The sequence below is a fragment of the Sarcophilus harrisii genome, chromosome 3 (assembly GCF_902635505.1).
Source record: "Sarcophilus harrisii chromosome 3, mSarHar1.11, whole genome shotgun sequence".
Lineage (NCBI taxonomy): Eukaryota > Metazoa > Chordata > Mammalia > Dasyuromorphia > Dasyuridae > Sarcophilus > Sarcophilus harrisii.
This window is the reverse complement of record NC_045428.1, coordinates 235,732,112-235,876,290: the sequence shown is the minus strand read 5'-3', so window position 1 is coordinate 235,876,290 and position 144,179 is coordinate 235,732,112. Positions and strand designations below refer to the sequence as shown.

The 144,179-nt window shown below is 33.8% G+C and overlaps 1 protein-coding gene across 1 annotated transcript; it reads left to right on the top strand.

The window, feature by feature from the left end:
• Positions 1 to 39,015: 39,015 nt before the first annotated feature.
• On the top strand, positions 39,016 to 133,044 carry ABCG1 (ATP binding cassette subfamily G member 1). The gene is made up of 15 exons (XM_003763379.4): positions 39,016 to 39,449; positions 44,253 to 44,496; positions 79,865 to 79,982; positions 84,299 to 84,431; positions 90,071 to 90,121; positions 93,050 to 93,195; positions 96,567 to 96,690; positions 97,557 to 97,671; positions 103,969 to 104,117; positions 104,296 to 104,397; positions 108,178 to 108,346; positions 112,079 to 112,179; positions 112,594 to 112,752; positions 125,510 to 125,628; positions 128,406 to 133,044. The coding sequence occupies exons 1-15, from the start codon at positions 39,408 to 39,410 to the stop codon at positions 128,632 to 128,634; spliced, it is 2,001 nt and encodes a 666-aa protein (XP_003763427.1). The 5' UTR covers positions 39,016 to 39,407; the 3' UTR covers positions 128,635 to 133,044.
• The last annotated feature ends 11,135 nt before the right edge of the window (positions 133,045 to 144,179 follow it).

The window sequence follows — 144,179 nt, the reverse complement described above, 5'->3', positions numbered from 1 at the left end:
ACCTCATGTACCGCCGTATCCTTGCGCCGAATCTAAGGGGGTTGCAGGGGAACTCTGTTTGACTCCCTGTACCCCAAACCTGCCACTAGACCTTAACTAAACCCTAATTGCATTTAGGTACCCCAAATGTAGACCTCAACATGTGGTCTACACCTCAACATTCGGTTCCTGACCTCAACAAACTCACCATCATGATGCTTAGTAAGTGGGTAAACTCTTAAAAAAAACAAAACAAAATTTTCCATTACCTAGGAGAAAAATTGGAGTAATGACCTGATGCCATAAGATGGACTAAGTTCCTAATGAACTAGCAATATCACAAGGCAAGCTAAATTCCAACAGAACTAGAGCAGGTTAGGTTCCTAATAAACTAGCCATAACAGGGAGAAGGACATCATAAGGCAGGCAAAGTTTCAGAAAACTTGTGCTACATCAGCACAATTGCTGATTCCTGAGATTGTAATATTTAGAAAGCAGGCTAAGTTCTTAATGAACCTCGTCATTGTGCTGCTTAGTAAGTGGACTAAGTTCCTGAGAGGAGTTAGTAAAGAAGTGGGGTATCAGTGGGTTCTTTTTTGGGGAAAAAATAACCTTAGAAGTTGACATCTATAACTTGATCTTCTGATTGAATACAATAACTGTTGGGTTATGATAATTTTATCAAGTAAGAAATTAAACAAGGGCCTATGGCAATAAAGACCCACTTGAATTCTATTTAAATTCAATAAAACTTTTCTCATGTCAGTGCCCCTCCCTAAAACCCACTTAGCAACCAATGACCTGGGGTCTTTTGCTGGGGTCTTATTCACTCCATCATTCTTGACCTTTTTTTCTTAATTTGCCTGAAAATTCTCATATCCATACTTTTTTATTTGTCCAGTTATTGTTTCCAGAAGTTTCAGTTACCTACTTCCCTAGATAAGTAAACTTTTTTTGATACCAAATCCCCTCAGAAATCATCCAGTTTGAAGTCCTCATTGTCCTTCACACATAGGAATATTCATGAATAGATACAACACCAAAGTAAGCTCTCTTTTCTTTCCTTCCCTTTTTAGTCTTTCTTCCCTCTTCCTCTTCTACTCCCTTGTAGGACTTTCTCTTTCTGAGAGCACAGAGGTCACTTTTCCATTCTTGCTAGCTCTTGAGCTAAGTCTGGTGTATCTCTCATTTTTCTTTATTCACTAGTTCTCCCCACCGTTCATAAATCCTCCCATATTATAATGTAATGCCACAAAAGATACATTCATCTGTAGACAGGCATCATCCTATTTGGTTCACAAAGCTTACTGCCTTTTTCCTCTAACAGATTCCTGCATTTACCTTTCTTTCCTTGTGTACTTTTAGAAAGCAGTCTTTTTGCCACTCCTTTATGACTGTATTTATTTACTCTTTCTGCACTTCTGTTTTCTGTGGTGTTTAGGAAGTAAATAATCTTTTCAGTTCTGGTATTCTTTCTAAAAATGTTTCAAATTCTCCTTTATTATTGAATATACATCTTTTGTTCTGAATAGTTAAGCTCAGATTTGCAGAATAGGTTACCCTGAGCTGTATTCAGAGTTTTAGTGTTTTTCACAATGTATTATTCTATTTCCTCCTTTTTCTGGTAGATGCAGAATAGGCTTGTCTTCTTTAAATGTCCTTTTCTTGCTATTTGAAGATCTTTTTCCTGAGGGCTTGTAGAACTTGTTTCTAAATTGAATTGTTGGATTTAGTCACTCCCTTGGAGTTGGCAGTCTTGTCTTTGTTTTTTTTTTTTTTTGGTTTCCTTTATTTATTTTTCATGGAAATAATATGAATTCTTTCATATTCAGAAAACCTGAATAGTTTTCTTCTGATTCTTTCATTATGCTGTTAAGATTTGTTGTTCTGTCATGTTCTGGGAGACCCATGATCTTTAGATTGTCTGTATACATCCTGAATTAGCAATCCATATATTTTGCTATTTTGCTTACATAATGAACATATTTTATTTTACTATTTTGAGGTTTTTCTCCTAGTTTGTCTTTCCCATCTATTATTCTCTTTTTTGTTTCTTTGATAAGACTTGCCATTACAAATTCAAGTTTTTCTATTATGCTTATCATTTTTGCAGTGCAGTAAATTCTACTCTCATAATACTCATTTCTCTCAAACCACTCAGTAATAAAACTGAATGAAATGACCTGTGAAAGCTGTCTCACAAGATGGAAACAGTATTCTAAAAATTGAGTGAAGGTTGGCTATGTCCCAGGTCCAAGTTTTTTTCCTCCAGAAATCACATGGTTTACAAAGAATGGAATCATATAGCCCTTTTCTTTGTAAGACTAAGTTGGGGCCACCTTGGCATTAAAACTTCCATATAAGGTAATTTAGTAATCCTAAAGATGTGGTTGGATTTGAAGTTTTTCCTCATTTATGACTTAGAATGTAAAGTCATTTGTCCTGACTAATCAATCAAGGCATAGATCCAGCCTATAGGGAGTGTTGCCCCAGATGTGTATATAACCCTTGTCTATTTATTGTACTTTGCCTCTCCTTGCCCAATTGCTTGTTGAGAGGGAGATGTCTCACAAAATCATAATAAAATTCTTTTTTGCTTATACTTTGAGAAATCTCCTTGATTTGTTTGAGTGGGTGATTTTTGTCACACCCAGCAAGTTGTGGTTCCATATTCTTTTCAGCTTTCACTGAGTCTTCTGTCTCATCAAGTGTTGGATTATTTTCCTTTATTTGCATAGATGCTTGAACTCATGTATTAGATCTTGAGATCATTTTTTCCTGTTGATTTATCTGTTCAAGATCTTTGAAATTTATTTTTCTTACAATCATTGGTACTTTTCTTTTTTTTTTTCTTTTGCATCTATTTTCCTTATAATTTACTTTAAATTCCCTTACTTCTGTGGTTTCCTTTGGGGCTGAATCTCAAAGACTCTCAATCTCTTCCCACACGTGACTGTATAAGTCTATGATTCATTAGATTAAGCTGGGTGCTATGCTTTTCCTTCACACTTGATGAAGAGCTGCACAACCTTGCCTGCCTCCAGCCCCTATATGCATAAAGTCCTGTCCTGGTGAGATCCTGCTGGCACCAGTGATTCAGAGACTGCTTTTCCTGGCACTACCATTGGTTTTTCCAGGTTTCAGCCCCCAACAAACTTTTGCTCCTGAAGGGTTTCATTTAAACTAACTTTGGGGACTGAGGAAATTTCTAAAACCTGAAATGGGGTTCTATGGTACCAAAAAGAAGGAGGAGGAACTGAGGTATAATGATGGGTTTTGATGCTAAGGCAGCTTTGATGCCAGTAGCATGGGAAGTGTGGAAGAGTATTTAGTGTACAAGATCAGTAAGCACAAGTTCCTGAGATTTTTGGTTCTTTTTTAAAAATTCCTTCTTTTGGACTCCATATATTTCAGATCATGGAAGTAACTGAAGTTGTTTTAAATTTCATGCATAATTTCTGTTTTGGATAGACTTAAGAAGTCATGGGACACAGAGAAAACATGCTCTACCATTTTGTTACTCACATGATCTAAAAGTCCATTTGAGACCACTTTCCCTCTTTCTTATCCCATTTTAATTTCCTTCTTTGTCCCCTCATCCATTCTTCTTTGGTCTTATCAGAGTACTACAGGAATTATTTGCCTTTTATTGTTTACCATTGACTTCATTATGGCATATCACACATATTTCCTTCTCCTATCTCCCACATTCCTTTAATGTAATGTCTCATTCTGTAATTTAGTTGTACAAAATACTCTTGATTTATCTGTAATGGGAGGGACTATGAGGTTTGATCCATTTTGTTTGAGAACTGTACTTTCACTTAAAGTTCCACTTTCATCTTTCAAATATATATACATGTCTATATATATATATATAGATATAGATATATCCCTTTTTATACTTTTATAAAAACATATCTTAATTATCTCCTCTGTTATTTTTAAAACAAAAGATATTTTTTCTCTTTTTAAAATATTTTCCCTTTTATAGATTCTATTATTGGGACTTTCTTTTCCCTTACTTACTCTTTCTTGTATCTTTATTTTTATTTCTTATATTTCTGTTACTTGAGAAGTTTGCATACTGAAAAATCTGCTTCGTTTGATTTTATTTTGTAGGAACTGTCTTTATTGAATAGCCATCTTTTTCACTGATGAATAGTCTCAGATTTGCAGGGTATGTCATTTTTGTGTTGCATTTTGGATTCCTTTGACTTTTAGACTATATAACTATATTCTTTTCTGAAAAATTTTAGGGTACAGAATGATATTGGATTATTGCAATTTCCTTCTTTTCATGCTTAAAAGTCTTTCTTATAGTAGATCACAGAACTTGTTTATCATTGAAATTATTCAGTTTAAATTGTTTGATTTATCTTGTAGTTTGCAGCATAGGGTTGCAGTTTTTTGAGTAGTTTTTTTTGTGGGTGATGTATGGATTTTTTTTTGAATGGCATATTTCACTGGACATTTTCACTGTACTATTTCTTTACAGTGTTCAGGTTTTAGGTTTTTAAATTTATCATGTTCTTCTGGGAAACCTATGATCATTAAGGTGTTTCTACACAATCTATCTTCTAGCTCAATGTGTTCACAAAGACTGTATATATTGCAATGTCCAGTCTAGCTTTCTGGAGGTCCTATGGAAGGGTCTTGGTCTCAGCAGGATAGAGACCACAAGAATGGACAAGAATAGAGTCCAAAGTCTTTATTGTCTCTTACACAATCTGCATCTGTCATAGTCTGACCCAGTTTCCCTCAGCAGTCTGCCAGTCTGCCAGTCTAACTTCTGTCTGACTTTCTGTCCCCAGTTCTTATATACCCTATTACAATTACATCATTACTGAATATGTGTGAACTAGAGAACTATTACATCACCATGCTAAGTACTAAGTATATGTAAACTAGATAACCATTGTCTCATCAATTCCTCTGAGTGAGGAATTGTTTCTCACCTTGTTTCCAAGTATATTTCTTTCAAGTATACTTCTCCAGAGTTCTGGCTTTCTACATATATAATTAAGAAATCTAATGAGAAATTATAGTGATTTCTTGCCATCCCAGAACTATAAACAAAAAAGGTGAATCAGAACCTCATGGGTTATAAAATGTGTGTGTATATGTATGTGTGTGTGTATATATATATATATATATATATATATATATATATATGTGTGTGTGTGTGTGTGTGTGTGTGTGTACCTATATATAAAAACATATATGCACACATATATACAGATAAAGGGTAGGTCCTCTAAAATACCACCTTGCCAACTCCTTTCCTCAAAAAAGTCAAGTGCTACAATAAACTTTAGTCCAGAAGCAATAAGAGTGAAAGGGTGCATAAAGAAAGGCTCAGTGTTGTCATAAAACTACAGAGAAGAGATTTTAGAAACTCTGGGGTGTAGCAATAAATAATGATCATATTATCAGCATCCTATTGGCAGATTCATAGACCTGGAAAGCCAAGACCAAAGGGCCCAAGAATTCCTATGTTTAGCTTTGAGATATCAGAAAGGGCTCCAAAAATCTAGTGTTCTAAATTTAAAAGATAGAGGGGGATCTAACTTTGGGAGACAGAAGTCAGCACAGAAGCCAGGGAATACAGGTCTGGACTATTCAAGTTTAAACATTACAACTGACCCTGTCAGTAAATCCCAAACAGCTTTGTTCTAGACCTACAACTAGAACAAATCACATAGGCTAATCAGTTTCTAGAAACATCTTTGTTTCTTTTAAGTCTCTTCATGTTTGGATAGGAGGAAAGAAGTTTCATTAAGGAAATTATTGATTACAAGGATCTTCTATAAAATCTTCCATCATATAAATGCTTATAGAACTTTTACTATTGTAAAGTTTTTCTGTTATGCCAAGCATAAAAAAACGAAAAGAAAAAGAGCAAAACAAATGAAACAAAATGAAAATTTGGAAATGAACAGAAGCCAAAATTCCAAAGTTTTTCCTCACCACTTTGGAAGTACCAAATCTTAAGAGTCTGCTTCATGAAATAGATGATGTAAAATCTTTATATTTTATGATGGTTTGCCTAGGCAAGGTGATAAACTATAGCAGAAACAATGATATCAGAGTCAAAGCACAAATTATGAGACCTTTAAAATAATATCAGATTTCTTCTCCTGATATGAGATGGTTAAGAGTAGTAGCAGATCCAGGGAAATCAGGGCCATAGCAAGTATACTTCTGGCACAGTAGACAGTTCTTCATCATGCATGAAGCATCTGTAATAAAGCAGCTAGGAAATCATAAGCCTCTAACATATAGCATGTCCTGGCTTTTCAATTGATAGCAAGAGTCTTATTGTACTGTTAGCTGTAGCCTACCAGCCAAAACTTCTGTTACCTGAGAACCAAATCAGGGAAATGATAGAAAATCTTTGTCCCTTTGAAGTCTGTGAAAGGGTTTTTCCTTTCGATCATGGCTAAATAAGGATTCTTCCTAACCCATATTCAGCAAATCAGGATTACCAAAAAGACATCTAACATCTTTGTTCTTCCAGGTCAGTAGAAAATCATCATGGCAATGATTATTTTTAAGTAATATTTTATTTTACCAATTTACATTGAATTTCAGATTTTCTTTGTTCCTCCCTCTACTCACCCTTCCTTGAAACTGTAAGCAATTTGATATAGATTATATATGTGTAATCATTTCAAGTACATTTTTATGTTAAACATGTTGTGAAAGAAAACCCTTCTCTCCTCCCCCCCCCAACAAGCCTCCCCCCCCCCCCCACAATGAAATAAACAAAAAAAGGGGAAAATAGTGTGCATTGATTTGAATTTTGACTTGATCATTTCTTTTTCTGGAGATAGAGAACATGTTTCATCATGACTCCTTTGGAATTTTCTTGGATCATTGTATTATAAAGAAGAGCTGAGTCCTTCACAGTTGATCGTCATATAATATTGTTACTATACACAATGTTCTGATTTCCCTAACTTCACTTTTCATCAGTTCATGCAAGTTTTTCTAGGTTTTTCTGAAAGCACCTCGGTTGTCATTTCTTCTAATATAATAGTGATCCATCATAATCATATGACATAATTTGTTCAACTATTCCCCAAATAATGGATATCCCTTCAATTTCCAATTCTTTGTCACCACAAAAAGAACTGTTATAAATATTTGATTGTAATTATTTAATGTAATCCAAATTATTTATTTTTATATTTGTAATTCTCTTATTTGGTTATAAATTCTTTCCTTCTCTATAGATCTGACAGCTAAACTGTTCCATGCTCCCTAATTTGTCTATAGTATCACTTTTTTCCATAAATCATCCCAATTTAACTTTATTTTGGCATACAGAATGAGATTTTGGTTTATACTTAGTTTCTGCCAGTCTATTTTCCTGTTTTCCCAGTAGTTTTTGTCAAATAATAAGTTCTTGTCTGAAAAGATATAATCTTTATCAAACACTAAAACGTGATAGCAATTTACTATTTTTGGGGGTACTTAATTTAATCCACTGTTGTCCTGTTCTACTTCTTTTTTTTTAATTTTAATAACTTTTTATTGACAGAACCCATGCCAGGGTAATTTTTTACAACATTATTCCTTGCACTCACTTCTGTTCCGACTTTTCCCCTCCCTCCCTCCACCCCCTCCCCCAGATGGCAAGCAGTCCTATCCATGTTAAATATGTCACAATATATCCTAGATACAATATATGTGTGCAGAACCAAATAGTTCTCTTGTTGCACAGGAAGAATTGGATTCAGAAGGTAGAAATAACCCAGGAAGAAAAACAAAAATACAAACAGTTTCCATTCATTTCCCAGTGTTCTTTCTTTGGGTGTAGCTGCTTCTGTCCATCATTGATCAATTGAAACTGAGTTAGATCTCTTTGTCAAAGAAATCCACTTCCATCAGAATATATCTTCATACAATATCATTGTTGAAGTATATAATGATCTCCTGGTTCTGCTCATTTTACTTAGCATCAGTTCATGTAAGTCTCGCCAAGCCTCTCTGTATTCATCCTGCTGGTCATTTCTTACAGAACAATAATATTCCATACCTGTTCTACTTCTTAAGCAGTACCAAGTAGTTTTGCCAATTACTGCTTTCTAATATAGTTTGAGATTTGGTATGGCTAGGCCACCTTCCTTTGCTTTTTTTTTTTTTTCCCATGAAGTTCCTTGATATTCTATAATGTTCCAGCTAGTTTTCTGGAGGGTCTTGAGACCAGACTTGGTCCCAGTAGAATAATAACCATGAGAATAATCAGGAATAAAGTCCAAAGTCTTTATTATCTCCTTCAATCTCCCAGTCTGAACCAGTTTCCCCCATAGTGCAGGAGGCAGGAGAGCCACCATGAGGCTGATCAAAGATAGAAAAGTTTCTCTTCCAGTCCTTGTTGGTGCTTATATACCTTATTGTAATTACATCATTACAGCATACTGATTATGTGTGAACTTAGAGAACCATTACATCACCATGCTAAGTTCTAAGTATATATGTGATCTAGAGAACAATCATCTTGTCAATTCCACTGAGTTAACTCTTTGTTTCAAGTATACTTGTTTCAACTATACTTTTCCAAAGTACAGCCCTCTACAATATTCTTGACCTATTATTCTTCCAGATAAATTTATTATTAGTTTTGTAGCTTTGTAAAATAAATTTAGTTAGTTTAAATGGCATAGCTTGCTGTTTGGGCATTCTACAGCTAGAAAGGGTCAGAGGCCAGATTGAACTCAGAAAAATGAATCTTTCTGATTCTCCACTTTGCCACCATGCTGGCCAAATTGGTATAACCCTGCATCAGTAAATTAATTTAGGGAGGATTGTCATTTTAATTGTATTGATTTGGCCTGGCCATGAACGATTAATTGCTCCGATGTTTAGAGTTGACTGCAAAAACTGTTTTGTAATTTTGTTCTATCCTGGGTTTGTCTTGGCAGGCAGAATCCTAAATATTTTATATTGTCTCAACTATTTTGAAAACAATTTCTCTTTTTAGCTCTTGCTGCCAGATTTTGTTGGTAATATATACCATACAGTTTTGCCAGAGTTGTAAATTATTTCAAGCAGTTTTTTAGTCGATTCTCCAGGATTAAGGTCCTGGAGAATCAACTGAAAAACTACTTAATATCATATCATCTGTAAAGAGTGATAGCTTCATTTCTTTATTGTCTATTCTAATTCCTTCAGTTTCTGTTTCTCCTATTATTTCTATAGCTATCATTGCTAGTAAGATATTGAATAATAATGGTGATAATGGACATTCTTATTTCACCTCTAATCATATTGGGAAAGCTTCTAACTCATCTCCATTAAAGATAATGCTTTCTGATTGTTTTAGCTAGATACTCTTATCATTTTAAGGAGAGTTCTACTTATTCCTATGCTCTCTAGTGTTTTTAAGAAGATTGTAACTGTTTTGTCAAAAGCTTTTTCTGCATCTATTGAGATAATCATGATTTATGTTCTTTTTTTATTATATGGTCAAGAATATATATATAATTTCAATCCACAGTTTCAGTACACAATAACTATATATTGTTATTTCTTTTTTGCCAATTCCAATGAGAGTGAGGTTCAAGGATTATAGTCCACTCACCCATTTTCCTCTTTAACATAATAGCTTTTTCATATCTATTTTATGTGAGATAATTTCTCTGTTCTAGCTCTCCCTTTTTCCCATCTCCCAGTTCATTTCTCTTTCTCACCCCTAATTTTGTTGTGTGATATTATCCTATCATACCAATGGATATCCATGCTGTCTATGTACATTCTCAAATGCCTTAATAATGATAAAATTATTAAGAGTTACAAGTATCAAATATACAAGTAGTAATATAAACAGTTTAGCCCTATTGAAGCCCTTTTGTTTTCTTTTTCCTTATCTTTTTGTGCCTCTCGAGTCTTGTATCTGAAAATCACATTTTCTGTTCAGCTCTGATCTTTTTACTAAAAAATATTTTGACAGTCCTGTAGATCATTACATATCAGTTTTCCCCTGAAGTATTACACTCAGTTTCACTGCAGAGGTAGCAGGTGATTCTGGGTTGTAATTTTGACTCCTTTGCCTTCTAGAATATCATATTCCAACTCTCTGATCTTTTAACATAAAAACTGCTAAATTCTATGTAATCCTGACTATGTCTCCCCAGTGTTTGAATTGTTTCTTTTTGGATTCTTGTAGTAATTTATTCTTAAGCTGGGAACTCCAGAATTTGGCTATACTATTCCTGGGAGTTTTCATTTTGGGGTTTCTTTGAGGAGGTAATTGGTAAATTTTTTCAATTTCTATTTTGTCCACTAATTCTATGATATCAGGGCTGCTTTACTTGATACTTTCTTGAATTAAAATATCTACACTTTTTAAAATCATGGTTTTCAAGTTGTCTAATAATTCATAAATGATCTTTCTAGATCTGTTTTCAAGGTCAGTTGTTTTTCCAATGAAATATTTCATATTTTCTTCTATTTTTTCATTTCTTTGATTTTGATAGCTTCTTAGTGGAGTCATTATTTTTCACCTGTCTAATTCTAATTTTAAAAAATTCTTCAGTAAGTTTTTGTATCTTCTTTTCCATTTGGCCAATTCTACTTTTTAAGGAATTGTTTTCTCTAGTGAATTTTTGTACATCTCTTTTCTTTTTTTGTGTGTGTTTTCTTTACTAAACTGTTGACTCTTTTTTATGATTCTCTTGCATCACTCTCAATTCTTCTCCCTCTTTTCTCCTATCTCTCACTGACTTTTAAATATACTTTTTAAAGTCTTCCAGGAGTACTTTTGTATTTTGATACCAATTCACACTTTTCTTTGAGGCTTTTCATAGAGTCATTTAAACATTGCTAACTATTCTGTATTTGTGTTTTGATTTTCCCTGTTACCAGCTGGGAAAAGAAGCAAATAACCCTAAAATAGCAGCAAAAAGAACAAAAAAAATGAAGTTAATCATAGGAAGCTACCATAGTGACAGGTTAATAAGTTTTCCATTCTTTCAAAATGATATAATCTAAGGAAAGTTGTGGTCACCGATCTCCTAGCCTGTGTTTTGATCTTTGAGCAACTACTAGCACTTTTTTCTATGTACCTATGTACTATGACCAGGATGCTTTTTTTTTTTCCTATGACTATCTGCTCTATTCTGTGAGTACTTCTCACCCTGGGAATGGGACTTGGGTCTCTACTCTTATAGTCACTCCAAGCTTTTATTTATCATATATTTCTTATGAGTGTTGGCATGCCCCTGCACAATTGTATGTAGTGGTAATCATCAGCAAATTTTCTTCATTGATCTAACTCCAAAAGGGAAAACCTTGGATCATCTGGTCCTAGACTCTAGACTATTTGGATCCCAAAGTTAGGGCCACCACCCTAATTTAGATGAAAATATTCTTTGATCCTCAAGGTTCTCTCATAAGCTATTCAGCAGCCTGGTTTCAGCTCAATAGAAAACTTAATAAAATTCCTATATCCTAAGATATCCTGTGTTCATATAAGTAGCAGTTGAAGTCCAATAACTTCCCTTAAGAAGACAGAACCAAGGCAAAATGGCATTTCTCAGAAACCAGAATCTTTATAGGTAAGGAACATTGGACCAAAGGAGAAAGTAGGGTTCCAGAGCCTAGACTAGAAACTCTGGCATAGTTACTCCCATTTTTTTTAAGGTCTTAAACACCAAAGAAATTCAAGTAAGTTTGATTTCTAATGTACTATTTCCATTTAGTAATGGAAACCGCTAATGTTCTACTTAAGAGTAATGAATTACCTATAATAGGTAATTCTACACATCTGGGTCATCTGTTCAGTACAAACTTAGTCCCAGTAACAGGCAAGTGACTATTTTAATAGATTTTTCTTAATTACATTTATAATTTTAACATTAATTTTAAAACAATATTGAGTTTCATGGCCAAAGGGCTAGAAAACAATACATATCCTGTGACCTGGCAATACCACTATTAGGTCTGTATTACGAAAGAATTTTTTTTAAAAGCAAAGGGGAAAAGGACCTATGTAATATCCAGACTAGCTCTCTGGAGGACCTTGGGATTAGTCCAAGTCCTTCGTCTTAGTGGAGGAGTGAAGGAGGCAGGAGGGCCACCATGAGGCTGGTCAAAGATGGAGTCCAGAGTCTGGAATCTGTAGTCTGGCATCTTCTCTTGTATCTGTGGCTGAGAGCTGTGGCTGAGTATGTCTGAGACTCCCTTAAATACCTCAGGGCCATTACATTACTATAGCACACTGAGCATGCTCAACCATTACATCACCAAAAGCACCATGCTGATATATATTCAAGTCCACCTGTCCAGAGTTCTAGCCCTCTTAAGACCTATATATACCAAAAATATATATTTCTAGTGACTCTTTTCTGGTGGTAAAGAATTGAGAATTGATGGAATGGCTATCAATCAGAAAAGAGCTAAACAAATTGTGCTATGCAATTATGATAAAATACTATTGTGCTCTAAGAAATGACAATCAGGAAACTCCCAGAAAAGCCTGGAAGGATTTAAATGAGTTGATTCAATGTGAAATATGCTGTGTGCAAAGTAGCTGCAATTTTGTAAGATGATCAGCTATGAATGATTTAGCTGTTCTCAGTGGTATAATGATTAAGAACAACTCTGAAGGATCTATTATGAGATTATCCCTAGAGAAAAAACTGATAGTGTCCAAATACAGATTGAAGCATGCAGATGCACACACACAACTTTATTTTTCTTCAGGGTTGGATTTTTTGGTTATGTTTTCTTTCACAACATGACTAAAGTGAAAAGGTTTTACATGATTTATACATACATGTAAAATCTTCATCAGATTATTTGCTTTCCCAATGAGAGGGGATCTAGAGAGAGAAAGAGAGAAAATTTGGAATTCAAAAATTTAAAAATAAATGCTAAAAATATTTTTACATAAAACTGGGGTAAAATAAACTACTAAATAATTTTAATTCCTTCCCAAAAAATAACTTCCAAATTTTTTCTCTCCCTCTTTCATATTTCCTCTTCTAAGATGGTAAGCAATTTGATATAGGTTATGTGTATGTGTAAAATCTATTTTCATATTAGTCATGTTATAAAGGAAGAAAGAGCTAAAAGAAAAGAACCACAAAGAATATAAAGGAAATGAAATAGTATCCTTTGATTTGCATTCAGACTCCATTCAAGTTCTTTATCTGGATGTAGAAAACACTTCCATCATTGTATTGCTGAGAAGAGCCAAATCTTTCATGGTTGAATTTAGAAATAAGTGCCATTTTTATTCTATTGCTTGGAATAACAATAATAATTAATCGATATTGTTCCAATTGCTTAGATCTGATTTTATTTGTGTAAAAAATATTTTTGTAATTTTGTTCATATAATTTTTGGATTTGTTTTGCCAGGTAAATTATCAAATGTTTTATATTTTCTACAAGTATTTTAAATACAATGCCTCTCTTTACTCTCTTGCTGCTGGAATTTGTTAATAAAAATAGAAATACTGATCATTTATGTGGAATTATTTTATGTCATACATCTTTGTTAAAGTTGTTAATTATTTCAACTAGCTTTTAGTTTTAGGATTCTCCAGTATAACATCATATTATCTGCAAAGAGTGATAGTTCTGTTTACTTATTGCCTATGCTAATTCTTTCCATTTACTTTTTTAAAAAAATTTCTACAGCTATTATTTCTTTTTTAAAAATTTATCTTTATGGGGCAGCTAGGTGGTACAGTGGATAGAGCACCAGCCCTGAAGTCAGGAGAACTTGAGTCCAAATCTAGCCTCAGACACTTAACATTTCTGAATTATATGATCCTGGGCACGTCACTTAACTCCAGTTGCCCCAGAAAAAAAATCTTTTATTTTCCCCAGTTACACATAAAAATGACTTTTTTATTAGACATATGCATTCTTTTTTTTTTTAACATATTTCCTTATGAATTATATTGGGAAAGAAAAATCAGAACAAAAAGGAAAACCATGACAGAAAAATAAAACAGAAGGAAAGTTTTAAAGAAAGTGAATCTAGCATGTGTTGATTTACATTCAATCTCCATAGTTCTTTCTCTGGATGTGAATGACATTTTCCATTCAAAGTTCATTGGGATGCCTTGGATCACTGAACACACAGCTATCATTTCTAGCACAATGCTGAATAATAGTGGTGATAATTTTTGTCTTGCTGTATCTCTGATCTTATTGAGAAAACATCTACCTGACTCTGGTATAGGTAATGGCTGCTGATGACTTTAGATAGATACTGCTTATAATAATAATAATAGGAATGGGCAGAATGTTTTGTGCCATTATCATTGTAATATTCACATAGTTGCTCTCCTACTAATTTCCACTCCTCTGGATCTAATTCTTTTTCCTTTGAGAACCAAGGAGATATGTACTATACTGTTTCTAAAAGTCCAATGATCTGCATCCAAGTTACAATCAAACCTTGGTTTTTCATAAATCTAACAATGCTCTTTGTCCATTTTCCTTGAATTGGAAAAGGCTCCTTTCTAAGCATTTGTCCCATTTCAGCTACAAGTTAGCCCTTAACAAAGTTTCCTTCTTGTCTATTTTTGTACTCACCCTAATTTCTGGGTCACAGATGTAGGTCCTTGGTCCTACGTTCAGGCGCCAAAATTTAATGTTCTTGGTGGTTTTCCGGAGGTCTTGGAAACAGCCTTGGTTTCAGTCAGAGTAATCACAACAAGAGTAGCCAGGGGTTAAAGTCCCAATCCTTTATTATCTCTTTCAAAGGCTTGTCTCCTTTCCTGGGGCCCAGTTAGCTTTCTTAAAGGCCTTCTGAACTCTTGGTTTCAGTGGAGAAAATGCAGGAGAACAGGCCTGCCACCACAGGGTGTGAAATGGGATAAATGAATCTGTGTCTAAGGGTTTGTGCTTCAGCCTCCAATCTGCTTGTCTTCCCTATCTCTGAATGAATCTGGCTGAGGCTCTCCCAGCTTATATGCTTTATACTGAGTATAAACCAATCATTATATCACTAGGAAACCATTATTTGTTATAAGATTAAATCAATCATGCTGAACTTAGAGAAGTATTAATCACCATGCTAAACGAGATAACTATTGTCTCATCAATTCCACTGACTTAACATCTTGTAAGAATTCTTGTTTCAGAGTTCTGGCCCATAACAATTGCTACCTCTGATTCTAAAATTTTTTTAACTGCAGTTGAAGATTAAGAAATTCTGATATAGCCCCTTCCCTTTACTCAGCATGTCTCTTTTTAAAATATGTTTCTGGAAAATTATATAATCAAATCTGGTTTTTAATCCACTTTTCTATTCACTTCCATTTTATGGGTGAGTTCATCTCCTTTATATTCACTATTTTTTCCATCTTATTCTCTCTCTCTTTCTCTTTCTCTCTCTCTCTCTCTCTCTCTCTCTCTCTCTCTCTCTCTCTCTCTGTCTCCTTTGAGTCTTTGCTTCCTCATCAATGTTATGCTTTTGATCATCACCTCCCCCAGTATGCTCTCCCTTCAATCAGTACCTCTTCCTTTTTAACCCTCTTTCTTCTCACTTTTCCTGTACATGAATATAAATTACTATACACAGCTGATTGTGTGTGTTATTTCCTCTTTGAAGTAATTCTGATGAGAGTAAGGTTCAATCAATGCTCATCACTTACCCTTCCATTTTTATAGGTCTTTTATACCTCTTCATGTTAAATAATTTACCCCATTCTTTTTAACTCTTCCTTTTCCTTTAAATTTAATCTTCTTTTTCATCCCTTAATTTTTTATATCATCTCCTGAAAATCATCTTATACCTATTAAGTATAACAGGTTCTTTCTATGTTGACTCCTTCTAACTGCACTAATAGTGATATAGTTCTTAAGAATTACAAATATCAACTTTGTTTTCTCTCCTTTTCTTATTTTGTTATGCTTTTCTTGAACCTTGATATTGATTTTTTGTTGTTGTTCAGCTCTGATCTTTTTCTTCAAGAAAGTTTGAAAGTTTCATCCAATAACCATTTTTCCACTTGTTTTTCTACCTGAAGGATTATGCTCAGTTTCACTGGATTTCTGGTAGTAATCTTGGCTCCTTTCTCTTCCATGCCCTCTGCTACTTTAATGTAAAACCTCCTAAATGTGAATAGTCTTGACTATGGTTCTCCAATATTTGAACTGTTTCTTTCTTAAAGCTTGTAATATTTTCTCCTTGATCTGGGAGTTACAGAATTTTGCTATAATGTCGCTGGGGGGTTTTCTTTTGGGATCTATTTTCAGAGGTGATTGGTGGATTCTTTAAATGTCTAATTTGTCCTTTGGGTCCAATATGTCAGGGTAGTATTCTTTGATAATCTTGAAGTATGATGTTCAAGTCTCTTTTTCAATCATGGATTTCAGGAAATGTAATAATTCTTAAATTATCTCTCTTGGATCACTTTCTAGACCAGTTGTTTTTCCAATAATATCTTTCACTTTTTTTCCATTTTCTTATTCTTCTGATTTTGTTTAATTAATTATTTTTTAAATAATTTATTTAAAATTTATTAAAGTTCATTTATTTTTAAAATTTTAAAGTTTATTCATTTAAAATAAATGCAAAATAAGAAAAAAATAGAAAAAGACAGAAAAAGGAAAAAAATTGTTGTGATGTGCCCAGCAGAACATCAGAAAGGATTTGAAATATGTAAACATAAATTTCCATTTCAAGAAAGCATATATAATAATAGAAAATATTATAATTATGAATGTCCATCTTTTCTTTGCTTCCTTGTAAGTTATCATTTTGTATTCTGCTGTGCATTTTTATTCTTTTATTCCCCTTCCATTCCCTTTCCCATCTTCTCCAAACAAATTCTAGTTAAGCATGGATATAGATAGATAAAAGATAGATAAAGATATATAAATAAATATCTAGATATATTTTGTTTATTTCTTGTAAAATTTTCTCTTTGACCTGGAGATTTCAAAATTTGACAATAATATTCTTATGTATTTTCCTGATAGGATTTCTGTGAGATGATGATTGATGATTTTTTTTCTATTTTCCCCTCTTATTCCATTACTTCAGGACAATTTCCTTTTATTTTTTCTTATATTATTATGTCAGGGTTCTTTTTTGGATTACAGCTTTTAGGTTGTACAATTATTCTCATGTCTTCTCTTCCTGATCTACTCTCCAGATCTGTTGGGTTTTTTTAATAAACTGTTTCACCTTCTCTTCTATTTTTTTCATTATTTGTATTTTGTTTTGCTATTTCTTGGGTATCTTATACCTTTCCTGGCTTTCCCTTGCCAATTCTAATTTTCAAAGCATAACTTTCTTCTTCAAGACTCTTAACTCAAGATCCTTTTCTGATTTATTGACTCTCTTTTAACATATGGGAACAAACTTACTCTAGTTGGTCCAAAATATAGGGCTCTCCATGGTTTGTTTTTTTGAAGAAAAAGCATATAATGAAAAAGATCATTTTTGAGGCTATAACAATATTCCAAATGATGTAACAGGTCAAAACAATGCACCAAGTAGAGACAAAACATAGTAGCCATAAAAGACTGATTCTTCATCTCTTTATTCCCTAGTAATATTTAAAAGGACATATAGATTTATAAGTAGCAATAAATAAAGGTGATCCAATTTTAGCATAATTGTAACTTTATTCTGCTTGCCAGAGGGTTGAAAGACAATCTGATCCCTTTAGCCATAGTAATCATGGAATATTCAAAATCCATTAAGTTGATGTGTTAAATATTTTTCTTATCTGGAGAGCATACTTGCTATTACTTGTTGAGTCCAATAATTTCTATCAAGTCCTGTGAGTATATCTTCATCTCAAAATTTTGTGCACATTGCTTCTGGATAATAATAAAAGTAAGAAAATTTGCTAATTCCCTATTTCATACCAAATGTCAAACTATTCATATTATTTTAGGAGCACTTACTATGAACCAATTAGAGTAGGTGGTGCAGTGGATAGAGCACTGAGCTTGTAGTTAGGAAGACAAGTTCAAATCCAGCCTTTGACACATATTAGCTGTGTGGCAGCTCTGTCTCAATTTCTTCATCTGCAAAATAAGCATAATGAAGTCACCTACCTCACAGGGTTGTTGAAAACATCAAATGAGATAATATTTGTAAAGTGTTTAGCACATTGCCTGACACATAGTAGTATGGGAAAACTTTATTGCATTGTTTAAACATAGTCCTATCTGGCTAGGAAACTGGACTCATTGCTTAGAGACCAAATTTGTTTAATGCTTAACTCAGAATCCAGGTTATATAGACCAGAAACTCAGACATATCAAATTACTGATGTGAGAAATGTAAGGTGTTTTTATACTGTTATTTATCTAAAACAAATCACATATATTGTCTGAAAATCACCTCCATGCTGGTCAATCAGTTATTGTTGCTTTGTTTCTTTGGTTGAATCCTATATAATGTGTGACTTAATACTCAGAGGGAATAGACCATCATCTCTCTGATTCTCTGTCTCTGTCTGTTATGACGTCTCTCTGTGTGTATCAAGATTTCTCTCTCTCACCGAAATGATTTATAAATTTCATTCTTAATTATATCCTTGTGAATTTCATTCTTAGTTTTAAAAAATTCATATTGTGAGCAAAACTATAAAACACTTTTCACACAAATTAAGTCAGATCTAAACAATTGAAAATTTATTAAATATTCATGGACAGGTCAAGCAAATATAATAAAGATGAAAATACTACCTAAACTAATCTACTTATTTAGTGCTTTATCAATCAAACTCCCAAGAAATTATTTTACTGACCTAGAAATAATAACAACAAAATTCATTTGGAAGAACAAAAGCTCAAGAATTTCAAGGGAATTATTGAAGAAAAAAACCAAATTAAGGTGGCCTAGCTGTACCAGATCTAAAATTATATTATAAAGCAGTGGTCCTCAAAACCATTTGGTACTGGCTAAGAAATAGAGCAGTTGATCAGTTAGGTTCACAGAACAAAATAGTCAATGACTATAGCAATCTGGTGTTTGACAAACCCAAAGACCCCAGCTTTTAGGATAAGAATTCACAATTTGACAAAAACTGCTGGGAAAACTGGAAACTAGTATGGCAGAAACTATTGACCCACACCTAACACTACATACCAAGATAAAGTCGAAATGGGTTCATGATCTAAGCATAAAGAATGAGATTATAAACAAATTAGAAGAACATGGGATAGTTTACCTCTCAAATCTATGGAAGAGGAAGGAATTTGTGACTAAAGAAGAGCTAGAGATCATTATTGATCACAAAATAAATAATTTTGATTATCTTAAATTAAAAAGTTTTTATACAAACAAAACTAATGCAGGCAAGATTAGAAGGGAAGCAATAAACTGGGAAAACCTTTTTACATTCAAAGGTTCTGATAAAGGCCTCATTTCTAAAATATTTAGAGAATTGACTCAACTTTATAAGATTTCAAGCCATTCTCTAATTGATAAATGAATGGTCAAAGGATATGAACAGACAATTTTCAGATGAAGAAATTAAAACTATTTGTAGTCATGTGAAAAGGGGCTTCAAATCACTATTGATAAGAGGAATGCAAATTAAGACAACTCTGAGATATGACTATATACCTCTCTGATTGGCTAAGATGACAGGAAAAAATAATGACAAATATTGGAGGGGATATGGGAAAACCGGGACACTGATACATTGCTGATGGAACTGTGAATGGATTCAACTATTCTGGAGAGCAATTTGGAACTATGCTCAAAAAGTTATCAAACTGTGCATACCCTTTGATCTAGCAGTGTTTCTACTGGGCCTATATCCCAAAGCAATCTTAAAGGAGGGAAAGGGACCCACATATTCAAAAATGTTTGTGGCAGCTTTTTTTTGTAGTGGCAAGAAACTGGAAACTGAATGGATGTCCATAGAATAAGTGAATAAATTGTGGTATATGAATGTTATGGAATATTATTGTTTTCTAAGAAAAAACCAGCAGGATGATTTCAGAGAGGCCTGGAGAGACTTACATGAACTGATGCTAAGGGAAATGAGCAGAACCAGAAGATCATTATATACAGCAGCAACAAAACTATATGATGATCAATTCTGATGGACATGGCTCTCTTCAACAATGAGATGATTCAAACCAGTTTCAAATTGTTCAGTAATGAAGAGAATCAGCTAAACCCAGAGAGAGATTTATGGGAAATGAGTGTGGACCACAACATAGCATTTCCACTCTTTCTGCTATTGTTTGCTTGCATTTTGTTTTCTTTCCCAGGTTTTTTTTCCTTCTTGGTCCAATTTTCTTGTGCAGCAAGATAACTGTATTAATATGGGTATGTATATGTACATGTAAATATGGATTTTTTTATTATAGGTTTTTATTTACAAGATATATGCATGGGTAATTTTTCAGCATTGACTCTTGTAAAACCTTCTGTTCCAACTTTTCCCCTCCTTCCCCCTTCCCTTCCCCCAGATGGCAGGTAGACCAATACATGTTAAATATGTTAAAGTATATGTTAAGTATAATATATGTATACATATCCATACAGTTATTTTGCTGCACAAGAAGAATCAGATTTTGAAATAATGTAAAATTGACCTGAGAAGAAAATCAAAAATGCAAGCGGACAAAAATAGAGGGATTAGAAATGCTATGTAGTGGTTTACACTCATTTCCCAGAGTTCTTTCACTGAGTGTAGTTGGTTCTATTCGTTATTGAACAAATGGAACTGATTCGGTTCATCTCATTGTTGAAGAGGGCCACATCCATCAGAATTGATCATCATATAGTATTGTTGTTGAAGTATATAATGATCTCCTGATCCTGCTCATTTAACTCAGCATCAGTTGATGTAAGTCTCTCCAGGCCCTTCTGAAATCCTTCTGCTGATCATTTCTTACAGAACAATAATATTCCATAACATTCATATAACACAATTTATTCAGCCATTCTCCAATTGATGGGCATCCACTCAATTTCCAGTTTCTAGCCACTACAAAGAGGGCTACCACAAACATTTTTGCACATACAGGTCCCTTTCCCTTCTTTAAGATCTCTTTGAGATATAAGCCCAGTAGTAACACTGCCAGATCAAAGGGTATGCACAGTTTGATAACTTTTTGAGCATAGTTCCAAATTACTCTCCAGAATGGCTGGATATATCCACAATTCCACCAACAATGTATCAGTGCCCCAGTTTTACTACATCCCTCCAACATTCAGCATTATCTTTTCCTCTCATCCTTGCCAATCTGAGAGGTATGTAGTGGTATCTCAGGGTTGTCTTCATTTGCATTTCTCTGATTAATAATGACTTTTTTTCATATGGCTAGAAATAGTTTCAATTTCTTCATCTGAAAATTGTCTCTTCATATCCTTTGACCATTTAGCAATTGGAGAATGGCTTGATTTCTTATAAATTAGAGTCAATTCTCTATATATTTTGGAAATGAGGCCTTTATCAGAACCTTTGACTGTTAAAATGTTTTTTCAGTTTATTATTTCCCTTCTAATCTTGTCTGCATTCATTTTGTTTGTACAAAAGCTTTTTAATTTGATATATTCAAATATATATGGATTTAATATATATTTTAACATATTTAACATGTATGGGACTACCTACCATATGGGGGGGGGGGGAGGAGGGGATAATTTGGAAAGGAAGCTTTGCAAGGGTCAATGTTGAAAAATTAGCCATGCATATGTTTTGTAAATAAAAACCTTTAACAAAAAATAAAATAAAAATCTACTATTATATATTAAGAAAAAAATTTATATTGGAAGTAGGGTCTTTGATTGTTAACATAAAAGGTGGGATTTGACCCAGCAAATCCTTCTGCATAGGGAGTATATTCACAGGATAAGTACCCCTGTGGTTCAGATGAAACACAATTAAGTCCCCCAAACTCCATCTTAATATTGAGCACTCTGAATGTCTGGAAAGTTAGGGAGTTATGTAGCATGTTCACCTGGGAGATTGCTCAAAGCAAATTAGAACTGACCTAGCTTCACCATGGGCAATGACTGATTAAGAGTTTGATTGGGCAGATCCACTCTGTTTATTTGGCTATTCCTCCAGCAGTTCTTCTTCCTCACTCTCTCTCCTCTTTCTCTTCCTAATCTTCTCTTACTTTTCTGTAAGTATAAAGAATTAAACTGGATAGCCATTCTATGACTATATACTATATCCTGCTGATGACCCAAAAAAAATGCAAGAACTATCAGCTGAACCATATGATTTGCAAGAGGGGAATCTTTTATTGGTTTAGCTAATTGAATGACTTTGAATAATGGTCCTACACACATTTACTTAGGAAACCTCCCGAGTAATGAGAGAAACTTATACCAGATCATGAGCTTCTTATTGCAAAATTCATATTTAAATTGGAAAATCATAAAACTATGTAGGTATGACCTCAATAATACTTCTTGTGAATTTGAAAGGAATGTGGTGAATAGATTTAAGAGATTAGTTCTGATAGATAGATGAGCCTATAGAGGTATGGAGATTTTCAATATTATATATGAGGCAAAAATAAAAACATCTCAAAGTTCCCCAACTGATAAATGGTCAAAGGATATGAACAAGCAGTTTTCAGATGAAGATGTCAAAGTTCTCTATAGGAATATGAAGACTGTGCTCTAAATCACTTGTGATTAAAGAAATGCAAACCAAAACAAAATGAGATACCATCTCATACCTATAAGATTGAATAAAGTGACAAAAAATGAAATGATAAATGTTGAGAATAATGTGGAAAAGTTGGGACACAACTTCATTGCTGATAAAGCTGTAAACCAATCCAAACGGAGATCAGTTTGGAACTATGCCTAAAGGGCAGCAAAACTGGGAATACCTTTGATCCAACAATACCATTACTAGGTCTGTATCTCAGAGAGATCACAAAAAGAGAAAAAGGACCTCATATGCAACAATGTTTATAGTAACCTTTTTCATGGTAACAAAATATTGGAAATTGAGGGGATGCCCATTAATTGGGGAATGCTGAACAAGCTATAAAATGCAATAAAAAATGATGAACAGATTTCAGAAAAATCTGAAAAACTTGTAACCAGGAAAATATTGTACATAGTATCACCAACATTGCTTGATGATCAAGTATGTATGTTTCAATTCTTCTCAGCAATACAATATTCCAAGATAAGTACAATTGATTCATGAAAGAAAATGCTATCAATAATCAGAAAAAACAATTGATGGGTTTTGAATGCAGATCAAAATATATTTTTATTATTAATTTCATTCTTTCTATTTTTCTTTTAATCTGTTTCTTCTTTCACAGGTGTGACTAATATGGAAATATATTTTACATGATACCACATGGGAAGGAGAGAGTAAGAAAAATTTGAAACTTCAAGTTTTGTAAAAATGAATGCTATATATTGGATTATTTACCATCTTGGGGAGGAGATGGGAGCAAAGGAAGGAAAAATTTGGAACACAAGGTTTTGCAAGGATGACTGTTGAAAAATTATCCATGAATATGTTTTGAAAATAAAAAGCTATATTTAAAAAAAATAAAATAAAACCATTTTTAAAAATTAAATGCTAAAATTTTTCTTGACACATAATCTGGGAAAGGATAAACTACTATTTAAAAAAAATCCCAAAGAAAAAGAAGAGCAAAGAAGTAAAATGAGACTTTACAAACATCTGAGAAAAGAGGGAAAGTAAATAGTAAGGGAGAAAAGGAAGGTATATCACCCTGAATGCAGAATTTCAGAGAATAGTAAGAAATAATTAAATTTTCTTAAATGAGTAATGGAAAGAAATAGAAGAAAATGATAAAAATATAAAAGCCAATAGATGTCTTCAAGAAAATTTTCTTCATGCAAAAAAAAGCACATAAAACACAAAACAAGAAGAGGTGGCAAGAATACATAAAAGAATGATACCAAAAAAAAAAAAAAAAACAACAACAACAACAAAAAAAACCAATTATAACATCATTGATAACCAGAGTGTAGGGTTACTGATCTAGAGCCAGACATCCTGGAGAATATAGTCAAGTGGACCTTAGGAAGCATTGTTAATAATGAGGTGATTGGAGGTGATGGAATTCCAGTTGATTTAAAACCTTAAAAGATGATTAATTTTAAAAGTGCTGCACTCAAGATATCTTTTCTTGAACTGGTAATTGTGATATGTTTTCAATATTCCCTGATATACTGCTGAGCACTTGACAATGTTTTGTTTTGTTTTCTTTTTTCTATTGTTTTTTTAAGAAAATAAATTTAAATTGTTAAACAAAAAAAGGAAAATATAAGTTTATATCCCAGTTCCAAAGAAGGAAAATGCCACATAATGTTCATTTCAATTGATCTCATTTCACATGCCAGAAAGGTTGTGCTTAAGATTCTGCAAGTTAGACTTTAATCATATGTGAACTAAACATTACAAGAAGACCAGGCTGGTTTTTGAAGAGGCAGAATAACTAGAGACAAAATTGCCAGCATCTGCTATATTGTGGAGAAAGCAAAGGAGTTCCAGAAAACCATCTTTTTCTTATTCATTATATACTATTTCCTTATGGAACACAACAAAATATGACAAGGTCTCAAAAAGATGTGGATACTACATCATTTACTTGTCTCCCCAGAAATCTATATGTGGGCCAAGAAGCAACACTTAGAACTGAATATAGAAAAATTATTGGTTTAAGACTGGTAAAGGAGTACAACAAGCCTGTATCATCACCTTATTTATTTCACATGTGCAGAGTACATAATGCAAAATGGTTGGCTGAATGAATCAAAAGTTGGAATTAAGATTTCTGGGAAAAACAATCTTAGATATATAGATGATACAACTCTCATGGCAGAAAGTGAAGAAAAATTAGGAAGCTTCTTAATAAGGTGAGGATTTAAACTTGGGAAAACACATAAATGGGTAAATGCTATGAAAGGAATTGTAAATTTATCAGTTTTTGTTTCCCAATAATCTTACTGCTCTAAGACTTCAGCTATCTGATTGCCACAACTTGATTAGCACCTGAATATCCTTCCTACTAGGAGAAATGAGCTTTATTGGCTACTGTAAGGAAAAAGAAAAACACTGAAATTTCAGTCTAGAATGTACAAAAAGGCCTTGAAAGAAACTACTAGTTAATACAACTAGAAAAGCCACTGTCCTTATAACAATAGTTTCTGCTAAGATGAAATCCAAATGCACTTATAACTTAGATATAAAAGGTGAAATAAAAACAAATAAGAGGAGCAAGGAAATTATTTATTTATAATCAAGGGTAGCTTTCATGACCAAAAAATGAATAAAGTGAATTTTTTTAATTAAATAATTTTTTTAATTGTACAAACAAAATCATCAGAGCCAATGCTTTGTAAATAGCAGGTAACTCGGGGAAATCTTTGCATCCTATTCATCTGATAAGGTCACAATTCTAAAATATTTGAGAAACAGATTCAAAATTAAAAGAATAAGAGCTATTTTCCAGTTGATATATAAGCAAAGGACATGAGGGCAGGGAGGTGATGCAGTGGGTAGAAAACAAGACCTGGAATAAGGAATATGTGAGTTAAAATTTGACCTTAGAAACTTACTAGCTGTGTGACTCTAGACAAGTTACTTAACTCTGTTTTGCCTCAGTTTCTCATGTATAAAATGAGCTAGAAAATGAAATGGTATATTACTTCAGTATTTTTGTCAATAAATCCCAAAAGGGGTCACAAAGAATCAGATAAGACTGAAGTCAATCATTTCACAAAGGACATGAACAGCAATTTTCAAGGGAAGTAATATAAACTACTAAGTACTATATGAAGACATATTACAAATCATTAATAATTTTTAAGAAATGCAAATTAAGACAACTTTGAAGTTCCATATTATACCCATCAGTTTGACAAAAATGACAAAAATAGAAAATGACAAGATAATATGGTTCTACTGGTTGGATTGATGTCCTTCATGTTTGAAGAAGATCATAATGAAATTATATTAGCGTCAAGCTGTGGTGTGTCCAACTGTGGCTGATCAGACCAATGAAGACTTTACTACAGGTAGGAGACAAAAAATTCATATGAACATTCAGAAGTGGATATGGCTCTAAATTTGCATATGCCATGCTTCTTTTGAGCTACTGTAATTCTGTTTTGTTAAGAGAACCTAGTACCTTCCTTGTTGCATTCACACCGCATTGGACTTTCCTATATCAGTGTTTCCCATGCCTCATAATTGATTCCAAAGTTCTTTAGAGAAATCTTGAGAATTTTCTTGTATTACTTCTTCTGACCTTCAAGTGAGCACTTATCTTGTGTGAATTCTCTGGAAAATGGTCTTTTAGACAAACAAATATTTAGTATTCAAATGATGCTCCAGGAGAAAGGAATATTTCTCTAATATATGCGCAAGATAAGACTACTGCATGAAGTCATTGGTTCTGTGAATATGAAGGATAAATAATAGCATACTCTCCAAATCTCCCCATCTTTGTGTTCCAAATCAGTTCTGAGGATCTTTATCCTAATTCCTTCTTTTACAGAAGAGTCTCTGAGGAAGGTTATATGTCTTCCTCCTCATGATTCTGAAATATCTCTGAGGAATCAAGGTAATGTTCTAAGTTCATTCACTTGAGCACTACCAGTGTGCTTTCTCCCAAGATTATCAGCTGAGGATAATTTAGTCAGTCAACCCTAAGAAGCTTTTAAAAAGTGCCTTTTACTAAGGTGGCTCAGTAAGAACAGTCAGTACAAGTGATCTCCCCAAATATCTATGACATACTTCCCCACAAGTACATACAGATCCCAGAGGAAAATGGGCTCAAGCTTAGAGAGCATAAGTGAGAAAGAAATAATTTACAATTTTATTTTCAACTTTTCAGGTATATAGCTTGTTTGTAACATAATTGATTTGCATGTGGTCTACCCTATTAGACTGTGAGCTCTTTGAGAGCAGAGATCATTTTTGTTTTGCATTGTTTGCTATTTGTTTCCCCAGTGTACAGCACAGCACTAACACAGGTATTAATAAATTTTTATTGATTGGTTGGTTGCTGGACATTCCTTTTTCTCCTTAGTGGGCTACTCAAGGGGTTCCCAGTAGGCATGGTATAGTTACTTTGCTGATCTTTGTCTTTGACTCTCACTACAGACACTCATGTCAGCTATTCTGGGGATCTTCCCAGGATACCAATGCCGAGATAAGAAATCCAACACCTTTCAGACTTTTTTGATCTCAAGGCTCTCCTTGAACCAAAGTGAGAGGAAGGTAATCATAGAAAACCTAGGCAAGACTGAAGCTCATGGCCTCTTCTTACTACCTCTCCCTCCTCCCAATCCTATGACAGTTCCTTCTCAAGTTTACTGGAAAGACATGCTTGCTCCAACCTCCCAAATAATTGGATAACTCCACCACTTGTGGAACTCCCTGGTACTTTTACACAGAATATTAAGGGTATGACAAACATCAGCAGCCAATTAGAACAGAATTTTTATTTGGCATCAAAGACATTTCACACTACTCTTTTTTAAACTGATCAATGTTCTCAATTAAATACCAAAACTAAGTTGTATGGTGTGGTTTTGAATTAATCTTTATTTTGGTCAGATAGGGACATCTTCTCTTATAACACATTAACAACTATTAAAGTTTCTTCAATCTCTGTTTGCATGAGCCTGTGGATATTAAGGAATATGGCCCTAGGAAATGGCTTATGTTTGTACTAACTTCTTTTAGATTTTTTCTAAAAAATGTTCACAAACACTTGTTTATACTTTTGCTCTCATAGTAATCAATGTGAGTTGATAGTATTTTCCTTTGAACATAAGAGGTACAACTTTCACATTTCTAATTGACATCCTCTACTATTCTGACCAAGAAAAATCTGTTCAAGAGTTTTCTCTTGACCCAAATATCTAAAACCATCATGTAATGCCTTCATGCATAAAGAACAAAATTCCTTGGAAACTAATAGATGCTTGCTAATATCAAATACATTGTATAAACTTAATGCCATAGTCTCAACAAAAGGTACCCGTCCATGAACTGAAGTTTTAATTCTTGAGGGATAAATCAAAAAGCATTGATAAAGGAATTAATGTTTCATATCACTCTTAAAAATATAGAGATTTTGACAGTTATCTAAGGATAAACAATGTGGTTTAGCTCCCTCAGTATTACCCTGATCTCTTGGAAATCACCACAGTTTGGGTGTTATATAGTTTCTACATCTATGTTACTCTCCTTTTGCTAGTATCATACAATGAATTTGTAATTAATTAATATAGCTACTCAGTTCTGCCAGGCGATATACAATTTTGTGCTTGCCAAAATATACTGGTGGGTGATTTTCTAGCCCTATCCTCAAGAAGTTCACACTATTCATGAATCAATATAATAGTAATTACAAAGTAATTAAGATAGGTAAAAACTGCTATGAGAGTACAAAAGGAAAAAAAATTCTATTTAAAACCTAGAGATAACTTTATTTGTAGTGGAAAATCTCTAAAATGTTTTCCAATAAGATCAGGGACAAAACAAGTGGCCCTTGCTACTATTTTTTGAGATATCTAGAAATGGTTAAGATAGCAATAAGGCAAAGAAATTGAGGGAATAAACACAGATAAAAAAGAAAACAAAACTATCTCTGTTTTTGCAGATAACAGCATGGTTCACTAAAAATTCTAAACCAAGTAAAATTAATTGGAACATTTAATATGTTCCACAAAGTATCAGGGTAAAAATTACATTGTATTTAATATGATATAATATAATAAATAGAATGTAATTTATAGATTTATAGAATCTATATGTTTATATTATATATAATAAATATAATTTGTTATATAAAATATACCTACCCAAAATCATGACTCCTTCAATAGAAGAACAATAAAATTCAGTAACAAGAAACTGAAAAAGTTTCAAAACTGAAAAAGTGCTCAAAATAACTACAGAATATAAAATATCTGGGAGAATACCTATCAAAAACACTTGGGAATTATATGATCATATCTATAAGAGATTCTTAAAAGAAATAAAGGTAAATTTAAAATAATTATGGAAATATTTATTATTCACATTTGGGCCTTGCAATATAATATAAATTATATTTTGACCAGTGAAAAATGATTTCACTGGGATGAACCTAGTTTCCCCATTCCAAATCTTACTGGGATAGTAATGTTAGGAGTAAGGTTTTTATTTCCCTGCCCTTCATTCTTCCCTTGTTACTAGGTAATTAAAAAAAAAATCTTCATTTTATTAGTCTTATAGATAACAGAGAGGTCACTTGTTGGTGCCCTACTGGTTCTTTTACTCAAATGATAGATAAGGTCAACTTCTGAAGGTTTCTGGACCTTTTACTAGATATTCCTTTTATATGCTGCATGCTTCCAACATGAAAGATGCATGATAGCTGCTAGCAGCTATTTTCTTTCCTCTTTTATATTACCAATAAAGCTTGTTAGAGTTGTTTCTGTGGGAAGAAATTTTTCATCTGACTTCCACTGTAAGACATGAGAAACTACTGAAATATATATGTATGCCATATTATTCAAACTACCAAGTTTTTATGGTATGAAACCACTTAAAATAATAAAATTCATCTGAGGGAATGATATTTCAAAAATGTAGAAGAATCTAATGGGTAAGAGAAAAGCAGAATGAAAAGTGTCTTGCATACCAGATCTCAAAATATATTACAAAGCACTGATCATCTAAAATTGATCTTTGGAACAAATCTATAAGATATAGAAACAATTCTACATAATTGTAATGGGCTGAAGCTTGAGTTGATGCACTGAGGTCCCAATCACGTGAGGCTAAATAGTAATAGGACCATACTCTATTAATATATATGCTTGGAGAAAGAACGGCCCCCGCCCACTCTTTGTGCAAGTCCTGATGTGTTGTATAGGAAATGATGATTTTGGTGGGTGGAGCAGAGGGGCGGAGAGAAAAGCGGAAAGAGACTGCTGGCTGGCTTCTTGACGCAGCTGCTCACATTGCTATTGCGATCCTCCTTCACTCTGCTGGCTGGGTCCTGTCCCAGCTACCCATATTGCTATCCCAATCCGCCTTTACCTCCAAAATAATAAAGTTTGAAGATTTTCCCTTAACCTGAATTCCTGACTCCGGTTGATTTTAAAATATGCAGTTATCACATTTGGTGCCCAAGTGTGGGAACCCAAGGACCCTAGTTTCACTAAAGAAGTCTCCAGTCACCAGGAACTTAGGTGAAGAGTATAATAGACAAACAGAGATCTTATTTTCTTAAAAACTAAACTAGTAACCTTTTTTGGCTAAAATGGGACAGATGTTAGCTAAAGATTCTCCATCCCCCCACCCCCACCTAGGAGTGGCACTATAGAAAGCATGCTTAAGCTAATAGAAGAACAAGGGCTACTTATAACTTGGGAACAGATAGCTAAACTTCTGGGTACATTAAAACACACCTCCCCTTGGTTCTTAGAGGAAGAGCAAATCGCTTGAGATAATTGGACATTAATTGGGCAACAGCTCTCCACATATTACAACAAAATCGGTCCTCATTCAATTTCCATCAAGGCATTCTATTTATACAATATAATACAGTTGGCCTTAAAGAACCCAATGATTTATAGAAGAAAGAAAAAAAAAGGCTCTAGGAATAGGCAAATGGGGAAGCCTGAGATAAAGGAAGAAGACAATGAATAGATTAATGACCATATCCCCACAGGGCATGGAGATTTAAGTGAGACTCAATGGTGTGGTGAATCTGAGGCAGCTTCAGCCCCACCTAAAGAGCAGGTAATTGACTCTCCTCCATCAACTCCATCCTCCAGGATGGAGAGAGGAGGGTAGTGGGGGGAGAGGGGCCAGTGACAGCACCAGCACCTCACCCCCAGCATCCAGCCTCTCCTATGACTAGATTGCAAAAGGGACTAATTAAAGCCAAAGTGGAATGGAAAGATGTAATGGAACTTCATCACATTTTTCCTGTAATTCAATAGTTTAATTTTTGAGGTCAAGAAAGTAGAAAATACACTCCTTTTGATATAGAAATCCTCAAAGACCTGAAAAAGGCTTGCACTCTTTATGGGGCTACATCAGCTTATGTTAAGATGTTATTACAGAATTTGGCTTTTGAAATCTTGAACCCCAATGACTAGAAATCTATAGCAAGGGTATGCCTAGATCCTAGACAAAACTACTTGTGGCTTTCTAAATATAGTGAGCTCTGTAGGATACAAGCCCAACAAAACAGTCAAAGTGCAGTTCATTCTGCAATCACCTGTGACCTACTAAGAGGTGTAGGTTCCTATGCAGATGTGGCAGTACAGATTAATTATTCCATAGCAGCATATGAGCAAATTGCTCCTAATGCTATCAAAGCATGGGCTTCTCTCCACAATAAAGACAACAAGGGTGAGGCCTTCACAAAAATAACACAAGGGCCAAATGAACTCTTTGCTGACTTTGTGGGACGTTTGCAGACAGCTATCACAAGAACTAATGGGGAAAATGCAGTTACAGACATTTTGATAAGGCAACTCCCTAAGGAAAATGCTAATGAGGTTTGCAGAAGAATTATACTAGGACTGTGCAAGGATGATCCTTTAGAGGAGCTCATAAGACGCTGTGCCACAGTGGGCACAAATGCCTTTTAAAGCCAGGCTATGATGCAGACTTCCCAAGATCCCAACATGGGAAGACAGGGTCCCTTCTGGCAAGGGACTTCCAGAGAGACTCGTCAATGCTTTCAGTGTGGTAAAGTAGGGCATCTGAAAGCTCAGTGTTGGTATATAGGCAGAATGAGAAAACAGGGTGGGAGAACAAGACCCAATACCCCATGTCCAAAATGCAACAGAGGCTTCCATTGGGCCTCAGAATGTAGACAGATTCAGGGAAACGGAATGAGGGGCCTAGCCCCAGGGCCCCAGGCAAAAAACACTTGGTGCATGATGGCAGCTAATGGTGCACCCAGAGAGTGCTTAGAAGTCCAATACCCAGACATGACCAATCAGCCAGGAAGCCATATGATGGGAGAAAGGGATTACACAATCAATCAGCCAGGAAGTAACCTGATGGGAGAAAGGGATTACAATTAGGGAGAATAGAGTTGTATGCAGCTGGGACAACTGAGATACCCCCTGGAGAGGTGAAATCTGTTCCTCTCCAGCCTATGGATCCCTTGCCTCCAGGCACAGTAGGCTTGACCATTTCACCTCCTTTTTGTACTATAAAACAGTGTCTATCCACACACTGATGTGGGAAACTGGGGAATGTGTAGATAATATCCCAGTCACTAATACAGGTAGACAATGTGTGACTTATCACCCAGGAGAAGTAGCAGCATCAGGTTTACTCATACAGAATCCTAATAAACAATCTGGTGATAGTTACCCAGATTCTGACTCCAGACCACAAAATCCAGGAATATACTGGACAGCAGCTGTAACAGCTGACCGACCTATGCTCATAATCTATATAGATGCCCTACCATTAGAAGGATTGGTAGACACAGGTGCAGATCGTACAGTCATTAGAGGTGCCAGTTGGCTCAGTCACTGACCAAAGATTAAAGCAGACACCTACATGTCTGGTGTAAGAGGATCAATAGCAGCTGAAGTTAGTGCTGCCCCTATGAGATGGACTTTTGAAGGCAAAACAGGAGTTTTAACTCCTTTTATAGTTGAAAAAATCCCCATCAATCTGTGGGGAAGAGACATTTTACAGCAATTAGAGTTAAAAATGAGTACTTCAGTTTTTTAAGCAGGGCTGCTAATGAAGGCCTGGCAACACTTTCACCTGTTCCTATCCAATGGAAAACTGATACACCAGTGTGGATAGAACAGTGACCCTTAGGTAGCAATAAAATTCGGGCTTCATTAGATATAGTACAGGAGCAGCTTGACCAAGGACACTTACAACCTTCTCTAAGTCCTTGGAATTCCCCAGTGTTTGTTGTAAAAAAAGAAATCTGGAAAATGAAGGATGTTGACAGATTTAAGAAAGGTGAATGAACAGATGGAAACTATGGGAACTCTTCAGCCTGGACTTCCATCTTCTACTCAGTTGCCTAGAGAATGGCCTCTTTGGGTCATAGATATTAAGGACTGTTTCTATTCTATCCCTCTGGATAAGGAGGATATGAAAAGATTTGCCTTTTCAGTGCCCAGTGTTAACTTAATTGAGCCTTATAAAAGATATGAATAGACAGTTTTGCCACAGGGAATGAAAAACACCCCCACTATGTATCAAATGTATGTCGCTGCTGCTCTTGCTCCAATAAGAAAAGCATTTCCAAAAGTTATGCTATTACATTATATGGATGATATATTGGGATGTACACCTGAGGAACAAATGTTAGAAGCATGTCTACAAAAGACCATAGAAACACTAAAGAATTACAAATCGTACATAGCTGCAGAAAAAATTCAAAGACATGCTCCTTTTCAATATTTAGGATATGAAGTATACTCTAAGGTGCTTATAGTACAAAAACTGTCCTTAAGAACAGAAAAGCTAAACACATTAAATGATTTTTAGAAAGTGATAGGAGATATCCAATGGATGCGACCAGTGTTAGGCTTTACTACCTATCAGTTACAACCATTATATGACATTTTAAGGGGAGACAGTGTCTTAAATTCACCATACCAGCTTACAAAAGAAGCTCAAGAGGCTTTGAGAAAAGTTGAACTGGCTTTATCCAGTCACTGGATAAAGAGTCACTCAAAAACCCTTGGAAATATCAGTTTTTGCCACACAAGAGACACCCACAGCAGTCCTTCATCAAGGAGACAGTGTGATAGAGTACGTGAACCTCCCGGCACAAACAGAACAAAGCCTTACTCCTTACCCAGTGCTTGTGGCTAGAATTTTATCAAAGACCATTAAACAAGCAGGACAATTATCTGGGAAAAGATCTGACAAGATATATACCTTTTATACCAATACACAAATTAATGTGTGCTGTGAGACCATCCCAGAGTGGCAAATTTTATTAGCCATGGCTCCAAATTTTTTACATGGGTCTCCATTAAAGATAACCAGACTATTACATAATTGGTAATGGATTCTTGAAGAAAAAGTTTCTAAAGTTCCTCTTAAAGGACCAACTATTTTTACAGGTACATCCAACCATAATATTTGTGCTGCATACTCTCATGACTTAACTATAAAGAGAGTAGTCAGAACTCCTTTTCAGTCCCCTCAGCAAAATGAATTGTATGTGATCATTCTGGCTCTTATTATCCAGGAGACATAAATATAATATCTGATTCGGCCTATTCAGTAGGTGTGGAACAAAGAATTGCCACAGCCCAAATAAAATTTGCAGCCTCTAATATATATCAGCTCTTTAAGAAACTTCAAGAGCAAGTGAGAAAGCATCCAGGTAAGATTTATATCTTGCATGTCCACTCTCATAGTGGATTTCCAGGTCCCATTTTTGATGGTAATTCAAAGGCAGATAACCTTCTAACTATGTTGGTCAATACTCCTTTATTCCAAGAAGCCCAGGCATCTCATTCTAAATATCATCAGGATACTTGAGCTTTACATTTACAATTTTGAATAACAAGAGAGGAAGCTAGGAGCATAATAAAAGCCTATACAGCTTGCCTTCCTTTCCAAGCTCCTACACTGCCTCCAGGGAAGAACCCTCGTGGTTTGAGACCCAATGAAATCTGGCAAATGGATGTGACCCATTAAAATCTTTTGGTCATCTGTCTTTTATCCACGTTGTGGAAGACACATTTTCAGGATTCACTTTTGTAATACCAGCATCAAAAGAGACAGCCTGAGTGGTCACTGAATTCCTTGCACAAGCATTTGCCATTATGGATGTGCCACAAGCAATAAAAACAGACAATGGTCCTGCATATGCTTCCAAACATTTTGCACACTTTTGTGCACAGTATAAGATTTTACACACCACTGGCATACCTTTTAATCCTCAAGGACAAGCAATAGTAGAGAGGAGAAACAGAGACATTAAGATGCTCCTCCAAAAACAAAAGAAATGGGGAGCCACAGGTAACCCTAGAGAACTTCTAAATCTAACCCTTTATACTATTAACTTCTTGATTTTTTGACAAAGATGCACTGGCTCCGGCAGACAGGTTTTATAACCCACTGGAAGGGCAGTGTCCAGTGCAAGCAGCTCCACTATCTTTATATAATCGCCAGGTGATGTGGAGAGACCCAAAAAGTGGTGAATGGGAAGGGACCAGATAGGCCAACTGCTTGGGGGAGAGAGTTTGCTTGTATCTCCACAGGTGAATAAGGAATCAGATGGGTGCCAAGGAGCCGTATTCGCCTTGCCCATCACAGAGAGATGGAGCAGACCCTTGAAACGAAGGAGAAGACCCAAGAAATATCAGGTGGTTTTGTTGCTGATTGTGCTCACCATTGAAAGAGCTTGGTAGTTATGATATTTGACTCATGGACATTGAAAATTGTTGGACTTCAAAACCCTCAGGAATCATTGGATCCTCTGAGACATGATAAAATTGTTGTAGGACTTGAAAACCCTCAGGAATCATTGGATTCTCTGAGACATAAGATTGTTGTAGGACTTGAAAATCCTCAGGAATCACTGGATTCTCTGAGAAATGATAAGACTGTTATAGGACTTCAAAATCTACTGGAATCATTGGATTCCCTAACACATAAAAAGACTTTTGCAGGACTTCAAAAACTTGGGGGGATCATTGGATTCCCTGACATGTGAAGCAATGGACAATAGATTGGTTTTGAACTATCTCTTGGCTGCTGAAGAAGGCATATGTATGATTGTTGTTTATATACCCTCCTTCTAGGACTTCTGGCAATCTTTTACAACACCATGTTGATTTATATTGTTTGCTATACTACTACTTGCATGTACAATTCATGTTTGTTACACCACATTGAGCCTGCACTGACTAAGGGGAGGGTCATCACCAATAGCCTCTGTGTTATTGCTATGTGCTTGTGTAATACCTCCCATGCTGAGGGGTTTGTCCATAAGACCCTTCAGTCCAGAAACCCGCTAGCAACCCCCACTTCCCTTTGGTGCTTTTCATCTCCCTTCCTGAGATGTCAGGGAGGGGGTGATCATCTCCTTTTTAATGCTTTCAGCTCCCTTCCTGAGAAGTCAGGGGGGTCATGATCAACTCCTTTTCGGTGCTTTCACCTCCTTTCCTGAGAAGTCAGGGAGGATGTGATCACCTCCCCTTAGGAGCTCTGACTTCCCTGAGGAGTCAGGGATGGCATGTTCCACAAAGTATCAGGGTAAAAATTACATTGTATTTAATATGATATAATATAATAAATACAATGTAATTTATAGATTTGTAGGATCTTTATGTTTATATTATATATAATAAATATAATTTGTTATATAAAATACACCTACCCAAAATCATGACTCATTCAATAGAAAAACAATAAAATTCAGTAACAAGAAACTGAAAAAGAAATTTTGCTCAAAATAATTACAGAATATAAAATATCTGGGAGAATACCTATCAAAAACTCTTGGAAATTATATGATCATATCTATAAGAGATTCTTAAAAGAAATAAAGGTAAATTTAAAATAATTATGGAAATATTTATTGTTCATATTTGGGCCTTGCAATATAATATAAATTATATTTTGACCAGTGAAAAATGATTTCACTGGTATGAACCTAATTTCCTCATTCCACCTTTTACTGGGATAGTAATGTTAGGGGTAAGGTTTTTATTTCCCTGCCCCTCATTCTTCCCTTGTTACTAGGTAATTTTTTTAAAAAATCTTCATTTTATTAGTCTTAGATAACAGAGAGGTCACTTGGTGTCCTAGTGGTTCTTTTACTCAAATGATAGATAAGGTCAACTTCTGAAGGTTTCTGGACCTTTTACTAGATATTCCTTTTATATGCTGCATGCTTCCAACATGAAAGATGCATGATAGCTGCTAGTAGCTATTTTCTTTCCTCTTTTATATTAACAATAAAGTTTGTTAGAGTTGTTTTTGTGGGAAGAAATTTGTCATCTGATTTCCATTGTAAAACATGAGAAACTACTGAAATATATATGTATGCCATATTATTCGAACTACCAAGTTTTTATGGTATCAAACCACTTAAAATAATAAAATTCATCTGAAGGAATGATATGTCAAAAATGTAGAAGAATCTAATGGGGAAGGGAAAGGCAGAATGAAAAGTGTCTTGCATACCAGATCTCAAAATATATTACAAAGCACTGATCACCTAAAATTGATCTTTGGAACAAATCTATAAGATATAGAAACAATTGTACATAATATTATAATGCTTAACAACAGACAATTTTCAAAAGAAGAAATTAAAACTATTAGCAACCCTATTGGAAAAAATGCTTCAAATCACCAGGGATAATTGAAATACAAATTCAGACAACTCTGAGATTTTACCTCACACCCATCAAATTGACAAAAACAACTAAAAAAATAATTATTATTATTACTGTTAGGGATATGGAGAATAGACAACCTAATGTACTGGTGATTGAGTTGTGTAAAATTATTAAGAATTATACTCTCAAAGTTTCTAAGCTTTGTATCACCTTTTAACTAGCTACATCATTAGGAGGAATATACACCAGAAGTAAAAGACAGAGGGAAAGCACTCACATACAAAAATTGTAGAGCAGCTTTTTTTTTTTTTTTTTTTTTTTTGGTATAGCAAAAAATAAATAAATAAAGAGGTGCCCATCAACTTAGGATGTGTGATAATTCATGGCATATTAATGTAATGGAATATCATTACGCTAAAAAATCTGAAAAGGATATATTCAGAGAAGCCTGGGGGAAGATTGTATCACCAAATATTGAGAAGGGAGCAAACTCCAATGAGTGCTATAGGATGGAGAATATTTAGGACAGAAAGTTAATGGATAATAGTGAATTTTTTAAAAGAGGGGAAAAAATGACTGACAAAGTGAAATAACTAAAATAGTCACAGAAGAGAACAGAAGGAAGTTTAGAAAGGTACACAGTCAGGCAAGGTAGTTTTGTTTCCATTGTGTTGAATTTAATATGCAAAAGTAAATAAATAAAGTGTATATAATAGTTTACAGTTTTATATGTAGTCCTCTTTTTGTCTTATTTGTATATTGAAATGTTTGCTGATGATTCCGTTTATAATTTTAAAAACATAAAAAGCACAGGCAAAGTTTTGCTTCTTGAGTTTACAGACTAAAAGAAGAAATGAAATAATCTGGATATGCACCCAATCTAAGTATATATTTTATAGGGTAAAGAGAGTTGAAACTTGAAGTCAATAAAGTAATTCAAGTTCAGATTCTGAATTAGCCTAGTGAGTACACAGAAGTCAACCTCAGGTTCCTCATCTGAAATAGGGGTAATAGCAAGCATTTGCATTCCTTATTTCACAAAATTATTGAAATGAATAAAATATCAATCTGTCCTATTATTCAGTCTAAGAGCACCCACATTTATAGTTCAGAGACTATCAAATTTGCATAACTTGAAAACTAGAAGACACCACAAAGGCCATCTATTTAAACCCATATATGAAAGAATTCCCTTTTCCCATAACACTTCAAGTTTCTGTACTTGAAATCTCCAAGAAGTTCCTATCACCTCTCAGTCCATTTTTTTTCTTTTGGATAGTTATAATTTTTAGGAAGTTTTTACTGATAGTAAGTTCAAATTGACCTCCTTTCAACTATCCCTCCTGGTTTAGCAATCAGGGACCAAAAAGAACAAATCTAATCTCTCTTTCCCATGACAGTTCTTCAAATATTTGAAAACAGCTATCCTATTTTCCGGTCTTCTCTTCTCCAAACTAAATATACTCAGATTCTTTAACTCATCTTCACAAAACATGTACTACAAAAGCTCATTCTAATTGGTCTTCCTCTGAACACTCTACTTTTTTCAATGTCTTTCTTAAATCAGAACCGATCACAATAATTTAATTGCTATCTTCAGTTAAATTTCAAACAGGTTTTTGGAAAGATTTGTCAAGACGTACTCTAACAAGCACCAGAGTCCTCAGCACTAGCATCTCTTGTTCTGAACATGCATTCTCCCTTCCCCCCGCCCCCAACCCCGTTCTCCTTTCCCCGCTTCCCCATCTACACACCCAGAAAGGGGGGGGGCGGGGGAGGGTAAATGCAGAAAGATAAGGAAAAATCTCTTTGAGAAATAATAGAAAAGGAGACTAGTGAATCACTCAGATGGAAAGGAGGAAAACAAGAGCACGTTTACCTGCAAGTAATCCCGCCCCCTCTCTTGGTTAGTCCAATCACTGAAGCCTATTTGGAGACGGTGAAGTACTGAACGGTGCATTGGGGGCAGGGAAGAGGGAGCGCTGGTAAACAAAAGCCGGAGCCTGAAAAGGTGTCTCTTCCCTCCTCCCTTCCTCCCTCCTCCTCCTCTTTCCTCTCTCCTTCTTTCCTCTGCTGGGGCTGCTTTCACCTTCTGCACCACCGCCTGCAGCAGGAACCAGGCGCTGTTGTCCCCTGGCCACCGCCCCCGGGGCATGGCATATCTGATGGCAGCTTTCTCAGTGGGCACGGCTCTGGTAAGTGAAGAAATCCTCTGCAAATAGAGTCTTTGCCTTTTTTCTTTTATTTTTTTTTCTTGGGAAAAAAAAAAGGCTCTGATACATTCCCTCCATCTTCTCTTCCCCTAAGTATGGAAGATACTGCTTTTGGGGAACAGAGGAAGTGTTAGGGGGGAGGAGGAATGAGGTAAGGAGGTAGATGATGAAGTCAGTTATTGTGCATCACTGATGTCCCGTTTCGGTGTCTAAGTCATTGTCTAAAGATCGTGGGAGAAGCCACGGTTGTTTCAATGTTCCGAGGTTTCAGTCTTTTAAAGAGGGGCAAAATCTTTTTGAATTCCCACTACCTCAGTAGACGTGCTTGTGGGACCTAGGGTAGGAGACAGGAGCTGGAGGAAGGTTGTAGATCCCATTTCTCTGTTTATCAATGGGAAACTTTTTTCAGCAGGGCTTTAGCAATAGTGACTACTGGTAGTGATTTTCCTCCAGATTGTCTCTTTGCTCTGGGAAATGTCGGTCCAAAGCTGAATAGTATCCTTTCCTCCCCCTGGCTATCGTGAGAGATCATCTTCCCCCCAGACCAATAGGGTTAAAAGCTGTGATATCTAGTGGGAAGCTATGGTGGGGAAGCCAGGGGAAACCTTAATTCCTGCCAGGAACGGTTTTTTGGCATTTAAACTTAGGAAATTCTACATTTAAAAAAGAAAGAAAGAAAGAAAACTGTTATATTTCTCACAAAGTATATCAGATAAAGAATTCGATAGGGATGGGAAGGCTCTTATTTTAATGAGAAGCTAGCTTACAGAAGGGCAAGAAACTGAGTTGTACTCAACGTTTTCCAATGGCAATGATCAAAACTCTCCCTCTCAGCCATCTTCTCTTGCCTGCATTTCTTTTTATATACACATACTAGGTGAGGGTGAGGGGTGGAGTATGTGTGCATTGCATTGGACAAACTTCCACAATAGTCTTTCTATAATTAACACGTCAATATTTTATTTTCTCATGCTCTGAATTTCAGCTCATGTAAACTATGTATAGACATTACCCCATTTCAATAAATTACTTTTCTCTTCTCCCTCCTATCACATGTTGACAAAGGCTTTATAAATATAGATTTATTAGCCAATGGTAACAACACCCACCCATTTTTTCATTCTCCTCTTCTACGTTTTATTTTTTTTTTCATCTGTAACATCCTAAATTTGAAGTAAGCTGTAGTCTGCAGGATTTGACCTACAGTTACCTCTTGCTCTGAGCTCATGGGGATTTAAAAAAAAAAAAAGGCTTATTTTCTGAGCATGCTCTGTGTTGCACAATTACCTCCTGTGATTCCAAACAGGTTTACTGTGAAATAACGCCTAAGGTTGCTAGCTCAATATAGAATAGATTTGGTTTAAGGCTGATGAAATGGAATTCAGAGAAATTTGATTAGAAGCTGGTAAGGAAGTTGAAAACATTTAAGAGATGTGTGCAGGTGCATCTTTTTATTTTCTACCAATTGCTTTCTTTTGTAATTCTTTATCATACCCACAGAAAACTATCATTTTGCAAAACCACTTTAGCTGTGGTTCTCACACCTTCTCAGTATCTTTCTATTCCTGTGACCCTTCTGAGTAGAGAATGGAGTGGAAAACTCAAAATCTCTATTTAAGGAGGGCATCAGGACTATGACTTCATTTTCCACCAAGCTGCACAGCTTTTGACATTTCATCATGCCCCCACTTTGGGTACTTTTCTCTTTCTTCTATCTCCTGCTTCCCCCTGCCCCCTTTTCAACTTTCTTTTGTGTATTGTCTTCCTTCATTCTTGAAAACTGAGACTGCCTTTAGGTTTTTTGATAGCCTTAGCATTTAGCATAGTGTCTGGAATATAGTAGATGCTTAATAAATGATTGACAGGGTACTTATTGTTGTAGTTTGTTGTTATGAAAAATTTAAAGCACTCAAAGTTAAACTTTCAAATCAAGCCACATGAAATTTAGTTTTGTCTAGTTGAATACTTGGATTAACCCTCCTTTAAGATTCCTTGACTCTCTCTATATTTTTTATATTGTAAATTCTTAAATCAGATATCTTTTTGTTCATAATTAACTTTCAAAACATTTAAATCAAGAAGTTCTTAAGGTCTTTTTACGGCCTCCAAAATTGATATCTAGTCATGAAAAGACATTTGAATTAGAAGTTGTTATTAGTGAGTATAGATATGGTTATCCAACCCATATACAAACACATATATAAAGGGGAGGGAGAATAGTTTAACAAAACTAGTTAACACATTGAAAAAGTCTGATGTTATATGCAGGATTCCACAGTAATAAACTCCCATTTTAGCAAAGGAGTTAGGAAAGCTTTCTCATATCTTTTCTTTGCAGACAAATTTATTAGAATTTCACAACATTCAGTTTTAATAGTGTTATGTTGTTGTTTACATTTGCCTTGTTATTGGGTGTCTTTCTTGAATCTACTTATTTCACTTTTTATCGATTCTGATAAATTGTTCCATACTTTTATAATATTTATTACATTCACTGTTTCTTACAACATGCAATTTCCAAAACTGTAATGGATTTTACATTATGTTTTTGGATTACATCCATTGCATCTATATACCACATTTTAACCATTGTTCAATCAATGGGCATCAACTTTGTTTCTAGTTTTTTTTTTTTCCTACCACACAATAAGGGTGCTGCTAAAAATAATTTTTATCTATGTGAAGCCTTTCTTTTTAATCATTGACCTACAGCAAAATCTCTGGGCAAATAAGTATGACATTTTATTAGTCATTTTATTTGAATAATCTAGATTTCTTTCCAGAATGGCTGTATCAATTGATATCTCAACAAGAAATATGTTAATTGTCTTTTAACATTAACTATTCCTATCTTTTACTAACTTTTCCAATTTCCTGAATGCAAGATAAAGCCTCAGGGTTATTTTGATTGTCATTTCTCTTATTGTTAATGTTTTGGAGCACCTTATCATATATTTTTTAACAGTTTGCAATTCTTTTGAGAACTCTTTATTAATACATATCTCTAATAGAGAATGGCTTTTGGATGGATGGATAGATAGCTAGATAGATATGTATCTTGGATTACAGGCCCTTTTCAGAGCTACTTGATATTAATATTTTTCCACCAATAAACTTTTTATTTTAATCCTAAATGCATTAATATTCTCAATGTAAAAGTTTTTCAATATGATATAATCAAAATTATATACACATATACAACACACATTTAGTTATTTATCATCTCTTTCATTAAATTATAAGCTTCTTGGAGGCAGAGATTATTAGTGATTTCTTTTTGTATCTCCACTTTTTAGCACAGTGCTTTGCATGTAGTAGGTGAATCAGATTTTAGATGCTTCTAAACATGCCAAAGATGTCTGCAACAAAATAGAATTAGTGTTGACATTTTTTTATTCTCACTTTCATATTTCTGTTATAGTCCTGCTACATAACATTTTATACTTGTTTCCCTTTTTTGTGTGTGTGCTTTAAAAATCAGAAGATTTTATTTGATAGTCAAAGCCTAGACCCCATTTCAGAGCAAATTGGCCAAAAGTTTGTGATTTCCAACTTTAGCAAAATATATTAATGGGTTATTAAACTCCATAATGGAATAGTTATTAGCTAGAATAATTGCTAGAGGCTGATTATTAAGATTAAGCTATTTGAGTTTGGATAACCTCAAGCCATTCTGATTTTGGTGATCTATTTCATCAATTAAATTGTTAAGTAGGATTTGTGGTCACTTTGAGAAAAATCTTTTTTTTTTTTTTTTTGACTGTTAATAATAATATAAAACTGCTCCTTTAAATAAAGGTTTCAAAAAATCTATGGTGAAAACAAATGGGATTTCAATCCTATTTTAATCAAACAGTAATATAGTTTTGCCTATCCCTATGTTGTGGCAGTATGATAGTAAACTGAATTTCGATTGGTGAGTTATATACTATCATGGTATAGGAAAAATAACTCCAGTAGTATGGGAAAAGAATACATGCTCATTTGAAGCTATGATATTTACTAAATGTAAAGTTTTAAGAAAGGTATCTTGTTTGATAAATTAGGTGTAAACCTTGAGTTTCTTTTGTATTTTATAGTTACTAGAATATTATTTATTGTCTGAGGGTAATTGTCTAATGTTAATCCATTTTTGCTCTTTGTCACAAAAATACTTTGGGTTCTTGATACCTAAATTATGATTAAACTATCAAGGAAGTTTTGAAAACCAAAGGTTGATTTTTTTAAAATGGAAAATGGAAGCACCAGACAGTTGTTAAAAAAAAAATTCAATTTATGGATCCACCAGCAAGTTGATTGTGTAATCTCAGGCCTCTCTGTGCCTCAGAATTTTTGTGAAGATAAAATGGGATAATAGAAGAATACAAAAAATATGATTACCATTAAGATATTGAATGAGAGATTGTGTAAAAGGTAAGAAAAGAACTATTTTTAGGTTTATGATTACATTTACTTTATTTGCCTTCCCTATCCTTTCACTTAGTCAATAAATATTTTTCAAGATGATGGTCATTGTTTTATATTTCAAAGAAAATGTTTTATCACAATTATGACTATTTTTGTGATTAACCTTTTCACATTTCAATTTAAAAAATTAATCTAAAAAATTTAGAAAAAAAAACCAGCTTTAAGACTCTTTTAAAAATAAAAGCAGATGCACTCTTGTTTTTAATAGGATATTAGTTCCAATAGCATTTTCTTTATTTTGGTAGTTGCTAATGACAAAGAATTTGCTTTCATCTCTGTAATTTACAAGATCTTATTGCCTCCTTTCCCCTCCACTAGAATGGCAGCAGTTATTCTTCAGGTGTAACAGAGCCAAAGTCAGTGTGTGTCTCAGTGGATGAGGTGGTTTCAAATAGTATGGACAGTACAGAGACCGACCTGCTGAATGGACACATGAAAAAAGTGGACAACAATCTGACAGAAGCACAGCGTTTCTCCTCCTTACCTAGGAGGGCAGCAGTGAACATTGAATTTAAGGATCTTTCCTATTCTGTTCCAGAAGGACCATGGTGGCGGAAGAAAGGTGAGGAAAGTTTATCTGTTGAAATTTAGTAAGAAGTAGTAAGGGAAACAGAGCTTAGTGAAAGAAGCATGAAATTGGTTGTTCAGTATATCTGTTGAATAAAGTATTGGATGTCTCAGTGTGTTGTTTTCTAAGTGGTAAAACAAGAAGGTGGAACTAGATTATTCAAAGTTCTAATAGATCTGATTCTATGATACATTGTTGTGAAGTGTTTCAACCTTGAGAAATTAAGCTTTAGACTAACTTCAAACTTGGATCATATTCAAATAATATGAAAACAAAAACCTTAATGTTTTTAAGATATTCATTCATCTTTTATTATACATCTTCTTAGGGGTCTTAGCACAGTTTGACTTTCTGAGAAACTAGAAGTATCTCTTTAATATCTGAATATATATTCTTTTATTTTCTCCTTCAGGCCAGCAATTTCTTCACATATTATCTGCTTAGTTTTAAAAGAATAAATTCAGCCTATAAATTGTGATAAATATACCAATGGAAAACTATTTTTCATTAAGAAAGCAACAATTCTAATCTCAGCATTTTTTTTTCATTTTGAGAAGAGACAATTATTAATATTTTATTTTCTATGACCATTATTTAATTTGTGTGGTCTTAAAAATGGACTTTTGTAGAACTTTTGCATTTGAGGCATTTGAACTTATTTAAGAAAATACTTTCTTCAAAGTACTGTGCAAAAGATGCAACGATGAAAAATGATGTGAGCTCTACACTCAATGAATTTATTTAGATTTAATAAGGAGAATAATGCATAAAGGAGAATGTGATAACAGATCCCAATAATGTATAATGAAGATTTTGCAAAAGAACATCACCTCCAACTTACTAAGGGACAGAATGCAAATTAGAAAATGCTTCATGAAGAAGGTGGGAATAAAATAGAAATAGAGATGTGCAGATTGTGAAAGGACCGTGTTTCATACATGAATGATGGCTTGCATGTCTGCATTGAAAGTAAGAGGCGAGGCTAATATTGAGTGGGCAGCTATTACTCTGATTAGGCTGGCATCAAGAATGCTTGAAGAGAAATCATTTGAAATAAGATTAGAAAAGTAGGTTGAAAACAAATTGTGAAGAGCATTGAATGGCGGGCTAAGGATTTTAAAATGTTATCCTATGGATAATTATTTTTTGAACAGAGACTTAAATGACCGGAAGTGTGCATTATGCAAGTTATTTTGGCAGTAATGTGAAAAATAATTGGAGAGGGAAGAAAAAATCCAGGAGAACAGTTAAGAATTTAACACCATAGTTTAGGTAAGAGAAAATGAAGACCTGTAGAGTAGGGTTGTGGTTGTGTGGATGGAGAAGAGATTTTGAAAATAGAAACATTATATATGGAATATTATTGTTCTGTAACAAACGACTAGCAGGATGATTTCAGAGAGACTTGGAGAGACTTACATGAACTGATGCTAAGTGAAATGAGCAGAACCAGGGGGACATTATACACATATACAACAACAAGATTATACGATGATCAGTTCTGGTGGACATGGCTCTCTTCAACAATGAGATGATTCAGACCAGTTCCAATTGTTCAGTGATGAAGAGAGTCATCTACACCCAGAGAGAAGATCATAGGAACCGAATGTAGTTCACAACATAGCATTTTCACTCTTTTTGTTGTTGTTGGTTGCTTGCATCTTATTTTGTTTCTCTTTTTTTTACTGGTTTGATTTGATTTTCTTGTGTGGCACAATAATTGTATAAATATGTATGCATATATTGGATTTAATATATATTTCCACCATGTTTAACATATATAAGACTACTTGCCATCTAGGGCAGAGTGTTCGGGAAGGGAGGGGAAAATTTGGAACACAGTGTTTTGTAAGGGATAATGTTGAAGAATTGTCCACGCATATGTTTTGAAAAATAAAAAACTTTAATATTAAAAGAAAATAGAAAGATTAGGATTTTGCAAGTGACTGTCTGTTGTGGGTGAAGGATAAAGAAAAGCCAAAGATGACTGAGGTTATAATCTTGCATAACAGGAAAGATGGCAATTAAAATTATACACATAATATATAATATAATGTATACATTATATATATATAATATAATATATAATATAACAAAATAAACTAGACATAGTATATATGGCAAGGAATTATGCTTTTCATTTTGAGCAATTTAAATATTAGTGTTCAGTGAATATCCAAAAGAGTTATTTTTCAGAATTCCAATTGAGGAGGTTTTAGCTGGATATGCAAATTTAGAAATCTCCTGGGTTAGGTTGAACAGTGAGTCCTACCTTATTGGGCCTGGAATCAAGAAGTAAGTTCAAATCCAGCCTCAGACATGCTAGCTGTGTGATCCTGACCCAGTCTTAATCTCTATCTGCCTCAGTTTCCTTAATTACAAAATAAGAATAATAGCACCTACTTTGCTAGGTTATTGTGAGAATCAAATGTGATATTACTTGTAAAATGCTTGGCACAAAGCCTGATACAGTAGACACTATATAAATATCTCTTTCCTTCTTTCTTCTCTAAAGTGATAATAAAATGATAATTATAACAACTAATATTTAATTTTATTTATTATAGTTATTATATATTTAACTAATGGGAGTATATATATTAGAAGTTAGAGACAGAAGAGATCAGGCCAAAGGATAACATCTGGGGGGAAAAAAAGATGCAGCAGAAGTTGATGAACGGTGTTTATAGATAGGTATGGACCAGGAAATAGCTACCACAAAAGTGGAATATATAAGGAAGGAAAGAGAAGTCAGTAACTTCATATATTGCAGAAAAGTTAGGGATAATAAGTATCGAGAAAAGTCCATTGGATTTGGCATTTCAAACTTTTTGGTTGTATAATTAGTTTTGCTGGATAAACTTGCAATGGGATAAGTTTTCTTCTTGAAAATGAGTTGGACAAGATAACTATTAAAATCTCTTCAGCTTTAAGATTCTATGACCAGGAGAAGAACTTTATATTTTGAATATCTACTTGGTGGAATCATTATCTAACATTTACCTTTGTGAATGATTAAAATTTGTTTATTTTTGTTTGTTTGTTTTTTTAATTTTCCTGGCTAGGCAGTTGGGGTTAAATAACTTGCCCACGTTCACACAGCTGGTAAGCATTATGTGGCTGAGGCTGGATTTGAACTATGGTCTTCCTGATTTCAGGGCTGGTGCTCTATCCATTGCATGATCTAGCTAGGCTGAATTCTTTTACATTAGGTTGTGACTATTTGTTTGAACCTGTTGAAATTTTAGTATTAAATTACAGTTTTTCTCTTTAATTTGAAGAAGGAATTTTATATGAGCAGAAGAGAGATGATTGAAATATCCATTGGAAATGCCAAGAGGTTTTTGTTATATTTGGGTTTTTATCATCTTTAATTTAAACTATTAAACTTATGTTCTAAATCCAAGCTTCTTAAACTGTGAGCGTCACAAAATTATGATATTGTGTAACTGAATGTGGGGATCACAAAATTATGACTTATTATCAGTCAGTTTTTTGATTTTATATACCTACTTTATATACATATATATCTAAGATTACAAAAAAACAAACTTCTTGGGTGAAAAGGGGTAACAAGTAGAAAAAATTTAAGAAGCCATGGTCTAGATAGTATTTCTAACAGCCTATTATTTGCACCTGTAAAAACTTGGCCTGTTGTCCAGATGTTAAAGTCATTAGCAGCATGTACAATAAATATACTTATCAATAAACTAACCATCTTGGGGAAAGTATACTTTGTAAGGAGTTTAAAAGTATGCCAAAATATATTTTTGTATCAACAAATTAGAAAAAAATCAATAAACTGAAGAATTAATTTATACTCCCCTAATTAAAATTAAAAATGAAGGTAATTCCCAACCCAGAAATTTAAGAATTTAGAAACTATGAGCAGAATCTCATTTTGAATCTAATTTCCATTTGGGCATGTGAATTTTTTAAAGTAAAATATAATTCTAGTCATTAACAATTTTAAGAAGTACTTATATTTTTGTCTAATAAGCAACTAACTATAATTTTTGACATTTGGAGAAACCATCAGAACTGGTCATTCTACACAGTTTGCTTTTTATTTTTCCATTTCAGTGCTTAGTTCAGATGCCATATACTTTGATATATATACAGACTCTACCAGAAACTAAAAGTGAATCTTTCCTTCTTTAATTTCTTAGTATACTCTATAAGACTCCTATTCATTTAATCTTGTTCTTACTTCTATTAGAGGAATATGGGATGGCAGACAAAACATTGAATTTGGAGCAGGAGGCTTAATTTTGTTATGTCATATCATCTCTCTATAATCACAGGTTCATAACATAAAATTTGAACATTAAAATCTCTCATTTTACTGATGAAGAAATAAAGCCCAAAAAGGTTATCTGACTTGTCAGTGTCATACAAAGTCATCTATAAAAAGTGAATGAGGTTTTCAGCTCCTTCATGATCTTCAAGAAGCAGATGATCAGGAAACTTAAGTAGGTGTCTTGGGACAGTGATAGAGACAGAATTTGAATCCAGCTTCTCTGATCTCAAAAACCAGTATTATTTTTATTATACCTCCCTCTTTCTCTATAAAGATCTTTTTGATTCAATTCCTTTATTTCAGATGGCTGTGTGTGTGTGTGTGTGTGTGTGTGTGTGTGTGTGTGTGTGTATTTGGGGTTCCAGGGAAGTAGGAAAAATAGAAAATATTTTAACAATATTTCTTTGAAGTCAGAGAAAACAGAGATTATCTTAATTAGTTCAGAGCCCCATCTGACATATTTTGGCAACTATGTCCAAATACTTATCAAAGAAATAATACTCTAACCCTATTTTTATGATATTTCCATAGGATCTGGAGCTAAGGTTCCTCTTAAGGTTTTGACCCTTTTGTACTTATTTTTGTTAGAAATTTGAAATTAGTTTTTTTAGATTTTTGGAATTCTGTTGCCCCATTCAGCTCTGAAACAATAGCAAGAGAAAAGTTTGAGCTTTTTCTTCTGGGGTAAAAGCTTATGATGACATATCTCACAAAAGCAGAGCTTATATGTTTTCATTTTCTCTTTTCAGTGCATTTCCAATTTAGTATTCTCTCAATGTAGTTTCAAACAGAAGTCTTGTCTTTTTCAAACACATTAAATATAATGCTGGTATTCAGCACTATACATTAGAACCTGATTTTAAAATACTTTGACCGTAAAATCGTAGAAAAATCATCAAATTTTAGTATTGGAAGAATCTATAAGTTAGTCAATCTTCCTTATTTCACATATCAGACCCAGAAACTCAGAGAAATAAAATGATTTATCCCAAAATCATGCAGCTAGTTTGAGGTGGAACTTAGATTCCAGTCTGTGTAATTTTCATTCCCTTATTCTTTTCAGCTACAAAATTCAAATCTTCCTTGGGCATTATTGGAACAATCAAGAGGGTAACCATTGTTTCACCTAACACAAAGATTTTTTGTAGTAAACCAATGATAGTAAGAGCTATGCAAAGGAAAGTAATACCATTAGATACTGTAAGACTATGAAACAAAGCAAGAGCTTTGAAATACCTCAAAGAAAAAAACTCTTTATCCAAAGAAAATATCTATTTATTATTTTGTGGAGAGGAGAACACCAAGCTTTAACACTGTTAAACTCGAGTTCAAATATACAAAAGCTTAGAGGCATATTGCTTTTTCAATTGCGTTTATGCTTTTTTCATATGATTAATGACCTCTTTGGAGAGAAACCTAGATCATGTAATGGATTCCCAGTAGAGAACATAATTCTGAAAGGAATTATGCTCAAGAGAAAAAAATATAATCCCTAAGGACACCTTCACATACTTCTCATGTAGTAATTACTTTCCCACCAGGAATTAACTCATATAGCATAAGCTGATGGGACAAAATCATTTGAAAGAATATTGAACTTCATTGATACCACATAAACTGTCATTTCAGGACACAAACAGAAGATTTTTCTTTTAATTTGCTTTTTAAAATTTGAACTTTAACGATTTAAAAACATTTCCATTGGTTTTAAATCTCTTCCAAACTTGTTAAAAATCATGGAGGTATTGTACGAGTTCTTTTTGGCAAGATTTGACAGTCTTAGCTATGATTTCTCATAGGATAGAATACTGATAACACATGTAGATACTCTACATCAATTAATCAAAAGACATTTATTAAGCATGTTCTATGTGTCAAATACTGCCTTACTGAGTCTTTAATTATTTTAAAGTTGGCTCGTACAGTTACAAAACAGGGTTTTTTTTCCCCTTATCTATTTAGTCAGGTGGACAATGCAAGAGGGAGTTTGATTTTACTAAAGAGAACATCTGTCCTAAGTATCTATCCACCTGTGAAATGAATCTGCTATGTATGGCTTGTATCTTTTAAGCCAAAGCTTCTTCAAAACTGTGAATATGTGGCATAATATGGGATCTAGTAACTGAATGTGGTGGTTACAAGATTATGATTCATTATTGGTAAATTTTAGTATTTAGTATTAATGTTAGATTTGTACACACACACACACACACACACACACACACATATATGCCTTGGGGTTGCATAAGAATTTCTCTAGCAAAAAAGGATCATGAATGGATAAAGTTTAAGAAGTCCTCCATAGAATACATTTGCCAAGAATACATTGTTATAATATTTAGGTTGATAACCAAAGTAATCAAGTAAGACAGTCTTAAGTAATATGTATGTACATAATATAAAATTCTTCAGTCAATTTATCATTTTACAAGGTGAAAATAAATATACATCACCAAACCTCTTGAAATCCTGTATTTCAGAAATATTACTTTCCCTCAAATATAAAAATTAAAAATGTCAGGTCATATTTGTTAAATTGTCTTTAATAATTGCACTTCATTTGTAAAAATGCTTTTGTATGTCTTTCTCACATAAATGATATTAACCAACCTTGGAGTAACAGCTTAACAACTAGTTTTGTAAAGAACAGGCTGGTGAAAAATAAGTGCAGTTTATTAACAAATCTCTTTTGGGAACCTTAAGAAGAGAAGTTTCCCTTCTACCCAAATTTATTATGACCCCATCAAACCTTTTGGATGGGGTTTTTCATCAAGAAAATCCACAGTCTTGTCCATATCTTGCTGCTTTCAACTGATTTCTCATTTTGTTCATTTTGTGCACTTCCTTACAAGATCATTCTTAAGCAATGAACATTTTAGTTCTTAATTGGTCAAGAAAATAGGAGTTTCTATGACTTAGGAACATTGATTCTGATTTTTTAATAAGGATTTCTTTAGAAATGTATATTATACAACAGAACTGTATATTATACAACTGAATCATGTCATTCTTTGTGATAATTTGCTTTTATTAATTAGTATCTTAAATTTGGGGATACGGGTGGGGGGTAAGCTAATTTTTCAGAATGAAATTGCTTTAGAAGCATGAAAGGGATTGTGGTTGCCTTAATGAATGAAACACCTCTCAGAATTCTGGGGGGATATTCAGATTTGGGAGAGAATATTATTGCTCAAAAAAAAATGTAACAGTGGGGCCTCAGTAGCCCATCTTGGGGATCTCCAGACGTCCAGGCCCCGCCCTGCTGCTTGTAGCAGATAAGGACAGAACAGAGTCCACCCAGCTCACTTGCTCTCCCAGTAGTCTGGATGGCCCTGACATCTGACCCTTGCTTTCTGATGTCTCCTTCTAGCTTGCCCCTCTGCACCTTGTGAGGGATCCCCTTCCCTTCTTTCCAGCCTAAGACCTAGCGCAGACACCTCCATTCCCCAGTTTTGCAGAAAGAGAAACTGAGGCCTGGAGAGGCACGTGATCGACCCAAGATAACCCAATGGGTTTTCCACTTTTAGAGCCCCTCCTTGTGTTCTTCCTTGGGCTGTGCCCAGCTCTACCCCCAAGTCTAGTTCTCAACACATCTTACCCTTTTTTGCCTTCTCTCTAAGGAGACGGTTCTTGTGCACTTGGCATATAATAAGCACTTAATAAGTACATGCTCCTTTCCCCTTTCTCTATCCTGTCTTCTCCCCTTTCTCCTTTATGCATAATTCTAATTACTGAGTAAGTATTAACAGCTTGCTGTATGCTGGGGACTCTGCCAGAGAGGCACTGACAAATAAACAGCAGATGTCCTGTGATTTCTGGCATGGGGGGGGGGCAGTCTTGCAAAGGCATGGAGGTGGGAGATGAAATGCTGTGCTACAGAAAAAGCCCACACAAGTGGAGTGCTATGAGACAGATGAGGCCCCAGAGGTCCCAGGTGCTCCCAGAGGTTTCTTCAATGCTTTAGAAGAACCTATGGGGAAGCAGAGAGATGCAGGGGAGGGTGCCAGGGACATGGACATCAGATGGACAGACTAGCTCCTCGGAGTGGACCCCCTACTCTTTAAGGTCTTCTCAGGCTCTGCCCTTCTGCATCTGGGGCTAAATAGCCTTCCAGGTGGACAAAGTGAGATAGAACAAGTTTGAGCCACAGTAGGCAGAGTCTGTACACCAAGTCTGTTCCAGGAGTTTTTTTTTGTTGTTGTTGTTGTTGTTTTTTTTTTTTTTGGTTTTTTTTTGGGTTTTTTTTTGCCCTATAAGAATTCAACTCCAAATTTCCTAGCCCATAGAGAGAAGTTGGTGTTACCATACTTGCCTTTGCACTTCAGTCAGAGATAGAGACACAGGCATTCTTGGCCACCTATCTTTCTCCCCAGTTGTGTTGGTGAGTGAGCTGCTTGGGTCACTGTGCAAAGGAAATCTATTAAGCAATTCACAAATTAGATTACAGGTAATTGGAAGGTGATAATAAAACTGTGGATACTTTCCTCTCTGACTTTGGTCTTATAATATGATGGCAATGTGGAGGAAGAAACTGAAGGACCAAAAAAAAAAAAAAAAAAAAAAAAAAGACTAAATGACTCGATGAATGGTAGTGATGGTCAGAAATGGTAGCAAACTTGGATCAAATTCCTGTGCTTTCATTGTGGATATTTGGCATTAGCCTATCGACCATCCATAATGGTACAATTAAATAAAGAAACCTCAAGTGGCTTCAGAATGCCTGGTGTCCAGCTGCCCAGCATGCAAGTGGGGGGGGGGGGGCAGCTCTAATGAAAAAAAAATTTTTTAATGTAATAGTATATTATTGTTCTTACCATTCAATGTCTTCATCTGGAGTTGGTTCTATAGTAACAACCTATTCAGTTAGATCCCTTTTTTAAAGTGGTAAAGGCCATTCAGAACAGATAGCCAAAGACTTGCTTGTCCATCACAGATTTGGAAAGACCATAAATTCTGATAAATTGGGGATGAAGAAGGTGGTCAAGCAGGAGACAGGAAATCTGGGCCAGAAAGATAGAGTGTCATCTAGGTATTTGAGATAAGCCATCTGGAGTTTTATGACTCTTTGGAATATAAGCGTGGCCAGAGCTCCGCAGCCCTAATTCTCTCAGTCCTAATGGCCCAGAAGGGGGGTTGGGAGGAGGTAAACATATACTAACTCAGGGAAACTGAGATATTATAATTCATGAAAAATAATGCAGGGAAACTGAGGTATTTTGAAAGAAATCCCACTGTAATATACTTGACAAGTAATCATTTAAATTTTCCTGGCAAGCCTCCAAGGAGGGGGAGCTCCTCATCTCTCTTAATGTCTCATCCTACTTTTGGACAGCTCTGTTGAGAAGTTCTCCTTATATCAAGCTTACATCTTTGCAACTTCTACTTTTGACTTTTGATTTTGCCCTCTTAAACCAAACAAACAGCCCTTTGGATATTTTTTAAAATTAATATTTCAATTTATTCTTTATTTAAACATTCTTTTCTTCTTATATTTTGAGTTTCAAATTCCCTTCTTCAGCTACTAAGAAGGCAAGCAAGATGTTATAAATTATACTTGTGAAATCATGCAAAACATTTTCATATTTGCCTATTCTAAAAAAAAAGCAAGAGAAATTTAAAAGAGAAAACTATACTTCATTTTGTGCTCAGAGTTTATCAGTTCTCTTTCTGATGCTAGATGGCATTTTTTTTTTTAATCATTAGCCTTTTGGAAATGTCTTAGATCATTGTGTTGATTAGAATAGTCTTTCACAGTTGATCATTATTACAAACATTGCTGTTACTATGACCCTCTTTCAGAAAAAAAAAAAGTTGTTAATTAAATTCCTAAAAACCCCATTTTACATGTTAATTTAAATGCAAGAAATGTGTTTCTTTCCCCTACCCTCACCACCTCAGCAAAATAACTCCTTTCTTAATATAAAGAATCGCATATGTTTCATAGTCACACCGTGACTGTTAAGAAAGGAGTTTCATTGGTTTCATCCTCTAGCATAAGTTTCATATAGACAAGCTTAAGAGGCCCCAAGGTACTGTCTGAGCTCACATTGTGTGTGCACCTCAGATAAAGTTCCAACTCCTCCTCTTACACATACCTACACCCCTCTAAAAGTTGTATAATCCACACCTCTTTACTGTCAGCAAAACTAAACCAGAGCAGACCAGCCAGCTTGGTAACTAAGGCTGACTTGCTATTGGAATGGGGAAACCCGTGTGGCTCTGTACAAGGGAAGTAAAAATACAGTAGCCTTAATGGGGTGATCCTGTACCCCCTGTTAGCATGGACAGTTCCTGGCATATAGCTTTCATCAATCTTGTCCAACACCATTCCTGGCTCTAGGCATTTACAATTGTCTTTACAATAAACATCACATATTGTGCATCACTCCTGACTACACCTGAGTAACTCAAGACATCTGCACTTTACCTCAAGTAACACCTCCCAGTTCTCACTTCACTTTGAATCAGTTCATGGTTGTTTGTTTTTGTCATGTTTTTCTAATAGCACAATAGTACTACATCACAATCATATGCCACAACTTGTTCAAGCATTCCCTTATTGATGAGTATATCCTCAATTTCTAATTCTTTATCACCATAAAAAAGAGCTATAAATTGAACATAGTTACTTTTTTAAAAATATCTTTGAGATATTGACCTGATAGTGGAATTGTTGGGTCAAAGACTATGCATAGTTCTGTAAAACATTTTGGACCTAGTTCCAAATTCTCCACAATAGTTAAACCAGTTTACTATTCTAACAGTAATTTATTAGTATACCTGTTTTTTCCTCATGCCCTTGAGCATTTGCAATTTGTGATAGGTGTGAGATAATTTCTTCAGATATGTGAATATAGTCCTCCTGTTTTCTCTTCTAAATATACTCAGTTCCTTCAACTAGTGTTCATATGACATAAGCTCAAAGCTCTTTCCCATTCTGATTACTCTCCTATGAACACTTATGAAGCTTATCAATGTCCTTCCTATACCATGGTGCCCAGAACAAAATTCAAAATTCTATATAAGGTATAATGAAGACATAGCAGTATGTAACTATTACCACTCTATTCTTTGAAGCTATGATACTCTTTAATGTAGTGGAAGAATGTGTTAGAACTTTTTTTTTTGGGGGGGGGGGGGGGGGGGGACAATAGCTTAGTTTTTCTAAGGCCCTACCCCATTCAGGTTAGGCTATTGTTGTTTTTTTTTTTCTTTAAGAAATACTGAAACTCATCTTTAAAGTTAATTGGCTCAAGAGACTGGTTCAGTTTGTTGATATGGCTTCCTGTTTGCTTGAGCAAGAAAGGCCACTGGGAGCTCCAGGTTCCTCTCTGAGGCTTCTGACTCTGGAAGCACAGTATGACTAATACAAGGAAACTGTGTATTCCTACCTGAATCACTGTGGTGTTCTCACCAAATATCCTTGGTTGAGTGTCCTTTTATTAAGCAAACATCTTTTATTAACTGTTAAATAACCTATGAATGACATTTCTTCAGGTCTAAATTATGAGAAACTGGATTAAGTAGGCTAAGCCCACTGAAGACTATTCCATCACATTGGTGATATTTCATATTGACCTTGAAACTAGGACATCATTTTTCAGGAAAAAAAATGCTTTTTAGTCATGCTTCTCACATTTTCTAATGGTGAGGTTTTTTGTACCCAACTTTCACTTTGCAATTATCGCTATTGAATTTTGTCTTATTCGATTCTCAAAATTCATTTGAATCCTGTCATTCAGTGTATTAGCTATCCTGTTCTAGACATTTTAATGACGCATTCTAGAATTCCCCTTAGGAAATGAAGTCAAGCTCATAGTATTATGGGTTTTCATCCTTTCTTCTCTATTTTAAAAATGGGACATTTGCTGTTTTTCTACTCTTTCAAATACCACTAAGCACTCTCAAAGATCACATCTTCTAATTCATTCAGAACCTGGGAATGGAGTACATCTAAACTGTTGTTGTTTATTTAGTTGTATCCAACAATTAATTCATTACCCCATTTTGAAGTTTTCTTGGCAAAGATACTGGAATTCTTCAGCTCATTTTACAGATGAGAAAACTGTTAAGTGACTTGCCCAGGATTACAGAGCTAGGAAATAATCTGAGGCCATATTTGAACTCAGAAAGATGAGTCTTCTTGATTCCAGGACAGCACTCTATCTACTTTCACCTACTTGCCCCCTAGATTAGGTGATTTCAACAGATCAAGGTGGGTAGGTGTTCTCTTATTATCGCCTTACTTACCTATTACTTACTGATTACTTCATTACCTATTGCCTTACTTATCAACTTCCTATTAATCATTTTTGTTATCATTTCTGGTACAAAGATAAATCTCTTTTGCAGAGAAAAACTAAAATATGAATTTAACAGCTTTCCTTCTCTCTTTTGCCAGTTATCATAGTCTCATCCATTCCAAGCAAAAGGCCTAGCCCTTCTTCAATCTTATCTTTCTTGCAATATAGCTTAAAAATTATTTATTTCTAGCTTTTCTCATATACCTCATTATGAATTGTAGCATTTCTTATATTACTTTTACAGGATGGTGACAAATTCCCATATTAACTTTCTATTACTTGTCTTTTCTTCCCTCTTCTGTATATTTCCATTAAAATTCCAAATTGATTGTTAAGTTCCCTGTGTGTCCATGTTTGTCTCTGCTAACAAATTCCATTTTTTTTTTCTCATTTGAATTGTCTCTTTAGAATTTTTTCCTTGAGTATCCTTCAACCCTCCTGGTTAGTTATTCCTGAAACATTGTACTCTATGGAATTTTACCTACTTTTTATTTTGAACCTTTTGACATTTGCTTTCTCCATATCTAGTGTACACTATCATATTGTTCAAATTTTCTCTTTTCCTTTATGACAAACTTTAGGAAATAGTGGTCATTCCTTCACCTCCCCCATCACTTAAAATTATTTTTATTAATTAAAAAAGTTTCCTTTCTCTCATAGTACATTCTTCTATCATTTCTACTCTGTCAATCTGTTAGTGAAAATCAGATCCCAAATGGAATTTCCTCTTTCTATTTCTGTCATCTTTTGAAGGATTTATTTATCACTAAGTCAATTAATGAAGTTATTACCCAGCCTGTTTTTGATGAGAATAGGGGAGGAGAAACGGGAATTAAGAGGAGATCAATAGAGCAAATCTCATCCCATCACTACTATATCATATTTCTTTACTGAGCTTGTAATCTATTTTTTAAAATTCATTTGTTTCTTCTTTTTTGTCGCAGCTAATCTAGAAAGAAAGATATAAATAGCTTCCTTTTCCAATATTCTGATCTTCATCTAAATATTATTCTCCATTATATTTTTCTCCTCTGCTGGATTTCTTCACATCATTAATGTATAATTCTACTCCATCCTCCCTTTTACCTATGCCCTTTCTTTTAAATAAAACATATCCAACCAGATTTATTGTCCAGTCAAAATCTAGTCATAAGTCTTATCTCCTTGCATTAGGACCTTTTTGTTCTTGTCTAAACTTTGAACATTTCTGTATAGCTATTTGAGGCCATAGCTTTTATTACTGACTCTATTTTCTTACATTTTGAATCCTCTGAAATTTTGTTTATTTCAGTTGCTATTCCTTCTTTGAACTTATCCTATAGTATCTAACTTAGGAATATTTGTAGTTATATCTATATATATATCAGTTGCTCTTACTGTATCCTATCTATTTATCTATCTATCTAATCTTTTCTCTCTTCCATTTTTTTTTTTCATCTAAGGTACTTTAGACTTTAATCCTGGGACTCTATGTTGAATACTCAGCAGTTTCATGTGATATTTTTCTATTATAACAGAATTAAACTCACCAAGCTTAAACATTGAGGGTAGGTGACATTTTACTTAGTATAAAACCCCTTATTTTATTTACAAATTGGCATAAAATTGTTTACCAAATTCTTTTGGAGACTCAGTTAATTCTAGAATAAAGAGATTAGAATATTTAAGGAATAAAAATGAACATGAGTGCCAGAGAGCTTGTATATTATTGGCAAAATATGCTCTATCAATGTTGAGTTTGTAAAGGTGTCATAGTGCATAGGGTGCTGGACAGTCAAAATGACTGAACTTCAGTTCAGCCTCACATTACCTGTATGATCCTTTGCAAACTGTTTACTTCAGTTTCTTCTTCTGTAAAATGGGATAATAATCTGTAAATAGGGATAATAACTTCAAAGAGTTATTTTGAAGTTAAAATGACAGTGTTTGTAATGAGATTTACATACTTTTAAGCATTATCTAATTTTATCTATTATTAATATTGTTAATTAATACTAAATACTATAATGCTTAAATTAAAGGAACTGAATAAGAAAGTCTGATTGCTAATGAGATTATGGTTTGAAAAATTATGAAACTCCTATTTTGATACAACATGGCCTCCAGAGAAAGGTACTATAATGTTTTTGCTTCTTAATCTTTATGTGGCGATAATTGACCGCACAACTGAGTAATTGATGTGGATTCCAATTTGATATATAGCAAGATGACTCAGAAGTTTATGACAGTTTTCAAATGAGACGTGATTAGAAACAGAGGCTAAGTTGGAAAGCACTAAATAGATCAATTAGTGTAACTAACTTTCACCCAAGCAGGAATTCCTGCAATGCAAGATCCTTATAGATGGCATTCTCAGCTTTATTTGAAAATGGCTGAATGTACACCAAGTCATGCAGCAACTCCTCGCATTTTGAATGGATTTTAAGTATTAGAAAATTCTTGCTTATTGACGTGAAATCTGGCTTCCTGTCACTCCCACAAACATGGCTCCTACTTTCTTCTCTGAGATTACATTATATCCAGTTCTTTTACTGATATAAATGCTTACAACTGGGAAAAGGGGGACCAACCTTAACCCCAAATGCAAATAAAATGTAATCAGCTTCTTCATATTGAAAGGTCACTAAAGCCTGGAATTCCCACATTAGAAGTATTCTCTACTTTGTCTCCTCTCTCTGATTGAATGACTCTTCCCTGAGCTTTCATTTAAGTGAGGGTGCCACTCATTGAATTCTGAACTAAGCCCATTATTGTTCTTTGTCAGTTCCATGATACTATGCATTGCACAGGTTCTGAATAGTAGATGATATTCTTGATGCTTTCCCGGTAACCAATGGAGTGCAGCAGGGCTGTGTGCTTGCTTCCCTGCTTTCTAGCATCATATTCTCCACAGTGTTGTCAGATAACTTCTAAGAGGATGAAAATCAGGTCAGCCACCACACTAAAGTAAATTATTTAACTCAAAAAGGCCACAAGCCAAGACTAAAGGGAGAAAGAATTGGTGTACAACTTTTTGTTTACAGATGATTGTGCACAATTGCAACCTCTGAGGCTGAGATGTAACAAAGTATCTATTATCTTTATCTGTTACCTCTGCTAATTTTGGCCAGAGGATTGACACTAAAATAACAGAGGTTCTCCATCAACCAGCATCCCACCATTCATGGAACCATCAGTCATAACAGTTGTAAAATTTTTGAATGCTATGGATAAATTTACTTACTTTGGCAGCATTTTTTTCATAATTGTCCCCATAGATGATGGAGTCAATATACACATTTCCAGAGATGTCCCAATGTTTGGAATTCTCTGGGGAAAAAAGTAGAGGAGGAAGAGGAGGAGGAAGGGGAAAAAAAGTAGGAGGAGGATGAAAAAAAGGAGGAGGAGGAGAAAGAAGAAGAGGAGGAGGAGAAAGAAAAAGAGGAAGAAGAAGAGGAGAAGGAGGAAGAGGAGGAGGACAAGGAAGAGAAGAGGAGGAAGAGAAGGAGGAGGAGAAGAAATATAAGTGTATTCTCAAAGTTCCTCTGAAGAACTTTGTAACTGATTGTGAGACATGGAGAGTCATTGGCATAGAACCACCCAATATGCCGTACCTGCGTCAAAGAAAGCACCCATAGTTTGTGAGCAGGTCAGGATTGCAGTAGCTCAAAAGAAAAATGAAATGTGCAAATGTAGGGATATCTCCACTCCAAATGTTCATATGAACTATTTGTGCCCAGCTTGTGGTAGAGTCTTCTGGGTTTATATTGGTCTGATCATAGTTGGACATACTGCACCTTGATCCCAAATGTACTGATGTCATTTTATTCTTCTTTGAGCATGAACAACCAATCATGTCCCCAGTTTTCTTTCCCTTTTCACTTCGAGATATGAACTCCTTAGAAGCAAGAGCAAGAATTGTCTTTTTTCCCCCCCTGTTTTTCTCAGCACTTAGCATAATGATTGGCACATAGTAAATGCTTAATAAATGCTTCTTTATTTATTCATTATTCTAAATTTGTATGTAATGATAGACACAGTTAAAGCAGAGAGGAAGGAAGGAAAAAAAAAGGGGGGGGAAAGAAATTTACATGATAACTTTATTATGTATTTTAAAAGAATAACAAGTTGTACATGATAAATTTGCTGTTTCATGTGTAATCATCTTAAAATTATACTATATTATGGAAATTTTTTTTATTTCATGAAGTAAAAACAAATTTTTTTTTAAAAAAATTCTTCTTAAAAACAAAACAAAACAGACACATTAGTATCTAGAAAATTTACCATTTGGAGAAATCGAATAAAACCTAGTTACTTAGCTTAATTTTCTCTTTATTTAAAGAAACTTCTTATAAATTGAAGTTTTCTAAATAACTTCTAGGATACTCATATGTGTTTATTTTTCCTTTTTCTGACCACTGAGGTTTATAGTAGAAAACTTCCTTATAGCTTGATTTACTAAATTCTTTTTCCTTTTCTCAGGACCTCTTTATGATTTTCTTCAAATTACCTTTTCTTTTGTGATAGCTCTGTTTTCCTTTGTTTGAAAAGCAGGAAAGAAATGGCTGGGATTCTTCTGGATTTGTCAGAATGTCTAAATGGATTTGAGATAAATATCTTCTAATTCTCTACTAGGATATGGTTACAAATGCTTTCAAGCAACTTTCATTTAAACAAGACATTTATTTGCTTGTGTCTCTGATGTGGACTACCTGAAACATTTCCTTGTTTAAGAGACCTGATTTGTAAATGATCAGAAGTAGAATTTTCTTCTCAATTTTGTGATAATATTTGGAGAGAGAAATTAGTAAAAGGACTGTTCTTTTGTGATTAGGTGCACTGCAGCAGATTCTCTGCCGCATGCCCAGAACAGAATTCTCTCCCTGCCTTAAGTAGGGTGTTACTTTCGGTCAATGCACTACAGTAACCTCAGTTATGATGCATTATCTAGAGGAAGTACATTCCTATTGGCTGTTCTTTACTCTGTTGCTAAGTTAGGAAAAGATGCCATGTAATAAGAGCTCTCTCCTTTCCCTGGCTCTTCTCCCCGCTCCCGCCCCCTCCACCTTCCCCTTCCCCCCTACTCTGGGCTTTTCCCTTTTCTCTAAAGTAGACAAATCATTTTATACACTTTGGGTTTGAATAGATTGCTTAATCAGGAGCATAATACTTATACATTTCTATGATCCATGGCAGAATAATGATTTATCATGTTATAGGATGCAAGTTCAAAAACTACTTCTGTCACTTATTATCAGTGTGACCTTGACTAAGTCAGTTCTTCTCTCAAAGGCCTTAGTTTCCTTATTTATAAAATGAAAAAAAAAAATAGATTAGATGAATGATTTCTAAGATTACTTCTGATCTGTATTATTATCTGTAATTATGAAAAACAAGAATGTTTAGCTTCTTTGTCAATAAAGGCTATATATTTTAGTTTCTCTATTAGCATTTCGGTTGGCTTAATTTTTCTTTTAATAACTATACCAAAATAGATCTGATTAAAAGTTTTAATCTAGAATGATTATTTTCTGTCTATAGTTGCTTTCTTTTTTTAAATTTAGTAAAAAAAAAAAAGTGTTATTTTTATTTATATGTAAATATCACTTAAAAGTCAGAATTACCTTTTTCAGAAAAATCATTGTAATAATTTAGTATTTTAAAATTACCATATCTCAGCAGCTTTAATTTTGAAATATTTTTGAGATTGCTTTAGGTTTCAGTTTTGTTATGAAAAATTATATTTTTTCTACTTTAAAAAGGTGAATTGTACAATTAAAGATTGGAAAATTTGCCTTGTGGCACATAAAAATAAGAAGGAAATTACTTTAGGAATTTAAGCAGAAAGTATCTTATAATGATGTATTCTAAACGTGCAGCTGAAAATGACCATAGCAAATTCTAGACAAAAATTAATATATTTAAAGAAGCTGAAGCAATGAACATTAAACTGCAGTTTTATTGTTTCCAAATTTCCCTGATAAGTCAGTTCTAAAATGTGATTATTAGATGAAGTGAAGATTAATAATATTTTGACTTTAAGGTGTTTCCTAGTGATATTTATTATATATATATATTTTTAAAAATCAAAACTTTTTGGTGGCATTGATCCCTGAGCAAAATATATCTAGTATCTTTCTCTTCTCATTAAAAAAAATTTTTTTTACCAATTTTGTTTCATTAAAACTTTGCTTATTGAGTGAAGTGAGTAGAACCAAAAGAACATTATACATAATAACATCTTGATTATGTGATGATCAACTATGATCAAATTAATTCTTCTTTGCAATCCAGTTATTGAAGACAATTCCAAGAAACTTGGAATAGAAAATGCAATCTGCATTCAGAAAGAGAACTATAGAGGACTGAATGCAGATTGAAGCAAACTATTTTCATCTTTTTTTTTTATCTGTTTGCTTTTTCTTTCTCATGGTTTTTCCCTTTTGTTCTGATTTTTCCTTCACAACATAACTAATATGGAAATATGTAAATGATTGCACATGAGGTTCAAATATGGCCTCAAACATGTAATTCCTCCTAGCTGTGTGATGCTGGGCAAATCACTTAACTCCAATTACCTCAGCAAAAAAAAAAAAAAAAAAAAAAAGTATAACCTATATCAGATTGGTTGTTACCTTAGAGAAGGGAAAAATAAGAGAGAGAAAAAGAAAAAAAATTTAGAACTCAAAATCTTCCAAAACTATCTTTACAAATATTGGAAAAACAATATAATAGTGAAATAAAACATACACACACACACACACACACACACAACTTTTCTTATGTCCTAGGAGCCTTTTGAAAGTACCTGTATTTGAAATTTATTCATAACTGGGGAAGGTGTGAATAAAATCATAATGTAATAATGTTGTTTAGTGTAAAGCACCGCAAATAGTGGGGGAATGATGAGTGAGGTATAAGACCCTTCAGCCCAGAGGAAACCTGCTAAAAATATCTGGTTTAGCTCCCCTTTTTCCCTATAGAATTTCTTACCTCCCTCCCTGAGAAATCAGGGAGGGTGTGACCACTTATGTTCTACTTGAAGCAAGGATACTTACAGCAGAGTGCTTACTCAGTGTAATTGATGAGATAATGGTTCTCTAGTTCATATTTACTTAATGTGATATAATGATGTAATCACTCTAGTATGATATAATGATGTAATCACTCTAGTTGGCATATACTTAGTGTGATGTAATGATGTAATCAGACTGAGGTATTTAAGGGCTGAGAGGACTGGAGATGAGGGCTCAGAGCTGGAACTCAATCTCAGACTCAGACTCAGACACAGACACAGAGGAGACACAGAAGATGGAGACAGAAACAGAGATCCTCCTGGTGGCTCTCCTGCCTTCATCACTCCTTCACCTAAGACCAAGGCTTGTCCAGAAATCCTCCAGAAACCTAGTCTGGGCATCACAGTTTAGTGTTTTGAGAGTTTTACTGGATCAAATGAGAATTGTAGATAATTTTTACTACAGCTTTCAATCTGGGATCCTGTGTCTTTAAGGAGTGATATTTAATCTCAAATATAACCTAAAACATTCTGTTATAGAGTATATAATTCTTAAATATAAATTATACAGGTAGGAGGCACAGTGAATAGAGCATTGGGCCTGAAGTCAGGAAGACCTAATTTCAAATATAGCCTCAGACACTTCCTAGCTGTGTGATCCTGAGCAAGTCACTTAACCCTGTTTGCCTCAAGTTCCTCATCTGTAAAATGAGGAGAAGAAAATGGCAAACCACTGCAGCATCTTTATCAAGAAAACCCCAAATGGGGTCATGAAGAGTCGGAAAAGACTGAACAAAAACAACAATCTTAAGTATAAAATCACTAAATTTAAATTGAAATATAGGAATGTGAACTTTCCATGATGGTAAACCTAATACCATAATAATACCTTGCATTTGTGAAGCACTTTAAGATTTACCAAGTTTTTTTCTTAAAGAACCAAATGAAGGTAGAGAGATAGTTTTATGTGGATAGAGTGCTATATTTGTAGTTGGGAATACCTGGGTTCAAATGGTATTTTTGGCATGTGCTGGCTATATCCTCCTGAGTATTTAACCTCTCAGGCTCTCTCCCCTTACATCTCTCATTCAGTAACCTCTTATTTGAGGTCCATACCATCCATTTTTTTACCCAATCATAATTCTGGGAGTTATTGTTTATACACTTCCAGGTCATTTCTCTTCCTTCTTTATTGAGTTCAGTACCTAATGTTAGAAATAACACTCTTGACACTGAAAATCAGATATCAGAGAAAAATGATTAAAGAAGAATCTTAAAGAATCATCTTCATGGACCCACACTTAACACCATATACCGAGATAAGATCAAAATGGGTCCATGATTTAGGCATAAAGAACAAGATTATAAATAAATTAGAGGAACATAGAATAGTTTCTCTCTCAGACTTGTGGAGGAGGAAGAAATTTGTAATCAAAGATGAACTAGAGACCATTACTGATCACAAAATAGAAATTTTTGATTATATCAAATTAAAAAGCCTTTGTACAAACAAAACTAATGCAAACAAGATTAGAAGGGAAGCAACAAACTGGGAAAACATCTTCACAGTTAAAGGTTCTGATAAAGGCCTCATTTCCAAAATATATAGAGAATTGACTCTAATTTATAAGAAATCAAGCCATTCTCCAGTTGATAAATGGTCAAAGGATACAAACAGACAATTTTCAGATGATGAAATTGAAACTATTACCACTCATATGAAAGAGTGTTCCAAATCACTATTGATCAGAGAAATGCAAATTAAGGCAACTCTGAGATACCACTACACACCTGTCAGATTGGCTAAGATGACAGGAAAAAATAACAACGAATGTTGGAGGGGATGCGGGAAAACTGGGACATTCATACATTGTTGGTGGAGTTGTGAACAAATCCAGCCGTTCTGGAGAGCAATCTGGAATTATGCCCAAAAAGTTATCAAACTGTGCATACATACCCTTTGATCCGGCAGCTGGGCTTATACCCCAAAGAGATACTAAAGAAGGGAAAGGGACCTGTATGTGCCAAAATGTTTGTGGCAGCCCTGTTTGTAGTGGCTAGCACCTGGAAAATGAATGGATGCCCATCAATTGGAGAATGGTCGGATAAAGTGTGGTATATGAATGTTATGGAATATTATTGTTCTGTAAGAAATGACCAGCAGGATGAATACAGAGAGGCTTGAAGAGACGTACATGAACTGATGCTAAGTGAAATGAGCAGAACCAGGAGATCATATACTTCAACAACGATACTGTATGAGGATGTATTCTGATGGAAGTGGATATCTTCGACAAAGAGAAGATCTGACTCAGTTCCAATTGATCAATGATGGACAGAAGCAGCTACACCTAATGAAGGAACATTGGGAAATGAGTGTAAACTGTTTGCATTTTTGTTTTTCTTCCCAGGTTATTTTTACCTTCTGAATCCAATTCTCCCTATGCAACAAGAGAACTGTTTGGTTCTGCCCACATATATTGTATCTAGGATATACTGCAACATATTTAACATATATAGGACTGCTTGCCATCTAGGGGAGCGGGTGGAGGGAGGGAGGGGAAAAATCAGAATAGAAGTGAGTCCAAAGGATAATGTTGTAAAAAATTACCCTGGCATGGATTCTGTCAATAAAAAGTTATTATAATAAAATAAAAAAAAAACAGTAAAAAAAATCATCTTAACATTTCTGGTCAGAAGTGCTTCTTCAGGAAGAGGAGTCAGAAATGGGGGAAGCTTTATAATTGCTTGCATGACGTAGCCCCTCCCATCAGAGATAGTCAGAGATAGGATTGATCCGTTTTAATCCAGGTTACAGTCTTTCTGATATGCCCACTACATGTTTCCCCTTAATATGTATAAAACATGTTCTTTTCCCCCCATCATACATCTCATGTTCAAAAATGGTGGGAAATTCCTCCTTTGGGGTGAGTTGTTTAATATTCAATCAGCGTATTAAGCAGGTCCAGTAATGATTTGGTCGTCAGGTCATTGACCCCCCAACTAGTTTGGGCTGGATGGACTATTATCTTAAGTTTGAGGTTTTCTCAAAACCACTCTGTCATACCCCAAATATCCAAACTGTTTCCAAGGCCTGCTGATTTCAAGTTTTGCCACATCTTGCCATTATGCTCCCTTCTCTCCTCTGACACTACCACAACTCTACTATCCACTCTCATTTACTTCCCACAGTAGTCAGCTGGTGGGTCTGCCTGCCCCAAGTCACTCATTCCCTACTACAATCTCTTCTCCATTTAGCTGCTAAGATGTTTTTTCTAATGCACAAGTCTGATTATGTCACACATACACCTCTTATCTGCCCCTCCCAATTCAATGAACTTCCTATAGCTTTCAGGAACAAATATAAAATGTTATTTGGTGTTCAAAGTCCTCCTCCTCCTACCCCTCCTACCCGCCTCCTACCATTTCAGTTTTCCTAAAGCTTACAGCCCAGAATTTACTGTTTGGTCCAGTGATGCTATCCTCCTAGCAGTTCCTAGCAGTTTGTATCTCTAGTGTTTAGCTCAGTCCCTAGCACATAGTAGACACTTGATAAATGTTTATTGAATTGAATTTGGATACTAAGATATTCAGAGTATTGAAGTTTATTACTGATATTGCTTTGTTACCTGTGGTTTCTTTGGACATAATATACTTTCCTTGTTCATCTCTTTTTAAATTTGGAATTTTCTCATTTATTTGTTTTGCTTTGTCAGATAGCATGATTACAACTCCTGTTTTTTTCCCCCTAGATTCACTTAAAGCATAATATCCTCCCCCCCCCCAACCCTGATTTTATTTTGTGTATATCTTTATTTTTAAAATATGTTTCTTATAAGCTGCAAGTTATAAGGTTTTGTTTTCTTGTCAAGTCTCATATTCTTTTTCATTTTATTGGATTGTTTAATAATTCATCTTTAAAATATGAGTTAGGTTTATATTTTCTTTAATTTCCAAAATGTTTTCAAGCTATTATTTCTCCCTCTTCTGCTATAAGAACAGTATTCTACTCTTTCAGTTACTTTACTTTCATCTTTTTTTAAAGGTGATTGTTACCATAATTCTTCTTGTTTGTTACCTTTTTCTCTTTAGTATTTTGTTCAGTATTCTTTTTTCTACTTATATTTTCAGACCCTATTTTTTCTCTCAGTTCCTCATTCCTCTTCCCTTCAACTAATCCTGTTCATTAGTTTTTAATTTTTTATTTTTGTTCACTTTACCCAAAAATGATTGATTTATTTCACTCTCTTTATTATCCATCTTCTTTTTCTATCTGCTCCAGACCCTCATATTCTGATTCATGATCTCTATAATTATCTAGTTTCTCTCTTTTCTGTTTCTTTACCTTTGGTGTCAATCTAGCATTCAATCCTTAGCTATGACTCCAAGAAACTCTGGCATATGCAGTGGCTACACCTTGGTAAAACTGTCTCATTTAGGGGGGTTAAAATCAGATAAAGGGCAACTAATAGGCCTCAAACCTATTATTGAGTTAAAGGATGTCTACTCTCGAGTATGTGAAGATTTCTCCTGGCAGAAGAGATGGTTCAGAACAATTTTTTCCAGTGGTTATGTGGCAAGTGATTGTAGAATACATAGAATTTGGTCAGAAATAAAAAAAAAAAAATGCCAAGATCACCCAAAGCATCCTATGAATAAGTTAGTTGTTTTTATTTTTGTCTTGCTACTGGACTTTATAAGAGAGAAAGGGGCTGATGACTTTGGGCAACTATTGCTCACTTAATTTCAATTCGTGCATGGGATCAAAACATTGCCCCTTGTTATGATTGGAACTCTTCAAAAATGAATGGAAAACAACAACAAAAATTCCTGAGATTATACTCCAAAGAAACCATTGAGAAGGAGAAAGTCCTTATAAACAAAATATTTGTAGCATCACTTTTTATAGAAAAAAGAATGGCAGAAATGTGGCCCATCAATTATGAAATTGCTAAATAAATTCTGGTGCATGAATGTAACAGAATATTGCTATACTATAAGATAATGCATTTGATGAAGAGAAGAATAGAAAGATTTATGTGAACTGGTGCTGAGCCAAGAAAATTATTTATACAATGAATACAACAATGTAAGTGGAAAAAGCACACATACACACACAGTTTACAAGTGAATATTGCAAAATTATAAAGAACAAATGCAACTCAAAATAAAAGATAGAAGACACAACAAACCCATCTTTTTGCAGAGGTGGAAAGTCCACAAATACAGCACATTGGTTTCTTCAATATATTGATCAGTTAGGCTTATTTTCCTCTTTTCTTTTTCTTTTTCAAAAATACTGTTTGTTTTGTGGATGGAGCTCAGGATAGGATGGATGGAGTAAATTGTGTTGATATAGAAAAAATCAAAGATATATTTTTTTAAAAAAGAACATCTTTTGGACTGTTTTCCAAATGAAAGCGAACTTCTTCTGACTAGTCTCAACTATAGCCCCATACCACTGACCCTGGACTTGTACTGTCTGATTTAGTTCCTTGGTACTGATTTCCCTCCATAGATTTATTAGCACTCCTTTGAAAGTGGCTTTGGGGAAAAACATAACTGATTTTATTTCTCCTATATTTTCCATTATTATTCTTTTTTGTCTTTTTTGAGTGATGTTTCTTTTATAGTTACTGAATATCTCCTTTTATATCTTCATTTTTCTCAATCATTTTTAGATAATAAAGGAAAACTAATAGGACTTTGAATAATTCCAGAAACTCACCTTCTTTTTTATGTCATTAGTTGGTCAGCTGTCATCCATTATTCTCAAAGAGGACCAAAATGACATCACTTTGTTAGGTCAAGTTACGATAAGTTTTATTGTAGCTGATCAGACCAATATGAGCTCAGAATGTTCTACTACAGATTATGCATAAATCATCCATGTGAATATTTGGGGTGGATTATCTAAATTTGTACATCTTTTTCCTTTGAATTACTTCAATTCTGTTTTGCTAACAGAGCATAGCAACTTCTCTGATAAGGGCATACCATACTCACTAGCCCTGCGCCTGTGTCTCCCATGTCTCACATCAATTCCAAAATTCTTAAGAGAGATCTTGAGAGTGTCCTTGTATCACTTTTTCTGACTATGATGTGAATATTTGCCTTATATGAGTACTCTGTAAGATAATCTTTTTGTCAAGTGGATGGTTGGCCTTTGAGCAACCTACCAGCCCATCAGTGTTGTACCCTCTGCAGTAGAGTTTAAGGTTTCAAAGCCATACAATAATGAGGTCAACACAAAAGCTCTGTGGACGTCCAGTTTAATAGTCAGTCTATTACCTCTTCTTTCCCACACTTTTTTCCAGAGCCTCCTAAACACTAGGGTAGCTATGACAATGTGTGCATCAACCTTATTATTAATGTATACATCTTTGGAAAGTATTCAGTCAAAGCAAGTTAACTTACCTGTGCTATTCAAAACTATTCCACTTGTGTAACCAATGGTTTCATTTATGTATGGTGTAGTGCTGGCTAATGGATCACCTGGGTTTTTGTGATGTTAATTGTTAGGCTAAGATTAGCACAAGCAGCAAAGAATTGAGCCACACTTTGTTGCATCTTAGCTTCAGAGGCTGAATTGAGTATACAAAAATCTGCAAACAAAAAATCACACACCAAATCTCCCTCTTTTTAGTGCTGGTCTTTTCAAGTTGAAGAATTTACCATCAATAATGGAATATTATTGTTCTATAAAAAATGATGAACAAGTTGATTTTAGAAAGGCCTGGAAACATTTTTATGAATTGAGTTGAGTGAAACAAGCAGAACCATTGTACACAAAAACAGCAAGAATGTGTGATAAGCAATTATGAAACACTTGATTTTTCTCAATGGTCCAACGATCCCAATTGATTTTGGATAGAAAATGCCATCTGCATCCAGAAAAAAAACTATAGAGATTGAATGTAAATCAACACATGCAATATTCTTTTTTCTGTTTTTTTTCTCTCCCATGATTTTTCCCTTTTGTTCTGATTTTTCTCTCCCCAAATGATTCATAAAGCAATGTGTATAGAAAACTAATTAATTAATTAGACCTTCAGTCTGGTAGCTAACCAATGATCCTCATTGAAGCCATTTGACAGCATGACTGAAAACATTATGCTAAAAACATGGGAGCATATACACAGCCTTGGCTAAATCCATTGGTGACTGGGAAAGCATGAGAGCATAGTCTATTATCCAGAATGCTGGCAAGCATGCCATAATGCAAATGACATACAATACTGATGAATTTCTCCAGGCAACCAAAGTTTAATGTAATTTCCCACAAAACTTCAAGATTGACAGTATCAGTACCCTTGGTCAGATCTACAAATATTGTTCATAGACCTCTGTTCTGTTCCCAGAATTTTTCTTGGAGTTGTCAGGTAGCAAACTGATATTGACCTTTTTTTTTTTTTTTTTTTTTTTTTTTTTTTTTTTTTTTTGACCTTTTCTGAAGCCACACTGACTCTCAGGTAAGAAGACAATCTTCCAGATGAAGATTCAGCCTATTAAAGAGGACAATGGCAAGAATCTTGCCAACAATGACTAAGAGACCTAGCTGTGATTGTCACAGAACAACGTGTTGGACAGTGGAGATGTCTTTGAATTGCTGGAAGATAACCTTCTCTTGTCATGTAATTTGGATAATTTCAGTCAGATTTTGTGTGAGCAGTAAACCCCCACCTTGTAAATTTCAGTTAGAATAGAATAGAAAGAACCAAGCACTTGGTGCTTAACCCAGCCTACTGGCATTCAAAACCTCTTTTTCAGTTGGAGTTTCAACTAAGGAGGGATTGACTTCAGCCTGAGGTAAACTCTCAATGGCTTCAGCACTGATTGATAACTCTCTTGAAACTGCCCAGCCCATCTCTCTAGGACAATGTCCTTATCACAAATCAATGTGGCTCCATCAGCACTGAGTAATTGAGATGTACCATAGATCTTTGGACCACAAATTGTCTTCAGGGCATCATAAAAGTGCTTTGGATTGTTGTTATCATCATAAAACTGAATTTCACCTGCCTTCTTACTGATCTAAGAATCCTACAATTCTAACCTTTGCTTGAACTGTACTTTTGATGGAGATGCCATCATCTTAGGTATGCTCTGTGAAGTTCTCAGTTTTCATTTAGTAGTTTCAGTATTTTCCCATCATTTTTATTGAACCAGTCTTGGTGTTCTGACCCAGATGAACAAATGCAGTGCCATATACCAAATTTTTGAAAGCTGCCCACTCCTTTTCTGTTTACTGTTGCTGTGTGTCAACTCTAGGTTAGCAACTTAACTGTTCTGGTTCAGAGAAGTTCTCTAATCTGTTGATATTAATTTTTCTAGTAGTCATTTTTGCCCTGGAGCCACCACTTTTGTCAAATGCAAACATTTAGCTTGGAGGGGATGTCTGTGTTCATGTAGTGCTCTGCTGGACATCTTGCCTTTATTATTTTCACATCCTGCCTGTCTCTTCTCCTTACAATAGCATAGTGTATTAAATGCCAATGTTTGTTGTGAGGATGCTTCCACAAAGTTTTATTGCATTAAGGTAAACAGAAGACAGTATTGATGATGAGGTCATGAAATGCACAGATATTCATGCTGTTATTGTTTCCAATTCCATTCCTCCCAAGGATTCCCTGCCAAGCCTAGTAGTCTGAGCCTACTTTTACACTAAAGTCACCCAGAATTATAATCTCATCCTCTTTGGGCACATTAATAATAAAGGTTTCCAGGTGTTTATCAAACTTTTTTACCTTATCAGGATTCATCATGGTGGAAGCATAGGTTCTGATGATGGTAGTATATCATTTTCCTACAAGTGCCAATCACATTATCATGAATCTGTTGTTCTCTTCTTTTAGTAGGCATTCAAGCTTGTTGACTAGATTAGTTTTGCTTGTAAAATGTTCAGGGGACTGATGAATCCCAATTCTGCTTCCAGTGAAAAAATGACCCTGTGCTCCTTATATGCAGGTTTGTGACTATCACTTCCCAGTGTATAAATACTTGACCACTTGCCTGTAAGGTAAAATGGCATCAATGACATCTTTTGATTCATGCATTAATTGTATTAAAATGAGGTAGAGTTGCACAAAGTTGTTAGTTTCACTCTCTCATCTCAGTCCATTGGCAGGACAAAGTCAAGATAACTAGTAATGGCTCAAGATGCGTTGGATGATCTTAGAGTCTCTGATGTCTAACTAAGTACCTAGCACTCCACAGAACCTACTTAAGTTGCCTCATGGCCAATGGAACAAATTGTTCTCCTCTATCTTTTCACATGCTAGGGCTAGACACCCCTTCCCTCTATTTTACCGATAAGTTAAGTTTGACTTCTATTTTATTATTACAAAGGAAAACACATAGGACTTTGAATAGTTCCAGGAACTTACTTCCTTTCTTTATGTAGTAGTTTTAACAAATGTTGATTAACTCAAGGTAGAGCATTTCTTTTGATTCAGTATATATGTCTATGTTTAAAGGATACATTCTTTCCTTTATAACAATTTAAATTGTATCATTTTTTTCTTTGTTTCTTTTAAGTATCTTTTCTTGACTAGTACCCTATCTGACCTCATTTAAAACTGCTTTGTAAAAAAAAAAAAAAAATTCTCTTTGTGTATACACATTTACACCCCCACACAGATATATATATATATATAAATATATATATATACATATATATGTAGGTATACATATATAAATGTGGAGATATGTGTGTGTGTGTTTATGTATGTAACTAGCACTGGATACAGATAGGTAAACTTCAGTACAACCAATTAAGAGGATGGCACATACCATTAATAGATAGTCACAATTCTATAAATTATATATGTAAATGCACTTTGCATATTATTTCATTGGATATTTCATCCAATATCATTGGATATGATAACCCTGTGAAGTAAGTGTATTATTTCCTCAATTTTATTGATGAAAAAACCGAGGTTCACAGAGATTAAATAACTTACCTAAAGTCAAACATTATTAAACATGTTAAACAAACAAACATTAAATATCTGAGATAGGATTAAAACCCACTCTTTCCTAACTATAAGTTTTAACTTGGGGACAGTGTGGAATAGGGAAAAGAATATTATCTTTGTAGTCAGAGGATTGGAGTTCAGTTCTTACCTATGTTGCTTCTACTAGCTATGGGATGTATGTGAACTTAATTTCAGTTTCTTCATCTGTTAAATGAGATGGTTGGACAGGATAGCATTTTTATATTTTCTCTCCTTTTTGCCAATCAGATGTGTCAAAAACATAACAGAAAATGCTGGTACTGGGAATAACTGGGATAATGTATGATGCACAATGTTTGATATTTATTGTAAAGACAGGGCTAGGAATGGTATTGGGCAAGACCAATGGAAACTGTCTCCCAGAAGCTGTCCTTGCTTACATGGGTACAGGATCACCCTACTAATGCTATTGGATTATCTTTTCCTTGAGCAGAGTCAGGTGGGCTTTCCCAACCTATCAGAAAGTCAGCCTAAATGACTAAGCTGGCTGGTCTGCTCTGGTTAAGCCTGGATGATTGGTAGGGGAAAAAATTAGTTTCTACTGCAGTTTTTACAAAGGCACAGTTATAAGCAATGGAAATGGTTAGATCTTCATCTGGGATATATACCCAGTGTGAGCTCAGACAGTAGCTAGGGGTCCTTTAAACTCATCTATATGAAATTTATGTCTAGAACGTGGAACCAGTGTATGTGACTATGAAACATATTCTTTATATTAAGAAAGAGTTGTTTTACTAACATGGGTGAGGAGGGGAGAGGCAAATGCCTTATAATTACATTTACACAATATAGGGGCTTTAGGAATTTCATAGATTTCTTAGATGGTTGTGTGGAAACTACAACTTTTTTTCTCTTACATGTCTTTTATTTGTGAATTGGAGCCATGGGATTATTATCAATATGAAATTCTTCTTTTGGAAATATTAACTAATTCAACTTTGTATTGAACACTGATCACCATTTGAGTTCCTTGAACACCTTGACTTTATTTGTATGTTTCCCTTTGCTTTATTTTTTGTTCACAGTTCTTAACAAGATGCATGACACTCTGGCAGGTATTTAATGCTTGTTGGCTTGACTACATTGCTTTCTATTTAAGTATTTTGTCCCTAGTCCCCATGTTCAGTCTTTGTTCATCCTTTTCCAAATCCTAGCAATGGATTACTTCCAACATCTGCCTTGCATCCTAAGCTTAAATTATGCCTTGTCATAATATATATTTAAATGTTTTGATAGGTTGCTGTAGATGTCTTCACTAATATTTTATCTTAAAATTTCTATTTCTATTTCTTAGGAATGTGAATCTACAGGATTTTCTCTAATTTGTCTCCTAGGTTTAGGCCAAATTTGTATCTTCAGAGGAATTGACAAAATTTCTTCCTCTCCTGTTTTTGCAAATAGTCTGTGTAACATAGGAATCAGTTGTTCTTTGGATGTTTGATAGTTTTTCTTTTCTTCTTTTGGAAGCTCATTTATAGTTTGCTCAATTACTCTTAAGATTGGGTTACTTAAATTATCTATTTCTTATGTTAATCTGGGCATTATAATTTTTGTATTTATTCATCTATTTTATTGAAATTGTCAACTTTTGGAGGGGTATAATTGGGCAAAGGTTTTTTGGTTTTTTTGTTTTTTTTTTTTTACTATTCTATTTTGTTTTCATTTTGTGGGATTTTTCTTATCTCATTTTGCATGTAGATAATTTGGTGCCTTTCATACCCCTCCTTTAAAGAGACTAAATACTGGTTTGTCTATTTTATTGGCTTTATTTTTTTTTAATAGTTTGTAATATTATTTATTAGTTCAAAAAGTTTTCTTTCAATCTGAATAATATCTCATTGAAGTTTTTATATCCGTTGTAAGTCTTTATCTTTTGGCTTCTGGAGTATTATATTTCAAGTTATCCTTTCCCTTATGACTGTCAAGTCTTGTCTGATCTTGACTGGATTCTTGATACTTAAACTCTTTCTTTCTGACTGATGGTAATATTTTATTTATTTTTTTATCTTAAAATTCTAGATTTTGATTGTGATATTCCTGGGAGTTTTCATTTTGGTGTTTCTTTTAGAAGACTACTAGAAGATATTTCTATTTTCACTTTATTCTCTGATTGTATTAGGTCTGGGCAATTTTAAATTTAATTTTTAAAATTTATATATATATATTTTAACTTAAATACACTACCCCCTAAGGAACATTTTCATGTGTACTACAGAATATTTTTATATGCACTTTATATATGAGATCATAGATCTCTATTTCATACTAGTTTTTTAAATATATATAACAAACCCAGAATTTCTTTCAAATCTGTCCTCTTCTCTGTGCTTTCTTATGAACTCTCTGTTCTCTTCTGTACATACAATAAAAAAAGTGTTTCAGTGGCCTTTTTATTTGTATTACTATTAGTACTCCTACATGCCCCTCAACCTCATCCAATGAAAAAGGTGGGGAGGAAAGCAAAAATTCTTGTAACGAGCATAATCAATTAAAATGAGTGCACATAGTAATCATACCCAACAACATATGGTTTTTTTCTTTATTTTGACTCTGTCACCTTTCTGGAAGGAATTGGGTAACTTCATCAAAGATTCTCTATAGATATGTTTGGTTAAAGCATTGATGAGATTACTTAAAGAGATACAGAGATAATGTGATTTTCCTAATATCATATTATAGTAAACATTAGAGGTGGGATTTGAATCAAGTCCTTTTGAATAGAGCACCAGATCTAGAGTCAGAAGGATCTGAATTTAAATTTGGCCTCAGATACTTAGTAGCTGTGTCACCCTGGGCTTAACCCTGTTTGCCTTAGTTTCCTCACCTATAAAATGAGCTGGAGAAGGAAATGGCAAGCTATTCTGGTATATTTACCAAGAAAAATCCAAAGGGGTCATAAAGTCAGATAGGACTGAAATGACTAAATAACAACAATCATTTGATTTCTGAACAATAGGTCCTTTTTCCATTTCACCTTATTGCCTCTCTTGTAAACCTGACTGAACCAAGATTTTTTACTTGGTAATTTTTTGTTCAATTTCATTTGATTGTAATTCTAAAACTGGTAAATTGCTCATATATGCTTTGTTTTGAGACTCTATACCTTGTTTATATATTTCTGCATTTTTTGTTTTAAATTGTTAAGACATCTGTATTTCTTATTTAATGATCATTTATAAAATGCCTAGATAGTTAATTATCCTATAAAATATAAGTGATTCATATTTGTTGTTCATTCGTTTAAATCATGTCCAACTCTTCATTACCCCATTTTGGGTTTTCTTGACAAAAATATGTAGTTTGCCATTTCCTTTACAGATAAGAAAAATGAGGCAAACATGGTTAAGTGATTTATCTAGAATCAAACAACGAGTAAACATCCAAGACCAGATTTGAAAGCAGGAAGATGAGTCTTCTTGACTTCAGAGTTGCCAATCTAGTACCACATAGTTGTCCTGGTGATTCATATGCTCTAACAACTATATTACTATAATACTATTCACAATATACTTTCATATTTGAAGTATAACTGCAAGTAGGAGAATATACATGCTTGTATATAGGTTAGGAGTTCTGGATATAGGACTTATTCTTCTGACTCAGTGGGAATGGCAGAGAGACCTAGAAAATTCAGACAATTTAGTAAATAAAATAAAAACTATCGACTATAAAATTGCTTTCTGGATTAACTAGTCTGTTTATGGAACTTTCCTTCTGGAGCCAATGAATCTAATTAACTCTATAGAGCTTTGAATCCTAACCAGAATGCTTTCGGTAAGAAAGAAAGAACTTAGCTCATAATTACATTAATATGATATCATTTGAATAAGTAGGCCTTAGTTCTTTAGCAGTTCATAGTAGTTTTAGGTTCTTTGTTTCTTATATTTTCCCCTATCTCTACTCTTAATGCAAACAAGTCTTTGTTCCCCCATGTACACACTTAGTCTCAGTAATGAGTTGTTATTACAGTAGTGGTTCTTTGTCTTTTATATCCACCCCCCATAGCATCTTCTAAACAAGACCTTAGGAACTTCTATTCAAAGAAGACTATACCTGAAAAAATTGTGAAATGTAAAGAAATGGCTGTGAAATATGGCTAAGGACTGCTTTCTAGAGCAAAGCTTCTTAAACTGTGGGTCACAACCCTATATGGTGTTGCATAACTGAATGTGGGGGATCATGAAATAAAAGATATCATATGTTACATGAAGATTTAAAACACATCCATCTCATCAGTATACACATTTGCTTTTGTCTTTATTAAAAAGTAAGTTTAAAATAAATTTCTTCATAATTTATTATCAGTAAAAGTTTGATTTGTATATTTTATATACTTTTGCGCTCTGAGTTATATAAAAATTCCTCAGATGAAAAGGCATTACAAGAGGGAAAAAGCTTAAGCCCTTATATGTAAGAATAATACAATGTTAAAGATCCTGAGGAAAGACATTTGGCTTTAGAATTAAAAAGATTCAGATTCTAATACTAGAGCTAACATTTATTAATAATGTGGTCTTGGTCATGAGTGCAAGTAGCTCATAACCATGGACTAAAGTAGATCAAGCCTAAGTTTCGTTTTCTTAAAAATCATGTGGTGGGAGGGAAAGAAAGATTTATAACCTGTCAACATTCCAGTTCCTAATCAGGGAACACAAGCTATATAACCAATCAGAATGTATATGAGGAGTACTGGGGGTGGGGGTGGGATTTTCTTGGGGTACTCTGTATAAAAGTTACAAGTGGGCACTGGTGGTGGCTCTCTCCTGGCTCCAAACACATCCCTTTTCCTCGGAGTTTGGATGACCACCCGGCTCTCACGAGATCCTAATAAAGCTTTTGTTCTATACCTTGAGATGCCCCTGAGAGTTTAATTTTGGATAAAATTGTCCACACAGTCACATCATGTATCACCAGCAGTTTCCTCATTTGCAAAAGGGGGATAATATAATATTTGTAATACCTCCCTCATAAGATTGTTGTGAATAAAGTACCTTGAAAACCTTAAAGCACTATATAAATGTGCATTATTGTTATGATTATCTAATTGTTTTCTTTCATATTTTATTATTTTGGTTTTGGAACATAGACTCCAAAACTGGAGACATTATTGAAAGTCTGTCACCACATAACTGAAAAAATAATGTTTTGTGAGTTCCCCAAAAATCTACACGGTTCTTTTATAATCATTTGAATGGACTCATTGCATGGGAGTGAAATATATTATTGGGAATCTTGGATATTTAAGTATTTTTTCTGATTTTTTTCTATAAGGACTCAATCTAAAAGCTTTGTCTTTAAAATCTATGGCTTTCATTTTAAACAACAATTTTTCATATTATTTATTTAATAAAATCAATACAATCCTGGATAATATAATCCTCTTCATGCCCTCCCTCTACTATTTTGTCTAAGATAATTTGGGGCTGAAATTTCATATACACTCAAAAGAAATTGTCTATAGGATCATAATAAATTAATTCAAATTCAAGGGTTTTAAAGGCTCCTGTATACCACTGAAATTCCACTGGGAAAAAAAAATAGCTTTAAAGAAAATCACAGGGTCCATATTATTGCTGAAACCATGGTGTTAGATAATTGACTTTATGTCTGGAGTTAATTACTGGATTTACATAATTTCATATGGTGTGTGTCAATTTTGCTGTGTATGTGTTTGTACATATGGGAGTTTAAAGTAATTATGTATTATGTCTAAAATAATAAAATATTGGTGTACTTTTTTCAGGATACAAGACTCTTTTGAAAGGAATTTCAGGGAAATTCAGCAGTGGAGAACTTGTTGCAATCATGGGTCCTTCTGGAGCTGGAAAATCAACACTCATGAACATCCTGGCAGGATACAGGTGACTAAAAGGGAAAATAAGAATGCAAGGGTTTTACCCAATCTGTTACAATTGCACATTTATTGCCATTGAGTAAATGTTGAGTGAAACAGCTATTAATTGAACCCCCTGCTGTTCTAGGTGCTATAGGACTTTTCTTAAACTTTTTCTACTCACAATCCCTTTCCACCTGAGAATTTTTTATATAACTACAGGTATATAGATATATAAAAAGGGTATACAAATCAAATATTTACTGATAATGTCATAATTTTGCAGCTCCCACATTCAGTTATGAGACCCCATATCGGGTTGTGAACCACAATTTAAGAACCTAGGACTATGTAAGATACAGAGAACTAAGTCTGCATTTAGGGTGCTCATACTTGAATTAAGGAAACAGGACCTATATAAACAAAAAATCAAATAATAATAATAAGAGATAAGTATGTGGTAAATATTAAATGCCTCAAAGTGTCCTGAGTTCAGGGAAAGGTGATTTTATTATGAATTGAGAAGACTTCAAGAAGGAAGGTGGTGGAGGAAAAAGAACACTGGTTTTTACATCATGTCATTAGGACAAATCCTATGTCTGATACTTAGTATTTATTGTGGGAAGTTATCTTGCCTATAAAATGAAGGGGTTGGAGAAGGTGATTTTTAAGGTATAATCCTAGATCCAGTAAAAAAGGGTTTTCCCTGGCCTTAGGTTTTGAAGAACGATTAAAAGGTATGATAAGGATTTGAGATGCATTTTGAAGATGAAAAGTACCAATGAGAACAAAAGTAAAGAAGCATTAAAGAATAAGACATCTTAGGGGTTCTGAGTAGTGCAGTGGACCTGAAAGTTAGAAAGATTTGAGTTCAAATCTGACCTTCAACATGTAGTAGCCTTCTCACTTTGGATAAGTTATTTTACCTTTGTTTGTCTCAAGTTTCCTCAACTATTGTTATGAGGATCAAATGAGATAGTTGGAAAATACCTTTTCTTTCTTCCTTCTTTTCTATCCTTCCTTTCTTTCCTCCTTCCTTCCCTCCCTCTTTCATTCTTTTCCTTTTTCCTTCTTCTCTCTCTCCCTCCTTCTTTCCCTCCTTGCTTCCTTCCTTCCTTCTTTCCTTTGTTCTTTCTTTCCTTCCTGGTTTTCTTCCTTTCTTCTCTCTTTACTTTTTCCTTCCCTCCTTCCTTCCTTTCTTCATTCATTTTTTCCTTTCTTCCTTCCTTCCATTCCCAAACTAAAAGATGGTATGCTTTGTTGGAAACTCATAATTTGTATAGCTTTTATTTGTATTTTATTTTAAAAGAATCAAAATCAGATCATGGGAATTTTGTGTATTTTTATCCCATCATTGTTAGCCATTATTAATTATAATTGTATAGAATCAAGGAAATCAAAACCACTAATATTTTTCTGAATGGAAGCACTGAATTATATTATTATATTATCTTACATTAAATTTCCAATTAAGAATGGTAATTATTGTAAGGGTAGGTAGGTGGCATAGTGACTAGAATGTCAGACCTGGAGTCAGAACTCTTTACGAACTCTTTGGTTTTCAGACTCAATAGTGACAATGCAGAAACATAAAGTATGTACATTTTACTGCCTTTTGGGCCAAAACAGTTGGATAAGTTCACAATTCAATTTAATTGAACAATGCATTAATGTTCCAGTTTTTCCACATCCCCTCCAACATTCATTATCTTTTCCTGTCATCTTAGTCAATCTGATATTTGTGAGGTGATACCTCAAAATGAATAGGCAATTTTCAAAAGAAATAAAGCAAACTATTAAACAGATGCAAAAATTTTCAAATCACTAATGATAAAAGTTCAAATATAAACTATTCTGAACTTTTGAACTTCTCTAGACCTCTTCATCATATCTTGCTTTTTCAGGAAACATCACTGGGAAATCTTATTTTCTTACAAAAGTGCATCTAGCTAGCATTCACTTATCATCAGTATTTTCTCCCTCTCTTATTGAACTCTAATTAGAAGGTAGGGCTATAAGACCCAGCCTTCCATTTAAGAAAGGGGCTTGGCACAATCTTCTCTCAATTTTGTACCAGCTATGTTGCTTTTGTATTTCTCCATCATCAATCTGTTCTAGTTATTTTCTTTCCTCACTATCCCCTCAGATTTTCAGTTTTCTTTTGAGTATTATCTTTCCCCATTAGACTGAAAACTCTTTCAGGGTAGGGATGATCTTTTTGTAACTTAAATTTTTATTTCTGGCATTTAGCCCAGTGCCTGGCACACAATAAGCATATAATAAATGTTTATTGACTTAATTATATTTAAAAACATATGTAGTACAATATATGTAGCGGGAGAAAAGTCGAGCAATTTCATATAACCAGCTTCCCTTTTTCTGTATGTATCATATTTATTAGGTTCATAATAAATTCTCACTTATGGCATATTTTCAGTGTGCAGCATTCACAGTTCAAAATCAAAGTAAGGTTCCTAAAATTATATAATATATGGTGTCCCAAAAGACTTAGTGCAGTTTTAATCTACTTAAGCTTTTATATATTATATTGTATAATTCCATATCATATACTATACATATATATTAGATTTTTAAAATATTTAATAATGCAAGCTATTAGAACTTATATAGCCTAAAACTATACTATGACTTTTTGGTCACCATGTTTCACTTATTATCCTATATAATAACTTGCATATTGGTATTTACTAAGTAAACAAAATAAAGTTACTTTATGTATAATTAGGTATTTATTATATATCATTTTTGATACTTATTGGACAAATATTCATAGGATCTTTGGATTATAGGTTAAAAGCTGGAAAAAAATTTCAAAATCATCTATCTAACCTCTTAATTTTAGAGATAAAGATATTTTTTAAAAAGACTTCTCTGAGGCCCAGAGAGATGACTTGCCTAAAGCTATTCAGATAGTACTCAAACCAAAGTTATAGTCTCAGTCTTCTGGTTCCCAAATCTTTCTACTTCACTATGAACTAATGAGAAAGAAGTTAGCTTAAGTTCATTTCTTGATGTGAAAGATCCTTCACTCTAATCAGGGATGGGGATATTCTTTTAACTTGGCCATTTGAATATATTAAACATTATTTGTGGGGCATACAAAATTATCAACTTAAAAACTCAAGCAGTGGGAAATTGTCTTACCTAGCTTTCAGTTCATAATTGCCTATGGTTGTCTTGGCTGAAACAAAATGATTTAGTGGGCCTAATGTGGCTCACAGGTCAGATGATCTCCACTACTACTCTAAATAATGCTACTATTACAGCAAAACTATTTGTAAATGTTTTTGAATGATCTAGACTATCTCCTTTTTTCTGTTAATGACCTAAGACTTAAAATGGTTAAGTTTCTTACTCAAGGTCATACAGGGGAGAAGCAACAGTTAAAATTTGAATCTAAGTCCTCTGATTCACAATTCAAAGACAAAATAGAGATTTAATTATGTAAAAATTAAAAGCATACCAAATAATGATAGAAACAGACTAGGAAAAGTTGGTGCAATAAACATCTCAGGAAATTCTGGCATCCATAATATGCCATCTTCCTAAAGATAAATGGTTAAAGCATGTGATTCTTAAAGAGAAGAAATATGACATATCAATAATTATGTGAAAGGGATGCCTAATAACAAAAGAAATGAACACTTGACTCAGATAATGAATAGGAATGAAAATGAGAATTGGATTGGCTTCATGGAATCTCAGATCTTTCTGTTCTCTATAGAATTTAGGAAATGATACTGAATAATGCATTCCTACTTGCCTTATTTTGAAACACAAAAGCCACTACTTCGTTCTTTTTTTTTTTTTTAAGCTGTCAAAGCACTAATGAATCTCATGCTATTTTTTGCTTTCAGAGTTGGGCCTAAGTTAAGTTCAGTAATATTCATCATATCTTCACATTGGCTTGGTTATACTGCTCCTAAGAAGTCTTGAATTTCAGTCATTCTCAGAAAGTGTTATAAAAACCAGAGAGTATTTATTTCATCCTCAAGGAGTACATTTAAAGGCATGCACGTACATCTATTTAATAGATTTATTCAAGAAATCATTATGACTATCTTATAGAAAGCCATATGCTTGATTTCACTTTTCTGTGCTATTCATTTTCCTTATTTAATAATATGAATGGTTACTGAGTTGTATCAATTGTCATTTAAAACCATTTACAATTTCCTTTGTATGGTGCAGATAACAAAAAAGCTAGATGTACCCTCTCACCTTCCCTTCTTCTCTAGTGTTAGGTGACAGAAAGGAAAAATGAAAGAGTTTTATCATTTTACCTTTTGGCTTACTGGTTTCTTTCCTTATTGGCATTTTTAGAGAGACAGGAATGAAAGGGTCAGTTCTCATCAATGGACTGCCTCGGGACCTCCGCTGTTTCCGTAAAGTGTCATGTTATATTATGCAAGATGACATGCTGCTTCCTCATATTACTGTGCAAGAAGCCATGATGGTAAGATTTCACAGCTCTGCAATTCTTTTCCTGATATTTTCACTGTTTTTTGGTTTTATTTTGTCATTGTCAGAAAATATTTATCAAGAATACAACTATGTTGTATATCAAGGATTATAGTCTAATCATATGATCTAACCCTTTCCTTTTATAAATAAGGAAACAGGAGCAGAGCAAAAAGAGGTAACTTGCCCAAAGTCACATAGCTAATGACAGTTGAAACCTGAACTCAAATCTCCTGATTCCTGATCTAGAGCTCTTTCTATTTAGAACCCTATATTTGGGGATATTATATGAAATCTGTCCCACATTACATCTATATATATTAACTGATTATGACCATTTAAAAGAATGTCTATGCCATGGGAGGAAAACAAATATCAGAGTTCGCATGAGATAAATTATAGTGGTTGTTTACTGGAATGATGGGACTAGAGCACTAGAATGTTTACTATGCCTTATAATTTGGGTTTATATTATTTACTGGGTAACCACAACATTCAATAGCAAAATGAACTCTACTGACACTTGAAGATCATTTCTCGCTATTCTCAACTTTTGGTGTAGAATGCTAACACTGTAATTTGATATTACACCAAGATTTTCTTATGCTAGAAGAATTGGTCTCTAGGACATCTCTTTCAGTCTTCAGAAGACTAATATTCCCTTCTTCCTAACTAAACTTGCTTGCCCATTATCTTTATTTGTTTATGCTAATTTTCTATCAATTCTTTTTTTTTTTTCAGACAGCTTTGAAAAAAGCTGGCTCCCCAGTCATTTGTTCATCTTTTGATTTGACAATACTCATTTGCTTTTATTTGAGTCTTCTATGAAAATGTCTAAGATTTAGGAGTTTTTTCTTTAATCTTTTTCATAATCTTGTAGATCATAGAGATTTCAAGTATACTGTATATACTTCCTTAATAACCATTGCCTCTGACTGGACAAGTTCTAAAGTACAGATATGCTTAGTTTATAATCTAAGCTTATATGTGTACACAGCCAAAATGAAACTCATTGTCTGAACTTTCCCCTCCTCCTAACTTTCCTGTTACTATAGAGGACAATGCCATTTTTCCAATTCCTCAGGCTCACAACCTAGGAGTGACATTGGACCCATCACTAATTTTAGTGATTCCCTCTTCATATCCAATCCATTGCCATGGTCTGTTGATTTTACCTTTGCCATATCTTCACCATCTCTCAAATATGCTCCTGTCTCTTCTTAAACATTGCCACCACTCTAGTCCAGGAACTCATCACTTCATACCTGGACAATTGTAACAGCCTGCTCGTGAGTCTACCTGTCTCAAATCTATCTCCATCCCAATCCATCTTCCATTTTGCCATCAGAGTGGTTTTCCTAAATCACAAAACTGATCCTGTCATCCTCCTACTCAATTAGTCCTAGTGGCTCTCTATTGCTTCCAAGATAAGATATAAAATGTTGTATTTTGTATTCAAATCCCTTTATAACCTGGCCTTCTCTTACCTTTCCAGTCTCCTTACATCTTAATTTCACCACATACTCTTCAACATTTTTCAATATAGTGACACTGGCCCATTGGCCACTCCACAAACAGTTTCCATCTCTCAGCTGGAGGCATTTTCGTTCCCCCATCCTTTAACTACTCTCTCCATTGTTATTACTGACTTCCTTAGATTCCTTTAAGTTTCAACTAAAATTCCATCTTTTACAGAAAGTTTTCTCTAACCTCTCCTAATTCTAATACCTTTCCTTTGTTAATTTCTTTCTATTTTTTCATTTGTATAAACTGACTGTGTATATATTTGTTTTTAGGTTGTCCTTCCCATTGTATTGCAAGTTCCTTGGAGGCAAGAACTTTTTCTTTTTTTTTTGGGGGGGGGGATATTCTTAATGCTTAGGAAAGTGCCTGGCATTCTGTTAATATGTTATATGAAACTCTTCTCAGCCAGGACTTGCATTTAGCTTTGTTTAATAGGGTAGGCATCATCATCATATCTTACATTAAAATAGCACTTTAATGTTTGCAAAGTGCTTTGCAAATTTTACCTCCTAGGTTCTTCAAAGTAATCCCATGAGGTAGGTGCTACTATTTTCCTAATTTTATAGAAAGAGAAACTGAGGCAGAAAAAGGTTATGTAATTTTTCCAGAATCACACAGCTAGTAACTATCTAATTCATAATGTGAATTCAGATCTTCCCAACTAAGTTCACTGCTTATCACTTTATCATCTGGCTACCATAGTGAAAAGTTTGGATTCAGATGATATGTAATCACTCTGCCTCAGATGATTATAACCTATTTGACCTTGGACAAGCCTCTTATTTTCCCTCAGTCTTAGTTTTATCTGTAAAATGAGTTGATTGAACTGCATGGGTTCTGAGTTCCTTCCAACTTTAAATCAGATTTTTTTGATTTTTAGAGTTTAGACTTTGCAACATTCTTGCTAGTGTCAGGTATGTATTTATGCAAGTGTATTATATATATTGTATATATATAGTATATACACATATGCATACAGTACAGACTAAGAGATACCAAAGGATCCTAATTCATTAAAATATAGGAATTTATTTTAGGTTTTTCTGATATTTGTTCTTCCCCATAGCACATTATATGAAGACTCTTAAAACCCTATTCTTCAAGGAAATTTTCTCATTTCACTTGATTATAAATGTGAAGTTTGTGTTCCAAATCACTACAAGTCTATATTGTCAGAAGATTCATTTGTATCTAAAGAAGATCAATGGCAACTTGGGCATAGAATCTTCAGGTGAAATACTGAAAAGAAATACTAGGCATTATGAATTTACAAATCTATTCCCTTAAATATTTATGTGATGTGTATGTGAGATTTTGTTGCCAAGCACAGAAGATACAAAGAATAAATGAAAATATAATCTCTAATCTTAAGGAGTTAGGAAGATATACATTTGAACAGAGAAATATAGATAATTGTTTGAGGGAGAGAAGAGAACATTAATAGCTAGGAGGTAACAGTGAAATTATTCATTTTTCTATTATACTTATGACCCAGGGACCCAGTATGTTTATATTATTATGTGCATGCATTATATCACAGATTGACCATGTCACTTAAAAAATAGATTCTCTTTAAATAGTCTTTCAGAACTCAGAGCTACAGTTCTTGATTGAATCAAATGCATTGTGAAGTCTCTGAAAGTCAAAAAGTTTTGATTCCCAGAACTATTAATGACTTTTTCTTGTAACTTTATTTGCATTGGTTAGGATCTTTTATAATCATTTGAAACTATGATATATTCTGCCTTCTTTTAAGATAAGTATAAAATAATCTTACCTTTGATACTAACATTTTTTTCCTCCAAAACTTTAACCCACATCTTATTTGATCATAGCAAGTAAGGAAACTAACGTTCACTCAAAGGGGTTAGTTAGTCAATAGATATTAAAGACCTACTATGTGCAAGGCACTGTCCTAAAGACTGAGAACACAAAAAGAAGCAAAATACAGTCCTTCCCTTCAAGTAGATCCCAACCTAATGGGGGAGACAACAATCAAACAAATATACATAACCAAACTTATACAGGATAAATAGGAAATGATTAAAAGGCTTGTAGAATTAAGAGAAGTTGGGAAAGACATCCTGTAGTACCCAACTTATTAAACTATGGTTCACAACTCCATATGTAGTCTCATTACTGAATGTGAAGGTCACAAAATTATGATTTATTAGCAGTAAATGTTTGGTTTGTATATTTATTCTACATACCTTTATAGCCAAGGTAATATAAAAATTTCTTGGGCAAAAAAGAGGTCTCAAGTGGGAAAAGTTTTAAGAAGCTCTGTATAGAAGATGGGGTTTTAGTTGGGATTTAAAGAAATTCAGGAAAGCCAAGAGATGTAAATGAGCATGGAAATAAGAGATAGCCAGTGAAAATACCCAGAACTGAGAAATGGGGGGTGGAGTGGGGGAGGAAGTCTCTTTTATAGAAAAGCAAGGAGGTCAGTGTCACTGGATCAAACAGCATATGATGAGGAGTAAGGTATTAAAAAACTATAAAGGTGGAGGTAAGGGATTATGAAGGACTTTAAACACCAAACAGGTTTTTACATTTGATCCTGGATGCCATAGAGAACCACTGGAGTTTACTGAGAAGGGGAGAGACGTAAATCTATGTTTTTAAAAAATCACTGACTTTCATGAACTGATACTGAGTGAAATAAGCAGAACCAGGAGAACATTGTATACAGTATTGGTAAGATTATATGATGATCAACTGTGATAGATTTGTCTTTTCTCAAGAATGCAGTGATTCAAGATAATTCCAATAGACTTGGGATGGAAAATGCTATCCTTATCCAGAGAGAACTATGGAGATTGAATGTGGATTGAAGCATAATATTTTCACTTTTTTGCTTGCTTTTTCTTTCTCATGATAATTCTCCCTTTTGGTCTGATTTTTCTTATACAAAATGATGTATATGGAAGTAAGAAAAAAAAAAAGGAAATCATTTTGATGGCTAAATGTATTAGAGTGGAAAGAGATTTGAAGCAAGCACACCTATCAGCAGGTTAATATAGTGATCCAGGAATGAGATGTTGAGAGACTTCATTAGAATTGTGGTAATGTCAGAAGAGAGAAGGGGTTGTATTGAAGAATTATTAAAAAGGTAAAATTTACAAGCTTTGGCAGAAGATTGGGTATAAGGGGGTAGAAGTCAAGGATAACTTCCAGATTATTATAACACCTGAAGGCCAAAAAAGATGGTTTTACCCTATGTAAGAATAAGGAATTTTGGAAAGGGAAGGGTTTGGAAAAGATATAATGAATTTTGGACATGTTGAATTTAAGATATCTATTAAGCATCCAATTTGAGATGCTTAAAAGATAGTTGAAGTTGTGAAATTGGAGGTCAGCAGAGAGATTGGGGCAGTAAAATAGATAAGAGAATCATCAGCATACAGAAGGTAACTAAATCTAATAAGATCTCCAAGTTAAGTAATATATATAGAGAGAAATGAAGACGCCTCAGGCAGAAGCCTGAGGGACTTACAGTAAGGAGGCATGATCTAGAAATGAATCCAGCAAAGGAGACAGAGATGAAGTAATCAGACAGGTGGGAGGAAAACGAGGAAAAAGTGATATCTCAAAAATCTGGAGAGAAAAGAGTTTCAAAGAGAATGATCACCACTGTCAAAGGTTGCAGAAAGATCAGGAGAATGAGGATCAAGATTTAAATAGCTTGTCAAGGTCACACAAGGTAGTGGCAGAACTGAGAACAGAAGTCAGGTTTCCTATATGCTAATACATTCTTGGATTTAGAAATATTGTATTTGAAGTTTCTGAAAAATTAAGATAATTTAAATAAGATATCTGGAAATGTGATTTCTGTTCTATAACAAACTTTTTATTCTAATAAGGAAACTGGAACATTAGATAAATATTTAGATGAAAAAAGCAAACTCTCTGAAGTTTTCTTTTCAAAACTTTTTCTACAATTTCTACAAAATACAAAAATAGTTGAGTTGATCTGAGAAACGGCACAAAATACCCTTTAAATTGTGTGGGACCTTTTGTTTGCTTTGGTTTTGTTATTTACACTTTGGTTCTTCCAGATACAACTTCCTTCTACATAACCTTCTCTGGGTTATTTTTGTCCTGTTTTAGGTTTCTGCTCATCTAAAACTTCAAGAGAAGGATGAAGGCAGAAAGGAGATGGTATGTATAAGTCTTAGAAATGAATGTTATTAATACTTTAAATCAAATTAGGTCTTGTGTTAGTATGGCTAATGGCTTGTTATTGCCCAGTACTCATAGTTCCTTGGACCTAAAGAAGACAGAACAATGTCTGGAGAGTATTTGTGAATAATTCTCCCTCTCCCAGATATAAAAATTGAAGTTATGACATGACTTATATAGCACCAAATGATGCTATTTAGGCCTTAGATAATGGTAGACACCAAATGTAGGGATTTGGTCAAGTGAAAAATTCACAATGGCCATTCTCTTTGACAAATGGAGAAGAGGTTCCCGACAAAATAGAGAGATACAACATCAGCAAAAATTACAAATATGAAATAGAATAGGAGAGCACATAGCAAGGAAAGGGGTTTTAAAAATTAATTATGGAAAAGACAAGTTCCCTAGTAGAATTTACAATGAGCCAGGAGAAAGGAAATATCTCATGAGGTTGGAGTGTACTATTAGTTGTCTAAAGGGGATTTAACACCTAAAAGAGTTAGTTAGTTATAAGGAAGAGAAGTAGGATCTGAGAGGAGAGATGCTGTAAAGCATTTAGGGAAGTTTGGAGAGATACCACATGGCAAGAGGCAAGGGGAAAGGGAAAAACAGCATGAGACAGTGTTCGGGTGGACTGACCCAAAAGAGATTCAGCGAAGGTGGCATGGGTCATAAACTGATTTATGGGGGAAATTTAATCTCAGAAACATGACTGGATATTCTAGTAAGACATAGGTGGGCTGCCCATGACCTCCACAGAGGATGAGCCTCCGAGGTTTGACATAACTTGGATTTCTGACTGGATAACCTCCACAGAGGGTGGGGCCATGGAGCTCAGCTAATCTCTATCAGATCCTTTTCCCTGCTTGCCCCAGGGAACAATTTTATCAGTGCTCCATCAGCACTCTCCAGGACCTCATCAATTAGGTATCTCTGAGAGTTTGGAATTTTGTTTGATTGAACAAGATGAAGTGAATTACTCTTACTTGGTCTTTTTGAATGTGGTTCTAGCTGGTCCTGTTCAGGAATTCCTCTTCTCTCACTAGGCAAGATTTTCCCTTTAGCATTCAATTCTCTCAACTCCTAATTAGTTTGTATACATTTTACATTTCCTTTTTTGTGTGTAATTTCTCCCTGCAACCCCCAATATAATGGAAAAGGATTATTTATTTTTATCTTTGAATCCTCAGTACCTCACAGAATAGGTCACTTAGTAGATGCTTAGTAAATGTTGCTTCAATGAATACAAAATGAATTAAAAATCTCTTTAATTATTTGAGAAGGTAGTATGGATAGGAAGCTGATATGAAACCCAAAAGATGAATTCAAATCTTGACTTTGGAATACTGGCATTGGAATCCCAAGCAAGTTTTTTTTGTTTGTTTGTTTTTTGCTAATTTTTTTGTTTGTTTTTTAGACAACTCTCTAAGATTAAACATTGCAGAGAAAACACTGAGCTATATTGGTAGAGGAAGTTTCTTCATTTGGGAGTTACGCATGCCAGTAAAATCACAGATCCATTCTCTTTCCCTATCCTTTATTTTAAATTAGGGTTTCCTATTGATAAAGGTTTAATAATTAATATTAAATAATTTCAGTGTTTCTATAAGTGCTATTCTAAAGCTGTGTTTGTTATCTTAGATATACAATATATGTTCATTTCTCAGGAAGGTGAAACTTTTACATAAGCAATCATTCATTCCTCATGAAGATAATCTAATAAAATAATTAGTTACAAATAAATTGCTCTAAGATAGTTATTTGATAAATTCTTTCCCAGATGAACCTAGTGAAGAGAAGCTAATTATTTACCTCATCTACAACCAATAAATTATGGAAAGAGAAAGTAGAAAAGAAGAAACTTTATTAGCATTTTCACAGGAAAAAGTCTTAGCAATAAGAATCAGGATCTGATTTATTGGCATTCCTTTTCCTATTTTGTCCTATATTAATGAAATATAGCTTAGAAATGTTCTCTGCATTCTATCACTAAAAAAACATTTTGTGCCAGCCAACCCTGAATAATTAAGAAACCTAAAATAGTAATATTCTTTCTTGTGAGTTCTGTTTTCCATTAACCCATCTCCTAGTTAAAATAAAGTAATTGAACTTGAACAGTACTACCTGGAATGTTCAGCTGGCAAGGACCTACAGTAATAGGAACAGTGATAAAATATTATACACTAACAGTGTCTTATTAAAGTTGCCTATGGCAGCTTACTTAGATGTGATCCTTTGCAGATAAAAATGAGAGGTGACAGGTCTTTTGTAAACTCCATTTCAATTCAATTCAGCAAGCATGTTTTAAGTGCCTAATGTATACCAGAAATCTAATTAAGTATTGACTATACAAAGACAAGATAGTTCATTAAGGAGTTTATATTCTGTTGTGTATAAACAAAGTAATTTCCAGGAGGAAGGACACAGTTCCAACATGAAGGATAGTTTATTAACAATAGAATAGGGACCCAGAGATAGCAACAGGAGAGTAGGGGAAAATAAGATGGGAATATTTGATTTATGAAGCTGACATGTATGATTATTAAGAGAGTAAATGGTGGTGTTTTTAAATGGCTTGACTCATATTTTTATTTTTGTCACTTTTTATAAATAGCTCTTTGCATGAGTAATCAAATTATAGACACTGATCTGAAATAAGAAGTATGTACAATTCACAAATGTATATCAGTGTTGATATGGAGAGTGAGAAGATTCTGCAGCTGTTTTTAGGAGTTTTAAATACTTTACCTATATTATAAGGTTAACTTGAAAGTTTTGAAATAGTAAAGTGACCTTTGTATTTAAAATAATTTGAGTAATTTAATTGTGCTTCCTATGTTTTGACTTTAGCAAATATTATAGTTTGAATGTGGTAATGGCACTTATATTTTTGAATTAAACTTCTAGGTGAAGGAGATCCTGACAGCATTAGGTCTGTTGTCCTGTGCTAACACAAGAACAGGAAGTCTTTCTGGAGGCCAGAGAAAGCGCCTTGCCATCGCCTTGGAATTGGTGAACAATCCACCAGTCATGTTCTTTGATGAACCTACTAGGTGAGTTAGAAAAATCTGTTGTAACTAAGATATTTTTTCATGAAAGACAACAAAGATAATACTTTATTAATTAATTAAAGTTAAATTATAAGTTCACTTTGCTATATAACATTACTATATCTATGAATTCATCCCTATTCAAAGTATTCCTTATATCAGTCTTTTCTAAATTAATTTTAAGGGAAGAACAAAGAAGGAATTAACTTTTGCATAGTACCTACTATGTCCTAAATGCTGCATAAATATCTCATTTGATCCTCACAACAATCTTCTAAGTTCTTATCTATCTTACAGTTCAGAAAACTGAGGCAAATAGAGGTTAAGTGATCTGCCCAGGGTCACACAACTACAAAATGTATGAGGATGCATTTGAACTCAGGTCTTTCTGACTCCAGATCCAATATTTTTTTCATTGTGCCAACCAAATCATAACTGTGAACAGAAGCCAGCATAAATCCCAAGTACAGTTGCCACAAAGAGTTCTGCTTTATATTTCCCTATTTAATGTGATTATAAATGACTTGGCTAAAGGTATATAACCCATTTACAGGTATTATGAAGCTGGGAGGGAGAGCTAGGTGATATAATCTGAATCTAAAAAGATCTTGAAAGACTAGAGCTCTGGCTGAGCATGATACGAGAAATTAAATAGTTTATATTTGGGTTCAAAAAATGAACCTCATAAATACAACATGGAAGAAGCATAGTGGTCATCCATGTCATCTGTTTGACAAAGCAAAGGAAACTAGTTAGACAACTTTCTCAAATAATTTGGTTTTGAAGGGAAGAAGAGATATAGGATAATATCTACAGAGAATCATAGTAATCTTTTCTTGAGATGGGTTGGTTTGTAGCTATCAAGCTATCAAGGAAGAAAATAATAAATAGTGAGAGTTCAAAGTTAAGGAGAATAGGAATGATAGAAGGATCATGGAGAAGATGGGTAGAAACTAAAGTTGAGCATAAAATAGGAGAATCTTTTCCTTTTTGTGTGTCATGAACCACTTTAGCAGCCTACTGAAATCTGTAGCCCCCTGCTCAGAATAATATTTTTAAATGAATGAAATAAAATATATATGATTACTGAGTAAAACAGTTATATTGAAATGTGGTTGTCCAAAAATCATCTGTTTTTAATTCATGGACCCCAACTTAAGAACTTTTGATTTGAAAGGAAAAGGGCCAACTTTTTATTGCAAAAAGGAATGAAAGAGGAAATAATTGTCTGAATGATGTAAGTTGGGGAAAAGAGGAAGCTCTTAGAGAATGGCATAATTTTTTAAATTAAGGTATAAGATAAGATCTTCAGCAAAGAGTTGTATGGGAAAGCACAAGGAGAGATGAGAAAGGTTAGAAAGCCTCTAGAAATGGAATAATTCTCATTCTTATTTAAATTAGCATAAATTTGTGGTGGACCCAATGAGCATGGTTTAGTTATTTACTCCATCTTCATTCAACAGCTGAATAGGTACAATGGAGATAAATGGTAAGATTAATTCAAGATTCAGATTGGTAAAATGGGAATAGTGACAGGACAAGAGGCAAGGTATTTGAAAGTGGAGGACACTCTAGAGTTAATTTGGTTCACTAAGGGATTCAAAAATGGGAAAAAGGAGAGCCAGTGTAGAGGTGATGGCTTGGGAAGGAGCTAAAGGGTTGATAGGAATGCAAGTCACAATACAGGGTTCTGGATTATAAGATGAAATGTTAAAATATTATGATCAAATAAAAAAATTTGGGAATTCATAAGCATGGGAATAGAATATTTATGAGTATTGACAAAATCAAAGCTATCTCTGTGTAGTAAAATAGAAGAGTCTTTAAAATCAAGCAGATTGAAGAACTGATATGTTAGAGTATTTAAGGAAGCATCAATATGTATGTTGAAATCCTCTTGTATAAGACTGAAGTTAGAGAGAGGGCTCTAAGTTAGTCATGAGAAAAGGAGAATATCCTCATTATAGATAGATGAATGTCACTAGTAACTGGATTAGATGATAAATATGAATAGTATAGTCTTCAAAAGAGAAGTAGCTGAGTGAAGGTAGCAGAGAAAGAGTCTGGAAGAGACATTGGGGAACAAGGAGTATTATAATCATCCCACTACAACCAGTGAGCTGGGGTATAACTGAAAGTACAATTGTCTTAGAAAGAGTATTAAGAGAAATAATGTCTTCAGAAAGGCACCATGTCTTAATGAAGGCCATGAAATACAAGGAATGAGAAAGGGAGAGGTTTAAGATGAAAAGAAAGTTCTTAACTGAATCAGTCAGAGAGATTTGTAATGGGATATTAGGGTATACTTGCTTTGAGATGAATAGGAGTAAAGGATAAGACAATTAGGGATGTACATCTCAGCAACTGAAGTGGGAAGAGCATGGGGGAGGGGGTGGAGATAGAAGTGGGTTAACCTTTCAGGAATGAGTCCAGGTAAAGTAAAAAACGTTGGAAAAAATCAATTGTGGGATAATTAAACTCTCCTTCTACAAGGCCCAATAGCATGGCAGGTGATGATGTGTCTTATGAAACCCCAAGAAATCCACCAAACAGCAGGATAGAATAGGAATAGATATGGGAACCATATATGGGATTAGAAATTCTAGCCATACATTAGAAAAGATTCTAGAGACCCAGGAATCTGGGGACATGTGGCAGGTTATATTCAAGGGTGGACTACCTGGTTTTACCAACTTGAGAAAGTGCTAGGGTAGGGAAGCCAGGATAGATCTTATACTGGATTGTAAACTGTATGTTTATTGATACCACCTGTCAATGAACTAACTCTTTGCCTGTCACTACAGAACTGAAACTAGATATAGAAATAATGATGTTTGGAAAGTAGGAAATAGTTGATGGTCTGAGGATTGAACTGAAAAAACGACTTCCTAAGTATTCCTTATTCCCAGCAGCAAATAGCAGACTTTGTATGTTATGATCCTTTGTCATCAAATGCATCTAATGAACTCTTATCTGCATATAGACCACTGCTAAAATTTAAAACATGTATATTAACCTCATACTGACTACAATAGGAAAAATATTTGTAAATATTTTTGAAGGTCTTCTTGGAAAGTTATTAAAGCACCTTTCCATACTGGGATTGCTTGAAATTTTCTCTGTCCTTTATTAGGCTCGTGTTTCTGAATCATCAGATATTTTGCCAAAAAAAGATATCAGGAGAGTATAGAATATATCAATATTCCTAAAACAAGACACAAAATGGTTCTTGTAATACATTACTTGAGGCTGCTGACCTTCCTACAGAAGAAAAATGGAAGAATTTGTCTCTCAACCTTTAGCTTAGTCTTCTGCTTCTCTGACTACTGATAGATATCCATATGTTTCTTGATCTTTTTCTTCTTCTCTTTCAGTGGTTTGGACAGTGCTTCCTGTTTCCAAGTTGTCTCATTGATGAAAGGTTTGGCACAGGGAGGCAGATCGATTATCTGTACAATCCACCAACCCAGTGCTAAACTGTTTGAGCTCTTTGATCAGGTATACTTCATTTTACCCAATAGATATATTCCCTGAAATTGTATTCACATTTATTGTCTTTTTTATTGACTTATCAGATGGTACATAGTCTTCATATTTGTTTATATCTCTATCAACTCATTTTTTTTAAAGTCAGAATACTTTGGCAAATATTTGTTTAATTGAGTTGGATAAAATTGATCCAAAAAATAAAATTGTATGGGATGAAACAGTTGTCTTTTCATATCCTTTGACCATTTATCATTTGGGAAATGACTTGTATTATTATAAATTTGACTCTTCTTTCTATAAATTTTAGAAATGATTCTTTTTCAGAAACACTGGAAATAAAAATGTGTTTCCCAACTTTCTGCTTACCTCCTAATCTTGGTTGTATTTCTTTTGTTTGTAGAAAAACTTTTTAATTTAATGTAATAAAAAGTATCTGTTTTGCATTTCATATGTTCTCTAGTTCCTCTTTGGCCATAAATTTCTTCCTTTTTCAAATATCTGATAGGTAAATTGTTCCTTGCTCTCCTATCCTACTTTTTGCCTTCTTTTGGTATGCGGTGTGAGATGTAAGTCTATGCTGAATTTCTGACATACTATTTTCCAATGAAGCAGTTTCATATTGCTACTTCAAAAGAGAAATATGAAGCTATATTAAAGTGATCAAAAACCAGTCCATCTGCTGACTCTTCTTGTTTGGGGCATTTATCCCTTTAATGTTTTGCTTATACTTTTTTATGGAAAATTAAAAGTCCATGTAAAGATGAGCACTTGTACAAAAAAAGCTTTCAAACCCTCATTACATAAAGAAAAGGGAGCACTATACCACCTTTCCTTCTCTTTTCTCTCATATTATTTCATTTTTTTTTTTCTTTCAGCTTTATGTCCTCAGTCAAGGACAATGTGTATACCGGGGAAGAGTTTCAAATCTAGTACCTTACTTGAGAGATTTAGGTTTAAACTGTCCAACTTACCACAACCCAGCAGATTTTGGTAAGTATGAAAATTAATCCTCTCTTTTGTTCATTTTTATTCCAAACCAGAGGGAAGGAAAAGAACAAGAGTAGCTTCTACTTTTATCTGAAGTCTCTGCATCTGAAAGAAGTGATTTTCTTATCCTGAAAGCTTTACCCTACCTAGCTATACAAACTCTTTTGATGGAGTAGAAGGGATGGGAGCAATAAGTTTGGAGCTATGGTACTTATGGAAGAAGTGAAGAGCTCTCTCTTTCCTGCTTAATAACTTTGTTTCATAAATCCCTAAAAACTACTGCTCCCAGAGATCTGGTGCCTCAAGTGTCCCTTTTTACTTAACCAAAGCTTAATAATACAAATGAAAAGATATTTTTTTAAAAATGAAAAGTATACTTTGAGCCCTTTATTGATCTAACAAGATAATTTGAGAGTTTGGGTTTTTTTTTTTTTTGCTTTGTTTTTTTTTTTAAGGGCAATAATTTTAATCCCTCAAAAAAATCAGTTTGCTAAAAGGTTATCACTCTATTCTTAACTTGAAATATTCAGGGTTATTGTTTTTTTATATATCAAGTGGAAAAGCAACTGACATTAGTAATTACTTCTCAAAAATAATTCGTTTACATCCTTATTAAAGTGTTCTCTCAACAAGCCCAAGGCCACTAGTCTTCAATTCAGGCTTCTTTTTATGAAATGGCTAAAGACTTTTCTGAGTCCATTGTCTGTTACTAACAAAGAAGATCTTGATAGTAATATTAAGTTACTATAGAGTCTGTTCCTTACAAAAAGTCTAATGCACATTTTCCTAATGTTGCTTAATGTAGACAGCAGTTAGAAAATAATTTTCCAAGTGATTTTGCATAAAAGAAGATTCACATAAAGAAGAGTCTGAAATTGGGAAAAGTCAAAGAATGACAGAAGTAAAAAAGAAAAAGAGAAAGAGAGATTTAGGAGGTCAGATAAGAAAAAAAAATACAATGCATAATTTCAAAAAGGTTACAATAGCCAAAATAAATAGAGCAAAAAAATATGGAACAAGTATATTGTTTGTGTTTAGTTTCAGTGGTGTCTGAATCTTTGTGTACCACTTTTTTTCACTTTTTAATTATTTTTTCTAATTACATGTAAAAATATTTTTTATATTTTTTATTTGAGTTCCAATTGTTTCCTTTATATCTTCTCTCATCTCTCCCCTCATTGGAAAGGCAAGCATTTTGATACAGGTTATACATGTGCAATCATGCAAAACATATTTTCATATTAGTCATACTATGATCATTGTGAGTATAGCTAAATTATTCGCAGTTGATTATCCTACAATATTTTTACTATGTTTTCCTGGTACTTCATATCAGTTCTTGTATCTTTCCAGGTTTAGAAAGCATCCTGCTCATCATTTCTTATTGCAAAGTGTACTCCATCACAATCATGTACTACAACTTATTTAACCATTTTCCAATTTAGAGGTACCTCTTCAATTTCCAATTCTTTGCCAGACATTAAAAGAGCTGCTATAAATATTTTTGTATATTTAGGTCCCTTTCTTTTTAAAATCTTTTTTGACACACAGAACTAGTAGTGGTATTGTTGAGTCAAAGATTATATATAGTTTTATAGTCTTTTGGGCTTAGTTCCAAATTGATCTCCAGAATGTTTGGATCAATTCACATTCCATCAACAATGTACTAGTGTAGCAATTTTCTCATATTTCCACCAATATTTGTCATTTTCTTTTTCTGTCCGATTAGCCAATATTATCAGTGTGAAATGGTGCCTGAGAGTTACATTAGTTTTATTTCTCTAATCAATAGTGATTTAGAACATTTTTTCATGTGACTAAAGAGAGATTTGATTTCTCCATCTGCAAACTTCTTATTCACATCCTTTGCCCATTTATCAATTGGGTAATGACTTGTATTCTTACAAATTTGATTCAGATGTCTTTATATTTGAGAAATTATGCCTATATTGGAGAATTTGCTGTAATTCTCCCTTTACCCCAGTTTTTTATTGGCATTGGTTTTATATGTACAAGCTTTGCTTAATTTAATGTTATCAAAATTATCCATTTTATCTTTTCATATGATGAAATAAAGATAGAAAGTATTAGGAAATGCTATGCTATGCAGTAAATCAGAAAGAGGTTCCACATTCAACAAAGAGGGACCTAAACTTGTGTAGGATAGATTTATAGTATTATAAATCAGCAGCTCTGTTGTTTCCTGTGATCTATGGAAAAGAGTATTTTCTTTGCACCCTAGACTATGTCCTTAGCAAGAAGTAACTTTAGAAGCAAGCAGCAACTGTGTGTTTCTGACCCTAGGAACAGGCCCAATTCTCAGATCCAGCCCTTAGCTTAACCTACAGCAGAATAACTAGGGCAAAAAGATCAGATTGAAATGAAGTATGCAGTCTGTCACTCTGAATTATCAGATCTTTCCAGCTGGTTAGTAATAGTTGAGTCCATTAGCAATCTGCTGGAATTCCAAATAAAAACAATCCATAGGTTTTTTCCTCATATCTAAACTGAGGTCAGGAACTTGCCTAGCTCAGATAAGAACAGAAGTAGACTTTGTTCTGTGTCAGACCACTTTGGGAGCACTGAATGCTTAGAAGTTCACAGCCTGAACTGTCTATCCCTCAAGTCCTGAAATAATTTAACACTCACCAATCCAAGGTAGTAGGAGCAAGACCTTCACCCCAGAAGCGTTCAGAGTTGAATCTTAAAATCAAGTCTAAAGTCTGTAAGTAGGATGGAATAATGAAAAACAACAGCAGCAAAAGAATCCTAACAAACCTATTGTAGTGACTAGGATGTTCAAGACACACATCTAAAAGAAGAAAATGCTTCTAAAACATTTATTAGCAAAGCATCAATAAAATACACAGCCTGGCACATTCAATTAGAATTCTTGGAAAAGATGAAATAAGACTTTAAAAATAATTTTAAAAATTTTTATATAAAATGAGAACAGTAGAAGAAAAATTGGAAAATTATGAGTGTTGTCAAAAAAGTACTAGATATGGAATAGAAAGCTTGGCATGAGAGGCACTAAACCAGGTAACAAACCCTATGAAGATGAGAATGGAGCAAACAGAAGTTAATGATTCCATGAGATAAAAAGAAGTAATTTTTAAAAAGTTAAAAGACTGGAAAAATGGAAGAAAATGTAAGGTATCTCAAAACAAAGACAACTGACTTGAAAAACAAATTGAGAATAATTTGATTTATTAGACTACTGAAAGTCATGGCCAAAAAATAAAAAGAATCTAGATATCACATTTCAAGATTTTAAACAAAAACTTCTCAGATCTATTATTAGAATGAGTGATTATCTACTGAAAGAAATCCCTAACTTCAAACTCCATGGCAAAAATCCATATCTTTGAGGTCAAAGAAAAAATATATTGCAAACAGAAAGAATTCAAGTACAGAGTAGCTATGGTCAAGATCACATGATTCAAAAGTTATCAGTCTAAAGAAGAAGAGAGCTTAGAACACAATACTCCAAAAGACAAAGGATAAAAGCTTACAACCAAGAATAATTTATCCAGAAAATCTGATTATAATCATAGGAGAGAAAATGGTTCTTTAATGAAATAGAGAACTTCCAAGCATTCCTGATGGAAAGATGAGAACTGCCTAGAAACTTTAAAGTGCAGGCAATATGAGTCAAAACAAACAGAAAAGAGTAAAATGAATGGTCATATAAAATTAAGACAAGAATAAACCATTTGAAGTATAACATTGGGATGTGATACATATTTTTATTGTTCAAATTATTTTTTAATTATGTCTGACTCTTGTCATCCCACTTGTTATCCTATTTGGCAAAGATTCTTCAGCTCATTTTTCATATGAGAAAACTGAGGCAAAGTCAAGTGACTTGCCCAGGGTCACATAGCTAGTGTTTTTCTGAGACTAGGTGTAAACTCAGGTCTTTCTGACTCCAGGCTGCTCTTAAACTCAAGGAGACAAAGATTGAACAAGCTATTGTTAATAAATGTTATGGAATAAAATTGTGATATAAAAAATGATGAAAAACATGAGTTCTGAGAAATCTGGAAATATTTATATAAATGGATACAGAAAGCGATTAAATAGAACCAGAATTTCAGGGTTGTTATGAGGACAGAATGAAATATTATTTGTAAAGTGGCTTTTCCCAGAGCTGGCTGTGGAATATTGAGATCTCTGTCTTCCACCTCCTGTCACTAAACCCATGAAGTCCACTTTTAAGGATTGTTTGCCAAGGGGGAAGGAAAGGGGAGAGAGGGAGGAAGGTTCTGTTGGTTGCCTAAGGCACAAAAATTTTCAATTATGGCTGGTAATATATTTCAAACTCATACTAAATGCACATATTTTCTTTTAACAGAATAAGCTTAGTGTTAGCTAAATATAGGATGTGAAGGACTGAGGAATTTAATACAACTACTGTTTATAGAGAACTATGTAGAGACTATAAAAGACATTTATATTTCAAAACAAATTAAATGATTTGATTAGAAATTAGTGTGGGACAAGACCACCAGCTCAAATCAATCAAATAAATTAAGGAAATTTCTCAAGGAAAAAGCAGAAAGGAATTTTATTACAGTCTCACAGGAAAGGGTGTCTCCCTCCACACAAGCAGTTAGGCAAGGAGAAGCAAGGCTCAGATAACAGACAAGAATTATATAGGGGCCTAGGGTAACTCTCCCTATAGGCTAGATCTTTACCCTGATTAGTCAAGACAAATGACCTCACATTCTAGGTCATAAATGAGGAAAAACTTCTTAACCAACCACATCTTTAAGATTACTAAATTACCTTATATGGGAGTTTCAATACCAAGGTGGACTCAACTTAATCTCATATAGAAAAAGTCCCACTCTGAGTAAACCACTTATGGAGAAAGAAACCTGGTTCTGGAGCCCAGCCAACTTTCACTCTTTAGAACACTGTCTCCATCTTGTGAAACAGCTTTCACAGTTCACTAGGATAATGTCAAAGGACCTAGTAATATTCTCACAAGTATAATAGTTGGTCCTTTATTTATTGAGTTGAAAATAACATATTAGTGATTTTTGCCTATAAAGACATCTCTCACAGTGGATCTAAAAAGATAAAAATAATTTAGGCTGTAACTCATGTCCCTATAAAGAAGAATTAGCTCTTAGGGAATTAAACTTCATAGCCTTGATTGATTCTCTTTTGAATTCTGAAGTCATTTATATCTGCCCTGATATTTAATCTAAATGTGTCATCATTTTGTTTTATTTTTTGGCTTTTGTTTTTTCTCTTTTTGTTTTTCTCTTTGGTTTAGCTTTTGGTAACTATGTCCTCAAACAATTCTTGGGATTGTTTTTAATTTATAGAATCATTTAATCCCATTTTATTGCCGGATGTATTTTTTAAATGACATTTAGAGTCTAAACTTCACATAATCTTGGGGAGGGAGATGAAGATGGATGGGGGAGGAAGGGAAGAGACAAGAATAGAGCAAGGAAGGGAAAGAGGGAGGGAGAGGAAGGAAGAGAGAGAAAAGAGAAAGAAGAGACTTAGAGAGAGTCAGAGAAAGAGACAAAGACAAAGAGAAGTTCAGATGTAATTTAGGGGCTTGGGTTAAACTGTCTAAATATTAAAGCAAATATGAGAGAAACTATATTTAATTGTGTAGGTCTGGCAAAGATCTCAAACCATAGAAAGCTCAGGAAATAGCACTATAATCAACAGGTTAGAAGGGAATAAAACATACACATTTTTATTTATGTTTTTCTTGGTTGATACTTTTTGTGCACTGAAGTTTGAAAAGAAAGCTATGATTTTTCCTGAGAGGACTGAGTTAATTGGAAAGGGACAAACTATACCCTCAAAAGGGAATGAGCCCCTAGGTTCCATCCATGAGAAAGGAAAGAATTGAATGTTAAATAGGTGTCTTTAAATAAATCCTTTGAGAAAGTATATGTTGGCAACTCTTCTTGCCTACCTTTCCAATACCTTCTGTTATTTAAATTACTTATTTTTTAATACAAGATGAATATAACAATAGTAACATATAAAATTTTGGCAATATTATTTAATAATAATTATTAAATAATATTGCCAAAATTTTATATGTTACTATTATATTATATACTATTATATGTTTGTTTATATTATATTAACATATATAACATATAATTGTTTTCAAACATACACAATATTCCTCCTTCCTCCACAATAGCAATCTTATTATTTTATAGTAGTGAAATGTCTTTTATACAAATGAAGTTAGTACATCTCTAAATATTTATTGGCATCCTGTGACTAAACTTCATTTCTAAATATTTCTTCTAGTAATGGAGGTTGCATCTGGTGAATATGGTGATCAAAATAGTCGCCTGGTAAGAGCTGTACGGGAGGGTATGTGTGACACAGAATTCAAGAGAGAATTTGGGGGCGATGCTGACTTGAACCCTTTTCTTTGGCACCGGGCATCTGAAGAGGTAAAGTAGACAAAATGATTTAAGGGATTTCAATAGGAAATGTCAATCTTTTGAAATGGGAACAAGCGAGAAAACTGAATGTTATATTACATACTCGGTTACATGTGGCATTTTGGCAAACAAACTAAAACACTTCATTTTGGAGTTTGACTTTCTGTATTCTCTTTAATTTCTTCAGAACTCCATTTCTTCTGAAGGCTGTCACAGCTTCTCAGCTAGCTGTCTCACTCAGTTCTGTATCCTCTTTAAAAGAACATTTCTCAGCATCATGAGAGATTCGGTAAGACTACTTTATTTTGCTCATGTGCAAAAAAATTCTATTTGTATCCTTATAATAATGTCTTCCTGAATGTTCCTATGCTTTGAATAGGCATACCAGTTGTGATTCCTTAATCATGTCCAATCGTCTATGGCCCCACCTTAAGATTTTCTTGGCAAAGATACTGAAGTGGTCCTTTCCTTCTGTTCATTTTACAGATGAGGAAACTGAGGCAAACAGGGTTAAATGACTTTCCTGGCATCTCACAGTTAGTAAATGACTTCTACTTCTGAGGTCAGATATGAACTCCTGAGAATGAGTCTTCCTGATTCCAAGCCCAGTGTTCTATCTGTTCCACCACCTAGCTGCCCTATGCTCATTCTATGATTTCTAGTAATTGTGTTCTCTAACTAGGGCAACTGAAGTTTCAGAAGCCTCAAGGAGACTGATTCCTTGTTCATTAACTATGGTTCATTGGGATTATTTCCTTTCTTCCCTCCCTCTACTCCACATAGACAAATCCTATCCATTCTGGGAAGTGCAGGGCTTTTGAAGGCAGAGATAGGAGGATAATATTTTCCAGGGAAGTCAAACAACCACTATCACTATCATTTGGAGCACTATCTCACATTAAACCCTAAAAGAGAAAGTCCAGAAACCTTGAGCTAAAAAGCCTTGTGAATAGCAGTATCCCCAAAAGCACCAAATGTGCTACCATTAATGATAGATGAAATCATCATGGAGAGGAAGCCCACCTTCCCTATTATCTTCAGTAGCAAGTATTGATTAGAAAGCAAAAGTCAAATGGACAAAGAAGCTGTGGGAGTCATATCACCCCTAGACTACTAGTCTTACCTCCAGTTCAACTTTTACAATTCCTGTGAAGTGTCAATTGTTCTCACCAAGTCCTATTTTTCTATTATTCTTCATTCCTTCTATATGATAGACTGCCTTCTTTTCCAATTATATCTATTTTGGATGATGTTTCAATGCTATTTTTTGCATATAAGTCATCTTTGGCAATATGTAATAACCTTTTTGCATCTCTCCAATTCCCCTTTTGTTGATTCAAAAATCTGATTCTTCAACTATTGTTCCATGAGTTTGAAGCTTTATAGATCAATGCAAATATATTGACATTAAAATGTTAGATCTTTCAGGAGGAAAATTAGAGTCATTGAATATGGTACATTGAAAGTACTATATAATTTACCAAATTCAATAATGATTGTGATAATAGTAATAATTATATATTAATGAACCAGACTTCTTGATCAAAGAAGATCATGCAAGGAAACAGGAAAAACTGTTACAAATCACTGTAGGTTGCAAACATTTGACATCCACTGAATAGCCAACGAAACAATTTGGTGAACTAAATTATTATTCAGAAGCTAATTGACTTAAATAAACTAACAGGTAATAAATCCCCATGTGATAGAGACTTTCAAATATACTTGCAAATTCAACAAATAAAGTGTAAAGAACTGTAACATTATCACAAACAAAATGATGGCTATAATCACATTTCATTGATCCATAAAAATTTAATAGCAATATTTTATGATACTGCACTACACCAAATACTTATTCTCAAAGCTATATAGAATAAAAAATGTTTTTAAGCAGGGGCCCTCAAACTACGGCCCACAGGCCAAATGTGGCAGCTGAGGACAATTATCCCCCTCACCCAGGGTTATGAAGTTTCTTTATTTAAAGGCCCACAAAACAAAGTTTTTGTTTTTACTATTGTCCGGCCCTCCAACAATCTGAGGGACCGTGAACTGGCCCCCTATTTAAAAAGTTTGAGGACCCCTGATTTTAAAAGCATTAGTGAAACCAATCAAAACTGTGCGGGAAACTAGTTGAAGAAAAGATCATTCCCATCACCCTGGATGCCTCTTGTTTCAAAAGTAGTTTCAGTGAACCTACAAAAGATGTTCTTATATCCTAGTGTTTTTATTCAATTACAAAAAGCAGTTATTTTAAGAATAAAGGAATAACAGTAAGATTGAGACATATTCTAGTTTTTGTTTCTATTTTTATCCATTTCTAACTGAACTCCATCAAAGGATGACTTCTATGTTGTGAAACAATGATGGAGGATAGTGACAGAAGACATCTCAGTGATGAGATGAACACAAGCCACAATTTCCTTACTAACCAACGAAGAGTTCCTTCCCACTCACCCACCCAAATGCTAAGCATCCTTTACATGCTACCATTTTATTCCATTATATAAAAGAAAATCCAATAGTACTAAATCTTTATCTATTGTGATTGATACTGGCATGGAAGCTCTATTCATCTATGTTCTATTTAAAGAAATGAGACACATTCATACTTTGGTATAGCAAGGGGAGGAAATACAGCCACAAGCACTTCAAGTTCCAAATGTAAGGGAGGTACATTGAAATTCTGTCTCTAAGTAAACATATATTTTCAAAAACAGGAAAGTCTATAATAAAACAAAGAATTATATACTTTATCCAGCTGCTGCTACACCTAGAGATAAGTCCTTGAAAGCAAAGGAAACAAAAGTTGACAGGGTACTCTTTGCAACCCACAAATTAGAAACTCTGGTATCCCCAACCTTATTTTTTTGTTTGCCATTCTCTATAACCAAAAGGCCCTTGATGAGGAAATGATCATGCCTCCTAAAAACTATAAATTTGGAGCAATCTTTCCATTTATTCTTTATATGAGAGCCTCATCCTCATTCAATGCTATATTCACGAAAGTGATTAAAAACATGAATTTTTAAATCATATGCTAATACTACACTGTGTTGATACTCCACCAGCTAGAATAGTAATTTTATAAATAGCTAGCATTAGATAATGATGCCAGGAAGTAAAGTTATAAAGGAAAACTAGAAGTCATTTACAGACTGTCCCATAAATTAACATAGCACAACAGTTTCTTGCAAACTGTCTCATAAATTAACTAAGGCTATATCCTGATTCTGTGCACCAAATTAAAGGAAGCTAGCTATCTAGGCCTTAATGTAACAGTATCTTGGTTCTGCTAACCACCTTTAAGTCTTCAAGTTTCAGAAAAGCTCCAGGTATATACAATTAGAGCAAAACATCCTAGAAAAACAATATTATGCTAATGAACTATCTCTAAGGTGCTGCTTATAACTTTGAGAAGATATGCATATATTAATGAACTCAGCTTAATCTGGCATGGGTAAGAGATAGTCTGTCTTCCATCATCAAATCTCTACAAAAATGGAACCCTAAATCCATGTTCTATTCAAGTAATCCTCCACCTACAGTTATGTTTCTATTTCTCTCTCCCATATCCTCTATCCTTACACTTTCCACCTCTGTACTCCCTAACTTTATACTCCAGTATAAAGCAATCACAAGGAATACTAAGTATTCTGTAATATTTAGTAGATAACAATGAACAACTCAGTGAAGATACTTTTGCTCAATTTAATCAACTTGAAAGTATTCTCAGTGCATTCCCCTTTTGTATATCCTTCTCTTGCTGTAAGTAAATAACTAAGTTAATTTTTGATTAATTGCTTAATGATCCACAGTGAATCATTTTGTTCTACTGTGGATGCTGGTCTGAATCAGGTCCAGAGCAGAACATATAGCATCACAGAGGAAAAAAATACCTAAGCTGAATGTTGAGAGCAATATATAAATGATAATCTAAGAAATAAAATGTTAAATGGTACAAGAAGTTACTGACAAATTTTCATTATTACCTATTTGCTTTCTATTTTATAATTAATTTAATACAAAATTAACCAAAATAACAGGAGTAAAATGTGTTTTCCTTTAGGTATTAACACATTTAAGGATCACATCACACATTGGGATTGGACTTCTCATAGGCTTGCTATATTTAGGAATTGGAAATGAGGCAAAGAAAGTCTTGAGCAACTCTGGTTTCCTCTTCTTTTCCATGTTGTTCCTCATGTTTGCTGCACTAATGCCTACTGTCCTCACCTGTGAGTAACAATATCAGAAAAATCTGCTATTAATAACTGTTAATAGCATTAGTCTACATTTTCACTAAATTCAGGAGTCGTTATTGGAAAACTGTTTGAATATGAAATATGTTCTTGGAAAAAATACTTTTCGTAAGCTGAAATATTTGAATTTCATAAGAGGACTACAAAGACATTGCAATATTTAATTTAATCTAAAGAAATGTATTTCTTATGGAATTTTGAGTACCAATATCAGTGGTGGCAGAGATACTTCTAAAAATTCTTCAAATCATTCAGTGGCAATATAAATAACTATCTATTCTAGAACCATATGAAGCTTCTATTGACTAGTTCTTTAGACTGATGGTGCTTTTGATAGACTAGTTTTACTTAATATGGTTGTAATATCTGTTAGAATTAAATATCAGGAGAACACAAATATTTTTGGAAAAAATTTTTTTGGTTTGTTTTGTTTTGTTTTTTGCTGAGGCAATTGGGGGTAAGTGACTTGTCTAGAGTCACACAGCTAGGAAGTGTTAAGTATCTGAGACCAGATTTAAACTTAAGTCCTCCTTACTTCAGGGCTGGTGCTCTATCCACTGTGCCACCTAACTACCTCCCAAATGGTACTTTTTTAAGTTTGGAAAAGCAATCCACATTATGTAGTTGATTTTGTTCTCATTCCAGATCCATAGTTGGAGTTAGGGGAGAAGGAAAAATTCAACTGATCTAGAAAGAATTCAAGCATGAAAATCTAAATATTTATAATTAAAATCTAAAATGACTCTCATTGTCATCTGACTTATTACAGTTATCGCTTCCACATCACAAAGGTTATGATCATGATGCTCTCACAAATTAGAAAATCCACATAAAAATTTTTGGCCCTCCCTTGTATCAGAAAAAGTCTGATTTTTTTTTTCATTTTCCTTTTATGGGGTATTTATGGTATCATATGGCAAAATTTGGGTTCAGTATTTGGTCATAGGCTCTCTGTTATCTGCTGGTCTTCATGTGTCATCTGTTGCTTCTTTTCAAATTCCCATTTAAATCTGCATGCTGACCCATGACATACTGAAATCACTTTGGGGAAAGTCACGATATAGAAGGGATAATTGGATTTAGATAATTATAAAATATTTTAGCAATTTGACTTGAACATAAAAGGTCATGTCATTAAAAGACAATGGGATTAGGTATGTTCTGCAATTACAAGATGAGAGAGAATTTGATGACCATGTATTTAAAATCAGCCAAAGTCAGGAATTCAGGTTAAGGGAAAATCTTCAATCTTTATTCTCTGTGGAGATGAAAGGGGATAGGAGAGGGATCAGAGGTGAAGGAGGATCGTGATAGCAATGTGTGCAGCTGCGACAAGGCAGCCAGCAGTCTTTCTCCACCTCTCTTTCTGCCCCTCTGCCTCCACCCACCAAAATCGTCATTTCCTATATAACACATCAGGACTTGCACAAAGAGTGGGCAGGGGCCATTCTTTCTCCAAACATATATATTAATAGAGTATGGTCCAATTACTATTTAACCTCACATGCTTGGGACCTCAGTGCATCAACTCGAGCTTTAGCCCATTACAAGAATTCATGACCAAATGGGGAAATAGAATAGATTACAAAAAATAGGAAAGATTATTTAGTTATATGCAGTTGCAAAGTTTTTGTTCTAACAAAATCAGCAAAGTTGGGATAAGAAAGAAATCTGTTAATGGGGGAATATATTTGCATAAAATATTCTTGATAAGAGTTTATATCCAATTTATATATATGAAATTAACACAGATATTGATCCCAAACCCTATTTTACTGGATTAGTGGTAACAGGATATGAAAAAACAATTCTCAAAAAAAGAAATGAAATCTATTAACAGCCATATCAAAAACATAGATCACTGATAATAAAAAGAAATGCAAATCAAAGCAGCTGTGAATTTTTTACCTTTTATGTAGAAAATTAGCAAAGATCACAAAAGTAGAAAGTGAATGTAGGAAGATTGTGGGACAGTTAATCCATTATTACACCATTGGTGGAATTATGAATTTACCCATACATTCTGGAACTAAATTTGAAATTATGCTTTTAAAAAGTGACTGATATTTCCCTACACTTTTAGTGTAAAGATAATGTTCTAGGCATATTGTCCAAGAAAGTCAATTCGAGAAAGACAAGTTTTATATATTCAACTCAAAATTATTCTTAACAGCACTTTCTGTGCTAGTAATTAACTGGAAACAAAGTAGATGCCTATCAATTAAAAAATAGCTAAACAAGCTATAGTACATACTTATAATGAAATATTATTACTTTACCATAAGAAATAATGAATATGAAAAATTCATAGTAGCATCTAAGATTAAAATGAAATTTCAAGGAGTAAAATAAGTAGAACTATGACAACAAAATGACAGTGTACATAACATTATTAACAAAAAATAAAATGACAGGACTACAAATTTAATGTTCTTTAATTATAATGACAAAATTTGGTCCCAAAGATGAGTTTTAAAAATGTATTTCTCAAAATAAAATAAAATGTACCTCTGTTCTTTTGATGAGGTTTAGGTTTGGGGGTTCCCTTTAGTAGGGAACCAAATAATAAAGTCTAGATTTAGGGAACCAAAATGAGATTAGGGTTTCTGGTGGTCAAGGAATTAAATGATAAGGTCTAGTGGCAGGTTTGGGGTTCAGGGAACCAAATGGAGAGGTTTGGCTCCCCTACACCTTCTTGGGATTTGGCGCAAGGATAGGAAGTTTTGGGGAACTCCCTTCTAGTGGCGCAGAGATTCTCTGTAAAGGAATTTACACGCCTGAAAACCTAGATTGATAAAAGGTTTATTATAGGGATTGGGAAGTAAGGTTAGAAATCCTGACAGAGAGGCATAAAGTCTCATTAAGGAAATAAGTGAGGGTAAAGAGAGTGTGGCACTAGAAAAGAATATTATCCAGTGGAGAGAGGCTTCCTTGGCATAGCCTAGCTTGGCATAGCATGGCATGTTTAGAACCTCTGCAAAGAGAGGATTTTAGATTGGCTCTTTTATAATGGGAGTTTTGGCTATAAACTGAAGGGAGCTTGTGGGTGGAGTCCCAAATTGGCTCATCTACTAGTTGGGTTTCAGCTTGAGCTGGAATTTGAATAGAATAGAGTTGAAATTCTTTTCCTAAGCACTAGAATCAGCCCCACCTAGATAGAATGAAACTGTCTTATTTCCCTCTGGCAGGGTCTCTCACTGAGGCAGAGTTGAAGGAAATTTTCTCCTTCAAGGATTTTTAGAGTTTCAGGGTTCCTTCTTCATTTTCACTGCACAGATAAAATAAGGAATATTTCATTATTGGATATTATGTTGGTTGGCTTTGATAAATTGCCTTGTTTTTCCTTGTGTTAAATTATTATTTTAAAAAATGACCCATAAGGTTGAAAGAGAAAATATATATTAAAAATGGATGTGATTTTGAAAATTTTAAAAGATATCAATAAAAAAATATTTTAAAAAGGAAAACAAGATTTATTAGAAATTTTTTTCAAACTAGGGATACATTTTGTGATGTAAATTTTTTCTAATACAGTTAAGCTTGAGATACTTAAGATACAAAGTATTCAAGTATTGTAACAGCTTTTTCTCTTTTAACATTGATAGCTGATACTGAGTCATTGGACAGGATAAGATCAGAAACTAAAAATCCATCATATTTTACATGTCATAGTATTCATTACTAATATTTGTTTCATATTCTCTGTAGTTCCTCTTGAGATGGGAGTTTTTCTTAGAGAACATCTGAACTATTGGTACAGTCTAAAGGCCTACTATCTGGCCAAGACCATGGCTGATGTTCCCTTTCAGGTAAATTAATATTATAGTATTATTTGAGAAGGGAAATATTTTCTGTTTTCTATTGTAAAGGGTGGCAAACCATTAATTTCATTAGATTGTGGTTTTCTAGAAAAAAAAGACAGAATAAAAATAGAGTAAGCTATCACACTACAGTAGTGTTTCCTGTCTTAATTTCCTGTCTGAGCAGAAAGTATATGTTGTCTCCTAATTTCCTAAAAAAAAAAAAAAAAAAAAAAAAAAAAAAAAAAAAGTTATTTGATACAATGTTACTGATCAACTAATTCTATTAATAAGCATCATTGCCACAGAGCACAATATATAAGGAATAGGAGTGTAACGTAATTAAATCTTGTTGCTTGGGCTTTATCACTTTATGTATGGAAAACATCTCCATGTTAATAATTCATGCATTTTCTTTGTCAGATCATGTTTCCAGTAGCCTATTGCAGTATTGTATACTGGATGACTTCTCAGCCATCTGATGCTCTCAGATTTGTCCTATTTGCAGCATTGGGGACAATGACATCACTGGTGGCTCAGTCTCTGGGTCTCTTGATTGGTGCAGCCTCCACATCATTACAGGTATAAAGTGAAAAAAACTATATATTTTATATTTTAAGTAGGTATTTGAGATAGCTATCATTTCAACTGATTGTTAATCTTGACATATCTTCCTAAACCTCTAAGGAAATCCTAAAACTGAGCTCATGATATTATGCTTAGATAATATTTTATGTTTATTATGAACTGAAACATAGAATTTTAGGAGAGTGTTTTGTTATTCCATCCAGAATGAGCTTCATTGAACTGGTTCTGGATTTATTAATTCCTGTTTTGATAGATGGTCACAGGTCAGAAAATCACTTCCTTATGCCCACTGTCACCCTGCTACACATGTACATATTACTTTTCTTCTACCAGAGATAGGACTTGACTCAGTTTACTTTACTGGTTTTTTATTATAACCAGTGTTTTGCCTTTTGCATTCTTTTTACTCAGTTTCCAATGGAAAGGCCTTAGTAGTTTAATCAGTCTATAAAACCAGCAAACATTGATTAAGTACCTATTTTGTGCCAGGCATTGTACCAGGTATTGGAGAGACAAAAAAAAAGTGTCTTGTCCTCAAGGAGCTTACATTTTATCAGAGGAGATAATGTATACTTGTCTATATTAAGCAAAACAAAACAAAACACCACTATACACACCACAAGATTATTGGGGGGAGGATGGGGAAGACAAACTTTTGGCTGGAGGTATGAAAAAAGACTTTAAGAAAGTGATATTTGACATGAGTTTTGAAAAAAAAATAAAAGACACATAGTTGGAAGAGAGGAGGGAGAATATTCCAGGTTTGGGGAACTGCCAGAACAAAGGCTCAAAACAAGATCTGAAATACTGTATGGGAGGAGCAGCAATAAAGCCTGTCTAGCTGAACTAAAGACTACAGCAAAGGGAGTGATATACAACAATGGCTATATATGGGCTCAGGAGATTTCACCACCTCTCTCTCCACTAGAGGGCCCCACTCCTCTGAGTCCTGGATTTATGCATACAAAGAAACTGAGTTTAAACCTGGGGAAATCTGACCTCTATAGGGAAGGATTTTACTTTTATTTTCTTATATCTTTGAATCTTTATATCCCTGGGATAAAATACTTAAACCTCAGGATTTGATTCTTGGAATAACAATGATAATAATAATGACTAGTATTGGTATAGTACTTTAAGTTTTAGAAAATTTATCTATGTTATCTTATTTGATCCTCAATAACCTTGGGATGCAGGTGAATTATTTTCCCCATTTTTTCAGATGATGAAACTGAAACTGTGTGAGGTTGAATGACTTTTCCAGTCACACAGCATGAGAATGTTCAAGACAGAATTTGAGTTCATCTTCCTCACTTTAAGTCTAATTCTAAGACATCTAATATATCTAAGGTTTTTAACCAAAAACTCAGTATATAATGTAGATATCAGGTATCTCACTGCCTCTACCCTAAGAAATGCTTAAAATATACAAGATCCACAAAAGTTCATTGATATAAAAACACAAATAAACTTAAAATTGCTATTCTATTCTCTTCGGAGCTTGATACTTAAAACATCAAATAAATCAACAAGTACTAAGTATTTTAAGGAATTTTTCTATTTGTTGGAAAAATTGAAAAGAAATGCAAAACTAGTGTCCCTTACTTAAAGGGACTCACATTCTGTTGAATGTTGGATACAGTCTCCGGTCTACTTAGGCAGTATTTTATATTCCATCTTGACTCTATACTATCCATCTTATTTCCTTTATGTCTTCTAGAAAGCTAACCCAGATAGTGACTTATCCTTTGGCCAGTGATTGTCTTTTCTAAGATATGAGAGTTGATCCAATCAATAAATGAAAAAGTATAGGTAGAGAAAAAGGCCTATGATAGAACCTTAGTGCAAAGACATAGCTAGGGGATATAATATCGATGATAAAACAGCAAGAGAGATTGAGAAGGACAAATTGGACAGCTAGGAAGAGAAAGAAGAGAAAACAATATCACAATAATCCAGAGAGAAGATAACCAGAAATAGAAGATAGTTAACAGTGTCATGTGCTGCAGAGAAGTGAAGCAAAAATGGTGACTAGTAAAATTCCTAGGAGATTTGGCAACAGAGAACTTGTAACTTTGAAAAACACAGTTTCACTTGAGTAATAAAGTCAGAAAATATGATGAAAGTGGTTGAGAAGTGAATGAGGAGATAGGTGGAAGCAAAGAGTGTGGGAATGTGGGAATGTATCTTCTGAGCATCTTTTAAGGATGTGAGGGTTTCAGATATGTTTTTAGATACAGGTAAAAAGCCGATAGAAAGGGAGAGATTAAAGAGTAGAAAGAGAAGGCATAATTAAGGCAGACATCTTTTGGAAATGATAGGGGGGAGGAAATGATGCAGGGAAACCAATCACAAGATCATTGAAATAGTGCAGGCATGAAGTGATGATGTCCTACACCACTGTAGTCTCAGTGTCAGAGGAGAGAGGGGATGTATGAATATAAAGGGTAAGAGAGAATGAAGAGTCGAAGTTGACACCTAGGTTACAAATCTGGGTGACTAGGAGGATGGTGATACTTTTGAAAGTAAGAGGAAAGTTAGGAAGAGAAGAGACTGGATTTTTTTTTAATTTGTTTTTTAAGATGGGAGGAAGGGGAGGTTAGTAAGTTTACTTTTGAACATGGGGAGTTCAAGATTTCCAGTAGACAAATGGAGACATGAAACTGGAGACTAAGAGAGAGGTTATTGTTGTTATTCATTCATTTAATCATGATTGCGTGACCCCATGGACTTTATCCAGGGGATTTTCTTAGCAAAGATATTGGAGTGCTCTCCCATTTCCTTCTCCAGTGTGTCCCCATTTTACAGATGAGGAATTGCAGCAAATAGGGTTTAAGTGATTTGCCCAAGGTCACAGAACTAGTGTCTGAGGCTGGATTTGAACTCAAATCTTCTTGACTCCAGGCCCAGTGATCTATTCATTAAGTTACCTAACTGCCCCAAGAAAGAGGTTAGGGCTGGACATATAGATATGAGAATTGCTTGAAAATAGAATCCATAGGAATTTATGAGTAATGAGTAATTACTCATGAGTAAATGAGTAAAAAAAAAATAATGAAGAAAGGAGTAATGAGAGAAGAGGCCCCAGAATAGAGCCTTGAAGTACACAAGCAGGTATGATCTGGATAAAGAACCAGTAGATAAGAGTCTCCTCTTCACCAGGAAAAAAAGTGACATGAAAACCTTGTTGCATGTCCTTTGTACTCAAAGAGGACCATGACACCAGGGAAGTGATACCATGACATGCAAGTGAATTGGATTTAAGTGAGAGAGGGCTGGGCAAGGTCACCTGCCTCATGTTCCCCTCCAGAGTCAATGGGGGTTCATCAAAACTGCTGGACATACCTAGAGAGAAGAGAGTATCAAGAAGAAGAGGGAAACCAACAGTATCAAAAGCTGCAGAATAGTAGGGAAGGGTGAAAACACAGAGAGCAGTTTCACTTGAAAGATGAGGTTGGAGTCTCTATTTTTGATATGAGAAGATCTCCATGAAAGTGATAGAAGAAATATGAAAATAAAAGCTAGAAATTGTATATATAGGAGAAACACATCTAAAATCAATAAAGAACATATATTGTCAGAATCCATTTGTCAGATGACTGTGGTTAGCTAATTTTCCATGGTGAATGTGGGGGTAGAAGAGAGCATGCAAGAAAGTATCATTTTATAAAAACGAAAGTCATCAATAAAATAGTTTCGTAAAAATAAATAAATAAATGCAGAATGAAAATAAAAGGCTAAAACAATTTATTATGCCTTAAGTGATTCAAGTTAATCATGAGTTAAAATAAATAAAAATACACACTCTCAAAGGAGATAAAAAGGAAAACTACACTATGTTGAAAGTTTCCATAGAAAAAACAGAATTTCAATACTAAACAAATATGCACCAAACTAAATAGCATTTAAATTCATAAAGAAAGTTAATGAATCACATTTGGAAAAACATATTTAACAACTCAATAATTGTAGGAGATGATGTTCTTCCAGAGGTAAATAAATCTAATATAGATAAAAAAGAGAAGCATATTGAATAATATAATTCAATAATCAACATAATTCAATTATATTGAATTCTACATACAGTTAGAGACACTAAATTCTAAAATTAAGCATTTAAAAAAATCCATTTTTCTTAGCACTATTGCTATATTACTATACTTAGCCCTAGTACTATATTGTACCTTTAAAAAAAATTTCTATGCAGAGATAATAGTCAATAAAATGATAAAATGTACAAATTAATTTTTAAAACTGAAATAATAAATACCTCTTTTAGAGACCCTAGAACATACAAAAAATTATTAATATAAGAAACAACCAGAATTTACAGCTCTAAATGAAGTTCATGATGTTGGCTAGAATCCTAAATTGAATAATTGAAACAACATAACTATGTAAGAGAGACAAAAGCTTAGACGATTTTCTGAAATGCAACTTTAATGAAGTGCTTAAAGGAAAAATCATATTTTTGGAAAATATGTATTAATGAATTAGAGAAAAACAGTATTAAGTATAAAAAAGTAATTTTTTAAAAGAGAAAAAATACCACCCAGAACCTAGATACTATTACTTAGGCAGAAAAAATAGACCCAGTGCCCTTTTCTACTTATCATCTACCTAAACTCTACTCCCCCAGCCTAGAATAGCAGCTAGGCAACAAAGGCAAAATTGTCCTAGGCCTTTTGCTCCACACCTCATCCTATACACACATTGTTTTTTATCTGTCATCTTCCTGTGACTTGCAAACTCACACCTTATCGCTATAATATTTCATCATTGACTATGCAAGAATAAAATATTTATGCAGGAATAAACTATTTTCATCATCTATCTTCATTCTCATTCTCTTAAATTCTACTACATCCATATCATATGCAACTTTCCCCATCATTTCTATGTTTTCTAAAATTTCTGTTGCACACATTTTCCTTTGCTTATGGGATTCTTCCTTTTATATTCCTCAAATCTACTTGATGCTATTGAATTCTAGTTTCCTCTTGGTAACATTGAATACATTAGGGCAATCTCTCTGGTGCCAACGATATATTTATTTATTGTGGTATTCTTCTTCTTTTTCTAAAATATAATCGTTCTCTTTGGGTGCAGGTTTCTTGGGGAGGTTTTCTGGAGGCAGCTTTAGTTTCAGTTCAGAGTAATAATCACCTCAAACACAGTCAGGGATTTAAGTAGTCTTTTATTGTCTCTTCCAAAATAGCCCCGTTAGTTTTCCTAGAGGCCTATCTCTCTGCTTGGTTACAAGAGCTCTTGCAGCTTGTCCTTTGTCGCCTCCAGCTCCCTCTGAATCTTGGTTCTACTCCTCTGAATGCTTCGTTCTGCTCTACTGCAGTCTCTAGCTTGTCAATCTCCTGAACTGACTGACTGACTCACTGAAGCTCTAAGAGCTTCTTATATATGATCTCTTAAAGGTGTGAACCCAAAGATTGACTCCTCCTCTGAGAGAGTGGGATTGTGGGTTTCTGACTTGTGAATCTCCCAAACTTATGAACTCCAATGTGTGAGCTAATGTGTGAACTCTCAAAGGTGTGAGCTCTAATGTGTGAATTCTCTCAAAGGTGTAAATCCTAAGCACACAAGCATTGTTTCCATCAACTCTAATGAGTTAACACCTTGTTTCAAGTTCTGACCCATAACAATTTACATTCTTTTATATATATATTTTTTTTTATTATTTTATATTCAAGAGATGAAGTTGGAATGCTCCTTGTTCTACCTTCCCAATCCAAACACTACTTTTGGCACTATTACTCAGCAACCTCTGCCATGATATTCATACTATTAAAATCTTTTAGCCTATATAGCTCATCATAGCTGATGTATTGTAGATTCCAGATCATTCTCCCTTCTTTCTTATGAAATTCAACTTTTAACTACTTTCCTCTTCTTTAATGTTAAAAGATCTCAGCATTCCCATTGATCCATCAAGCATTTTATCCTCTCAAACCTTCAATCTCTGACAACCTCCTTCCCTACACTTCAGTTACAGACAAGGATGGCTGGACCCCAGATCTCACCATTATCTAGAAGTATTTCACTTCTTTAATAAAAGAATATTCTCTTATCTGACCACAACTTTCTAACATTCTAGAGGCAATTGATGGCATAGTAAATAGAGCACAGGAATCTGGGAATCTGGAAAACCTAAGTTCAAATCTGGTCTCATACACTTACTAGGTCTGAGCTTGGGCAAGTCATTTATCTTCTGTCTGCCTCAATTTTCTCAAGTATAGTGGAGATAATAACACTTATCTTGTAGGGTTGTTGTAAAGTTCAAATGAGGTAAGATGTATAAAGAGCAATAAACACAGGACCTGGGGAATAGTAGATGATATATTAAATTCTATTCCCTTTCCCTTCTTTTCCATCTCTTCTTGGAACTTACCCTCCTAAATTTATTCTTCACCTATATGACAACCTTAAATTCTTCCACTCCTCAATATTTTTCTGTCCGTGAGAGAATGACAAAGAAACTTGTTGAAGAAGACAAAAGGGAATGGAATTTTAAAGGGCACATGTAGAAATATGTAAAAGAGTAGTGCTCAGTGAGGAGAATGAATCTATCAATATCAGGTATAGAAGGAAAAGAAGAATGAATGAGGTACAATGTTAAAGTCTTTAAGATAAAAAGAAGAGTAGAACAGGAGTTCAGTAAAGTGTCTTATCCTTTTTAATATCTGTTTATATCCCCCTGTCTATTAAGTAAAATCAATGGAATGCTTCTAGGATGTAAGAATTATCCATTTGACTTTTAAAGCTCTTTAAAACTTTATCCCATGCTAATTTTTAGTCTTATTATATATTATTCCTAATCCTACACCCAATGAATCAGAAAGCTGGCCTCATCTCATTTCTACAATATAGCACTCAATCTTTCATTTCTGTGTTTTTTGTTTAATCTTTCTCCCATGATTGGAGCAAACTTCCTTCTCACTTATACCCACCCCACTAATACTCCCACTTGTACTTATACCTCTTTTCTCCTAGGTATAGATCACAAGCCTTCTACAATAACCTTCCCCCACATAAATTGCCAGTGCCTCTGTCTCTAACTTCCTTGTATTTATTTTATTTTTATTCTATATATAGCTATATAACCACATTTTGTTTCTCCCATTAGATTGTATAGGAATGGTTTCATTTTTTGTGTTTATATCCCCAGCACCTAGCTCTCTGTGTTTGACATAGAGTGAATTTTTACTAATCTATTGGAAGCACTTTAAAAACAAGTAGAATACAAAAATGATTTGAAGTTATTCTATTACAACATATACAAGACATATAATTAAAACCTTAAAGATATAAGGAATGATTAAAATAATGGTATGAATATTCATTTCTCAAGGTTTGAACTTGTTAGTATAATAAAAATGACCGCATTACTTAATTCAATTTAGAGAATTAGCTGGGTTGATGCAGTGGATAGAGCACAATCCCTGAAGTTAAGAGGACTTGAGTTTAAATCTGGCCCCTGGGCAAGTCACTTAACTCCAATTGCCTCAGTGAAAGAAAGAGAGAGAGAGAGAGAGAGAGAGAGAGAGAGAGAGAGAGAGAGAGAGAGAAATTATTGCTGTTTCCCCTAGAAGCTATATTCCATCAAAATGAGTGAACAACAATAACAAAATATAACTGATAACAGAAAATATAATTGACCAGAAGATCTAGAATACTAACATCTTCACTATAGTTCAATCTTTTGAAAACTGGAAGACAAGGCATAAAAGTTGGTTCCCAGGTAGAAACTCCTTTGTGCCTTTGATCACTGAGAGTTGAGTTCCTAGGAAAAGACTCAAAATACTCTATTAAATGCAGGGCTGAGGGAAGTTCTGGAAAATGTGAAATAAACTCACAAGACTCAGCAACAAAGTGTTTCAGACTGATATTTTACATCTTACATTTTACATATTTTACATCACAGTTACAAGAGAATAGATGAATCTTTGCACATAAAAGCAATGTGGTTACTCTAACTTCTCTTACTTCAAAATATGAGACTAATGCCAGGTAACTGCTTTCTCAGTACTCCCACCAACTCTTAAGGTCTAAGTGATGTAATCTTATTTCCTTTTTGAACAGCTCTTTTCTTTTTTAAAATAGCTTTAGAGAAAAGAAATAATTTTTATTTTCTCATGAATAACAATGATAAAACTAACTAGCATTTGTGAAAATCTTCTGATGGGCCAGACAATATGCTAAACATTTTAAAATAGTGTTTCATTGGATTCTCACATCAAAGCAGAGAGGTAGCTACTGTTAGTAAACTATTTTAAAGTTAAGGAAACTGAACCAAACAAATTTAGGTGACTTTCCCCAGTCCTACATTTTTTCTACCTACTAGACATCTCTACCATAATTTCCTGTAGACATCTTGAATTTAACATATCCTTCATCATTTCCCCTAAAGCTAATCTTACTTCAAATTTTCTATTCCTGTCAAAAAATGTAACTTTCTCCTAAAATGAAAGTTCAGAATTTAGCTTTGGAACTACTACCTTAAGGATAAAAGTTCTGGATTAGTGATTCAGTGCAAATTCACCTAATTTCTCACTAGCTCCACCCAGAAAAGTCACCTCTCATCAGTTTAGTCACCTTCCTATTCCCTATAGTCACCTATACCTATTTGGTATCTTTTCATTTTTCTCTGACACCATAATACCTCATTTGCCACATAATGCTGTAGAAATAGTTAAGATGCCACTGAAATATAGCAGAGTAATCATTGTTTACAGCTCCATTAAACTTGTTAATTTCCCAGACAAAAAATACATCTTTGACCACCATTCCCCCTAATATAGCCTGTCTCCCTGAACTGGAATGAAATAGATTACAATCTATTTGAAGACAAAGGACTGTCTCACTTTTCTATTTGTTTCCTTAGAATTTAGCTTCATACTTGGCATATAGGGGACACATTTTATTCCATACATGTTACTTCCTTGTTCAAAACAAACAAACAGTGACTCCCTTTTTGCTCAAGGATTAATTATAAATTATTGAGTATTTTTTTTAGGTCCTTCATAATTTTGGTCTAATTTAACTGTAGCTGTGGAAATTGAATCAATCACTTAAAGTTACTAGTCTCCACTTAACTCTTTTAAAGAAAAGTAACTAGCCCTAATGCTTTTATCAGACAAGAAAACAATCAAATCATTCAATCAAGCTAAGGTATTAAATAAATGAATGCCTACCCAAATCCTTGTGGATTTTCTTTAACGTAGTAAACTCAGAACCAGGCATTCAAGTATCTAACAGAGACATTATCTCTGAGTAAGAGGTAGAGCATGTTCTCTTTCTTCCCCTCTTAAAGAATCCTCTCCTCCCATTTCTCCTGATTTACCCAGAGTGACCTTGTGAGCTTCAGAGGGTGGGAAGAATAGAACTATTTATCAGGGATTTGGCAGCTGGGACGACATTAGAAGCTGAGAGCAAGCTAGAAACACTGAAGAAAGGCAGCTTCATGACTTTATAAGTTCCCCCAGGAGATAGCTACATCATATTTCAGGAGAGAACAGATTGAGGACTTCCAGGCTCTATTAGTTTATCCTTCTGGCATATGAACACTCTAAGTTTGCACTCCCTTTTTCTGTAAATCATTGTTGCTGTCTGTCACAGCAGACACAGTTTTGGGAGAACATTTTGTACAAACTCTTCCTACTCTGCCACTTTAATAATATTCGTTTATTAACACAGCTAATGAAGTCAGGGAGCTCTTTAATGATTATCAAGTGATAATCAATGTGAAGCACACCAGAAGGTGCTTGTGAGCCATAAAATTATAAAGACACTCTACCCCAGCCCTTCATGGTCTTTTACAACACTAGTAGGAAACTCAAATAGAAATGGATTGTAGGTTTTGTGGCTGTTTGCAGCCTGCCACAAGTTTGAGCCAGACAGCCTAAGAAACTGAGCTGCCAGTGTAAGCAGGATGTGGGAAGAGGAAGTACAAAGCAGTGTTTCATAATGGGGCCTGTCCCAGATAAATACTGGGCCCTTTACACTTGCAGGAGCCACTAGAGAGGATCCTCAACTAATATTTTATTTACTTAATACTCTAGTTTTCAGGATTTCCTAAGGGGGAAGGGGAGAAAATGGCATTTTTTTCTCTTTTGTTTAGATTATAATTATACAGTAAGGTTCTGGTATGTTTTCTTAAAAGTTAAACTAATTTTTTCCTTAATGACTTTCAAATGTTCATATACTTAATTTACTAATATTTACTGTGTTAATCTATCCAATGAGTGTTGTAAGTATTATGAAAAGAATGTTTTATATTCCTAAAATACTTGTGCTTAGAAGTTCATCTAAAGCACGCCATATTAGGTCAAAAATATTCATTCATTTGCTTCTTTTTATTCTTACAATGTTTTACAATTCTTGTATTACTCACGATTCAGCTTATCTGACTAAAAATCTGTAAGATAATCTAGGTGGCCTAGAAATTCTGAAAATCATCCATTAAGTGTGTATTCTCTTTGGGGGGTAATATTCATCTTTTGAAGGCCATTCTGAGTATTTTTTATTCTAAGTGAAGCTACTTATCCTAGTAAGAAGAGAGTTAGAAATTACATTCGAATTACCCTTACAGTAGGAGGGAACCCCTTAAAAGAAACTTTGGGTGAACTTTGATATAGGAGCTAGAGAAAATTTGCCTGGACCTCAAAGAGGTTTGCCTGCATTAAGAAAAGGCCTGGGGAGGAAGATTGGTATGCCTTGTGTAGAAAAGGATTTTTAGAAATGTTTTTCCTTTGGCCAGGATGATCTTATTCACAAAAGAAATTGTGGAAGTATTTTCATCTGGACAGTTTGGTTTCTCCCTTAAAAGGTGAGGGTGTGTGACTTGCAGTTTCTTCAAACCATATGGAAAGAGTTCCATATATTCTGGCATTTCCTTAGAGACCAAGCTTTTCTTCTGTGTTAAGAAATTTGATTTTCTTTTCTTTTTTGAGTTGATCAATAATTAAACCTGGCCTTTATGTTTGGGCCTAGAGTAAAGGGGTCAGACAAAAAGCATTTATTAAGTGCCTACTATGTGCCAGCTTAGTGTGATAACATTTACAAATATCTTATTTGATCTTCACTACAGTTTTGGAAGAAGGTGAATACATTATTATCCCCATTTTATAGATGAGGAAACTGAAGCAGAGGATAAGTACTTTACACAACCTTTGTTATTTCATGGGGGAAAAAGCCAAATTTGCTTATTATCTCAGTTGAAAGGGTGACATGATTAGATATGATGTAGTTTTCTTCTGGGTTACTTGTAGAATCTTGAAGCTGCTATCCCTCCATGTTTCTAGTTTATCCTCAATTCACAATGAAGACATTGCTGCCAAACTGCTGCTCTCCTAGGATGCTGTCAGGACACGATGAGAAGTACAGGTCTTCCAGCTCTCAGAAGTTCTCAAGGTCATTCTCTGCTCAGAGCAGGGAAGAGGAGGAGATGCTGTACCTCTTCCCCTCTCTGCTACATAGCAATTTTCTCTCAGGGGCCGGCTAAAGTGGCTCTTTCCTCTATGCTGTCAGACTCTTGAATATCTAGGTTGAATTCTGAACCATTTTATATACACAATCTAAAGAGCATGAGGGAACTTGACAGAATATTTAAATGGCTTAGATTGATCAAATGATTAAATAAATGTATTTTTATCTAACCTAATGTACAAAGGCAAGAGTTAATTACTTTAAATGGAGGTAAGAAGTGAGTAAATTAATCAAGAAAGTAAATTCAGAACATGTGCTTCTATACAGTTTCAGTCTTATTTCACATTACTCTCCCACAATCTATAGTTTGGCTAAGCCAAATTTTTCAGTTTTTCCTAAATTTAGGAGCTGATTTATCTTTGTGCATTTTTGTAAGGGTAACCCCTTTCCCTAAACTGTATTTCTTCCTAATCTTCACCTCTTAAACTCCCTATCTTTCTTCAAGGTACAGCACAGGTGTCATATTTTCTGTGAATTTTTCCCCAATGACCTTCAAACTACATATATTTTCTTATGTGTTTCACTTGTTAAATAATACATAATTATCTCTTTAAGAAATGACACTTTGTGATCGCTATTTAAAAACTAGCATTTTTGTTAGAGTTGTTAATTAGAGTCCAGGTCCAGTGAATACAGAAAATGTGAATATGAATTGAATATCTGAGGCCAGATAGAAGATGTGAACTTCCTTTCTTAATCTCAGAGGAAGGGTTTATATACTCTTTAAGCTACCGCTAGGTAATGCCATATACATTCCAGGGTTAATGCATAGACCATACTCTGACATTTCAGTTCCACCTTAACTAACAATAACAAGATATTTATCGTAACGGAGTTGTAAATAACAGTAACTATTAATAATAAGGTATTTGTCAAAACAGAATTGTAAATAGTATAGTTGTGATGCTTTGTTCCTGTCACCTGCATTCTCCATGAAGATTATCCTAAATTTATCTGGAGTATGTCTTTCATTCATTGTTAATGGAGGCGATGAGCCAATACTTTGAATTGTTTGCCCTTACAGAGAGCACTTCTAATGTAATACCTGGACTGAACTCTTCAGTACATAGACTTATTCAATACTAGCCTTCTATACTTATTATAGTATCTTCCTGTGCTTAACATGAATTTCATAAATGTTTGTTGAATTGAATTGTTGAGGAAAAAATATTACAATATTTTCTGATTTTCTGGTTTAGAATCAGCTCCTTTCATTTATTTGTTTATTTATTTTTGCTTCCATTTTCTATAGGTGGCAACATTTGTGGGTCCTGTGACAGCTATCCCAGTCCTCCTTTTCTCAGGATTCTTTGTCAGTTTTGATACCATTCCAGCATATTTGCAATGGATGTCCTATATTTCCTATGTCAGGTAATTTGTGGGAAACCAGTTGATTTGTCTTTATTTTTAACTCTCATGAGGAACAAGAATTTTATGTTATTCTATAATTAATGCTTTACATATTGGCTAACTAAAGCTAGCAAGATCTTCATTATTTCAGACAGAAATGCCTTTTTTCCAATTAAATATTTGGCCTGAAAATGGAGTCTCTCACACTCCAAATAAATGAATAAACAAACAAGTAAATATTTGGCATTCTTGTGATGTTTTTCCTCATATAAAATAAGAAAGATAAAATATATTGGTATATAGCCTGCCTTAATTTTATACTAAAACTGTATAATGTTAGCACTTAAAATACTCTTAAAGATCCTCTAATCTAAGGATTCTTGAGCTATTTTGTATGAATCCCTGTGAAAATCTGATAAAGCGTTGGGACCCTTTTTCAGAATAATGCTTTTAAATTCATAAAATAAAATGCATAAAGTAATACTTGAACCCATTTATTTTGAAATAAAGATTTTTATCTTTCCATCCAAGTTTATGGACATCATAAAATTTATTAACTCCTTGGGAATCTGTGGACCCCTAGCTAAGAGTCTCTGATCCAGTTGATAGCCTCATTTTAGAGAATGAGGAAAGAAAAAAGTTCTCCAAATTGTCATAGCTAGAAGATCTAAGACTCCAAGATGTCTTCGAGGAAATGTTCCAAGATGACCAAGATAAAAATTCTTTCCAAATCTTCCTCAGAAAAATAGCAAGAAAGGAACCAAGGTAAAGTAGCTAAAGTTGAAGGAGAAGAATAAAGAGATATTTCCATCAAGATAACTAACTCAATGGAAAATTGAAGAAGAAAAAAAAAACACAGAAAAGATTCTATTATACATCTCCTCCTCTACCTATTTCCTTCTCTAACCTTACAATAAATCCTAACTCAGGATTATGATTACAGTAGCTATTGAGACAAATAAATCTAAAAGCTAACTGTAGTTGGAGAGAACAATAAAACTAACACTAACACTGCCTATCCTACAATGTACCACAGCAGATCTTTGCTAAACACCTTTACCTTGTAACCCAAAGAGAAGACCATGAATTCCTACTTTACAGAAGTGGCAACAATAACTACTGAATCAAGGAAATCTTTAGGGGCAGGGAGGTGGCATAGTGGTGGATAGAGTGTATAGAGTGCTGAGACTAGAGTTCAATTCAAATCCAGCTTCAGACACTTACTAACTATGTGATCCTGGATGTTACTTAATTTTTGTCTAATCTGGTTTTCTCATCTGTAAAATGAGGGTAACTATAACTTGTATCTTGTAGGGGTTATTGTCAACATCTAACGAGATAATTTTATAAAGTGCTTAGTACCGTGTTTGGCACATAATGAGCCATACATAATACATAATACTAGGTATTATTATTTTGAAATTAAATTATTATCATCTTTATTGTTCACATGGCACAAACATTCCATACCTGGTGTAGACTACACGCAGTAGCAATTTAATTAATCTTTACCCCATTAAGAAGGTCACATTTAGGAGTTTAAACCTCATGGTTTGAGGCAAATAATGAAAGAAAGACTAAGAAAATCACAAAGAAAGGAAAATAAGTAATACAACAAAGAACTACTATGGGGTTAGAGATTTCAAGAATAAAGCTACAAGAAAAAATTATTTATAATATACACCCAGAAAAATCACAGCAAAGGGGAAAAAAATCATAGCAAGGTTTCAGCAATTTTGCATACTTTCTAATGTCAACAAATTAGATGTTTTTTAAATGTATATGGTCAGATACAGCTATAGGTGGCACAATGGAACCCAGAAGACTTGAGTTCAAATCCAGACTCAGAAATTGCTAGCTATGTGACTCTAGTTAAGTCACTTAATTGATTTTCTTCAATATAACAACAACCAAAACCAAAATGTCTGTGATCTGACATAATATGTTGTGTCATATAGAATTCCTTTAAATAAAAAAAACTTTAGTTTTTTTTTTGCAAGTTGCTCAATCAAGTATTAATACATTGTTTAATATCAAATTATTCAGAGCATATTTTAAAGTTCATTTTATTGATGCCTTCTGTTTTTTAATTGCAAGGCATGTTTTAGAAAAAAAAAATTCCTCCATACCTCTAGATTGAACACTTATTTACAAGAAAAAACAATTAAACTAAAGCTTCTAACACAGTGAATTCACTTGATAATGTACCTAATATTTTGTCCTACTAGTCCCCAATCTCTTTTCCATAAAGAGAGCCTTCATATGTTTTATTATCAAAGCATATTTATTTATTAAAGCAGAATTGTTCTTGCTTGCTGATCAGGATATTCTAAGGAAAATTTTTCTTGAAAAGAAGGAGAAAGATAACTCAAAGACATTCAGATAATTCAGAGACATTATGTAAAAGAATAGTATATGTTGCTATGTTAAATATATTTGTGATAGGAGAAAAGAGAATGAGATCTATATAGAGTGTATTATCCTTCCTATAAATGAGAAAATGTGGACGATTAGGTAGCCTAGTGTAACCTAAAGAGTACTAGACTGGGTATCAGGAAAACAGTGTTGCAATGAAGATTGACACTGAGTAATTGTGCAAGCAAGTTGGTCAAGTTATCTGTAACAAATAACTTTAATTATGTTGGCCTCAATTTTCTTATTTACAAAATGACCAAGTGATTTTTAGCATTGTTCCAGCTTTAAAATTCTAAGATTCTGGGTTAGTGTAATACAGTGACTATTGTTGACTTAGTGTGATGGTGAAATTCTTTGATTATAATCAATGCTTTCCTTCCTAGATATGGGTTTGAAGGAGTCATTCTCTCCATCTATGGTTTGGATAGAGAAGATCTTCATTGTGACATTGAAGAGACTTGCCACTTTCAGAAATCAGAAGCCATACTGAAAGAATTAGATGTGGAAAATGCCAAACTTTACTTGGACTTTATTGTTCTTGGGATTTTCTTCATCTCCCTTCGCCTCATTGCCTATTTTGTCCTTCGATATAAAATTCGGGCAGAGAGGTAAAACATTCCAGTAGGGAGAAAATTAAAAATTGAAATTAAAGGCATTTGTCTTGTGTTTTCAGGTCAGTATCTTACCCAACTTTTAAGAACTATATTACATTTCTGGATGTCAAGTGTTCAACTTCTCAGTCCAGTTAGTTGGGTCACCTCTCCATTGCCCTTTATAATTTTAACCAGGAAGAAGATGTAGAAGAGTTTGTTGTTGTTTTTTAAGCAGAATTTAATACTCAAGGATGACATACCTAAAATATTAATGGTGACTGGATTTTTCCTTTACAAAATTCTTCTTTATAACAAGATGACTTGAAGTCCTGGACATGGAATTATAAAGCAACTCCCTCCTAGAGAACTTTTTCTGAAACTGATTACTATGTATATCAGGATGGGGAGAAGGGAAGCTGGAATACAGGGTTATTTTTCTTTTTATTTTTCTTTATTTAAAAAATCAGTTTCAATTTTCCAAGTGTATGTCACCTTAAGACTATTTTTCTTAAGAAATAACTTTCCATGCCAAAAATATACAAATCTCACTAACATTCAAAAAGATGTGCCTCTTAAATATTATTTGTGGAAAGTAATTTAGAGAATGGTAACTGGCTTTAAAAGAGTCTAAGAGTAACAAATTGAACTCGTTTAAGATTCAGAATTTGTGAAAAATTAAAAAAGTATTTCTGGTTAAGTCAAGTACCTTAAACCACATTTAAAATTTGCATAGCACCCTGACTATAAACTTAAAAAAAAGACAAGGGAAATAAACATAAAAGTTGATCAACTCATCTGAAAAAAAATTGTCTTCCACATACTTCATGTTTCGAATGATGAAGATTAGTAGCCCTTTCATTTCTATGTAGGGTGTGATTCTTAGGCATACTGGACCAGTATAAAGGGAAAAAAATTAAAGGTTCAATTTAAAAATGAATTTTAGGCTAAGACAGTGAATGTGAAATTGACATTCTAGAGTTGAAACACCATATATTGACTATATATCATTAGCAATTATTGTAATTTGTGTAGAAGTAGTTGAGATATTTATAAGGATATTTCCTGGAGCAGATTATGTACTTTTGGGTAATTTTACTAACCATTTTTTTCTCTGAATCTCAGCTATATTACACAAAAGGGAAAATGTTTTGCCTTTTTACATGTGGCACTAACTATTGCCATTTCATTTTACAAATTCTGAACCAGGTTGGACTCACAATGGGTGCTTTTCAGCCATTTGCATTGTAAGAACATGATATAAAATTCTTTGCAGTAGAAATTCTTAATATATCTTGCAGGAATACCAGGGAATGTTTGACAAATTTGATTTCAATAATTCAGGATTCCTCTCTCCATATTATACACATATTCTCTGACCACTACAAAAGATAGTAGATAATTCCAATGTAAATCAACATCTTTTTGTGAAGTTTTCTGCATTGACAAAGTCTCTTAACCTTTTTCAGTCTTACCATGTGCTCATTTGTAAAAAATGAAATTTGAACTAGATTAATTCCAAGATTACTTCCAGTGTTGTTGGGTTTTTTAAATATCCAATGAAGCCTTTTCATTTACTTATTTTGTATAGTAGTATAAAAATGTGTTGGTCATTAGGCAAATTACACTGCTGATTGAATGGGAGTTAGTAAATAGTGCCTCTGGCTCATTTGAAGTCAGACTATAACTTAAAATGCTTTTAAAAACTAATATGCTCAGGTTGCTAGTACTTCTTAGTGACACCTTCATATATCCTAGAAATATTAAAAATATCAATATTGCTAACCAGATTTTGTAATCTTGGTAGTGTTGGAAACTTTTTTTTCCTTCCCTTAGGCTCAGAAAAGGATTAAAAAAAAACTGGAATGGTACTTTAAAAGCAAAAGTTTAATGATTTAGTGGACAAATATACATCAATATCTTTTTTGTATTTCTCAATTGGCTTCTACGTATGTGTTTTGAATAGTAAGAAAATATTTATAAATATTAAGATTAAATTTATTTTTGAAAAGTACTCTGAAGTTTTATAATTTGAACAGTGTCTAATTGTCTAAAGTGGGCCTTTATAGGTTTTGTTTAATCACAGAATTCACAGAATAGATTTGCTTTAGAAATGAGCAGAAATGATGCAGAAGTAAATCTTGAATATAGAGACCTCATGAATAATCCAACCAAAAACAAAATTAGAAAAAGAAAAACTGCTTTTTCTTTTCACATGATAACTTGGAGATAAATATATTTGAAGATTTTCTTTTGAAGATCCGTTATTAACAAGCCAGTTGATTCATGAATTAGTGCTCAGCAGCAAGCTAAGATTTTTTATTTGGAGATGTGTGTATATGTGTGTGTGTGTATGTATGTGCAGAAGCATATGTGTATATATACATATGTATATAAATTGATAAATATTCATATATGGATTATATATATATATATATATATAGAGAGAGAGAGAGAGAGAGAGAGAGAGAGAGAGAGAAATAGAGAAATAGAGAAATAGAGAGAGAGAGATATCTAGATAGATATATTTGTATGTCTTAGGGGTAAGCCATGTAGACATTATGACAGTTCTAGTTTTGTTGATGGTACTATTTCCATCTCGAAGCCTACCCTCTCATTTATTGGATCCATTGCGGTTCTTCTCATTGTACTAAGTATCAGAAGATGGTCCTCTTTTATCCATCATTTGATTTTCTTGTATTTCAAAAGTAATGAAGTCTTCCAAAATAATGATTTCTCTAAAGTTTTGTTTTTCCTGTTTTTTAATTTCCTTTATAACTTCAAATATTGAGAGCATTCAAAGGTAGCTTCCTAAGATGTCTGGAAAAGAGGAAGAGACTAAATAATTGGAAAAAGTTATAGACAGAATTATTATGAGAAAAAAAATGATTGACAATATATTGATATTCAGCATCTCACATATCTATTTTTACATTTCTACAAAACATTGATGAGAATAATCTATACATATGTGGAAGAAACCCGTGCTGAAATATGAGGTAGAAACAAATTTTCATAAAAGATATCCTGTAGCAAATTATATATTTATAATCACATGATTGACTGAAAGAAAAGTACAGAGACTATAGGATCCTACTTTGTCTATTTCTTATTCATTTTATGTGTATATATGAATGTATGTTCATATGTATAGCATTTGGTTGGGCCTAGCAAAATGTAGCCTTAAAGGTTCTCTTTGGTTAAAATTAATACTGTAGATTTTGACGTAAAAGGTATATGAGAAGTCATCTAGTCCAGCCCCCTCATTTTACAAATGAAAAAACAGACTTAGAGAGGTTAAACTCAAATTAATCTAGGCAGTGTGAATGACATATTTGAAATTTTCCAAATTTAGCACTCTTTCCGCCATATCCATAGATATCATTATAGTGACAATTATTCAACACTCACTGCTTCAATTATTAAGTGAGGGATAAACAAGGACATACATATTAGATAAAAGATACCTACTGTTGTCTTGGAGAATCTTTAGGGCAAATCTTTAATGGAAGACATATTTCATTCTTATGTTGATATTTTGTGTACTGACTAAAGAAGATATTATGATGAGGAATACCTATTGTTAAAAATGAAATGTAATTGATTACTTAGCCCATTAACTGGATCCATCTGCACACATATCTTCAAGAAACATTGCAGATAGATAATAAGCTAGGCTGAGAATTAAGCAGGAAAAGAGAAGGCTAATAGCATTTGAGAAACTGGCACATTCAGCAATCCCAGCCTTCTCTTTGAAGCAAAACTATTTTTTTCCCAGTAATGATATGATAACTGAAAACTATTGCATATAATAATCTCTGAAGAATCAAAATTATAGTGTAGTGTTGCTTTGTTGTTTGTCCTTCATTCTCAAAGAGGATCATAACGTCAGGGAGGGGATGTCCTGACATGCAAATGAATTGGATTTAAGTGAAGGAGGGCTGTGTAAGGTCACCTTTCTCACTTTTCCCTCTAGAGCCATCTGGGTCCAATGGCAAGATATAGCTCAAGACATGCTCTCCTATTTCTGTGCAATATAAGATCTAGTGAAAGACTCTCAGCAATTTAGATGAAACTCATCTAGAGAATTTATGGGAAGACATAGATAAGATTTTTATAAGTTAAGAAAGCATGAATGGATTATGGTCTATGATATAGGAAGGCATGCCCACATCAATGAGATCATAGGTACATCAAAATATTTTTGAAAGAAGTAATAGTCTTTCTTTAAGTCTTCTGAAATGTTTTATTCATGTGCTTTCAAGAACTTTATCTTTTTAAGGAGTAATTCTGTTCTCCATCACACAGATCTGAAATATGATTTTTCTAAGAATTCTGTTTTTGTGTAGTTTGCTGAAATGTGTCATTCCAATGTTTTATGATATTACCTTAGCAAGCAAATGAGATATTTCTTATAAAATGCATCAGCCTTCTTAAATGTGTGACTTTGCCTTATTTTTTGAAAAACAAATTATTTGGAAATCAATTTTTTACTCTGGAGAGGCATTCTTCCTTATATTGCCTAAAGTACTACTTTTTTCCTTTAAAATCAAAACCTTTATTAAGAGTCTAATTCTACTAAGGTACCTCTTCTCAGAGATGAAGTAAAAGGAAATCAGTACTTCTGTCATATGTCTAAATTGACCTATATAACTAAATCAATTAGGAGAAAAGAATGAAACATGTATAGCTTCTACCTCCTTAAGTTTTTATCTAAGTTCCAGAAGTCTGTGACTGGGAACAGGGCAGAAATGAAAGTACATAATATTTTGGGGATTCTTTCAAGGTGGATATATAATTTATTTTTTTTTAATTTTGGTAATATTTTATTTTTCCAAACATATGCGAACATAGTTTTAAACACTGACCTTTGCAAAATCTTTTGTTCCAAAATTTTCTCCCTCTTTCTCCTATATTTCTCCCTCCCCCCCAAAGACTGCAAGAAATCTGAAACATGTACAATTGGAAGATGTGTAATTTATAAATTTTGCTTGGAAAGCTACAGCCTGGCTAACTCCAATCATATTGGCGAACTTTTAAATTTATCTTTATTCAAAACTTTTTAAGCCCCTTTTTTTCTCTATCTCATTATTTATTACTTTTATGTTCTATATGTGATTGCTTATTACTTTTAAAAAATATTACTTAGGGTGATAAGTTCCTCAAAAACTCTAGGTTGGCTAGGAAATTAATGAGAAATTAATCTCAAAAATAACATTTAAAAGTGTCAAAAATGATAAATATATACATTGCCTAAAGCAGAGATTAACAAACTACAGTCTGTTGCTTGCTCTTTTGTTTTTACTAGAAGTAATTTAAGAATTTATTTTTTCATTTTAAATAAAGTTTTACTGTATTGAAAAATGTAAAAATCAGTCTTAGCTTGTGGGTGATTAAAATATAGGCACTGGGGAATAGTCTGATGACCCTCTAACTAAAGGAATTCAATAAGTAGCTGTTCCTTTGAAAGTATCCCAGGACCCTAAAAGATAGGGCTAATTCCTCATTTAATCCAAAAGAAAAAGGGTTTTCCCCCCTCAAATTAGAGAAAAGGAAACGCAACATGTAACATTAGATGGATTCTCTGATTTCCTTTCCACCTCTTAGGCCCTATGATGTTATATGAGATGACAGGTCTTTCTAGTCTCATTCAGTTACTAAGTATAAAGGTGACATAGGAAGACTTGGATCTTGTATAGAATCCTATTAAACCTAATGATGGAGCCAAATAGACAATTTAGGATGAATCTATCAGCAAAAAGGTTTGATCCAATTCAATGAGTATTAGCTATCTATAAGGTTAAAGATCTCAAAGTCAAGATCCACTGGTCATATGAGGCCTACAAAACTGCCAAGTAGGGTCTGAACCAGATTAATTGAGGAATATTTAACAAAATAAAGACACAATATCGATAATGTCAATTTGTGACCAGAAGGGATCCATTTTTATTTGAGTTTGATATCATTGTTAAAGTATCAAAACACAAACACAAAATGATAGAGTCCCTCACCCTCAATGAGTTTACATGGTACTGGATGTTATTTCTTTGCATCTTGTCCTAGATTCTAACTTCTTCATAGAGCTCTGCTCTAAACTAAGAAATGATGATTCCTATGATTTCTACTAAGTCCATGACAATGATATGGAGGGGGGGGGGGGGGGGGGGGGGGGGAAGGGGGGGGGGGGGGAGAGAAATGGAATATTTATAAGCTTCCAGAGCTTATTGGTTTGTTTTCTTAGAGTTATGACAAAAAAATTTTAAAAGCATGAATTCGAGAAAGTTTCAAAGTGCTTATGGAAATAGAATTGTTTGTTTTTGTTTTAACAAATAAGGAATTCTAATAAGTGTTTTATTTTTTCAATTTTATTTTCTTGTGTTTTGGCTTAAATGCTTGCATTTCAGATTCCCTAAAGACAATTCTTTTTTTACATTATTTCTAATATCCCTTATTCTATATTTTGAAAGATTTTACTTTTACTTAAGATCTAAAAAAGTGAATCATAATATTTATGATCTTTAATTGGAATTCTTAATGTTCTATTTAATGTTTATATATAACTATTTAGTATTTCTCTTCCTACAACACACTTTCAATCTGCTGCCCTGTGAACTTCTATAGGTGACTTTGAAAAACACAATGGCCCCAGTCGAATTGTTTTCTTCTTCCAAATCACTTCACAATTAAAGTTACCTCAGCTACCTCAGTAACTACCATTGACCTAGTGCCTATGCTTATTTTTGTTCTGGTGATGCAGGAACACAAATTTTTTTAGTTTCAATATTTGCAGATTCAGCTACTCTGTCATCAGGAAGCTATCCCTTTTGGGGCATTTGTGAATTCATGTCATTGAGTTGACTCAAGGGTATTTTAAATGTTCTGTTTTTATATGTGTCCTAGTTGGTAGTAAAATGTGCCCATAATTGATCTAAAGTGCTAATAGAAATCACTAGATTGGCACTTTCCTTAATCAATTTTTTCCTTTAAAAATGAATAAATTCTACAAAGGAAATTGATAGTATAGTTTTTTAAAAGGGAATATTGTTTTTAATTATTACCTATTTTTCTCCATTGTCTCCAAAACCAGAATTTTCATATGAAATTTATCTTAAAAATTCATTCTTTTTAATCATTTTCTATTTTTTACTCTGCTGCCTTGTGTAATTGGATTAGTCAGGTTAAAAACTCTGACTTTTCTGATTTACTGTATGTGGACTGGTTAAGAAAGCCTAAATTTAGTGAGATTAATGTGAGATCATAGAAATAATGCCTTTTGTCCTTCCCAGATTAGTTTTGTTTTCTTCTGATCAAGTATAAGCTCACTTACTTTGAAATCTTACCAGCAAAAGCAAAGGGTCTAGGACTCATCAGATTTTTCAGCATAATTTTACCTTTACTATGTCTTCACTCTCAACTTTCATTTAAAAGAAGTATCCTTGTTTGAAAAAGAAAAACATATACAAAGATTGGATACTTTTTTTTTGTTCAGTAAATGTTGTAATGGAAATTTTTCCGAAAAAAAGGTTTTATGTCTTTTATTAATTTTTATTATTCAGAGCCCAGGGCCATTCCTTCTGCAACTTTTTGATGGAAGTTTATCTTTTGTTGATATTAGCCTCATCTTAATATCTATGTTTACATATATATATATTTTATATATATATATATATATATATATATATATATATATATATATATATATATAAAATTTCATGGAATAAGAATAGTATTAAGGGAAGACTTGACATTCCTGAGATAAGAAACCAAATAAGAGGAAGAAGGGGAAATACTAATTTAATTTAAAAGTTTCCCTAGATATTTTATTTGTGAAAGAATTTCCCTTGTTTTCAATTAGTACATTGTGACTTTAATATTGTAGCTTTATGGTTAATAAGTATAGGATTTTGCAAACTCAATGTTTAATTTATAACCAGATTTAGTTTATCTATTAGTATCTGCTTAATTTTCCCTAGAATATATTGATATTATGACTCTTTTTAACTAAGTTTATTCAACTTCTATGAAATTAAGGAAGCATAGAAATCTATGGTGTTTTTTTTTTTAACTTTTGTGACCTAAAAGGAATAAACAAGATTGCATTAAGAAAAAGAATTATTTCTCTGTCACTGATGTAATTTTTTTTAGAAGCCTTGTTAGCATCTTAATTGGGAGTCAAGTTGACTTTTTCCTCTGAGATTTGAACCTTTGATTAAGAAGAATAAGCTCCAGGTTTGTCTTACTTCCACAATTTCTGAATTGTAGGAGTTTTATTTCAGCAATAATTCCCTAATACATTGAATTCTAAGAGGAGATATTTCTCCCATAACACTATCAAGTTTGATGTCAACTATTTCATTTTCTTTCTCTTCCCATTCCCTCTACATTCTATCCCTGATCCTGCCAATCTTTTGGCTGAACTAAGTTATGGAATAGCAAACATTTTCTGAGCAAATGGGTCTCAAACCAAAGAACTTGATATCTGAAGTAGTAGTCAGAGTTTAAGTATGGACCCAACAGATCAGCTGACGTGGCTATTTGATTTATTAGAGCCTGTGAAAGAAGAGACTTTACCCTCTTTTTTGAGGGGTGGGGTCCTGACAATATTTCTAGAACAAAAAAATCTTCCATACACTTAGAAAAAAATAGAAACGAGTATTAAATCATGATATAGATGAATTGTTCTATGTTTATATGAGGAAAGGCATTGAAATTTTTGTTGTATATTAACCATTGTAAGTATAAAAGAAGTTAAAACAAAACAAAACAAAAAAAACCTCATTTTACTAGAAATCAGCACTGAGAGCTCAAGCCTTCGATCGTTGGGTTTCTCTTCAAACTAATTTACTATGAGTGAACAATTTAATAAAAATTCTTCTGTGATATATGGCATTGAATCTGGCCTATCAGCTGTCTTTTACTATAACTGATGTAAGTACTACAGAGTTTCTGTTCTTGCATTTTTTAAATGACAGGTATACATTTTTGTATCATTGATTGGACATCTAATCTTTCAGCCAAATCTTAAAGAAAGGCATAATATTTAATACCCCTCACTCTACTATACAGTTCAACAAACATTTCTTTGAATGGTAAGGCTATCATTTCTTCTTTAGTATATTTATGAGTAGTTAGATGTGGCTAATATGCTTTTGAAAAATTCAAAGGTGTCACTAAGTTTTGCATGTGAATGTAAATATATCACTAATGTGCATATTTCATTTTATTTTTCATTAGAAATACTAATCTAGTTAATTTTGCTAATAAAAATGTTACTTTTTTACATGATGCCATTCTTTAAATGTAATAATTTTTAAGGTGTGGTTTAAATAGCTCCAAGAATTGTATAATATATGTTAACTATTTAGTATGTTATTTCTTTGGTAATTTGTTCATTGGTCTCTGTTGTCACCTAAGGCCAATTCCCTTAAATTCAGAGGAAAAACTATTAGCTATATACTGCCCACATCAGTCCCTTTTTTAAGTTATATTATTCAATATTGAAATTTAGATAATCTTTATACATTATAAGACAGAGCCTTATATTCATCTGGTTACATTCTGCATTATGAACGATAAGAACTTGGTTCAAATATTAAATACCTTTTGACAGACTCCTCTTATGTAGTACATACACACACACATATATAGCATAAATGTATTATGTATGTGTGTCTATATGCATATATATGTATATGTGTGGGTATTTATTTATGCACATGGGGTAAATTTCCCTAAAACCTCGTATCTTAGAGATTAGAATGTGTTGCTTAAAACAACATGAAGCATCTTGATGCTTCTGAAAGTGATATATTTTTGTGAATTTCTTAACTTCAAAATTTAACTTATTTTTCAATCTTTACATTTTCTCATTAAAGAGATCTATTACTGTATACTAGATGGTCTCTAACATCAAGAAGTCAGTCTATGTGAATCTAATTTTTCTTTATGATTTAGTCCACTACAAGCATTTGGATTTAAAGTCTTTCATATAAATGATGATTAAAAAGTACTGCAAAATGATTGTAATATTTTGATTCTCCTTCCTAAAAGGGAAGATGATCACTTTTTAAAAGAAATTGTGTACTGAAAAACTTAAGGTACCTGACACTTTACCTATGCTATTTAGAATTATTGGTGCCATGGCAGACCTATACATTCCTATAGGGAACTCCTTGGTGAGAAAGTCCCTTCCACCAATACAGGTCGTGGGCACCTTTATTGTGACTTATAGTATTAGAGAATTGCCCAGAACTGTGGTGTCAGATTCAATTAAAGACTGTGGTCTCTTAAAATAGAAACCATACATAAGAATCTCTGCCAGTCATGTGTTGATGTAGAAAAGCAGATCTTAACATTATTTGTATCCTATTGTATGGGCATCTGGGTGATACAGTGGATACAGGGCCTGGCCTGAAGTCAGGAATACTCATCTGGCCTCACACATTTAGTAGCTACATGTATATGACTGAACAACTCACTTAATTCTGTTTTCCTCAGTTTCCTCATCTGTAAAAATGAGCTAGAGAAGGAAATGGCAAACTACTCAGTGTCTCTGCCAAGAAAATCCCAAATGGGGTCACAAAGAATTTTAAATGACTGAACAATAACAATGTCCTCTTGTATTTTTTTTTATTTATTTTGTTAAATATTAACCAATTACATTTTAATCAGGTTGAAGCCACAGTGTAGAATGTTGATGCTGTAAATACACTGTGTGTTTTACACTTCTGGCCTAGAGCATTGAGGGATAAATGACTTGCTTTGTCCCACAACAATGAAGTATCAGATGGAAGATTTTATCCTTGGTCTTCATGGCTTCAAAGGTCAGAATTCTGTCCCTTGTGCCTCTAACATATAATTTTATTTGAGCTTAGTATGAAAGGTAATCTGTCATTTGGTTAGTAATTATTTAATATTTTTCTCCCCCCCCCCCATTTCCCTTAAGCAAAAATCAATGCAAGTAATATTTTAAAATCAGTGTCCAAAGGTGTGAATAGTCTGTATTTTGGTGTAATACCTATTTTTATGATACTGTATACATAATTTTGATTCATTTCTTTAGAAGCTTCTGCTTGCATGCTGTGATATATTTGCACTATTGTAGATAATACATAGACACAAAATATATACATTTGTAAAATATTTTTCTTTTAGTTCCTTGCTTCTTTGCAGTTCACTTGAACTTGAACAATGTACTTCACTTGAACAAAGTACCTGAGCAAAACTGTAGAATGTGGGGCATTTTAACTAGTTCTTAAAAACAATAATTAATCCTTTGTATACTTCTGTATAGTTCCTGTAGAAGATTTGTATGTGAATTTTTCCACATTTCCAAAATGTGAAATTTTGGCTTTGTTTTCTGAAAATAGCTGACATTTATGATATAAAAAAACCAAATAAAATATTATTTTCAGATTGCTGTTTTTATTCTGTGTAATCTAATAAACATATTACATAAAAGTTGTAATTAGAATCTGGTTAGGAATTGGGATAGGGTGACAATTTTACTTCTTATTTGAGGGGTTTTTTAAAAAGAATACAACATATTTTACTGAAGTTGGGAAAGAAACCTGATATTCTAATTTTTATCATTGAGTATCTTTTAAAGAACAAGCTGTCTAAATGCCAAAAGAATTTCATCTCAAAATAGAAAAGAAAAAAATAACACAACCCACCTTTTGTATTAACTAAGGCTATTCAAAATCAGAATGGATTTCTCCAAAAGATACTGAGTTCTCTTTCACTAGAGGTCTTTTTTCAGGGATATTAGAATGGGAATTACTCTTCATTTAACAGTTAACAGAATAAAATGAGCTAGAAAGGACCTAAAAAGTCAATGAAAGTTTATAGATGATCAAAAAACTGTTGTTGTTAATGATGGTGGTGGTGGTGGTAGTGTGTCATACAGATCTGCCACTAGTCCTTTTGTTAAGGACAATTGCTTCCTTAGGCTATAATGATACTTCAGGTTTATCATCTTCATATGTGTAGCAGAGCCCAGTATTCTCATAAGGGAAGATAGCCAAGGATTGAGCTGAGATCAGAAAATGGAAGAAGAAAGAAACTCTTCATTCACATGTCCAGTAGTTCTGTTTCCAATCTAAAAAATAGATTTGGCTAAGTAGCCAAAATGGATATTTGCAAAAAAGACTATTGTGAAAACAATTATAACTTATATACCTAAGCCAGTTGCCTAGGTTGAAGAGGTAGAGCAATTCTACAAAAAACTTGGCAAGACCCTAAACTCATGGATACACTTTGATGATTGATGGCATTATTGCAAAAGATGGGAGTAGTGGGGGGATGGTGTTGAATACATTAAAAATCATGAATTACTAATAAGAAAGGAGAAAGAAAAAAAACTGCAGACAACAAAAAACAAAACCTTGCACCTTTGCATTTAGAATATATCCTTTGAGAAAAAAGAGGGTCTCTGGTCATAGGAAGTACCAAATATCATTACAAAGAAAGATGGAATTAATTCTATTTTAGCAAACAAGGAGAGATTGGTTATTGATGCAGAATTCATTTAAATTTTGATTTACATTGACAGAAAATTCTTATTTGGGAGTGCTCTATATCAATGAAATTAGTGATCCAATACCTATACTTGTACACATATACTGAGGCAGAGTCCTTCCCATAAAAAGCATATAAATGTATATTTGTATACATATATGAGTACATTCAATCTACCTACTCACACAATACTATATCTTATACACATTCAGAGGGTATTTCCATAACTCTAATAGCTCAGATTTTCACTAAGACTTTTGGAACACCCTATCCATACAAATCAGAATAAGACTTTAGGAGTTACATCTATATATATATATATATATATATGTATATGTATATTTATGGTAATCCATAGGAAATATTTACCTATCACTAAAGTATTTCTTTGAAACATCACCTTTGTGTGGAGATGAACTTGGATTTGTGAGCCCTATGTCAGATATTCAGGCAATGTCTAGAAAACTGAAAAGATACTTCAATCAATAAACATTTATTTATTATTTACTATATGCCAGGCACTATACTAGGTGTTGGGAACACAAAAAAGACCAAGGCAGTCCTGCTCTCAAGGATCCTGTTTTCAAGCTACTGGTTTTTCTTTCAGTGCATTGTTGTAAACCCTGATCACATAGTTCCTCCACACTGCTATTCTACTCTAACTTTCCCCAACAAGGGTTCTCTTCAGGTAATTAAGGGAACACTTTGTTTTTGAGCTACTTAAGAAAATCTGTTTCCCACTTTCTCATTAATACTTTTGCCTCCTCCCTTCTAGACCATCTCTTCATCATGTCATCACTTTCCAGTCAGGTTCAGAGGAAAGTTTCTGCAAGAACACTTTTATCTACTTTCCATTGTCCTCTAAGACAGCTAGCCTGGATTTTGCAGGCCTATTGGCCTGTTCTAGCCCATGATAGATGACAGTGTAAAGCAGAAGTTATGGGGAGAGGGTGTGAGGTAGAAAGACAGTAAAAGATTCAACAGTTTTTAAAGTCAACAAATCAGCTTGGTTTTCATGCAATAAAAGCTTAATAGTCCCTATAAACAATCAGTGGATAAAGCTTTTCCTACAGACAATAAAACACTCACCAGTTTTATTCATAAGTAATTTTCCCAGGGTCAACCCTACTTCCGGCTTCAATAATCAAGAGTTAACAGAAAGGCAAGGGCTCCACAAATAAGACACAAGCAGTCCCATTGCTTCTCCTTATAGGTAACTGCCTCCCTCACTAGCTCCACTTACACAAAATCAGCACAGCTCCTCCCACCCTATGAGAATAAAAATCACCTCAGATACCACCTGCCCTGTTGCTCTACTTACACTGAAATATTCCCTACGTGTGTTGTCTCTCCCTATTAGAATGTAAGCTCTTTATTATCAAGGGCTGTGTCACGTTTTCATTTGTATGACCAGTACTTAGAGTGCCTAACATAGAATACATTATCACTTACTATATTTTGTTGTTGTTGTTATTGTTTAAAGAATGAAGACAGAAGAAAACTATAGGTGGCTGTTACCAAAATGACTGCATTTTATATCTTGTCTCTGATTCTTATCTGCCTTAGCATCCTGCCCATTTTTATGGTCCTTTGAGTTTTAAAACAATCTATCCTCTTACTAACAGATGGTGCAACTTATCCTTTAATTTTAATTGTATGCCTTTTTGATAACCATGAGACAGCCTGGAGCCACCTGGAAATTTTCTATACATAGGTATATTCTAGTGATTGCTATTTGTCTCACCTCATAATAAAGGTGTTTTCATTTTCCACCAGTTTTAATTGTACAAATCTCACTCTACATAACTCATCATGGAGCTGTCATTCACAAATTTATTAAAACCATTTCTGAAGTCATGATGTTAATGCTTTCACCCTCTACCACCTTTTGTAGGACTCGAGATCCATAGTTTTACTACTGTCTCTGTAAATTAATATGACTGGTTTCAGCAGCACAAAGTCAGGCGCTGTTTAATAATAATGTGTATTAAGAGAAAATGTCAAGTTATCTCACTATTATCCACTGGGTGGCAATATTTCTTTGCCAAATATTACTTCAAGAATTTTTTTTTTTTTTTTCCTTTTAGTTTCAGGTGGAACATTGAATTTGTTATGAAATGTTTATGATATTATATTCAGGCACAGTACCAGTCATTAGCAGATTCTCTTCATGAATGGACCTGACAACATAATAACAAAGATTTATCACTGGTAAAAAGTTTTCTAAGCATTTGAATAAAATACAGGACATATTGCCCTGGTTCAATACCATCTGAGTTCATGATGTAAATAAGATCCCCAAATGAATAAAAACAGAAAAAGATAGTTAACCTGATGGAATTTAAGGGATAAAAGTATGAGTTCATTGTGATCTTCTTTTGCTTTGAAATATATAAAGGGAGACATAGTTAAATGATTAAGCAGAGGAAATGTTTTACAGAGTATAGAGAAGAGTAGAGAATAGGAGCAAGCATAGGAGAGAAACAAGTTTGTTAAGGCATGGAGATTCTGGAATGGTTGGATGTGAATCCCCAGTATGGTTGTGACTGGTTTTTTAGAGTTTCCCTTGGGGGTAACTGGAGGCTAGGATTTAGAAATGTCATAGTAAATATTGTTTTAAAACTTCCAAGTTCCTCACAGAACAAATTTTTTTAAGAATCTGTAGTATCCATATAATGCACAGTTCAATAGTCTTTCATTTGACATTACAAGATTAATTTTCACATAGCAAGAGTAAATTAACATGTTAAAAAAATGAAAGAAGCATTAACTAAATTAAAGTCCATCTGTTGGCAATTATAACAATAGTATGCCCAGTGAAGAGGGTTAATGCAATTAGCTTTCTTTGGAAGAAGTACACACAAGTATACACATATATGTGCTCCTTCCCATGCATGTTGAGAGACTGTGACAGAAATAGAGATAGAGAAAAAGAAAGTGAAAGAGGGCTATCACCCACAGTTAGGATAGGAGCATTGCTGGATTGCTTAAAGGGAGGGAAGACAAATATTTTTAGTTTCTTCCCCCCACCCCCATCCTCACTCTTGT

Coding starts and splice junctions, on each gene's coding strand:
- ABCG1 (XM_003763379.4), top strand. CDS start 39,408: ATGGCATATCTGATGGCAGCTTTCTCAGTGGGCACGGCTCTG. Junction 90,122..93,049: donor ATGAAGGCAGAAAGGAGATG/GTATGTATAAGT, acceptor TTAAACTTCTAG/GTGAAGGAGATCCTGACAGC. Junction 112,180..112,593: donor TGGCTGATGTTCCCTTTCAG/GTAAATTAATAT, acceptor TTTCTTTGTCAG/ATCATGTTTCCAGTAGCCTA.